General features: G+C 27.5%; 1 protein-coding gene across 1 annotated transcript; it reads left to right on the forward strand.

Moving 5' to 3' along the window:
• Positions 1–27221: 27221 nt before the first annotated feature.
• On the forward strand, positions 27222–104332 carry LOC112598988 (division abnormally delayed protein-like). Its single transcript, XM_025345675.1, has 8 exons — positions 27222–27930; positions 68481–68639; positions 75693–76089; positions 76678–77032; positions 101168–101433; positions 102422–102554; positions 103451–103661; positions 103955–104332. Exons 1-8 carry the CDS (start codon positions 27762–27764, stop codon positions 104095–104097), a joined length of 1833 nt encoding a protein of 610 aa, XP_025201460.1. The 5' UTR covers positions 27222–27761; the 3' UTR covers positions 104098–104332.
• The last annotated feature ends 8748 nt before the right edge of the window (positions 104333–113080 follow it).

Here is a 113080-nt window from a genome sequence, read left to right on the forward strand (position 1 = left end):
AAAAATAACGTAATATTATTTTTGTGTGATAATTATTATATTATGATTACAGATTTATGACATAATATCTATTGGTTATTGATTAACTTACATAGTATTACCTATAGTGTAATCATAATAAAATGCGAGTATGTTGTATTAGAAATATTTAAGTTCTTAGAATGGTACTTGTATCAAAATATACCTTTTGAGCTTGTACTATTTATAAAATTGTTTTTGTCATTATTTGTGCAATATAATGAATTTTATTTTAAACTCTCTTTTGTTTTTTATTCTATTTACCTAACTATTTATTTTTCTAATTATAATAGTAAAAATAATAGAAAATTTCGTTATCACGAGTTATAAAATAGTATCTATAAAGTTTGTTTATTTATTTTACTCAAATAAAAAAATTCAATGCGGCACGTATGAGCATGTTTTTCATTTTTGACCCGAAAAATAATTCATCTTATTGTGTGTCAATTTAGTAACACAAATACACAATATTGTGTTATTATTCTATAATCTAGATTATTGTAGAAATTAAGATTGTACGATTAATTTTCTCGTTGATAATCATGTACAGCAATTCTATTGTATGTATTTGCAGATTGACACATAGTTTTTGATTAAAACAACTATGATCATATGTTTTCAGTCTAAATCCTACAAGACTTTTCCGATTGGAAGAAAAGTTGTAACTTAATGATTAATTTTCATTGATTAATGCATAAAATATATTATGAATATAATCAATTATTAAATATATTTTTTATATAATATATTAGTATATACATAATTTTTTGTGTAATTTGTAAAGTTTAGTATAAGTACGTGTACATTGTACATGTATTAATATCTTTATTGATATTGTTAATTTATATAGGTATAATTATTGTTATAATTTTGTATCTTGAAACAGCGTGTGAAAATCTCACATCATCACCATCTTTAAACTCCGAATAACAACCATCATCTTTAGGTACCCGCGATTACTCAATTTAAATTATTATAATTAGCTAAATTACCAACCTCCCATTAATTTTTTTTAACGGGCGACGACCAGCTATCCTTGGCTTGTTTGCTCCACTTTATTTTCCTTTTTTCCACGAAAAACATCATACACATCAAAACATCTTTTGTAGTTAATCAAATTTTAATAACCATTACCGTGGAGTACCTCATCACCCCAACTGAAGACCGAAGAACGATGATGCGAAGGACCAATAAACATTCGACAGTTAAATGACACTAAAATTAGAACTTAAAACATTTTATAAAAAATTGTGCGAATGTATTTTACATATTATGAAAATGCTGCAGCCTAGAAAGTTAACCAAGAATTAAGAAGAAACTTGTATTAAATAAAATATTGTATTCAAATTAAGAATTATATGAATTTTTAACTGCAAAATAATTTGAAATATTTGAGATTTTAACGAATTGCATATACGTTTTAACTTACAATACGTGTATAAATAAATATGATCATATGTTTTCGATATTATTTAATTACTGTTAAAACAACTTATGCGGATTTAATTTTCAAAATTTTGATGATCGAATGATTTATAAACACACTTATCTTTGTTATTAGTAAATTCATTACATTCATTGCTTTGCTCAGAATTCAATAAATAATTTATTTAATATGTAATATAATTAAATACAGTATAATACTTAGGTTGAAACGAAACTGTCATAATCTTATGTTGAATCTTTAATAATCCAATAAAATCTAAGCAATAACCCCAAGACGTATCTTTGTATAAACTAATGGAATATATAAATGTTATATGTTTTAAACATACGACTTTAGGATGATTTCGGTTTAAAAGAATAAATCGCATCAAAATGTTTTGACTAACTACTAGGGTTTAGGATATTTATGTCAATACGGAAAATATTTTGGACGTATTGTATAATAATTATACAACTAAGATATTATTATATCTATTAGTTTATTTATTTATTTTATTCAGAGCTTTATTATTCGGGTTTAGGGTCACCCTGAATATTTAATAGAATTATATACAGGCACACACAGAAAAATATTTGGTTTTGAGGGTTAATTTTGGGAGTTTTATTGTTTGTATTAGTCGGTTAGGACTGGCTTGTGGCAGTGAGATTTTTTTAAAAATTAATTCGAGTTTTGGGTTGACGTGGGTTTGGGACGAAAAATACAAAAAGCATTCCGTTGCATGTATAATATACGATAAAAAATAATATGTGTAATAATAAATGATAATTATCTACTGAATTTATAATTACATAGATTATAGATTATCTGCTTTAGCTAATAAACTAATTAAACACATATTCTATTTCTATACAAAGTTTGAAGTCACAAAAATATGGAACAGTGAATTATTTTTAAACACAAATATTGATGATAAGTGATAACATTGATAAATCATTGAATGCTACTGTCGCGGGCTAACATATTTGATTTTTGTTTCTAACTATTTATAACAAAATGATAATTTTATTTTTTCCAAAAATTGCTTATTGTTGACGACCTTTTTATGATAATATTGATATTTACAGCTATCATTATGGCTTTATAAAAATATACTATTGTTATTGACGGTACAAACTTATTATAAAATATATTTTATTTTTAAAATGAAAAATCTATACATGTTTTATTTATAATAATTATATTATTGAATATTTAAATATGATAATTATATCCTAAAATATCCTTTTGAAATGCTTAGGTGTATTTTGCGTGAGTAGAGTATTTTTTTTGAAAATTTGAAATATCACTAATTTTTATTTTAATTGATTATAAATATATACCTACACGTTATTTATAACTAATGCTGTTAACATTGTCCTTATTTATTTATTTTTTTAATATTAATTTCTACTTGAAATTTGTATTCAATTTAACGCACAAAATTGTATGAAAGATTTTTAAACTAGAGTATTCAAATTTTAAATGTAAGAAGTTTTAAACTCTAATTCTTGGTTTATATAAATTTTTCAATTTTAAAACAATATTTCACTGTTGTTTGTTTATGTACAGATTAGTATGCATAAAATCTAAATAAAAATGTACTGATGTATTTTTAACAAAAACAAAAACTAAATTATAAAAACAAAACATGAATGAATCACATAAATTTAAATAATTTTTTTTTATCCATGATACGATCGGGTCATATAATTGGATAGTTTTAGGTCACTTTGTTTAAAACTTTAAAATACAGAACGAAGAAGTTTTATACATAATTTTATGACAAAGATAAGATTGTAAAACCAGAAATGTTCATACAGTCGATAACAAATATTGATTGTAATGTAGAATGCTGAAAAATTATAATCTAGGATAATTATTTATTTAAGTAAAAATTGGGCCTAACAAGAAATAATTATTAAAAAGTATATTTTAAATAAAATATAATGACGTGTTGCAAGTAAAACAGTAGGTTTGTTGCTCATGTTTAGCTAATTATAAATTATAAACAAACATATTTAACGGTTCTTTCAAAATATAGAGTTAACTTTTAGAGGTTTTTTTTTAAATATACCGTAAAAAGTAGCAATTGGTTACCAATTATAAATAATAAGCAGAAATATAAAATACATAATTAATTACAATTGTAATTAATATTTTTTTTATTTATTTTTTTTTATTCGTATAAAATGTGTACATTATTATTGTTCATTTTATTACTACAAATTTAAATTCTAAGCTGAATACCATTATATAAATGGCATTAGGAATACACTAGATGTCTAAAAAAAAGTATACGTTAAACCTACAATACATTTATCAGATTTCATATTTTTGTATTGTGTTGCAAATCTTTTGTCAGAGATATAGTTGTCAGATTGTTACAACTGAATTTACAGAGGTTGTGTGCACTTAGATACACAAATATATGAATATGTATATTTATGTATAGTTATTTAATGTCATATAATACAAATTATACCTCGTTTATAATATTTTATATTCTTGTATGTTTTTTACAATTTTAAACATAACAATCTCGTTTATTAGATTTGATCAGATATTAAATATGAAATTCAATTAGTGTATCTGTAAAAGCTTATAATTTAATATTTTAAAAACTTTATTATTTATGAAAAATATTAATTTAAATATTTTGTGTAAATGTCAAATATTCACCATTATTTATTTTTGAGTTACACCAATAACAATTTTATATTATGAAGTAATATTTTATAAAATGCTTATAATTAAAACGTTGTCAGAAATCGTAAAAGTGTATAGATCATAATTAATTATATATTATTGTTTTAATATTTATATACAGTATACACATTATTATTTGTAATTATAAATGACTTAGTTAATTTTTACTTTAAGGTAATATTTTATAAATCTAATTCTGACAAAAAATTTTAGAATGGTTCTTCTTTGTATAAACCTTTACATTGTATTTTTCTGTTGAATTTGACCAACAAAGTAAATAGTACTTAATCTCATAAACTACAAAATACTTTGTTTTTTTAATTATTTCTGGATGAAAAATCTCTTAAGTGTTATTAGTATTTAAACTAACTTTTGTATACCTGTTATATTTAATATACTATAAAAGTATAGAACAGTGTTTCCCAACTATTTTGCAATGACCACTTACAAATTTACTGTTCGTTGAATTCGCGACTCCCCACTAAAAAATTATAATATAATATTATTCTCAAAAATTTTTACTATAAGCAATTTTATCATTGAATTGTATTATAATACAGTACTGAATAGTTAATACGTAATTCTGTTTAATATAAATATATTTTTATTTTTTTTGATTAAAATATTTAGGTGAAATATATTGAGTAAACTTGAAATAAAGATAAAATATAAAAATACAAAATATTAGTATAATATGATAATAAAATAATTGTAACATTACTAATAAGTATATATTAGACTTAGTGTGGTGGCTGATTCTGGAAATAGTTGCATAATATTTCTCACTGTGATACAATTTTAGGCAAGTTGATGCGCTTGTTATGTGTGACATATAATTTATTTTTTGTTTTGTTTTGATATTGGCTATGATAAAAACATTTTTTTCGTATAAATAAGTGGTAGAGAAAAGTAAAAGTTTTATTTATTTTTTTATCGTATTTATTGGACATTTTGAATGTTCATCATATATTATTGCACACAAAAAATCTTGAATAGCTTCATTTTTAAATTTATTTTCAAAAGTTTTCAAGTAAACATATAGGATTTATGCGTCATATTACACCACGGAGGATATCAGTCCAAACTTACCGACCTGGGAAATCAGCAACAGCGGGTTAATTTTGCGTTTATTTAGTGGTCGTCTGAAATAGACAGCCGAAGATGATTGTAGAAGACTCCTCGAAGGCTTCGGGAGCAATTCATGTACATCGTTCACGGATACCGTATGACGAGAAACCCGGTGAGTGTAATGAGATTATGCGAAAACACCGGGTTTTCGGTCGGTACTTTACAATTGACCAAATCGGCTTTGAGACCGAAAACCGTCAAACATCTTCGATGTTCGTAATTATTAATGTATACGGTCGAATTTATCGATGGCCGCGAGTTTTTGTAACGTATAAATATACAAAATCGAATAGAAAATTAATCGTTTTCTGTAATGTTATGGGATTGAATAAAAATCCTGTTAAATCTTGTTAAACGAATAACTAAATGTTTTTCACATTAGTCATACTTTACGATTTTATAAAATAACTTAAGATGCCCGTAATAATATCATAAACGTATGAGAAAATCTATGGTTATTTCTGAGACAAAAATTTAAACACAAACATTGATCAGTAAATAAATTAATTGTTACAAGATCAGTGACTTATAAAATCGTTGAAATATTTTATAATTGCATATTGTAAGATAGATTAAACCGAAGAGGCAGCAAAAATAAGTTCAATAGTTGGTTGTTACAACACTTAGAATACTACTATGGGTAAGAAACCACCGGGAAGACTGTTTAAAAATCGACACGAAAATAATGTAACCAGATAAACCATAAAGAGTAACCTTAATAGAAAGAAATGGATGGAAAATAAAAGACAAAATGGTCTCTATGCCCGAGAACCTAAAAAAAAAAAAATGAATGTCTTTAATACACTCGTATATTACACTGAACTAAATTGGTGTTTAATTTAGTTGTATAAGACATAGTCTACAAATAAATTTAACTTTAATCTAAAACTTATATAGCGACCACTATTAATAACGCATCTCCAGTATAGTTTTAATTTTCATGTAACACTCTTTGAATTGTTTTAGACCATGATGATAATCATTTTAGCAGATGATAAATTGCGATATTATGAGAAGTATAACATAATCTCGTAAAATATGACTTAAATGTCACATTTGTTATTACATTTATTATTATTTTTCTTTTAAAGAATACGCGTTATCAGCAAAAGTTATTAATTTGTCGAACGGTTTTACATATAAATATTAGATATTAAAAAATATAAAAGTTTTATATTTTATATTCTGAGTGGACTGAGTGGAGTAATGAATGTATTAAAATCATAAGTATTTTGTAGTAAAAAATATATAAAATATTCAATTTCTTATAGCAAATGTTTGATAATGCAATACGATATTTCTCATTAGCAATCCATACTGTTACTAAAAAATCTAAAGAAACACAAACACATTTATTTCTATAAATATATGCAATTTAAATGTAGACAAAATTACGTAATATTTTAACGATAAATAACAATATTAATTATTTTGTTCTAATCCAACATTATTACTCGTATGAACTTAAAACTTTTGTATATATTTTGAACCATAATTTGCGCAATGACATTTTAAAAATATGTAGACATATTTACCTTTACATAGTTTTATATCATGAACCTATTTAGACTGTTTTACTGTACGATGGTATTGATTTAAAAGTTTAAAAAAGTTATATAATATAGTTTTAATATACTTATATATAGGGGAAGGCGGAGTAAGTCCGTACGAGAGGCAAAACTGTATGATAAGGTTTATTGAACAATAAGTCAAGATAGGAAAAAAATTATTGATGTTAATTTGTCCATGACCGTTATTGATATTGTTATCGATAACTATTAACCTCATTTTTAACAAATTCCCGCTCAAATTCTTGTTATCACAAAATATGTGTAATCACTATTTTTTTTTTCATATATTGTCATTAAAAACTTTTATACTTATATTTGTTTGATGTAAAAAAAAATTGCATCAAATTACGCAAAAGTAAGTACAGATTATTTATTGATATAATATGGAGAAATGTTGCTTATACTTTTTAGTTAATTGCTGTTAATTTGAATACACCTACTGTGGGGCAAAACCGTTGGGGCAAAACCGTACGCTATACGGAATTGCCCCAGCGTTTTATACTTGGCTATATTATTATGTGTTATAATTTACTTGATAACTTTTTACTTTTATTAAAGACGGTTTGTAATATATACGCCAAACAAATCGTCAATCTTGGGACGAAAGTTTAATGTTGTTAGCCATTAAAGTAGTAATTGATGAAAAAAATAGTTATAACAAAGCATCAACCGACTACAATGTGCCCCATTCGACATTGCAAGATAGATGTATTCTTTTATTTATTAAAATACAAATATATCTGTGATAATTGTAAAAAATAAGTTACCAATAGTTTATTATGTTATATATATTATCTCATAAAGAAATTAGTATGTTCCTTTTATATAATTATTTTGTTTTGTTTTAATATTGGTAGGTAGGGACCTACCTATTTATCTTATTTTATAACATAAGTATTAAGTTTAATGTTTATTTTATTTTCATTATTTTGTTACTTACATGAATATTTAAACATGTTTGGTTTAAATGTTATTTAAAAAGTTTGTTATGTAAGGTAAAGAACTACCCTACAAAATTGTGTTCATAATAAAGTGAAAAATAGTTGTTAAATGAGTTATTATTTTTTTTTATTCTAATATAAAAATGCAAAATACTTTACTCAAGATTTTTTTTTTGGAGATGGGAGATATTAATATGTATTGCAAAGGTTGCCTATTATATTTCTACTATTTTAAATCATAAAACCATCCATACGGTTTTGCCCCAAGCCTAATACGGTTTTACCCCACCTATGGGGCAAAATCGTATTTTTGGGTACTTTCAAAATTTGGATTTTTTTTTAGTTTAAGTTAAGATTTTTTGAAAATGCTTCAATATTATTGAAGCTAACAATATTTGTGATATATTTACGCAATTCAGTTTCAAATTTTTCAAATGTTGTAAGTTTTACAGTGCCTAAAAGTTAGTAGTACGGTTCTGCCCCGCCTTCCCCTAATTATAATCAATTAAAACTAATAATATTATAAATGCAATGTTTCCGAAAAGTATTAAATCAACCTACCGCAATGAAAATAGTACTGACAGATCAATGACAAACCATTGATTTTAAATTTAGCATATTCATTACAATGATCTATTTGGAATATATTATACAGCAAAGCGGTACTAACTTATTCATCTTTTAAAATTTAAAGTTTTCTTATAACGCTAGTGTTATTTAAGAATTTAATTATTTTCATAGCTTATTTTAACATCACTAACATAGTTGAGTGCTTTTGCTGTGTAGGTTGACAGTTTGACACATTCAGGTTCATGCGTTTTTCGTAATATTTTGTAAATTATTAGGATACGTATTTTATCGTTAGAGCCTTTTGACACGTGTCACATATTGATTGATTTTCTTTTCTAATAATTAAATATAATTAAGTAGGAGTGTGTCAGGAAAGTATATGCCCAATTTATTTTGATACGAGTGACATTATTATAAACCAGTAAATCACTATGCATTGAATTTATGTATTAAAATTGCATATACAAAGCGCCGTCTTACAAAAATAAATTGCATGACTAATATTATATTATTTGGAATAATATCATGACATGACTGACAGTATTAACAGAAATAAAATAATTGTTGTTAGTTTATATAAATCAATTAATATTAAGAAAATAATATATTTTTTTAGGGCCTAAATAATTACCATTATATTTATTGATGTACCTAAATTATATACATTTAAATATTTAATAATTGTTTTAGCATCATATAATAATATAAATATTTATATATGAAAAATTGGGATAATATAACTATTATTTTGTCACTCAATTTAGTTCTCGTTAAAATAAATCCTAAATTATGATAGACATCAGACTGTTTAGTCTATGGTTATAAATTGGGATAGAAAAGTTTTATAAAAGCATAATGTAGAATATCTAAGTTATTTTACAAAAAAGTGTTTTCTCATAAACACTTATAAGTAAAATAAAAATATTGCTATGCGTAAAAGCAATATAATAATTCATTGGTATTTTCAATTATTGAAATCAGGTTTACTTGCAAAACGTGTTATCTAAAATTAAATAATAGGTAGAGATAAAAATTCGAATCCTTATAATGTAAATAAATGTTTCTTATTAGGGTACGCCACGTTCGTCAATTGATCATTCTACTCTTGGTAACTTGAATCTTAATATCTTGAATATAATAAATTATCCTTTAAAGACCTACACTTAATTGGTTTTTGATAACACAATATAAGTAATATCTATCCGTTTTTTTCCTGCTTGAACTTCCAGTCACCAACAGTCTATTATAATATTTTTTTATAAATCATTTTACTCATTTTTATATAGATATAATAAGTATTATGTATAATGAACTATTCTTATAGAAGCTATAATTAGCTTACTAGCATATTATTTTGGACCCGATGTTTATTTCTATTATAAATGAGTATATTATGTTATGTTTATTCATATGATAATATAAATCAAGGATAATCTAGATAGTATGGGAGATTTTGAGTATAAGAAAAGAGCAATAAAAGAAAATATTAACGGTATCGTTATAATGAGCAATACAAAAGCCTAAGTACGGTAATTATTTACTTGCGTGCAAAAGGCAACAGTTTTCTTCTTAAGACCGAGTTATGAAATATCATCAAGTATGAAAAGTTTAATTAATGGATAGGTCATTGTCATTATATTATATTTCATTTGTTCATACTTAAAAGTAGCGTTTTGAAGACGAAAATATTTTGAAAAAGAAAATAAATGAGACCTATTTTTAATTATTATTTTATTGGAGAAGTAAATGTATATTATTGTTACTGGTGAAAAAAAATGTCCTTTTATATCAGTAATAAAAATACCATTTAAAAGTTTGTATATATTTTTAATATGTTAAATATTAATGTATAAATAGAGTTGTTTACCATACATGCTCCCCCCCTTTTTCCCTTCAGTTATTCAAAATTAAATCTGGTTTTTAGAATTTTTAAATACTATTCATAAATGGTACTAATACTACAAACAATCTCAAATATTCAATGATATTGCCTTTTAAAGGTTTTTTTAATAGTTTTTAAGGTAATCTGGGCCTTAAATTATAATATTACATAATATGATGAGTTTAAAATAAAATGTTAACTTATAAGTGAGTGTTAATGAATATAGTACATATGTGAAACATGCACTAAATTATAACAGTCATTTTTCAAATCAAAATATTCTTGAAAATGAATACGAAAACTTTAGATTACACATTCGGTAACAATTCGCTCACATTTTTCGCATGTTATAATGTTTACATAGCATATTACTCGTATGTAGGGTATCAGTGATGACGCTTTGTACATGGTTTTAAGATACGGTTGTATAAACACTGTACATTATTTCATTGGTTTAATTTTGATCGAATGAATGTAAGGAAACTACGTTTCCTCGGGAAATTAATATAATATGGTACGACACGAACGACCTACTCGGCATCACAATCGCGTTTATACGGTATCAGACACGCCACGCTAATATACGCAATGTACAGAGTGATTCATAAAATAGCCTCAATACATTTTTCCCTTTAACAATGATTTTCTACAAATTCTGATTCATGGAATTTTTAAATATTTACAGTTAACTCGTGATATTATAATGAAGTTCAGTACAACAAAAATTTTGCTATAACGAACGAAACTATCATTTCCTTAAAAATATCGAGATATAATACGAAAATCAATGTACCTAAGCAGTTTCTGAACATGACTTTTTGTTCTCTTGAAATTCGGTGTATTGAGAGTTAACTATATTCTTAAAAGTCACATTTTTAAATACTTATAAAATTTAAGAAATGATTCTTTAGAATATCAACATTTTTCTTTAAATTATAATTAACCTTTTTATTGTTAATTTTTAGACAGCCAAATTTTTTTATAAACGTTGTTTTATTGAAATTAAAAATTGTACGAGTAGTTTCTGGTTTATTAGAATATGTGTATACTAAGGGTAATTAAAATAAAAAAAAAAAAAAAAAATGTTTCATACAAATACAAAATAAATGTACTATTTAATTTAGTAATAAGTAGGTACTCTATCTATGTTATAGTTGGTCAATTTTATAAATTATAAAATGTTAGTAGATTAATATTTAATATTTATTACTATAATTTTTAATTATCACAGTATTTGTATTTCGAACCAGTAATTTTTTTGGTTCTATTATTATATTTAGTATACAGAGTTTAATAATTAAAAATTATTTGTTCAAATTTCGAATTTAGGTACATCACAAAGATTGAAATCATAAGCTGAACAATTTGCAAAAAAAGTGTGATTCTCATTTTAAAAACTGAGGTATTTTGCTATAGGATATTTCTCGAATTGTTTAAAATATTTGGTATTTAAATATAAGGTCATTAAGATTCCAAAATATTCAAAAATGTCAAAAATCAGAATTTAAATAAATTTTCCATTAAAAGGAAAAAAAAATGAACATGCTTTGTGAATCACTGATATTGAACAAGGTGATTATTTTATTCTTTATAATGAACAAATTATGATTTGCGAAGATCAAAAGTAAGTTTGATTTTGGAAGTTTTCACTGTAAGATATTTGGTTATAAAGCAATTATTTCGGTTTATGTAATTTTAAAGTTTTTTTTAACAATACGGTGACCTACATTATTAACTTAATAATATGTGAAATATTTATCTCAGAATTTGAATAATTTATTGCATATGAATATAGTTATTTTGAATAAATTGTTTATAATTTATAACCTTATAAGCATTTAAATGGTTTAAACATACAAAGTAAAGTATCGACATTTTACGGAATTTTCTCTAAAGCCCTACGACTCGATTTTGCATATCAAAACGTTAAAACGTAAATAATTTATTAATAATTAACTATTTGTTTGGTATTCAATGTTTGTAGAGTTTTTGGAAAAATAATTCACTTTCTAAAATATTAAATTGAGAGTATAGGCTGACATGTATAATATAAGTAAAGAATTTATTACGACTGAAACATGAAAAACTTATAAATGATAAAGTATAATTTATTATTAAAATCTAAAAACCTTGGAATTTACTAAAAATTACCTAACTAGTGATCGTTGTAGACTGTAGTCTGTAATGATAAAATAAAAAAATCACTCTGTGTATATAATTTCTATCGTTATTGCCATAATCGTGTCAATGACGTTTCGTTATATTGTAATATGCCGTGCGTTTGACATAAAGAATGCGCTATCTTCATTTTCTGGTTTTATTTTAAGTGTTTTTTTCGACAATTTAAATACACGCAAGAAAGCTTCCGGTAAACGGGTCCCTTGTAAAATATTATTTAGGTATGAGGTACTTAAATTGAATTCTCCCTTTGTAGATGATGTATAAAAGTTAATTTACATTTTCTTTTGTAATGAATTTATTCAAATTTTGATTTTCGGCATTTTCAGAATACTTGAACACTATGTTTTCAATTATTTAGGATTTGTGTCTTGTGGATATATAAAATAACAACCATCCTTTTTTTTAAAGTAAATTTAAAAGAAAATTATTTTTCAACATTTTGATGTATTTAAATTAAAATTTGAATGAGTCGATAATAATCACTAAAAATTGCCTTTAAACAACTATGAAATAAATATCTATAAAAATGGATATAGTTTTATCATATCATATTATTCAAATTACTATATAATTGCATAGATTAATATTAATTGATAATTAAGTTTTAAAATTACCATAGTCTCTATTATATTCCAAATCCATTAAAATAGACCAATCATTCTCAGTACATACATTTTAATAAATCAAAAATCACTAGATAGAATTTTTATTTAAATAAAAAAAAAAAAGATTATTTCTTTTTTGTAAGTGAAAATTTTATTTCACCACAGAACACTTTTTAAAAGCTATGAAAAGTCTAAATATTGAAAATGTGAACCTCGATTAGGTATACTTAAAAGTTCCATTAATCAGAACTGGTATAAATACATTGTTTAAGGAAAACATAAAAATGAGCATTTGTGAATCATTTTATATAAATGGCTATTTTTCAAGTATGTTTACCTACATTTTATTTTTTAGTTATTAATTTATTCAAATTACGATTATAAGTATGTTAAAGTATATATTTATCTATTATGTATATAATTTATTAATAATCATTTAGGTATTGTAAATTCGTGACATTTATGTAGAGTATTGACTACTATTAATAATATTTTATAAAAATCATCGCAAATGATTAGGTTAAATATAGTCAATCATTATTTTGTTCCAAAATATACCTTTTATAATTTGTTTATTACACTTACCAATACCTTTAAAGTTTAAATACATTATGATAACATTTTTAAAAACAAATCTAAATTTTTTATAAAGTTTACTCGAGATTCACGGCTTTTACACTTTTTAAATCTTTTCTACATTTAGTTTTGAGATCTTAAAACTTCAGAAATGTTGTACATAATTTATCACATTAAATTAAAACATACAAATAAAAATAAAAAAATTGAAAAACTGCCCAAATTTAAAATTGATGACGAATTCAAACTTTTTTTCAGTAGTATTATTTGATAAAAATATATTTATCAATCAAAATGACATAAAAAAAGTACATAGGTACTTTTAACGAAAAAATAGCGATTTTGCGTGTGATTGTACGTAAATGACGTGTGTGTGTGGAAGTTTAGTGTTTTGACAGGATTGCACGCACATCGCGAATTAAGATATGGTTACCCAACGAGCATAATGAACAAACTCTTATTATAATCCCAACAAATTGTTACTATTGCTTGTAGTAGATGAATCCTTTAATAGTATTTTAAAGTTAATAAAATATATAAATTATAATTATTAATTTTGATAACGTTAAAAAAAAAAAAAAAATAGATAATTATTAAGCCTATAACTGTATATTGTGTAATCACTAAATCGTTAAGGATTGATATTTGCAAATTAAAATTTGTAATTATGTTTTAATGCTTCTTTTTGTGTTGTTACTTATTAATTTATTATTATTTATTTAATATTTAATTTTGCGGAAATGCAAAACTGTTTTTAATATGAAGTTTTAAAAATATTAAGTTCAATTAAATAATGATTTTACGTAAAATTAATACAATACTTGTATCTTTATTATACTTTATAATATAATATCTTCCTTAATAATTTACATTTAAGATATAAATCATTTTGGTAAATTTTTTTAGTATTATCTTGTTTTTAAAATTTTAATTTACAATATATATATACGAGTCTATTGCTTCATCTTCATTACTCATGGCTATATAGTTTAAAAATATATGTAAATTTTAAGGAAATAATAATTTAAAAAAATTCATTGTATGTATTTTCGAAAAAAAAATATTTGAATTAGCATATTTGAAAATGTATATTTCTGAATGATTTATAAATTTAGAATATACAAGTTATAAACACAATCTATTAAATATCCTTTAGATTTTGCTTGTACCAAATTAGTTTCTCAAACAACTATTGAAGTATTATGATTTATATAATTAAAATATAAACTACAAATTTTGAAAACTACAAATATTAATTATATTTAGATAACACATATTCCTTTTAGCTTTTTACATATTTATCAGATTATTAAATAATATTCTGTGATTAAGTGTATAAGATAAATAAAGGCAGAATTATTTGACGGCATCATTATGGTTAGGTTTATTGGTTAGCATTATTAAAATAGTGATATAGTTATATAAGTTATCACTTGAGTCTTGAAGTGTTAATGCTGTGGTTTCATTTATTTTACATACGTCAGCTATTTTTGGGAGTCATAACAACGATCACAGAAATTATGGATTTATTATTATAGCTTGTTTACTGTATACATTACCACACGTTTTGTACACCCGTATCTCTTTTCACATTACCTATAATGAACTCTTTAAAATAAGACATTTTCCAATCTCAAAATGTATTTTATTCTCTCTATTTTCCTATATCTCGTCTGTTTTTATGTTTTGTATTTGGTGGAGTTATGTGACATTAAAAATATTTCTTGAGGAACATTTCTGGAAACGAATAATATTTTGGAAATGCTGGGAATATTCCTTCAAAAAAAAAGTTATATTATGCAAATATGACAGTACCTAATATTTTATTTCACATAAGATAAAAATATAATTTTAGTTAATAAAAGATCACTAAACATGTTACTTAAATTAGTATGATAAGATATTTAAATTTAAAAGACTTCTTAATCTCCTATTATATTTTTGTGTCTATTATAATATAAATATTTGTTTTTCAAATAATTTATATGATTATAATTTATAAGTTAAATCAAATATTGAAGAACATAAAAAATATGTATAAATATTATGGTTTGCATTATAAAATCCAAGTTTTAGGAAATTCTAGGGAATTTGCACATCACTATTCACTAGTATCTGTTTATTGTAAGTGTATAATATGTTATTATAAATATATAACTATTGTGATTATATTAAACTACGAAAATGTTTGTATGCCTGTTATATTATTGTATTTAGATACTCGTTTTTCTTCTATTTATCAAATAATTTTAATCCTTTTTAACAAAAATTTTCATCAAAAGAAATATAAACTTTCAAACACAAGTATTGCGTTACTGCCGTAACGTTTGACCGGGTACAAGCAAACTTTCAAACAACATAAAACAAATGAAAATACCATTGATATCTATTTTTCAGAAAACTTTTGAAAATAAATTTATTTTTACTTCATACAGAAACGTTGAATACAAAGAAGAATTAATTTTAAGTTCGTAACATCCGAAAACTAATATTATTTAGTTCGATTCATACTCGACCAATAATATAATTAATAAACTGTTATATAAATTATTTATTGAAACTTGATAGACTAAATAATTTTCAATAATGGTCAAGTATAATAAATATTCTTTTTAATATATAAACTAAAATATTAATATACGATTATGACTTTCATAATTTTTTTTTATTGTAGATTATATATTAGGTAAATTGATTTATTGTTATTTATTATTACTGTATAAATGAGGTATAATTATTATTAGATCTGATTAATTTTTAAAATGGTTATTATTCATAAGTATCTTATAAGTATTAAATTTGTTTATATATAAATCTATTTTCAAGTTCAAATTGAAAAAATAATATTGATCAAAAACTATACATCAAAGAATTTAAACTTGTTTAATATGTTAGTTTTTTATGTAATGATATAAAGTTTTATTTCTATAGTAATTTTAGATTGATATATCGATAATATTAAAGATAGTAGCTGTGGCGTTGTGCATAATGAGTATAGAAAACACATCACATATGTATACATTAAGTTATTTTTGAAGAGATTATTATATTGCAATATTTTAATTTATTATATAATCTTATAACTTCAAACTTTAATTTTGTTAATTAACAAAATTAATAAAAGAAATTGATAGGCTACTGCTTCGGGGAACTAAATATATCATCGAAGAACAAGAATTTAGGAAAAATATTGGCAGAGCGACTTTTACAATTGAAATTTCAAAATTTATTCAGTTTTTTTAAATAAGAAAATTTTTTTGTTCACTTTAAAACAACTTTAATTCACTATTTTGATAAAAATTTACATTTAGCACGAATAAGGGAGAAAACTTTGTAATCAAAGGAGTTGAATGAAATTTTAAATATAGCATAAAGTTTATTTTTTTATTAATTACATTTTTTAGTTCTTTAGAAACATAAGGAAATAAAGTAAATTTATTTTCCTTAATAAAAAAAAAAAAAAAAATAATAATAATAATAAATAATTTAAAAACTACTCATTATAATTTTGATTTAAATTTATCAAAATTTATTGAAAAAGGATTATTATTTTTTGAAAAATTGAAGTTATTTTTCTTACAGCTCCAATATATTTTCTAAGAAGTATTAAAATTTTTAAGAATTTGATCATAATATAGTCTTTAAGTATATTTAAAACTTTCAAATATCAGTATTTGAATAAATTACTTTTAAAATAAAAATGAGGGAGAAAACACTGTATAAAAACTAGATTGATATGATATATATTAGTAACAATTTCAAAATATTTATCCACTACGGTATGACGTCAATTAAGATTCTTTCCTTTACTTGTAATTCGTATGTTTATGAGAGCGCAACAATCACGAGATTCTACTGAGAATATGTCATGTTCACGCACATACTCGTAAAACAGTAAATATACGTCTGGTATAATAAATACTAAAAAAATAACACACGCATACCTGCCTGACCTTAGAAATGTAATTCATTTACCAAAATAAACTCGAGAACTCGAACTAAATGTGAATTGAAATTTTTGAAATAACTTTTTTTTATAAATTAAAGTTGAAATTAACATTTGATATTTACTAGCTGTTTAGTATTTTAATAATATACTACAGAACATATTAAAAAATCTATTATCGTACTTCCATATTATTAAAATTTAAACTTTTAAGCGTAAAAGGGTTAATGTACTACATTTAAAGATGTAAATAAACTAATTTTAATAAAATATCATTAAAATTTCCATATATTATGATTTATATATATTCAAAATTTTAGTAAATATATACAACATTTAAAAATATATGTACAGAGTTTAAACCTACATAAAGTATTTATACTTATCATTCAGTATACAAAGATGTATAATATTAAATTATTTATCTATATATTAGTTATTGAATAAAATTATGTGTTAAAATTACTCATAAAATTTTGTTCAAAGATAAAACAAAAATAATTTTAAGTTCAATTAAACTGTTAACAATCGTTATTTTATTCATGATGAACTTAAATTGTTTTTTTAAGTCAGTATAAGTTACTGGTATGATGTTCTAAATCAACAATAAAATAGTGTACAAGTGTAGTACATTTTTAATAGAATAAGCAATTTATAAGAAATAAAATATGAATAAAATTAAAGAATATATAATTGATTTAAGTAAAAATATATGTTTGTATTTATATAGATAAATTAAGATATTTGATAAACATTAAATTGTTATTTATGTTAGGGCCAAACTCATTATTTAATTTTAGTTTTGATGTACATTTGTGGTAGGTTAATTCAACTTAGTAACTTTAGAATATATTCAAATAGAATAATAATAATTATATGTGTTATCATCTATTATATCTGTATAATTTTAAGTTAATTTAACACTGGAAACTAATGACCCGTTGTCGAAGCCTTAAAAAAAATTATTATTCTAAAATAAAATTTAGATTTACATTTATGTAATTTCAAATGACTTTGGTGTAGAATTTGACCATTATCATTTTTGTGAAATATTTAACAAAACACCCTGAATTATGTAGCTTATGAGTAAAACTATTCACAGTGTACTACAGCAGACTCTGAATATACTATAGAATATTTATGTTATGTAGCAGCTAGACTAGAAAATATTAGTCGTTTATTTAAATTATGTCTCGTAACACTATTGTATATTGTATTATTATACTTATAACTTATTATGACTACATTATATAATATATAACCGATTTATGTATTATATTTCTAACTTATATATATGTATATTTTAATAGGTCATGGGTTTAATAGTAAGGTATTTATAATAAAATGATGTATTATTAATATAATAATAACTAATTAATAAATAGTTTTTTTTATTTGTGTACATACATTGTAAAGCTATATTAATTTGCGAAATAGATGCAGTGTAGTGTGCTTGTATTTATTTGTAGACAGATAGTATACATTTACGTTACTTTTTTAATCATGGAAAACGAATAATTTAAAATCAATAAACTTAAAGATGCATCAAATTGGAACTAATGTAAATTTCTTATGAAGGTAATCATGAATGCAATTAGAACATTTTATGTAGTAATAGGAAAATCAAAGCCTAGTTTAACAAAACCTAATAATGAAGATGAAGAAGATGCGAGAAAAAGGTATAATATTGATTATTCAATTTGGAAAAGAGCAGATAATAAGTTTCAAAAATGTTTCATTTTATCAAATCAGTAAATTAATAATCTTTATAAGATATTATGAATTATAACACAGCAGACGTTATATTGAATAAGTTACTTAGTATGTAACTATGAACAGAAATCGAACATAAGCGTAATAATGTACAATAAAAGTTGTACAATGGATTCAAAAGACCATATAGTCGGTCATATTTCAAAAATATAAAAGTTAAATAGACAATAATTATTAAGAAAACCAATTTCAAAATCGATATTAATTACAAAAACATTGAAGACATTACCAGATAGCTAAACGAGCTTTTACAGTATATGAGATTTATCGAATAGTGAAAATAAAACCCCAGAAAATTTGACATCTCAAATAATAGTAGAAAAAACACATCAAATACAAGGACAGGAGCTCTATGACAATATTGCAGAAAGTGAAACTTCGACAGTCAAATTTGACCCAATACATTTTTAATGAAAACTTAAAGATTTAAGCACCAGAAAAAAGATTAATTTATGAATAACGAAATAGGATCTTTTAAACAAAATATGAATACGGTTTCTAATCAATTTATCCAAGGATATAACTATTTTAAATTATTGTGGTTAGATAAATAAACTTAAATTCCATGCTTATGATTTATGAACATGTTGGTATAAAGTTAAGCTAGTTGAAAAAAGGGTATAGTCATATATTTGGTTTAGATTTTAATGAAAAATATAATTCTGTAGTAAAGTTTGATTAAATTTGATTCATATAAACATTGAACATATTAGCAATATAAGTAGCAAAACATCTATAATTTTGAAAGTTTAATGATCAAACAGTTTTTATATGGATATGTAGATGAAGAATTTATAAGAGAATGGTTCAGCAATAGTACAGAAAATATGTATAGACTTAATAGAAATATTGATAATATGGTTTAAATCAATCACCATAATTTTGGAACATTAAGTTAAGTAAGAAGTTTAATAATACAATTTTGTATTATGTTTAAGTGTTTAATTTAATAAAACAAAAAAATAGTACCTACAAAGTTATTACATAACTATAGTTTTAAATAAATAACATAATATTTTTGCTATTTTACTGTGCTTTCATATCGTTTAAATACAACACACGTTTTAATTCCATACCTAAAAGCAGATTATTTTTCTAAAAATAAATTTGTATACATTTAATTTGATTTTTAATAAGTATAACTAACTTAGTACTAATTATTTATACATACTCGCATTTAAAGTTTTAATTATGAGATGGAATTTTGATTTATTAATCCACACAAAACTTTAAACACTTATTATATAATATAATATCTAATTAAGATCAGATTTTTGCACTTATGGTGTTTTATGTACCTATTATAAAACAATATTTTCATTGCTTTATATATTTCTAACTATATTTTATATTTATAATTGTATATTAAATTCACATATTATACGATTTAATCCAATTTATAAACGTTTTTTTCCGTGGAGGAAAAGTTTCTAAGTTTTTTTCCTACAGCCAAGGAGGGTAGATTATATTATAATAGTCCGTTTATTTATCGTGTAGTAATAACATCTTCGTTATTTTCATTATATCGTATTAAATTAGGTCCTAAGTTCTACGAAAATGATAAAGTTAACACAAACAACAAATAATTATTAAAATACAATTTATAGAATATATAATAACATATATTTTTATGATAACAATTTAAAATTGCAGAAATTTTATTTAAATTAATTATTAATTAATATTTTTTCCTTAATTTAGATTTGTAACTTATGTCTATAAGATTTGGAACTTGTAATGAAAATTTTAAACTTCAAAGTTCAAATCATGTGAAAAATATTTTCTAATACTTTTCAAAATAATGAGATTTTACTATTAAAATAATCACTTGGTAAATTTTTTTAACTACATCATACACTTGTGTTTAAAATTTTAATAATGAAATTGTATACAACTAATTTGCTGTATTATTCATTTAGAAAATACCACTTTTCTGCGGTTTGTCTTTAAATTATTTCCCGTTTAAAACATTTTTGATAATATAAATGTTGTATCCACTGAGATTGCTGATAAAAATATGCCAAAAATAATATACTAACTTAAAATTGTTGATACAGTTTTCCTTTTTGTATTTTATTTACAACCATTGCAAGAAATTATTTTACAAAATAACGAAACCTGATATGGATTGAGTGTAATTTTTTTAAAACTTGTTATATAGCTTAACATATGAATTATAAAATGTTGTGAAATGTTGTTTTAATTAAATGGAAAAAATAATTTTATATATTTATTTCTGTTTATAATTTTATTTCGTCGTTTTTATATTTTATGTGTTTTTATAAGATTTATAATAATTTAATTTCATTGATAATAATTAATATTATTGTCCATACAATTGTGCTTTTGTTGCATTTTAGTTTTAGCTTTAAAAAAAATAATTATATTATAAATATTAAATTGTATTATTATTATTAATTGTAGAAGACGATTAAGATTTTAATAAACATTGATCTTTGTACTTAAGAAATCTTCAATATCATTTTACTATAACTTTTTTTTTATTTGTGAATAAAATATCAACTTAAGATTTTTGCTCAAAATTATTTTAAACAAAATTAGATTAATTATTATGCAATTAGATGATTTGATATATATTAGTATTCAGTCCATGATAAACGAATATTTAGTAATAGTTGAGATTGCTGTATTTTACATTTTTCAGTTTCAGTAATGTGTTTTTATATATAGAGGAAGAAATGGATAAGAATTAAGAGGAATGCTTAAACATATTTGGCAAGAATACTATTTTCAGTAAGACTTATCCTAATTACAGTATTGCAGTTATATAAAAATATTTCTTTTGAATTAAATTAATAATGTTGTGTGACGTGTAAAATATATTATAAGTAATAGTTTATTATATATTATCATATAGTACAAAGAGTTTAAATAATACTTAAATATTATAGTAATTATTATATTGTATTCAATATATTATTTTTTTTTAAGTAATAATTTTAAATTGATATTATTTTCTCAACGTTAAAAAAAAAAAAAATAGAATTGAATAAATACTATGAATAAAGTTAAAGAGAATTCATCAATGACAAATATTTTTCGGAATTTGAGTTTATAAAACACGATAGAATTAAAAATGCATAATATTGATGCTAACTGCAGGCTACCACTTATAAAACATTAATTCTCTGTCATTTTTTATGTGTTTTATTGATAAGAACTAAGTTATATTAATGCATACTATCAAATAAAAATTTGAACATTATGCACGTGTTATAAAGTTGTACAATGTTGCATGTTATTATTATGAATTATAATATAAATATAAGATAATAATTAAAACATTATAATTTTGTAATATACTTCCTAGTAACTATTTTTACCATTACCTAATTAAGTACTTTAATATTAACACATGTTGACGAATTATATAAATAATCACTTAAATAATTAATAAATGTCACTAATATAAATTTAAATACATATTACCTAGATTTAATAAGAATAATGACATTTAATAACATTTTAATAATATTTTTAGGAAAAAAGTTAATTCTCAATGAGTTTTCTCTACAAAATATTAAATTATAAATTTCCATCTAAATATTAATATTTACAGTGCAATAGATTTAGCAATAATAATTCTTATTTATCCTATGCAAATTAAAAATATAGTAATGTTGATTAAACTACAGACTATTATTAAAATACTGTTATTAAACTAATATGTTATACTTTTAACCCAAGATTTTTAAACCCTGAGTGAAGTGATGAATATTGATTGGTTTTACAATGATGTGTTTTATTTGTTTGTTACATTTCCTAAAACATAAGTCATCGATTTTAAGGATGTTTAAGGTAGTAATTTGGGAGTAATAAGTAAATTTTTTTGAATGATAAGAGAAGAGTAAAAAGTAAAAATTTCTAGGACTTTTTAATAGCTGGGAAAAATAATGAAAAGAGAGTAGGGAAAATAAGAATATTGACGCAACATTAATTAACAACGTAATAATTTTGTATTTTTCGTTATACTTTAAAAATTAATAACTATAAAATACTTAAAATCTACACGAAATATTTATTTTTATTTATATTATAATAAAATTTCACATTTTTTCAACAAAATATAAACTTTTTTGAGCTATTTATAGATATTTGACAACATCTTTTTAGTTTCTCACTGATTTATGAGTATATAACATTCAAATTTTAATATCTTAGGCCTTGTTTTAATACAAAATTTACCGTAAGCTATTGTAAATAAAATTAAAAAATATTAAAAATACACGGACATGATTTTTTATATTCATAAGAAATTCAAATTAAAAAAAAATATATTTAAATAAAAAATATCGTTCTTATAAATTTGATTATAAAACATAAAGTTTAAATAAATATGAAACTTTTAGACATACTTTTATTTTTTATGTAGGAACTATGCGAATTTCAAAATATTTACGTATACTAATTTTAAGCTTTTTATACTGTTCTATATTAAATAATATGTTAAAAAACATCTTGAGAAAAATTGACGAATGGTCTGAGTACATAATTTTATTTTTTCCGTATAGGTACAATAAAAATATTAAATTTAAATTTAATACGTCAATATTAGTGACCTAGTTAAAGCTGAGATACACTTAGAACCTCTGTACTACTGATTTTCCTGAATTTGTTATTTAAAATTTGAAGGCCAAGGATAAGGCGTTTTTGCCAATTAGCGATTAAATTACCTGGGTGTGGGTCACACACAAATCCCTACTATACAGAGTGATTCTTTTATCAAATAACACTATTATTTTAAATATACGAACGTTTTGAAAATATTTTTTTTAATTTTTTAATAATCCCAAGAAATTATTATATAAACAAATAAATCTGATAGGACTTGAGTGTAATTTTTAATATTATTTATAATAATAATTTTTTTTAAGTTTTTACTTTTTTGAATAACATGTATTTATGATTTCATATTTTGTAGCAAAATATTTTGATAAATAAACATCGAAATTTCGACGAGTAGTTAATAAGTATTTAAAGTTTATAGGTGAGCGAAGTAGTAGGCTCACAAAGTCACAAATAAACTTTAAATATTTAAAACTCATAAACTACATGTTCGAATTTCAATTTTTGTGTATAAAAGTACTCTGAAATATATTTTGCTTCAAAATATGAAATTAAAAATGTATATTTTTAAAAAAAGTATAAGAATTTAAAAAAATTAACAAAATACATATATGAAAATTATGTAAAAAAAAAAAAAAAATAATAAATAAATAAATAAGTAATATAAATAATTAATGTTATTTGATAAAAGAATAACCCAATATAATATATCTCTTCTGAAAGTAATAACTATTGATTAATCAGTAATTTGTAATTGAATTTCACAAATAACATAATATATATGATTATTCTATAATATTCAATACATAAAGATTAATTTAATTAATTGATATACATATTATACATACCTAACTCCCATGATGTAATCTGAATATTCCTACGTGTGCCAAATGCTGATTAGTGCATCACCTGATTATGATATTCAATATTAAAAAAAAAAAAACTGCTTTTCTCTAAGATGGGAACGCTGTCTGTTTTAAATATATATAAATACATATGTTATTATGTTATTAAATACTCGTACAACGTAAATAAATAGGCCATAATAAATAATTTAGTAATATATGATTAATTTATAAAGACTTTATATAAACATAATACATATGACAACTCAAGTTCGAATAAATATAATTTTGTATGTAACTATTTTTTTTTACTGATTTTTTACAAACATTACACGTATAATTTTTTTGTTATTTATACTATACAGTACAATAAAATAAAATAAAAATTTAATCTGGTAATGCAAAAAAATATATAAGTATATATTTAATAGGAAACGACGCTAAAATTTAAATACCGTTGTAAATAAAAAAATAGTTACTTAAAAAAAATTCAGGCAGAAACCACTGTTATTAACTTATCAATCTGCAGTTAAAAAAAATATTACTCAGGGTACTTTTGTAGCTGAATTAAAATTTTTGTTTAGTGTCTGCAAAAAAAGAAAAAAAGTAAAGGTTAAGTAGAAAAAATATACTGTGATATACCTAACTCACATTTTTAATAAACTTTGTAAAATTGATTTGTGTATCGCGTATACTGTATACCACTATACATGATCAATTTATGAAATTTTATTTACGTCATTCTAACAATAATAGGTATGTAGTTAGAACCATATGAATTTTAAATTTGTTACTTTGTTATGTAACTACGTTAAAATATTTAAACAGGGTAGAATGGTGAAAGACAAGAGCCTGCAAGCATCCACTGACCCACCCTGCATTTAAATAATTTATATTATAACTTATATTAATGCTATCATCAAGCTTTTTACTTTTCTTATGAAACATTACAGAATTTCGATTGAGAAAAAATATTCACATTATAATTGTATTCAAGCAACTATATTTTTTGTTTAAAAGTTAAAATTGTTAACTTACTGACAATGAATGTAAGTATTCAAATAGGCGACTATTATTTACAATATACCTAATATTAAGTCGATGTATAATTGACAATTCATTACAACATTTTTTTTTAATTTTAAATACATTATATATTAAAGTATAGACACTAACAAATTTTATTACTATGATAAGTTACCTATACAAATTTCAGCAGACGAAGACAATATTAAGATCGATATGAATTATAAAGTCATTGCATATACGATATACCTAACAGATTAAATTAGGTAACCAGGGTGAATTATGACTAAAAAAATCACTGGAATTTAGATCTAGAAAACCCATATCCGTATATTATTTGCAAATGAAAAAAAATTATTAAAAAAACCCTTTTTACATCCTCCATATCTTCAATAAAAATTATCATATTGAACATATAACTTATGTGACAATAATTGTGGTGTTTTCAGCTAATTTGTTATAAGTATTTTTAACCTGAGAAAAGAATTTGTTTTTAAATATTCATTTGTTATAACTAATTTGTTAATAATTTCACCGTTATTAAATTCAGCTAGTTCATTTTTTTCATACGACAAAAAAAAAAAAAAATTTTTTTTTTTCAAAAACATTCAACATTTTTATTTTTTATTTAATATTATTAACAGTTATTGTTTAATAATACTCTGATATTTTGATGGGTCAGTCTACCCCTGGAGATAGATATACTACATTACTACCATTGATGATTATAAATACTATTAGTATTTATCGATGTTATTTCTAAATCATATAAATTAAATCATAACCGAAATTGATTATTAGATACGGTACGTGCCTATACGGTTGTTATAATTTATATACATTAATATACGCACTACATAAAATGTAATTGCAAATACTAAATTTAATTATTAAGTACCTATAACTAATAAATATATTGAAAATTAAAATATACAAATATTAATTTCACGTAACACAATAATAATTATTATATTAAATCTTGAGCAAAATAATGTTTGGACAATATATTGTGTAAATGAATCTCAATGCAAAAAAAAATTGTATGACCTTATTTACGTTTATAAGAATAATGTGTTCATATGCATAGTATATAAAAATATAAATATTTTAGTTCGAGCGTAATGATAATACAGTAATAAAAATGAAATAATACGTAAACACAATGTTTGAATTATTGCAAAGACGATAAAAATAAATTGCACGTTTTAAAAATTGGCAAATCTCCGTCCCGTAGGCCGACAGATGGAGTGCGCGGCCGTCGACCTGCCGTCGCAGCAGTCCGGCTCAGCTGACCGGCATCTTCACCACCACCGCCACCACAACACCAGAAGACCCTCCGCCCCTGCTTTTCCAGATCGTGACCGCCCACCCGTCACGTTGCGGCGGCGCCCCCGATGACGACGTGCATCGCCCGCGAATCCGTCAGTCAGTCGTGCCGTTCACACTCGGTCGAGTCGCATGTGCGTTGTGGTAACGACGCCGCCGCAGCCATCGTATTCGTATTTTAATCTTCGGTTACAATAATAATAATATAATATATTAAATTAAATTTTGTACGGGGAAATGCGCGAAAATTTCAACCGTTGAGTACGCAAAACCGTCACCGTGTGCGCAATACAATATATTATATATCTCGCGATTTTCGTACATCGGGTGTGCGGTGTCATTTTTTTCGAATTTGATAAAAAAATTTTCCCACGTGATTTCGACTTAAGTTCCGGAGACGCAGTATAGTATAATATAATATAAAAATACGATTATTATATTCCATAGGTTTCACATAGACGATACCGTACTATACATACATAATTATAAAATATATTGGTACGTCGCCGTGTTGCTGGCGGTCGCGCGAGTGTGCAACAGTTTCCGATCGAGTTTCCGCGAATCATCGTGCTTAAATACGTATACCTAAAATTAAATATATAAGAAGTACACCTTCAAGTTCGTCGCTGAACCGCCCACACCTCCGAGTCCGACATGCGGAGGTTTTTGTTGGCGGTAATCGTGTTGTCGGTGCACCGTCGGTGGGACGGATGCGCCTACCCGACGTCTGCGGAGTCAGCCACAGACGGAGAATGCCGCATAGCCGTACAGCGGTTCCGGTCGGTCGGCCTATACGACACGCCGACTTCGCGGATCGACCAAGGTAAGCGCTGCCATCATTTTCGGTTTAATACACTTATAGGCACCTACAGTTATCATTATTATGATACCGTATTTATCATCGTAACAGCAGCTTGTCGAGCTTTATGATAGCCCGTGTTCACAAGCTTGTAAAAACGATTATTATTAGAGATTTCATTGCAGCTATTGCAGCAAGTCGTTTCCACATACCATACTATCTTGTCGTGATGACTAATACTTTGGTATCAAAAAAAAAAACCAACTTAAAAAATGTAGCTGGTATCCTAAACATTTATTTAGATTAGTTTCTACCGGCATGAAATGAAAGTAGCAAAAAAAAATAAATATATTAAATTAAAAAACTTAGTGATAAAACTTAACGTAAATATAGTATCCTTTATCTCTACCTCTGGCATCCGAACGGTGGTTTACGGTATAGATACAGTTCATGGAGTCGTTGACTTCATCTCCCCCGCAACTGTTTTTGTCCAAGTATATTATGTGCTATTTCACGCTACAGTGATTCGTCCCGTGATCGAGTTTGACAAACCTGTAATGTCAACTCGTCTAACTTCGCGGCAACAGTAGGATAGTAACTCGTAAATGGATTCAAGTATACATTTTTTTCTGACCATTATCGATGTAGAAAATATATATGGTTAGGTACAGTAGTCGTATAGGTATTAAATATATCGTGCATGGTACTGAAATCTTTGGCATTTTGTAACTGAAATAAATTTCAGATTTAATTCTAGATTTACTATTCAACTGTTGATTTTTTTTTAACATGGCAAAATATATAATAGTAATAATATTAAGAAAACTCATGCAATTAGCTGATGATTGGCTCACTTAATAAGAATTTATTAATATGAGTAAGTTTAATATATTTTTCTTAAAAGTTTCACTTATTCAACTATATGCAATGCGATACAATTAACTCTATAATTATTAGGATGATAAAACAACCCAATAATCTATAATATAGAAAGAAAAATTTCAATTAAAAAAAATCAAAACTTTTACAGTGCTCTAAATTCTAATGATTTGTTTAGTAAATTGATTCTTAAAAATTTCATAAAAATCTACAATTTTTCCTTACGTAATATTACGTCAACTCATTATTTATATCTTTGATAATATTATATGCATATTAAAACTAAAAATGTTGAAAATGGTTAAAATATAGATAGACATAATCCTTTATATATATATATTTAATGGTTTTAAATATTTTAATATACTATATACTTAACAGTTATCAGTTATCAGTAATCACTCACATATTAGTTAAGCTATGTTTACATACTTACAGTAGCGTAGTCAGTGGTACTCAAGGGCTTCCATAACCCCCTCCCCCACCAGAAATTTTGAAGTATTATGAAAAACGTAAGTATATATTAAAATTGTAATTTGTATGAAGGTTGCAAAAGTTTAAAATTTTATATACTTATGATTTCAGCATATTAAATTTACGGGTTTCGAGGGATCCTAGTTTTTTTAAATTTCTCCTAAATAACAAATTATCAGCTCTCTCTCTCACAAAAAGATGGAAACCTTTAACTATGCCACTAAATATAGTTAAATTAAAACTGAATAAACATTATATAATATAAATTAATACTCTTAAATTTTAAAAACTATAATGGTATCGTAGAGTATTAAAGAGTCACAATGCTATTGATTTATTCGAAATAATGGTTATACAATAATTGAGTTTAACCAACTATAAAATCTCATCTTTATTTATTTTCATTCGGGGGTGTACGATAAAAAATTACTTTCTTTTTACTTTTTGAATTGAACTTAGTTTATAAAAATATGATGACAAAGGCTGCTTAGTGCTTAGTTAAAAAACATCTACGAAATAAAATAATAAATAGTAATGTGTTTTTTTCTTTTGGTTTTTAAGTTATGAAACTTTACCAATAAAAAAAATGATAACAATAAATAGCGATTTTAATAATTAAATTAAGTAATATAGAATGATTTTAATTTAAATGGGATTTGCTATTTGAGTTGAATAAATTTTCATACAAAATTTCCTAAATAATTTATTACATATGTACCTACACGATGTTAACCTCGGGGGTGTGTTTATTTCTGTAAAAAAAAAAGGTAGTGAACAGTGAACTCCTAATTGAACACGTTACGTTGGTTTTTGTTATTTTGTAAATTATATCACAATGACTTTATTATTCCACGGTAACAGAGACTGTGTAATCGTAATCTCATGTTCTCCGTATAAAATTATATTATTGCTGTACAGTTCAGCCGCCTCCCATTAATTCAACTAAAACACGGTAACCACAAGCGCCGGCGCGATTAACGTGCACGCGTGATACGTGTTAACTGAATTCAATATTATAGGTGCATATAATATTATAAAATGAGAGGTTTAAAAAAACTCGTGATTAACTTATTAATTCCAATAAAAATGACAAATTTCGCAACGATTAGTTATAATTAATCGTCTTACATTAGTCGTATTTTTAAAAACATACACAGTATGAAAATAAATGTCAATAAAATTAATATTGTAAATATTATTATTTATTATTATAGTAGTATTAAAATAATGGAATAAAACGATTTGCATAATTTGTTAATTATAAGCGATATAGATAAACTATAATAATCATAATTATTAATAATACGTTTGTCAATTAGTTATTTATCATGCTTTTTACATTATATGTATCCATTAATCAATAAAAATTTAATGCAGTTGTTTTGATTTGAATTTATATTATATTTTCATTTGTTTTAAATTTGAGTTTTATCGAAGTTTCCAATTAATTTGAAAAAAAAATGTCTCTGTTATAAATTGTGCTCAAATTTGTAGTAGATAATAAAAAAGATGACTCAGATACTACCCACGGTAGGACTAGGTGAGTAGTCTATAATATGAGTTTGAAGTTGAAGGCCGTACAAATAGAAAAAAAGTTTGCCGACCAAAATATGCCCAAACCACTAAAACTCAATAAAATAACGAATATTATCACATGGCATACGTGCTATTGGGACTTAGGTGGGGACATCTTTGTTTGGCCGAATTCCCGTGGCTGATTGCCAACCGGACCAAGTGGGCGCGGACAATATTTTCATGCATTAGCCAAAATAAAAAAAAAGTAATCTGGCTGGTCACTAAAAGTTACTTTATCACCAATATATGGTCATTAAAACAATTTTACGTCTTAATAAAATCTTATAACTAACAATACACTCAAAATTATTTTAATTGATATACTTTTTTTCATTCTACAATATTTTATATCAGTTTCGTCAACGTTAGACACAAAAAAACTGAATGAATTTAAATAATTATTGAATAAAACCATTTACATAAAGTAAGTGATTTAATTATATAATTAAATAAAAAACTGTGACATCTTTAATACAATTTCCGTTTTCTCGAAAATTTTTAGTACTTATTTAATATATCTACAGTTAACTATAATTCAAGTATAATAATTACTAAAATATGTTGTAATTTAAACTGATCAATTTTTTTTTTTTACAATGATAACCAAACTATCGTATTATAATATCGTCCAGAGAATCGTTTAATAATTTTAACTCTTGTAAAAATATTTAAAGTTACAATTAACTAGTATCAATATGTTTATAAGTACTCAAAATTTAAATAACATAAACTAAAAGTTGTATGATCATACAACAATAGGTAATGTAAAAACAGCCGTTCATGGCAGAACATCCGTTCCAGAATTGCAGTTAAAATATTATAATAGTCTATTTGAGATTCCACTGTTTGTCACGTCTGTGTAAAACAATGTAGAATTAAAGTGGGAATGAGCCAAATAACTCGCAATTGTCTGTATAGTTAATAATAGGAAGGCGGATTTATTGGTCTTAAAAATTCCTTATATGCATTTAAGTCGAAAAAATAGACGTTTCATTTAAAACTCGTCCGGGAAGTCGGCCAAATGGATTTATCAATGTTGTAAATAGGACAACACGGTATGGTAAATGGAAATATTATTTAAAAGCTTTTCCACATTATTTATGATGTTACGCTTTATTACTTGTGTGATGATTTGACGACGTTCAAATCTAAAATTATAGGGTCGTCGACAGTATAGTATAATATATATATAAAGGTTTTAAAATAATAATAACACTATAAATCGGATTGTAAATGTTTAATGGTATACTGTATGAACACCCTTTGGTGTAGTTTTCGTGAATTTATTATATAGGATTATGACTATATAAAATTTCTGCAATGAGAACGATTTAGGATATAATAGTTTAATTTTTATCTTTAATTTTTTACTAAGATTTTATAACAATACACAGATTTATGTAGTTCGAACCAGTGTGGATTAAAATACCGTATTGAAACGATAAGTATGTTTATGCTCTACATGATAATAATATAATAATACGCATTTATTATCGAGCAACGTGAATCCATTATTTATATTTATCATATATTCTTTATACAATAGTGTGACAACCGTGGAAATTGTTGCATAGCGCCAGTCGTACATATAGTAACGTAACCAGTGAGGGGGTCTCTGGATTCTGGGCTCTTCCTTGAGTTATACTTAAATATTTATATCAATTGATCGATTTTATTTGGTATTAATATAAATTAAACAAATTATAGTATTAAAAATAAAATATAGGTATGGCATTAAAATATACCACAGAACTTTTTTGAGTTTCACTGTCTTCTACTCCTCTGACTTTTTTCGTGGTAAGAAAAATATAATGACATTTTTTTTATTGTTATCCTTACGTAATGCTTAGTTAATTTTATTTGTATAAACTGTGTATCGCACTGTTTACTTTTATACAGTATCTTTCAAACAAAGTGACTTTGCAGATCAAAATAAAACTAAACACAAGTTAAACTTGAAAAGCTGAATAATACGTATATATAGTCTTCTCGAATGTGTTGTAAAAATAAAAAAAACCCTATAGGCACACTTGTCCATTTTCACGCATATAACATTATTTGTACTTGCAATATACATATTCGACACGTAATATTTTCGTATAATATCCATTATTTCGCACGCACACATAATAATGATACGAGTTTATGACTTATGTTATGGTACCTCTATACATCAATACAGACAATACGAGTATAATATATAGATACATTTCGTGAAATAACAATAATAACGCTGACATATATTACGTGACTCGTCACGAATTATATTATAGGAGAGTTTGTTTTAAACGCAATATTTCGATATAATTAACGACACAATCCCTAATAGGCATATATTAGTTGCCTTCAAAATTAAATTTTTTATACTGATTCCCTTTTAAACTACTTAGAGTAAAATTTACTAAAGTTGCTCTTAAAATATCATAGATACGATCGCAAAATTACACCTATTATAAGTATGTGACCGCAAGACATTGTTGACACGGCTATAGTATTATTCGTATTAAATAATGAAAAAAAAAAAATTTAAATAAAACAATTTTATTGTTGAGTTTAAAATTACCCATTATGTCAGTAAAACTTTACTCTTTGTACTAGTTGCGCTAATTTACATAGAGGGCATTTTAGTTGGTATACACTTGGTTGAGAGAGATTGGTAAATTTTATAATGCTGCCAAAAACAGTCGTTGATAGCAACTGGTTAACAATCCCTCTCTCCCACAACAATTAACAGCAACCATATAGCCGATATTCGTATATCCGGACATCCGGACCGTAGTTCCCGTCTAAGTCTACTCCCCGTTCATGCAATATTGCTATTATTATTATCATTATTACTACACGTGGTGCCTGGCGCTCTGGTCAAAGCGACCGGTGGTGCTGGCGGTTCGCCGTAGGAGACCAGTGTGTGTTCACACACACGCACAGGTTAAAAACGCGTGAAAAGGTGTATGTGTATGTGTGTGTGACGGTGTCGGTGTGATGCTCAACGGGGTAGCGGCGGCGGCGGCGGGGCAACACACACACACACTCTCACCAGTGCATTCCATTAGGTCTGGCAACGATGGTTTTTAAACGCCGGTGGCCCGCCGCCGCCGTATACACGTACACCTCCCACGCGGTATATATACCTGTCCTCCCACCCCCCGCCGCGCATGTCCCTGAATCGCGCCGCGGACGAAGCACCGGACACCCGAAACTTGTATAATAATATTATTATTATTATGTTCCCACGATGAGTCGAAAACGACGACCGCCGCCAACGATCGCATTGCCGCCACCGACTTAGGCCATAATAAGTATATTATTTACCCCGCTCTCCTCACTCCCACTGCTCAGGATTTATATTATAAAATATAAATTACTCGTTCCATGGTTTATTTTTTACGGAAATCGTTTCGATCAGATATTTTAGTCAATGCGTTTTCTTACACGGTCTATTCACTATTATGCACTATTTCAAATTCCAGAAAAACATATTTGGTATATGGTTATATTTTATTTTTAAATCTTACATAACGAAGTTCGATTAAGAATGACATTTTATCTAAAAGCAATTACTGTTAAGATGTAAAAATGTATAAGTCTACTCGATGGGAGGGGGTCTATTTCTGCGCTAATCGACCAACCTAATAATACTGACATCCGCCGAGCTTTTCTCGAAATTTATTAAATTTAATTTCTAACCGCTCTTAGTTGATTTCCGTTTTCCGTTTTCGAGTCACGCACACCACCGCCGCCGCCCTCGTCGAATAATTTAAATCTATTGCGCGTGCTTAGGAATGCCATTCGAGCGTTAGACAGCCGCCATCGATGGCTGCGTAGATCGGGTTAAACGATCGTGCGTTATAAAAAGTGTGTGTATACATGTGCCGGTCAATGAATATGACGTTAAGACGATATATTCTTTTGATAATACAATATATTAAGTTATTAGTCATTACTATATAATATATATGTATGTTTAATATATTATTATGAAATAGTGGTTGTGCAGTCGTTAATCTAGAGAAAAAACTCCGAAGACCCTCGCTTTATATAGCTATGTAGCACTTTACACAATTTAATATATTTAAGCATATCCCGTGTGGTATATATCAACCTACGTATTTAATTTTGGAAGACGCATAATCCAACACTTCAGCGATTAAAAACCATTCGAAATTTTTTTAATCGTGACGTTTCGAAATTTATCATTATTTAATTCAATTATTCTTATGATGCGAATGCCATCTCACACCTATCATAAAAATAATATGTTCAAATAATAAAATACATTTACGCTTATTTTTATTAGGTAAACTTAACCTACAGATTTTTTTTTTTTAATTCTTGCAATTTAACAACAATATCTGAACGTTTAGGAAACAATCAAGTATTATTGTTAAATTGCGTACCTTCTAAAACTAAATATATTTTTTCGACATTTACCGAGTATTTAGTATATGCGATTATTTTTGTTGTTTAAATGTTCGATATTGAAAAGGGAATTCAAACATTCCGTATTAGTAGAAACTATTCTTAATGTAGGTATGTGTATACACTATGTAAGATTATTCAGGAGACGTTGAGTCAGCAGTTAGTCTCAATTGTTACGCGGTAACTATATCTTCAGAAAAGAGTTTTATATTGTACTTATAGATTCGTAATAAATAAATGGAAGATGTTTAGTAATTTTTCTTTTTAGAGACATATTTTAAGTTTAATTTTTAATTGCTATAGCTATTAATTCGTATCCAATTAAAATAAATACATAGGTACCTAACAATTATAGAGCCAAAACACCTAGTTATGAATAAATTCTATTGAAATAATGTAATATTCATAATTATTTATTTATTTTTGTGTATGAATCAAGACAATGATTATAAATGTGTATAAGAGTAGGATTTTAGTTTTTGTCATTAATTTTATTTATTTGGCTTTTTATTATCAGCATAACTACTGATTTCGAGATTATACTAGTATTCGTATTCTGATACAGATATATTGTATAGACTGAACAGATTGAATATAAAGATGAATATATTAAAATTAAACATATAACGTGACTATTATCTGTGAGAATGTGGTTATGATTTATAATATAGTAGGCCGATTAATTTGTTTAAAATGATGTGAGTTATATAATATATTTATATTACTATAGATACCTTAATTATCGTATTATAGTATGTATTAGATAAATAATGAAAAAACTATTAAGTATTTAATTGTTATTTAGTTAGTTTAGAATCTGACTAACGAACCTATTACGCAACAATCAAATGCTTAATTTTCATAAGAGACAAAATAATTTTAATACATTCTTTATTTTTTTATTCTAGACCAACGATTTGGGTATTTCGTTTAATATGAAATTTCATTTTTTGATTAGTAAACAAACAATTATCTAAACGTAAACCTACTTACATACAAACAATTATTATTATAGTGTTCATTATTCATCATGTAATATAATAGTAACTTTTTATTATATGAAATTTACTTATCATAACTTCCGTCATTTCATTGTATATAAAATATATAATATCATATTATAGGGATAGTTCATGTACAAACTTTACGTGCACCATAATATTTTGATGAATGTATAAACTTTAAACTTGATAAGGTATATTTTGCCTCTCATTGATTGAAAAGTTATATCTATCGTATGCTATTATATATAAATTTAATTTACAGGTTTGTACAAAATATTATTTTAATGTGGTAGAAATTTCAAGTTCTATAATTTTATATTATGAAATAATTTTAAATAGTTATCGTTTACAATCACTTCCTAATCTGTAGAAAATAGATTTATAAATTAAAGATAATTATTATCAAAGTAATCAGTGATATTTAATGTATAGAAATGATATCATCCTGGGAACATATTTTTATTAGTAACCTTCCTACCAACAAGAAATTAGCACTAAACTTCTATCTATAACTAATTTTTACATGCAACATAGGTTATATTTGAAGAAAGTAAATAATAATATATTGGTCAGAAGAAGGAAAGCAAAAAAGAAAAAATCTTAGTCTTTTCAAAATAATGAAGAAATAAATATTAATATATTTTAGATATAATTTAATTTTCATTAGTTATTTTTAAGTTCTTTATAGGAATTTGAATTTTGTTTATTTATGTTGATGAATTTCATTTTTTGAGTTAAAAATTTTGATAATTAAGTAAGTTACTTCATAAGTTATAATTTATTTTAAATTGTATTAGTTGATTAATGATTTTAAAAACAGTTAATTAATTATAGTGTGTCGAAGTTTTTATTTTATTTTTTCACACAAAAAAATAAATATACATTAACAACATTTAAATTAACTTTTGTTACTAACTTACTGTGCGCAGGGAAGGAGGAAATGATTAATAAGTTACTTCACTAAAAAATACTTACATAACTACGATTGATATAAATTAATTACTAGGTAGATATTTAAATTTTTACGTCCTTAAAATTCGACTTAATCCTGCTTCTCCACCACTTGACATAGGTACAACTTCATTCCATGCTTACTACTACAATTATACATATTTTCAATTGTTTCGATTACTATTTGATTGCGCGTACAATATAGTATACGTAAACACGTATAAGGTATAACTACATTTATATAATGCGTTTATAAAATTATTATATTGTCATCATTACAGTCTATATTATAATGATTGTAATTCATAACGAATTGAATAAATGTTCATTAAAACATGCGTGTATTTTTTGTCAATTGTACACAAATTAGTGGTTTATAGAACCAATTTCTCATGGTAAAAATAATATAATAAAGTGTATAATTAATTTTCAAGTTGCTATTGTTTTCATTTTTAAGTTGTTATTACCGTATAAACACAATCAGTAATTAATTCGTCCATTGTGAATACATATAATACAAGTATATATTAAGTGTACACATTAAAACATTTCATTAAAAATTAAAAACTTTTGATTATATTTTTGGAATATTCCGGCAGTACTATTACGGTAATAAATTTAATAATATGTATAATACAAATGTATCAAATCCACAGGATATCAACTATCAATTGAACATGTGTATTTGATAATGTTAAGGTCACGGATCTGTAATTTTGCTGAGAATAATGTCAAATCTAAATTTTGTGTCGTTGCCCGTTGGTATAGTATTACTCTATGAACTATGGGTATTATATACATGAATATTAATTAATAATTATATAGACACGCACATTATGTGTATATATATATATGCCATAATATTATACCGTATAGAGTTCCGGATTAAGGCTATAGTCACTTTTTTTACATGAACTTACTGGTTACCGTATTCATACATAATTGCAAAATACATTCAAATATACCTGCAGCAAATAATATAAATAACGTTTATTTTTTAATCAAATCAATTTTTTTACAAAAGCTTTATTTTTGTAAGTACACATTTAAAATTATTATTTATTAGAGCAACGTAAGTCAAAGAAAAAAATATTCCAACCCTAAAATCGGTTCTTAAACACAGTACACACGATGTATTTAATATATAGGCCATATTACGAATGTATATTCATTTATAAGATTATTGATAATAATACAGACCAATTTGTTAAAATTAACTTATATTATTAACTGTTAAATTGTCAATTTTAATTTTAAATTAAAATAAAAAAACCTAACGATTTTTATGTTTTTGTATCTTTTCGGCTTTCGTTGAGTTGTTTAAATGGATAACACGTCGCGAGTTGAAATTAAACTCGAAGTCTATATTATTTTACGTATAAATTACTGTCGTCGCTTCATTTCTTGTTTATGACTATAAGCTACATATCTAACTGCCAAAAGAAAACTCAACAAAAATAGAAGATATCCTAATAATAGTCGCGGTGATAAATTCATGAAATTATACTATACATTACGACCAACCGTTGCGGTCAGCTTGTATTAATAATTATATTATGTAACTCGTAAGTCACACATATTGACAGACACGAACAACAGTTATAGGTATACATAACATTAAAATAATAATATTATGTTATATTTGTTGTTGAAAACAGATTAAACATTTTAATTATGAAGAAAATATAAGTTAAAAAAAAATATGCTTGAAATTGTATATACTTGTATTAATAGCATTAAAATAAAATATATGGTACTTAAAGAAAAATAATATACAATATAACATAAAAACGCTGTGCATATGTAACAAAAGATAAGTAGCTAAACAGTATGGCATGTGTTGATAACATTGTGTCAGTAAAAAATAAGTCATTTTCCTTTTTTAAATGCTAATCTACATACCTACAGAATTGTACATCCTATGAATATCTTTACTATTAATTGCACTTAAGTTCATTGATGTAATATCGTTTTTTTAAGTGTTTTTCCTACTGTATATAAAGTTTTTTATATATTAAATTTAGTCAAATAAATATTACAATGGACTTAAAGTATATAATGTATACGTATATTGTATGTATTATATAGAAATCATTATAATGTATTTTAGTTTTTTTAGTTTGTCAAGTTAAATATATACATGAAACATGATGGGCATCAAAGATAGAAATCATCGATCACTTATTATTAATATTATTGCTACCACATTTAGCACATATTATTAATTATTTTTTTCTCACCGGTTTTAAACCGTTGTAAATAGAAGAGAAAAGTTTGAAAGTTTATAAATACTATATAATTGATATATTTACCGATCATATTATACTAATATATTGTTTATTATAATATAACACAATACATATAATATTAATTATTAATTACTATTTTGAGTACATACACTTTTCATGTCAGTTGGATATATTACCAGCTATATAGTAATTTAAAATTCGTTATACCTGTAGTGGCTTTACGGCAACGACGACGGTCAATGATCTCTCTCTCTCTCATTCTCTCTCTTTTTCTGTCTACGGTCAGTTTTACCAAAAACGCCTGAGTGCGCGTGCATCGCGTCTAATAGCGTATAGTGTAGTGCGTACCTACAGTGAAAACGGTTGGTTGGAAAAACTATATACATCGTGTCTGGCCGACGACAGTAATGGTGACAGTTTCGAGTGTACCTACATATTGTATAATACACACATGGCGGACGTGTCAAAGATGTGCGAGGACGCCGAACCTTTGCGCACCGAATCATTATTATATTATTTATGTATATAATAATAAAAATAATAATAATAATATTATGTGTGTGTATGTATATATAAAGAAGAGAACGAAATAATAAGGAAAAAAAATTGTATTCCCTCCGCCCGATTATATGTCCTATTGTCATTTCTAGACTTCAAGGCCCACGCTATAGCAGCAGCGTGTATATTATTATTATTATTATTATTATGTATATGTATTCTATCCTGTGTGATGAACGCCGAAACCACCGTCCATAATGTGATTTTCTGCTCGTCGCACCCACGTTGCAGCAGTACATACGTTTTTCCTATTTTTACACACACGCACGCGGGTTATACGAAACAGATTACAGAAAAAAATCAAGTGACGCAATTTCTGATATATTTACAATGAAATCGTAATTTCACTCTTTGTTCAAAGATCAATTGATGTGTATTGGACGATAGTAATTGTATCCAGGTGTCCAAACGCAATACTCCTTCTCATCAGGGTTTCTATTTTATTTTGAAGGACTTGTTACATAAAATCTTATGAATACATCATCCATAATACCCGCTATACACGTAATATTAATATATTATATCGTTCCTGATTTTAGATGATGAACATGCTATATACAATTTTAGAGAAATCACGAATGAGTTCATATCATATAATGTTTTGTTTAAAAACGTTGATTAAAAAAAAATTATTTTAATACATTGTTAATACTTACAAATTATATACATTATACTAATGATTATATTATCGTGTTATTAATATAAAAATATTATAATGTATTTAAACTATATTATATGATTTATAAACATAAAAAAAAAGTTTAAATTATGCTCGCGAAGAACCCGGAGAACTCGTAGAGATAACATGTTTAGTATACATAAATATATTTATACAAGAGGCGGTTCTCGGAATATATTTGGGCTAGAAGCACAAATCTTAATGCTATTTACTTTGGCTTACACGCGTACCTATATAATATTATACTGTAGCCGAGTGTATTTGTTTTTTTAACGTTTTTTCAGTTGATTTGCCGCAAATGTAGTCCTAACTCCTAAGTATATTAATATGTTTTCACAATTACCAATAATGACTAATTCGTTAAATACCGTCAGTTGGTATGATATAATGTCAAGCACTCAAGCTGTGGGAAAAAATTCCAAAACGTTATTTACAATATAATTACGGCGCTGTGTATGAAATCGTATTATAGTATGACTGGGTTGGTGAGTATTATTATGTATTTAGTTTTTGGAATCGCAGATGGGAAACGGCGAGCCGTCCGTCCGTCTCACGCTTGGCCTTCGGTCGCCAACCTGCTGTAGTGTCTGCATATTATAATAATGTACGGCAACAATATCGATATAAATAGTCGGCTCGCCGTTTTGCCTACAGTTTAACGCATTATTATTTATTATTTTAAAATCGATGTACATGAAATTGTCACCCGTACAAGTTCCGGTTTGATATTCAATGTTTCTGCGGCGGCGGTATCATTTAAAACCGTTTCGGAGGTTATGCGCGGGTTCATGATTTAAATTTGTTACGATCGTCGGTGTTTGATTTCTCTGCAGTCGTCTCTCGACGTATATTTATTATTATAAAATGTAAGGAATCGATTTGATCACTGTATGCAATATTATAATATTATGATAGGTAGGCGGGTTTTTATCTGTATACTAACAGAGACGGCACATCGTGTCGCGCGATCGTCTGCATCGTCACCATACACGCAACCACCCAGTCGGACCACGTTCGGTGCGTTATGTATTAAAATATATATTATAAATTATAATATAAAAGGGTCAGTCGCGGAGCGGCGATGGTGCGTGATATATTATGATCATTTAAAAAATAATAATAATGGTAGCCCCTGTTTTCAAATAGAGATATTTGATCCGGCATCGTGTGCAGTGTTTTCTAATTTTATTTGATATTTATTCAAGACCGGTTTTTGAACCGTATGTGCGACGGTTGATAAGACAAAAAAAGAAAAAATAATAAGAAGTAAATAAATAAAATAAAACACAAGCCAGATTTTTACCCGGTAGTTTGCGCGCCGGTTTGCACGCCCTCCCCTCGTTCGACTCACTGTCGCCGCCACCACACTGTTCATCGTTCTCACTGGATCGTTTGACCGAACGCGCGTGCGTGGGCGCTAGACAGAAATCTTCAATACACAATATTATACACAGGTCAACCTGCCCATAGTGGGCACCTTAACTATTATAACACGCGTGTCCGTTCATGAATATTAATAATCCGTTCTTCTTATGGCGTAAAATGAAACTTAAAAACGCTGGGCATATACGCACTGTACGCATAACATAAATAATGTACGATATAATAAGCGACGATGGCTTTTTATTTTATTTTATTTTACTCGTAAATCGCTACCCTAATAACTGACAATTTATGTAATAGAAACACGCGATTTGTTGAGAACAAACGTATACAGCATATTAATTCAATATTAGTATATTATCAGAGGGCTGAGCGAGCAAATTTAGGCTCCTAAAGTTTTGTCATACTTTAATGGTAAATACAGAAAAATGTATCTAAATTAAACTTATAGATATTAAAAACATAATAATATAATGTGCGATTTATTATTTTTATATTTTTCAATTGAATTTACGTTAAAAAAATATTAGGTACTTACTTATTTTTAAATTTTAAGTTGTATTCTACTAACGTATGTAACATGCGTTCAAATAAATGAACGGTGTTCTAGTGGTTGTAGAATCTAGAGGTTTTTTCTGCATATGATCGCCGAGTAGGTACAGATCGTAATACAAAATATCGTATGCATTTAAAAATATAAAATTACACTTGGATCATGAATGTACCTCAAAGAGGTAGTAATATGGTGATCAACGACGAATTCTATGTTAAAAACAATTATTGGTAGTATTAACCATCATTGTTATGTTCGGGCGTTTTACCTTTTACTATAACGTTAAGTGCGAATTTTTACACCTATACAAAGTTAAATGTACATAAGGTTTTAATAGAGACTTAAGTTATTATTATTGTGAAACGATAAATTTTATCGTTTTTAAGAAATTTAAAATTTAGAGAATAATTTAATAAACAAAAAAATATTGTCCTGTTTATTTATTTGGAAGCCTCACAGTGGCCACCATATGGCTGAATTCGCCACGGTATACCTCTATTAGTTTAATAGCTACTAAACTAAGTACCTAATATTTTATAATATAAGTGTTGTGTATATGTGTATACTGTATATGATATTAAATATAAGATAATATTATTATTCCGACGATCTGCCGCAATAGGCCACCGCAGTTTTGCGTGGGAAACCGTTATCTCAAAATGCGTATCGGAATGTCCTCTTCTTTTCTCCTACGCGCCTCTTCTTGCTGATGAGTTCATAACGCGCGGTCGGTCGCATCGTCACCGCTTAAATTAAAAAATCGTTTTTAATTTCCCGTCCAGCTAGTTTGACGGCGGAAGAGACCAAAAAATCCGATTCATCACCAATATATGACCCCCCGGTATACATGCATCTCTAGTGCAGCGTATAATATAATGTTATAATACATTATAATATCCCACGCGGAACGTACCTATATAGCAATTTAACATCTCTCAGTCGACGGTATTATTATAATATTATGTCATGCGATATACATCATAGTAGGCACCTATATTAATTATGTCTGTGTATGTTATTTAGTGCATTATAATAAAAACAGTAGGTATCTGTATCTATGACCGCACTTCCATTATAATAATAATTATAATAATTTTATTTGTATACTCCTCAATATCCATGTAGGTATAGGTATGCTATGTTTATGTTTAAAGCTATACTTATAATATGTTACATTCAACAAAGTGCGCGTAATGAGTAATTTGCACGTTTGACTGGACTCGTCCGTCGTTTTTGTTCATTATTCTACACAGTGCACAGTACGCACATATATATATATATATATATATATATATATATAATAAAATTATATACGGATATCAAAACACGATTTTTATTTTATGTATGACGTATTTACGTTATTTTTTTTTCGAATTTGCAAATCATCCCGACTTATACGAAAATTCACTGCGTGTGATTGAATAATATTTTGCACGTGAAAGTGAAATACGCGTGAATAAAATGTATAATATATAGATTGTGGTGTTGGTTTACGGAAATTACTTTTTTTTTTACTACATTTTTTGAAATATGGCTTTTTTTAAATTATTTCAATATTATATTTGGTCCGATTTATTATTATTTTTACCTGTAAAACTATATTAAATCATTTTTGTTTTTAATTTTTATTCAGTTAAAATATTATGAAATAGCCAATTCACGGAATAGATTTTTAATAAATTAATATTAGGACCAATAACCAGATCACATGACATAAAGTTATGGAATTTATAATACTCATATTATTCTCTATTTTACTCCTCTAAAGTGAAAACTTAATAAATTGTATAAACGCAAAACGAACAACGGCCTTACATTGTTACGACTTATGACAGTGAATAGTAATAATGTGTAAGGAGACGTATGTATGGTTATAACCATCTTTTATTTATTGTTTCGCAACGGATTGCCAGCGATTCCATTGTTTGTCAGTATATCTTGTAATGGCAATAACTCGCATTTCACGATAATTATTAATAATAATTTATTATTGAAACGTCATATCAATATGGTACAATATCATAAACGTATTTTTCGTGGCTCGCACTTCTGCAGACGTTAAGTATGAGTTGTCGTCTACTAGTTTCACAAATAAGAATCGTTACAACGAACCCTGTAAATACATTGAACTAATCATTTATACCATAATATTATTAACTGCCATAATAATGTCAAATGATTAATATAAATCGATCACAGTTCTATTAATTGCGTATAATTAATAATATGGGATTGTCTGTCCGATGACCCGCCATCTTAGCATTGTCGCATCGTCTTGCCTGGTTTTCGCTGTACGAATGTCAAGACAATGTTGTTTTTTTTGCGTATACAGATAATATAACAATTAATTGAATTGCGGACTACGAAACTAAGTCGGGTCGCCCGACATTCTTCGAAAGAAAAACAAACGCGTCTACAATAACAGTATTTTTTTGTATATTATATTATTTGCATTGCGAATGTGTTTAATCGTTTTCGTTTAACACTGCACAGTGCACATCACGTTAGAACTGTCGAATTGTGTCTAGATCCGTTCTCGATTAAAAACATTATTATTATTATTATTATAATCCACAATAGTGTCGTCATCGATTATTATAATTGACTAATGCGATGCATGAAGATTTTTCACTCTAAAGCACTTGATACGTCGAAGGACAAGTCGTGTATGTTTACACGGTATATATATTTTTTTACATTCTAATTTATTGCGGTCGACGGAAATTTAAATAGTCGGAACCTTTGAGGCAGGTTTTTTCTTTCATTTGGCTCTCTCTCTCTCTCTCTCTCTATCTATGCTACATAGATGTACGATATATATACTTATATACCTATTACCTCCTATTTCAGCTTCCAAACACGGAGATACATTTGAATTTTCAAAACATGTCGGTAGCATTGCCTATACAGACATTCCTTTGAATAAACGTGGGAAGGGGATCGAACCTCTATACATAAAAATGCACGTTTACATAATATATATGTATTGTGTGTGTATTCACCAATATAGTTGAGTGTGGCCAATTAAGAATACAATCGAGACCAATAAATAACAACGCGAACAGTTTAACTGCATAATATGTAAAATATTTCAATAGTATTTCGCGTTTACGATTAATTTTTCACTGATTTCATCTTGTTATTTGTATTAAAAAGATTATTCTGTTATCTGGTAGTTCTAAATTGCATGCGCTTATTAGGTTTAAAAAAATTACACATATTACAACTTCATACCAAATTAATTAAACTTAAAAAATATAAAACATTTGTTGTTTTTTTGCAATATATAATTATAATTATTATATATTAAGACATTATTGTATTTTATACGATAAAATAAAATATATCAATTATCACCTAACGGTGTGTAAGTAATCGTATAACATACTTCTACGAACTCAAATATCGATAATAATATTGATAACAGTCCACGTAATAGTAAATAACTCCTATATAAATATGCCCATAATAAATTGTGAAATGCAAATGTGGTCAGTCAAAGGAGCTTTAAGTAAAAAAAAAAAAAAATACTTCGATTAGTATTTTCGAAACTATTTATTTTAAGTTATAACAGTTTAACAGTTGAACTGTGTATGTAATATACAAATAAATACTTAATAATTTCCGTTAATTCAACTAATACACAATCGGCATCATTAAAATAAATCAAGTTATTGTGAAAGCTATCAATTGTATTCAATAATGATTCGAAAAAATTGTATATTATACGAATGTTTTATAAGTATAGTACTTTAATATAAATTATTTAATTCAATTGTGTTATATAGATTTGATAATACTCACAGAAAATCGACAAATATAATATTTAATATCCGAGTATATTTCTTAAAAATGATCTAGTTATTGTGGAGTCAAAAATATAATATTATTCATTTAATCAATTAGTTAAAATAATTTAAAAAAAAACCATTTATATTTAAGAGACTTATCAAAAAATTGTTCCTCTTGAGGTTATTGACCGAAATTTTAATTATTACTTAATTAATATTTACACTAATATTATTAAATATTTCAATTAATGTTCATACATTTAATTCGTTTGGTAATTAAGTATTCCGCTGTAATTATCAACACTAATTTTAATTATTAACTAATTAATATAATTTGAAGTTAAGGATTTAAATTGAAAGTTTTTATTCAAAATTTCATGCACTTTTTCTCATTAAAGAATGATTATGAAAATAAAAATGGTTATCATTATTATTATATTATGCTTGGTAAACAATTCTTGAGCTAAAATCTATAATATGTTTTGAATATTCATAGTTTTTCAGTGATACTTTTTAGTATATTACAATTAATGAACACATAATTGAAATAGAAAAATAATTAATGGTTTAAAATTGACTTTCTGATAGCAAAGAAAATAAAAATATGAGTTTTGTGGACGTTTTGGTATAAATTCTTTAACTAGTAAACATTGCTGGAGCCTAAAAATTAAAAACTGTTATTTATCATCACATTATTAGTACTTTAATCATATTATGTATTACCTACCTATAGTCGGTTACATTTTTCAAATATTTTCGACAATTATTAATATAACAATAACAATTATTATTATTATTATTATTACAATAGTGTCATGGTGATCGAAATTATAGATAAGTGGATAATTTATTCGACACTATAGTGTGTAACCGATGTGAAAACACTTAACAGATGAGCGTTTACAATCACGGACATCAAACACTCAATCATATTATAAAATTTTATCGGATAAAAACAATGTATGAGTATGATAATAATAAATGATTTTAAGTGCTGGTTTTCCGTGTGTAACCATCCTATCGTAGTAAATATGTTCAATATGATAATAATATGTGTGTTGTTAAAAAAAAATAAAAACGATTAGCCAGAGCTTTTAAAAGTAATGTTCAATTACAGTTCAAAATTATGTTTATGTTTATGTATTTATACAATATGCATATATATATAGTTTGCACACTATATAAACATTTTTTGAGCATAATTACTTTTGTTACCTATATATAAATACATCATACGTGAAATGTGTATGTACGATTTTCAAACTAGGAACACACGCAATATCGTATCCTACAAGTCATATTTATTTTTACGAAATTTTATTGCCCGTAAGAAATTTCAATCAATTTATTAGGTGGTATGAAATAATTTGAATTCAGCAGAAAATCATTTTATTGTTTCGTTTGGTCTTATTTTTTAGTATCGCGTTCCTAGTCAAATTATCGACCAGTATTCTAGGCGTTCAAACAGTTTAAAAATCAGAAATCGTTTTTCAGAATAGATTTTATTTATATTCTGATCCGTACTTATTGATTGTAAAAAGAGAAACGTGGGGCATTACATGTGGACAGCTGTTCTCCACCAAATTAAATCGTTTCGTGGTTACAGTTATCAGAATTACTAACATATAGTAAACGATTTAGTAGTGGGTAATGGGCAGTTTCTGTTTTTTTATCAGTCGTTAATAATCAAAATATACGGCTTATAGATTGATGCGCGAAATCTTGTTTCTGATAAGGTAAATGGTAATAACTATAGAGCCCGGATTACGACGCGAAGTGCGTATTTTTCTTTTTACTCTAAAACAATATATTTTAAGTTTATTCGATTCACGTAACTTCAAGGTTTATTTTTTACTTTAACATTAAATATGTTATTTTACATATTTTTTAGATTTTTTAGATTATTTCAATAATTAATATAGCATATTAATAAAAATGTTCAAGTTTTTAGTTTAAAATTATTATCTCAATAAATTTTGTTTAGTTCAATGTATGTTTCGAGATGATGTTTTTAACTGGAAAAAAACCATTACCATTAATGAGTTAATTTCAATTTATTACATTATGATTTATAAAATTTTAATGATAGAGTTTTAAAATTTTCTGAAATTTAAAAAAAATATGTAATACTTATTGATTTCTTGCGAAAAATATACATATATATATATATACTGTTTTGGTTGTTCTTGATAGTACTATTGCGGTAAAATGAATTGTATTTTGACCAATTCGAGCTATTTTCTGTTAGTCATTTAGAATTTCGAATCCAGGCTATAGTAACGATCACGAAGACTAGAATACGGAGACAACATTTTATTTTCTGAAAATGTGACAAAAATAGTCACTCCATACTACTCGAATTAGAGTTCGTTGTAGTTACGGGACACCAATAGCACAGCCAGCTGCGGCCATTCAATCGTGTGACTCTATTTGGAACGTTCTTCAAGTGGATAGCCACTTGTGTTTGTTCTCTTTATTCTAGTCTTCACGCTGATAACTAATGTACTAATGCAATGTACGATGTACACCTATTGTGTTACAATGATATCGCTTATGAAACAGTGACGTGTTTTGAGCGCAAACAATATAGATAATAATAAATTAGCACAGGTCTATGTACACATTTTTTTTTTTTAAATATTGCACATCTGTAGTGGCAGGTCGTGAACGTGAAAACTGTTCAGAGATAAGGAGACTGAAGATCTATGGCCATCTGCGGTGCTCGTATATCATATTGTATTGTATATATTATATCAATATAGTGTTTGGCGATTGGCGATTGGCAATCGTCGAGTGAACTGTGTTGCATTCAGTTTATAACGAAGTCATTTCACTGTTGTCATTATGCATTTATTTTTTTTCCTTACAAAAAATATCCTACTCAATATTATGTTTTTACAAATCACCCATCATAAACTGTACGCATTCGACGGTTACGCGTAATACATTCAATTGCACTCGATGCAAACAATTTATTTATTTTAAACGCTTAATCCGTCATAAACGTTAAGTTACTATTTCTAATACATAATATTTAATTAATATTACGTCAATACCATACAGTATATGTGCATAATTAATATTGAACATAAATATATCTTAATCTATATGTGTGCAAAGTTAATAAATAATTTGACGTAATATAATAGTGATTACTGATTAGACACGTTTAAGAACAATATGTACTACATAATACGTGTGTGTATATATTTGTAATTTACATGGGAATGTGTTTTGAAACGGTATTAAACTTGTCCTTTTATGATTCAAAAGTTAGTGATTTTTATAGAGCTATGGTTAAACCGTTAAACCTGAAATATTACGTCACTATAGTGCCCTGGTAAAATATATCAAATTTAAATCAAACCTTTCGGATACAGATGATTAAAAAAAAAAAATTGTTTGCCATCTGCAAATTAAATAAGCAGATTAATTTTTTTCATTACCGGTTAGCTTTGCATCAAATAGACTTGCTTATAGAAAACTCACAAACTGTAAAAAAAAAACTATTCATAAAGTGTGCTATTCGTTATACTTGTAACAAACTAAGTAGGTAGTAAAAAGGTATCCCACCTACTGTTTAATATACTTCAATTAAAGGAAACCCATTGTTCGTGAAATAAATTATTATATTCTATATTATAAAAAATATATTTCGTAGTTCATGTATCTAATTTATAAGTTTATATTAAAATTTTAATAATCATTTTGACGTCATAATAAAATAAAACTATTACATTTAGCTGTATTTTCTCTCAATAACTGTTCAAAAGTCAATACTTACATTTCTAAAAAAAAAAATTTCTTCTGCAATGAGTAAATATTATTATAGTATAATATGATTACGTAAACGTTTAATTAAATGTGTATTTATAATTATAATGAAACTTGGAAACAAAAATGTGTTAAAATATAAACTTATGTTTTTATTTTTTTTTTTTTATCGCTTGCTTCAAGCCGGTTCGGAAATTTCTTTACCATATTAATTAAAAAAATTGTTAGTATGCAAAATGCAAAAACATTACATACTTAGATACGAGTATATTTGTTATTGAGTAACGGGTTATAATATTTTAATATTACTTAGCTTGTCTCGTAATAATTATAATAATTTTAATCATTGCATTCGAGTTTTCTGCTTATAAAATCATACGATAAACATGTACCTCGATGAATATATAATGGCATTAGTCTAAGTATTTATGACCTGATCGAGTATGTGAGATTTTATTGATCTCTCATTATACAATTATCAATTATTATGTATAATACTATATTATGTATCATGTTCATATATTATTTGTTTACTTCTGATTTGTATTAATCGTAAATTATTAATTATTTAATCAAATATGTCTTAAATCTTAATTATAATAGTAGGTAAACGTTATTAAAGTACAACAATATGAAATATTATTATAGATGTTTGATTGTCAGTTAATTTCAGTAGGGTTACTCGAAACTTATAAGCATATCTACCCCAAAATTTTCAATCACCACCTCACCCCTCAAAAAATGTATTTAGACTTTAAAAAAAATACCACTAATTTTTTATGTGACTTTAAATGTTCTATGAAAACTTTGTGTATACGCCATCATTATTTGAAATAAAGGATAAAGAACAAATTACAGATTTCAAGTATTCATTCATTTTGGTACAAAAGTGGGAGCAATTCAATTAGAATAAATGTGCATCACGAACGTATACATTACGTCGCCAAATGTGCTATCTCCCGTTGCTCGCATAAAGAATTGTCTGTAATTTAACCGAAACCGCCTTTTGGCTTACATAAAAATACAATATAAAGTACTTACGTATAATTCAACATAGATAATAATACATTATAAATGTTTAAATAATAGTCGATCGATGCATTTTGGCAAAACGGTGTTTTTGGTATAATAATAATAATACAGTAAAAGAAGCACTAGAATCTCGTTGTGCTTTTATAAAAATTATATGTTACAGTATTATACACTGTGCAATAAATACTGCTCCGTCGTACGGGACGTATATTTCACTCATATTATAATACGTAGTACTTATGTATAATATACCTACGCACATAATACAACAAAACTAGGTTTTCTGAGATTAAACAGTATTGTTGTATAATAATATAATGGGAGTAGTGCAAAGGTAATAAGTGTAGGTATATAATATTATTTTTTTCGTCCAATATATGTGCGCTAATATTATAAACGATTATACCTATATGGTGGTATAACAGTGTCAGAATAATAACTATTGACGATAAACGAAACGGTTTCCTAAAAAAAAAAAAATAATATTGTATTGACCTCCAATATTCTTGTTTAATGCGAAATCGATCATTTTTGGCCAACACAACACACAGGTAGTAAAATAGCAGGTATACTGCACACACGCCTAATAATACGCTCGTTGTCATCGCAGTCGTTATCGTGCCTACTGTCTACTATACCTATAACATGTATCATTGTGTATACAATGATGACAACTACCACTACACACTGTAGAGAGAGAGATGGATAATAAAAGAAAAAGCGAATGAGAGTATAGAACGGTCGACCGTATGCGAGAAAATGCCTCCTATGGGTAGAAAACGGATGTAGGCCACAGGTATACATTATATTATAGACATAGGTACGTTTTGGATTCCGTCTGTCATTGTATATTTGCAGCAGGTATACATACAACAGGTAGGCCTTTAAGGGCATAAAATTATTATTATTATTATATATTGTTATCGTTGATGTTAGGCGAATAAAAACGGGTATTATGTGTAAAATCTGGCGTGAAGTAAAATGTCGGGTGCGTGCGTGCGTGTGTTAAGCCGCGGGTCTAAACAGAAACGATGACCCCGGCCGCCCACTCGTTTCCGTGACAATAATATACGTATAAACTGCATATACGAAAACCAGTGTTTCGTAAACGTTTACATGGCGCCTGTTCGGGCAAATATGGCCAAGAAATCATTATAATATTATTGTTGCTGTAATATAATATCTATTAGTGTCGTGTGACATGTCCGAAGACCATTTCGAAATTCATATTTTTTTGCCAGTTTTACCAATAATTAGTGGTTACCGACTCAAACATGTCTTTTAATTTAACACTACTATTTGATTTACAAAAAAAAAAAATAAAAATACCAAACAGACTTCGAGTAATCCACCGAAATTAGATTGCCCACCCAAGTCTGATTTACATTGGTAATGATTGATATATAGGATCTAGGATCTAGTCGCTCAAACTCAGCTTTCAACAGCTTTTCTACATTCGAAAAATGTACTAGACATGCATTAAACAGCCTAATAATTGGTGCTATCTATCAACATTACGTAATAAAACTTGCTCCTTAGCATGCACTATTAAAACTGAAAATATATTCAATTAATTATCCATGTATTTCCTAGATCAAGGGTAATCCAGTGAAGTGAGGTTCGTTCACTTAAATATACGGCCAGTCAGCAGCTAATATATATTGTATAAACTCCATTTTTGAAAATCAGTGTTTCGTAAACATTTATTTGGCGCCGGCTCGGGAAAATGATACAGAAATCACTACAATATAAAATTATAATATTATATAGGTATTAGGTTCCTAGTTCCTACCAACGCAGCGTGAAGCATCCGAAGATGATTTCGTGAATCATATTTATTTTTTGTCCACTATTTATGCATACATATAATATAGGTATATTATAATATGCTTAGGAACATTTTGAACTAGCTAACATCAGCAAGACCAGTTGATTTTGTTTTAGTATATAATTCTGAAGTACACGTAATGAGATAATAGGTTTATTATTTATCAACACGTTCATTTATAATTAACTACATATTTTTATATCTGTTTATGGTTTGTCAGATAAGAAGAATATAATTTTGATACATTGCAACATTGCATAATTTAACTATCTATTCAGTAACAATAACAACATATAAATATATTTTTTAAATAAAACTAAAAGTGATTTACATTATTTTTTTTACGACTTTGCAGAAACTCAAAAATAAACAATTTATATTATTATTGCTTCACATGCCTGTTATGCGATAAATTGCTTTAATCCTTAAGAAATCAAAACAGTTTGTTCACAATTGGCTTCATAAAAGCTGTAATAATATTGAGATACGAAAACCGTTCGTAATTCAAATGGCTTTCCCGAGGTTAGACATCATTTGCTTATTTAAGTTTTTATTTGTATTTAATCCAACGTAATATTAAAACCCATATACATTATATAATCATATTAACAATTATATTAAATTGCGCAACTGCCACGAATACTTAACAATAAGATAAAAATTTTTCCATGCATCGCAATGTGTTCACTATTAATTTACAAACTTGTATGTATCTATAGTGTATGCATATTTTTATTTTAGATAAACCGTATCATATAGCTAAGTATCAATAAAAACTTTCTTTATGATTTTACACTGTAGAATTACGTACAAATATATATAACTTTTATATATAACAAATATATAAACGATTATTAGTTGTTAGTGCCATTTATCTAAAACATGTATTATAAGTTTTAAATTTTGATTTGTAACAATTTATAAAATCAATTTAATATGTTGTTGTGGATTTTTCAATTTACCGTCTATTGACATCATTATTATAATAATGATTATTAATATTAAATCAATAATATATAAAACAATTGTTTAAATATTATCTTATATTGAAACAATTGAATAAAAAAAATAAAATATGATAACATACAAACAGCAATACCTATAAATATTGATTATTGATACTCGTTTTTTGATTATAAAATATTCTAGTGATGAATTAAAAACATAAATAATTTAAATAAATATTTATTATAAATTTTCATTTGTTTTTAGCCAATAATCCATAATAACACACTATAGAAATAATTTAGTAAAAACAAAAACTACAGTTGAGCGTTAGCTTTTGTTATTAATGGAAATAGTTGCCGGTTAGTGACTTGGTATATACACAAAAAAAAAAAAAAGTTTCATTTTAATTCTTTGAATCTATGAAAAACTTTTCCATTGTGTGCACTAAGTCATTAGCGAAGAACTATTATATATTATCTCCGTACAAGTTTTGCTTATTATGCATTTCTGTGCCAAATCGATATTGTAGGTCCATCATTCTTTTCTGGCTCAACAGTTTTGAGTGTACGCGTTTTATATTATATGTTTCTCCCGCCCCGATTTCGTTTAACTATTTTTTTAGCAAATGCAAGAAATGAAGACAAATAGACGCGTAAAAACATTTATTATTTATATCATGTCACAGTATTAAGACACCATTAAAATACCGTTAGCGACTAAAATTTATTTTCAAAACGTCATCCATTTTTGACGTTGATAGTTTTCACGAAAACTCACCCCAAACCATTTGCACATTATTACCACATAGGCTCATATAGACAAAACATAGACGTATAAACAAGTATAAAAATGTTTACAAATAATAGCTATAATAATGTATGTACTTTAATTATTTTTTCTCTCTTATAAAAGATTATTTAATATCATATAGCGTGCATCAGTGCATCTGAAATAAAACGCGCTAAGGGTTCAGTGAAAATATGTGATAAAATGTGAAAAAAATTGATTTATGTATTACAGACAACTTTTTTTTTTATTTCAAACCCTCGAGGATTAATGCAAACAATGTTTACATGGAATCGTAGTGAGACAACATTTATTGAATGCTTTTCTCCACGTACCGTTGTTGAAATTTATTTAAAGAGAGGGAGAATCAAAATCTTATTAAATAAATAAAACTCAAGATTCAAAAAGCATTTATTTGCACATTTCGCTTGATATAACTGTTACGGTATATTATATATTATAAGCAAACATTTGTTTCAAAATTTGCCCGAGCAAAAATAGCGATTCAATTTCGTGTCCGATGGGAAGTCAGAACCTAACCTATACATACAAAACCATTGTAACTTTGCGTCTCATTAAATTATTATGCAAGAACGTAAGAAAAATTAATAAATTTTGATATTTTTTTTACATGTAACGTCTTTGCATATATTTTAACTCCTTTTACATAATCAACGGTAGCATTTTTCAAAATTTTCTTCAGGTCATGCACTGACAAAAAAATATCAAATGTACTTAACAATGTATTATAATATTATGACAAATTAGCAATTTATTTAAACGATGTACACGTGTTTGTTTATTATGAAATAATATTAAAGTATAATAGTTTGATGTGTATTGCTTTTATTTGTTATTGAAAAACATGAAAGCATTAAACACGTATATTAGTTATTATATAACAGAGCAAAACATAAATACCTATGTGTTAGTACAATTATTTTCGATACTTTTAAAATATAATATAATAATGTTTTATGGATGCGTAAATTTACTATATTTCTTTGTATTAAAAATAACGTTTTGGTCGTTAATATACGCGTGTGTTCGTGTGTAATAGTTTTATAAAGTAAAAGTTAATATTTTGTTAATAGAATTTTTACCATATGGGAATAATAAATATTTGTGAATGTTTGAAGTTAAAAAAACTGTTAGTCTGTAATTTATAATAAATATATTGGCTAAACTAAAGGTTATTTTTTTCAAACAAAATATTTATATAAATAACAAAGTTAATCAAAATACATCGGGTAAAAGATGGGTATAGGTAAAGTGTTTGAAAAAAATTATACTAATATATAGTACATTCTCTATACAAAAATTTTAAAAATATTCTTAAGTTATTTACACTTGAATTAAATATTAGAATAAAGGTTTTATTTATTTATTTATTAATTCATTTATCATGTACATTGTACACTGTTCTTTATAAATTCTCTACACGTCTTGAGTCGTATTTCGCACTTGTAATGTATGTATTATTAATGTTTGTATACTAGTGAATTTTTTATTTCAAATTGTGGAGTTATTAATGAAACGCTTATATATAATATTATAGTAGGTATAAAGTGTTTATATCATTGTACACAAATAGGATATTATTTTATATCGAATTTGAACTCAAAATCAAAGTAAACTGTTTTTATTTTTAATGTGTTTTCATAATATACAAAAATATTCTAGCATAATTATTAATATATTTGAGCGAAATGGTAAGATCTAAAATACTATGTACCTATACTATTATACAATTTGAAACAATAAAAAATATAGTGTTCACTTTATGTTTGGTCGATCACAGGTCATGTATATTGATAATATTACATTTTTTTATCGTTATTATTTTTAAATGTTCGTTGTTGACATGCCAATAGACGTACTATAGTTTGTAATTTTTCGCTAATTTCTTGATCTGAAATTCCAAACGAATGGTTGCGTCCATCGATCGTTAAAACATTAGCGCCGAGACGATGTACTATATTGTCCACAGTCATATAATGTTTTACTGTTATTTTATTATACAAATGATGCTATGTATAAGTTAAGCCCGAGTTGTAGCCAAAAGGTCGCGTTGTTATACAACGACATTTTATTCGCCGAACTATATGCGCGGTTAGCGCGCTGCAGCATTAAACAATAATAATAATAATATTATGCTGTATTATATTTTATTTGCTGGGTCAAATATCTTGAGAAAGGAAAAAATGTCAAGTCGTTCGCTGAGTGTCGGCAGCGCCGAGTTTTAAAGCGAGACTTGTAAATTATATATATATGTATAGTACAGCGAAATAAGTACCTATTGTTGCAGTGGTTCTCTAAAATAACATTATTTGAACAGTATACATATATATGGCTGCTAATTTATCGGTGTACGCCAGATATATTATTATAATCAAAGATTTTTCCCTTGGAAATTCGACTTTTATATTATCATCGTCCTAAGGTTATAAATAGTATTCTACTATAACTTCCACTATTTATTACCAAATTTATTCCTGTAATAATGTGATACATCATTATAATAATATTTATTTACGGTAAACGCGTATTTATGTAATGGATAAAATCAGTGTCATTAAATACATATTAATCGAAGTATAGGTAATATTACTATATTATGTTAATCGATGTAAAATGTGCATATTATTGCTTTAACGTCCAACGTTGATCAGGATAAATCTAAATTGCGTGATACATATTTATTCAAGGCTGGAAAAGTTAATGATATCTGTTAATTGATTTGATGACATAATTTGAAAAGTTCAAAGTTATAGTTTACAAGTTACCTATATTAGAATCAACATAAAGTTATGTTGATTTTCTTTTGATGTATGAATAACCAATTAATAGCTTAAAATATTGGCTGTATGTAATAAAAATAAATGATTTTAATTAAACAATTTAAGTAAATAGCAAAAAAAATTAAAAATTACATTTCCTATTTGGATAAACCATCAACCATCATCCTTCGTCATTTTATTATATTAATTGTTTTATTACTTAAAAAAATAATTAATGTAACTTAGATTTGATTGAAACTAATGTGTTATTTATTAAATAAAAATCAATTGAGTAAAAAGTTCAGTTCAAAAAATTCAAGTACAAAAATTTAAAAATTATCCTAACTTTATTTTTCAACTCATCTATGCATATTAAAAAAAGTTTTTTAGTTAAAAAGAACCCACGGAAGCACTAAAACGATTAGCAATGGTATAATAATAATTAAATAATATGTAACCTATTGGACTGAAAATTTATTAATATGCAATTATTAATTATTCCTGTTAAATAACAAAATGTACTTTAATATATTAATGAAACATAATCAATTATTTTTCTATTAAAACATGAAACGAAACTTTAAATATCTTTTTAAATTAAAACAAGTCTAATACTTTTAATCAAATGTTACAAATTGAACGATATTTACGATCGTGATCAGTGACAGTACGTCTCGGACAATTGGTACATGTGACTAGTGTAATAAGTTATTTTATGACGTCATGTGTGATTTAAACGTCGGTGAAAATATGATAGTAAAATAATTATAACAATTAATGTTAATAATATATTACATATTCACTCAAAAACGGTGTGTACGTCGTGTTTTGGCTGTCAGAAAAAAAGGCCACTCACCCAAATTAATTGTGTTCGCGTTAGAAACGTTAATTTATAAGCACTCGGTTCAGCAGTTACGTTTATATTATATAAATATATAAATTATTATACATTTTTCGTATTTTGGTGGCGTTTGAATTATTTTTTGCAAAGTTAAATTTCGTCTTGAAAAAAAGGAAAACATATTTTTGTAAAAGTTCAAAGAAATTAACATAATTATAAAAAACCGTAGTTTTTGAATCTTAATTATTTTAAGTTATTAATTTATATATAGAGCTACATAATTAATTTTTTTTATTGTTATTTGCGTTGTGTTTATCCTATTCGTGAATATATTTTTTTTTTCAGTTATTTATATTTTATTTATATCCAATATCCGTAATCATACCATTAATTGAAAAAATATATCATTTAAACAATCGATACAGAGTACTCCGTTTATAGCTGTTATAACTTAGAAGTATATAATAGATATCTAATATTATATATATATGTAGTTCTTACACACTTCAGTAAGTAAGCTGTGAAATGTATACAACGATTATGGTCTGGGTTATGGGTAACTATAAAATCAGTACGAGACCAGTACTATCTAAAAATGAGATACCGATTTCCTTCACTATTCATTTTTCCTCCTAATAAATAAGAAAAGAAAGTATATTATCCATTTTCCTCTTGTATTATAATTAAAAAATGACACTTAAATTATTTGATTATTCTAATATTATATCATGCTCCTATATTAATAATAAATAAATAATTAAAAAATTGACAATGATTTATATATTATATTTTATTATTAATTTAGTATATTCTTAGATTATTGTAAAACTTTATATTTTACAGTAATTGAAGTTTTAATAAAATAATTTTTAATTTTTATTCATCACATAAACTACATAATAGTATATAGGAACAATACTCATGATTTGAAAACGATGAGTATGTACTTACTCAAATTAATATGTGGGTGAATATTTATTATAATTTTAATAACAGATGGGAATTGATAGATACTGGTCCAAATCTGTTTTGTTGTTTTTTTTTTTTTTTTTTGAGAAAAATAGCTACGACTATAAATTGACTGCAGATACAATGCTTTCAATTTTGTCGGTTATAAATAGATAATAATTAATAACTAATAATTATAAAAGTACAATGTAAAAATTAACACGCGATCCTAGCAGAGTTCTCCTTATTGTGTAAATACAGAATTCCTTGAGTGCTCGTGTAAGAAATAAATTTTAAATTTATTTTGGGTATTTTTTTCTATTATAGGAATATAATTTTACACTACAATAATACGTATGCAATATTATTAAAAACGATAATTAAACTAAAGACGATAATAGTATATAATGTTTATTCATGATGTACATTACATATAATGTAAATGGCACACTGGTTTATAAACCGATTGATAAATTATTTCTGTACTATACAATATTGCATTGCTTTGTACGATATTATATTATTTGCTATCAGGACAAATTAACAAATTATGAGGTACCTACCTTACTACTTATTTTTTTCTTCATATTTGCTCCTTATCATTATCATCTGTACGGTTGTGGGTTATATGATAATATATTTTATATGTATTGCATGGTTTTCAATGTTTTCATAATAATATCTTTGGATAGCGTTTGCTATATCTTTAATTTTTATTGTCTAAATTTATATTTAAGGTAGTTAAGTGCATACAATATTAACTAACTAAATAACGAACAGAATGAAGTTAGAAAATAAAACTATTATTGGTTCTCTGAAAAATATTGATCTATGAATATCATGAATTTAATATATTTATATTTTTAAGTCAAATAGATATTTCAACGACCGCGCTCAATGTTTTTCAATTTAAGAAGGTAGAATTAACAACTATCGACAGACAGTTTTCAGGGCACGTTTATATTACGAGAGTATCTTTTATTCGACAATGTTAATTGTTTTTTAACAAGCACAATAATAAACAATTGTCTAATTGTCGTCTATAGTTAATGGGTGTGCTACTACTACTTCGTAAATATTATTACGTGTTTTATGAAAAATACAACGTCTAGACGATATCATTAAATGTATCGTCTGAGAAAAATGCACCCATTGTCGTTACATAAAGTTTAATGACTGGTTTTAACGTCATCGGTAATTACTGATCAATGGCCGGTATCTGTGGCGGTAACAAATTATAATTTAAGACATCCTAACACTGCGAGTATTATAATTGTGCATAGTCCGTGACTGTCCAAAAGTCGAGAATCGCCTGTTTGAATACGTTCGCATGCGAGATTGCAAATTTAAATTTGTATTGAGTTGCGTGCGTGTTTATTATTGGGTACAATCAATTCACATGTCCGATTTCATATTGTACAATATATATATTTATATTTATTTTTTTTTCAAATTTTTTATTACTTTTCAGGTGTTAGTTAACAAAGTTTAAACAATTATATGATTAAAAATCGTGTGAATCATTATTATATCGTTCTAAATCTAATAGTATTAATATGTGATAAAAATTATAGTGTGTAAACACTAAACCTAAAGATGTATAATAGTAATAGTGTTTAGTAATTATTATAAGTTATATATATTTAAAATATTTATAAAATTCTATTTTCAAATAATTAATTTAAACTATAATAGGTCATATGGCAATATTTATAAAGTCAATCTTCAATAAAAAAATAATATTGTTTATGTGGCGCTTTGATCCATGCTGGTTTTTTAACGAAATCAAACTAGATTATTTCTATTATGTCTCTCGTGAATTTTTTTCTATTGCTTCTTGTCGTATTTATTTTTAATGTATAAATTTTATACATCAAGACATTGTTATATGATTGAGCAATTAAAATAAAAGCCCATGTTATGTTTGTGATCAGTGATCACTTATCATTGACGTTGTGCGCAACTTGGACGTATCAAAAATAAATCATTCATGTTCCATTTCGGTTTCTATAATTTTTAATTTTTGTCCGATTTTCGCAATTTGGATGCACCGCAGTACTCGGATATCATCCGTCACGTCAGGGAAGGAAAAGGTAGGCGGTAGCAATTAATAACGACAGCCTTGTTGGTGGTGACCTTCGGGTACGTGGTTTTAATTTTAACTCGTGTGTTCAAATTAAAAAAAAAAATTGACAGGTTATCTCCAGTTCGTAAAATGGTTTGATTCTCCTCACTTGGCAGTTATATGCACGTAATGTGGCAAAAAAACAAAAAAAAAAAAAAACGGAAAAGTCCATCAAGTCGTAATTTCACTTCCATTCGCGTCACCCCTCATCCCGCACTAAGCCAACCGTTTATCCTCCATACCCCACCAACCGTGAACCGTTCGCGACCGGTCAACCGAACAATCGCCGGATCGACTCCAGAACCACCCCGTCTCTCCATTACGACGGGTATTACCACCATCGCGAGCTAATGGCTTATGGCGGGTCGCCGCCGCCACCGCAGCATCGACACAGCATCAGCCGACGCGACACACTGATATGTATGTTGACCTAGAATCAGGCGGCGGTGGCGGCAGCGGGTTTTCGCGTGTACAAAAGAAGAGGAGAGTAATATCGGAATCGATTTTGCAGTCGCCGCGGCGGCACCAGATCCCCGCCGCCGACGCCTCGCCTGCTCGGCGCCTGTGCGCGCGGTCGCCCTAGATTTGATTGTCGATTACTCTCGCGGTTCGTTGTGGCCACGTTTGGCCCTATGCAATATTTAATACGATTTGGACACGATCCTCTGGGAAAACAGACGGAGCATAACCGCTGTGGCGACCTCCTATTCGCTTCTCTTTAGGTTTAAAATTAAAATATGCGATATAATAAGTAGGTATGCCGCGCTGCCGGCGATCGTTATTAAAAAAAAAAAAAAAAATAACAGCGGGGAGGAGGATTGTTTCATATTTTCATACCATAGGTATTTAAATTTAAAATGGAATGACGTTTTAAGTACTGAATAATTTATGCATTTTGAGATTTAAATACTAATTAAATAAAAAGAAAAACTATATAATTTTAAAACACTATCCATACTAAAATCAATGGTTATATTAAATATTTTACATTTTTTTGTGAATGTTTGAATGTTTAGTAGTTTTAATAAAAAATTAATAATTTAATTTTCAAAGTTTAATCTTAAGTTTAGTTTTAGGTTTATTTTAAAACACATACAGAGACTATGAAAATTGAATGCTTGAAGAATGCGATTGCTCTCATTTATATTGTCGACGGCATACATACGTTTGTTTAGCGAATCACATTATTGTTCTCTCCTATTTGTGTCTCAAGGGTGAAATAAATTCACGTTTGAAAATAAATTCGTATCCAATAATATCTTAACCTTTTTCTATACAATTTTATTTTGATAAAAGTTTGACTTCTATATTGTTATACAATATATAAGTAAAGATCTCTTCTTAGTTCGTTAAGCTTTAAATTCTTATTATTACTTTTCAGTTTTTCTTTACATTTTGTTTGTTGCAATAGCAGCGAAATGAGTTTTTTTGATTTCTTAGAAATCGGTGTGGCCTAGAACGGGAGAATTAAGGTTAACTATAGTGGGTGGATTGTTATTCATTACTCGTGAGGATACTTGAACAAAAAATATTATTGATAGATTTGTGATTAAAAATAAATGGATGAGAAAACAAAATATTATTTAATTTAGAGTGACTCGTTATTTGTAAAAAGTTGACATTCAATGATATTATTAATATTATTTTTATTTCATAATGAGAATTGATGTTAAAAATAATTAACAATATTCACTTACTTACTACAATTATAATACATATATAAAATATAATATAGCACAAAAAACAGTGATTCATAAAATTTATATTTATGATACAATTATAATTTTGCTCAATAATAATCGTACTACCCTATTTCTTAGAAAAATTCTGGATCCACACTTGACCTTGGTATTTATAAATAAAATATTTTTGCGCTTCGTTGAAAAGTATTAATGGGTTACATATTATACGCGTCTGTCAATGATTTTTTTTTTTTTGTTTTTTTTTTTTAATTATTTAAATTTATAATTTATTTAGATAATAATATTAATTGTTAAAATCGCTCTGCGGAGATTTACTTATGAGTTATAAAAACAAATATTATTATTAAGTAATCCAATTATTAACTGTGCCATTACTGTTACTAAGTTCGAAGGGTAGAACAAAACAATTGTGTTATTGAAGCAACTATAATATATCTAGTCCCAAATTTTTGCAGTAACTGTTGTGAACTGTATATATTATATAATACTTATATATATATATATATTTACAAAATAGTCGTGTGCGCATTTGCTAACGAACTAGCTCGAATTGATTTTATTACACTGACTCCTGTATACTGTACACATAGGCACACAGCTGGTGTAATAATAATAATAATAATAATAATACTTAGACATTAATCAAGATAAAACAAAAAAGTAAAATAAAAAATGTATTTTCTTGATTACGGTCATTACACACGCGGGCCATGACGATATTATTAACAAAAAAAAAACACGTAAAATCCCCGAACGGACAGGCTTACAGTCATCGCGTTTTGTTAAATGTTAAGTATATATTAATGGAGTTATTACGAAAATGTAATTTTGGACTTGACACAAACAACATATTAGTACAATAATTAATAATAATTATTTTAAAGATAATAACAACGTTTAGGTATGATATATTTAATAGCTTGACACGATCATAATACTAACATGGAGCAATAAAATATGTTTTATATGTAAATAATAGAATATTATTATTATAATTTTCCAATTAAAATTTTAGTATCATTCATATTCAAAATAATACAACATAATAATATTTTGTAAATTTTATCAAAATTTTATTTTTTTTTAATGAAACAAGTTTCCTTAATGATAAATATTCTTAAACATGTATATTGTATAATAATAAACGAAAATGTAATATTATTTAAAAAATTCGTTAGTTGTTATATTATATTTTAATAGAAATAAATTTAAAATAAAGACATAATTAAAGATTATGTTTATATACTTATTTTTTCGAATGACGTCGATCATTATCTTTACTCTCGGCATCTATTATTATTAAAAATAATAATAATATCGATGTCTGGACTTTGTTCTATTGATTTGAAAATCGAAAAGTGTAACACGCGTGTCTATTGTGGTGCATTCAATTGGGAAAATACCTCTCGCAGTGTATTTATTATAAGAGAAACTTGTACGGAACAGAAAGTGTGTGTTTAATGTTCTAACTGAACGTTTGAAAGGAAATTAGTTGAAAAGCGTTTATTATTATTAAAATAAGGTCAACATTGCGACCAAACCGAAAATGACGGATTTACAAGTACTCACCTATGCTTATGTGTGCAGTACGTGTCATTTAACAATATGATTCCACCGGCTTCTGAAATCGGTGTATCGTATTTCGTATATTACAAAAATCGCTTGAAGGACTATTTCCTCGTGAATTTATAACGAGTTTGCTGTAATGCGGCGACGGTTATGAATGTTATGATCATTAAAAAAAAAAAATTGTTTAAATCGCAAAGTATGAAGATGAAAACAGTTTTTTGAATCCGTTTGCATGTATGATCATTTAGAAGATACATAATATTATATTTATATAATACATCCGGAGCGCCTAAAAATAATGATTAATTTTGTCTGAAAATAATATAAATATTTTGAAAAAAATAAGAAAAAAAAAAGGTTCTGTAATCCTGTTGTGTATGTACTTAACCTAACCTACCTAACCATCTATATCTTATACCTTCTACCTAGCGCCTATATCAGCCTATCTTTACTATAAAAGGCATTTTTGATTTACACAGGACGGTGATGATGTGTCCTTCGTTATTTTTTTTTCTCTGTCATGTCATTTGTGCCATTGTTAGCGTTTTATGGCGCTAAAGGCTCGTCGGAGGTACCTTTTCGGAGGAAAAGAAGAATGTTTGTAAAAAAAAAAATTAACCTCGATTTCCTCTGAATACACAAACATTCCAATACAACACACAACCCTCGGGGTGCGGGTTCCTATTGAGAGAGAGAAAAAAAAAATCTGTCTTTTGTATACGGAAGACATTAAGATTTATATGCGTGCGGCTCACTCACAATTGTCGCCAAGTTATTATTATTTTTCTTTTTGCCCCTAAAGGGACCGATAATAACGCATACACGGGTGTCCTCTTTATCATCCCCCGCGCGGCGATGGCGCACACACATATTACTAACACTACAGAGGATGCGCTACAATACACACACATACACGCACACACACGCTCACGCAGGCAAACCGTAAAATCCGTGGACATAATAATTCATCTCAACTGTGGGGCGGGTGTCAGGTTTCTCGGCAACGCTTACTCGTGCCCAAAATTTCGGTACCGATTGTTTTTTTTCTCTCTCCTTTTCTCGTTTGAAAATTAAAAGCCGCACATAATATATTGTATACGTTATTATATTGTGTTGTTGTATACAACGACCCGTGAAAGACCGAAACGTATATTATATACACGAATATTTATATTGATCTATTGCATTTTCGCGGTAACTTTACTTCAACATTATAATATACACAATAAAACGGGACGGATTAAAAGATAAACGCAAATATAACAATATAATATAATATAAATTATTACTTGGGTGTGCGCATTTGTATTTATATTATACGCTCCGCTGGTTAATAAGTCGTTGCGATAGTTAAATTCATTTCGACTTAGGGATTTATATACCTACACAATGTTTCGAAATATCGTACTACAGTAGTGATGTGATACTGCAGTTTACGACCACTGCTGCAGCATTATAATGTATGGCATTAAACATTAAAAGGATGATGCTACTACACGTTCTACCAGCAAACATGCGCGTACAATTTTTTTTTCGTTTTAAACATTTGACATTTTGATATTCTTGTCCACGCGCCGTTGTCAATACAGCGATTTCGTCGGTGTACCTACTATTCAAGTATTCATGCGAGTTGATTTAAATACATATTTGGTATCGGTATACATTTATATGTATAATAATTCTTGACCATATTGAATATTAATGTCTAACGAAGACGTGATAACGATTGTAGCTTGCCTTTTATTCCGGTGTTATGCACACTGCTATAATACATTGAACAATGGTTTATAATGTTTGTATAGCCTTACTAATTTTTTATTTTTCGCATCTCGCCTTGTAAATTTTAATTGGGACGTTCGTCGCGATCGGACGGAAACACAAACTATACAAGTCGTAACTCACCGTTTGCATATAATAATGCTGTACTGTATAATACATTTATATAGGAAATTGTCCGAAGTGCGAGAACGATTTATATTATTATAGCGAGTGGCGCGACACTATAAATCACGGTAAAACGTAAAAACAACTAATGATAGCGTATATTTTAAAAGTAGAGGTACACCCGTGTAATATGTCAAGTGGAAAACTATACATGTAACCATTGTATATTATAATAAAAAATAATTAATATTATGTAAAAATTCTCGAAAAAAAAATAAATATATTCGAGTATTCATAATCGTTTATCAGTAATTACAACTTAATGCATATGGACAGATAAAGTTGAAAAACCAATTGTTTATGTATTATAAATCCATGTGAATAAATTCTTTGTTTCAATACTATCAACGTATTTTGCATATTTGTATTGTTTTCGTCATATGTACTTTCCAAATATATACGAACGGTTGTCTATACTGATTATTTATTCGTTTCAATGAACTTTAATAGATCGTTATATAAATAATCAATATATATATATATATATATATATATATATAACATAAAATACCTGTACAAAATAGCATTGACAATATTTGTTAATGGCTAAAGTTATAAATTATAACTTGATACAACACTAACGTATAGTAAATTGAAAATATACTTTTATATGTGAATAAACGACCACATTTGGAATTGCGCTTAGTAGTTAATTTGATTTATATTCTAGCTGGTTTATATGAAAATAAATTCGAATGACAGTATAATGTTACCGATGTTATTTCAAGGAACCGTTCATCAGATGATTAAGCTAAAGCGTGTTAAGTAAATATTACTATTAGTTGTATACAGTTCCAGTTCACCTTTGGCTTACAGCCCAATTACTTAATTCGTTCAGTGTTTTTGTAGGGATTTAGATTGATATTTATGTCAGGAAGCAATGGGTCAGAGGAATCTTAAACTTAAACACGATTTTAGAAAATTAATTATTTTAATGGGATTTTATCCAAGAACTTAAAATAAAATGGAACATCTGCAGATAACGTTACAGTCTTGTAAGATTTAGTTTGTTGTTAAGTCTTTTTAATACAGTTTTATCCTTTGATTAAAATTCATTCAATTTGAATTAATTGACCCATTGGAGTCAGAGCTACAGAATGTATTTTACATTGTACCAACATTTATATATTCTTACACGTATGTAAGAGTATATACTATTAGACTTAAGAACTAACACAATACTTAGTTAATACAATTATAATTTTGCACAATATTAGGTCCTTATACTTAAATATTTTATTAATTGAGTTGTTCAGATTGTTTTTATATATAATATAATCATAAATTGCAAAAATATTTTGGAGATTGTCGGCATCCTGTAGTATCCCCTAGCTAAATTTGGAACGCTGCGGTCAATTGAGGTTAAAATAAAATTTATAAATATAAAAACAACAACAATAATATACAAACTGCAACTGCTGTCCCCACAATCCAAAGATACTGTAGCAAGGCTTTTAAAATTGTGTTTTGGCGACTGTCCATGGCGCGGTGTTTATGGTTTACTATGTAATAATAATAATAATAATAATAATAATAATAATAATAATAATAATAATGATATAGTTTGGACATGTTGATTACAATGAATTATTACCCGACAACGGGATTCTCGTAGTGACAGGAAGGTTCTGAAAGAAAAATACACACTCGCACAATACATGTATATCGTATATTATATTTATGTACACACGAAGTTTTATTACCGATTTCTTTGGATATATGTGCCGTTCGATGAATACGTCTTATTCTGGAAGTAATTTATCGTTTTCTTATGTTTGCAGGAGACAATCTAAAAGTGTGTCAGTCGAGGAAGAGCTGTTGCAACGCCGCCACCGAGGCTCGGTTGATAGACATGGTAGACAACGAATATAAGAGACACCTGGCCGCACAGGCGGGCTACGTTTATGACCTGCTCAATTCTACCGCCCATCACTTGCAAGGTAAACAGAAAACAAAATTAAATAAGAAAAATAAGAGAGAAAAAATACACACAAAATGTGCTCCAGGGACGACACGCGCCCCCGCTGGTGTTTTATTTATATATATAATATTATGTTATGGCTTATGTATATGAGGAGGCGGCTGGTCGTAAAAAAATAAAATAAATCCATAGAGATATCTTTTGCTACTATTATTATTATTTTATAATAATAATATTACAGCTACGTTATATTATGGGCAAAAAAAAGTCACCGAAATCGCTATATAAGACTGCGCATGAATGAATTTAATAAACGATTATTTCGATCCATGGCCAAGAGGTCGGATTTCGAGGTATCTTCTTACGTTTATGAACCTCTAAAATGTGTAAATACACAGTACTCTGGGGAAGAGGCCGACAACTGTCTATTTTTATTTAACCGACAATTTGCGTTCATTGCCCTTTTATTATTATGTGAATGTTCATAATTTTTTTCGTAATAAATCAATATTAACACCTGATGGCACCGAACAGGTATGCTATAAAAGTATAACCTAAGTTTTGTTATTGGTTTATTATTAAAACTTTAAAATTTGCAGTTAATTTAATATAGAGTCACAACAATTTAAATATGTAATAAATAGTTATAATGTATTATAAAACACGTTGATAAAATCACTCACCTTCATTTGATTACTAAAATTCCCTGCAGGTTTTTCTTAAACAAAGTTCTAAAATCTGATCGCAAAATTTATTCAATCAATAAAACTTCTATACTTTTTTTTAAACGTGTCCATGCATAACTTAAATCGAATTCCAACTAGCTCATCAGTAGTTTAACTTCAAAGACACTTATATTCCACTCAAACGTCTTAAATCGAACTCTTGTCGTGAACTAGAACATTTGAATAATTTAAAACTCTAAAGTTTCTCAATAACAGTATGATTTACTTTCATGTTTTTTATTTTCATGTCTCTTGTAGCTAATTTTAAACATTTAGATTACTAAATTGTAATTAAAAAAAAAAATAAAGATCCTAATTTAAAAAAAAAAATAATAATAATAAAATTATAAAATACAAGTATGAATATGTTAACATTTTTAATTTTAAAATGTATTTTTATACAAATAACTAAAAATTCTTTTGTTAATTAAATTTTTTCAACTTAATTTTTGTATTATAAAAGTCTGAAAAATATTTTTTAGTATAGATTATAGAAGGTAAAATAAATATAATCAATAGTTATATTACATTGTAAGTTATTTCATGTACTCATGTATGTAAAATTAAATTTAAAAAAGTAAATATTTTACAACACTTTCTATTGTTTTAGTTACAATTTATTTATAAAAAAAGATTAATTTTAATATTTATTTTTTTAAATCATCCTTATAAATTAATATAAAATAACAATAATCTAATTACAATATAGAATATATTATTTAATCAGATTTTCCAACATATACCTACACTTAAAGCTGTGGTATTATCATTTATCGTTCATATTTGCTCTAAAACAGTTTTCAGCCCAAATTATGTGCATTATTAGATACGATATTTTACTCAGAACAATTAGCTTTTACGTTAGCAACCTTTAAATTATTAGACATAACTATATTATATACATGGTGTGTTACAAAGTATACTATTTTTACTACTACGACGTGAATAAATATTTTAAATTACTCAAAAATATTTAGACCATCGATTATACATATATATAAAATATATATATATTATATAACATAAAATTAGGAATACCAGGAAAACTTAAGATTATTTGAGAAGTCAAGAATTTACCAACTACTGCTGATAAATAGCAGAATTTCAAACTTTAACCAATTTATCTTGACCAATTCTAACATATACAAATTATTAATTTGATTAAATATCATACGAAGGATAACTATGACTTTTACAAGCGAGAAATTGTAAAATTTTAAAATAAACAGTTTATTACGATTTATGATAGACATCTAAAGTATAAAAAAGTAAGTCATAATCGAGTAAAATGAAATTAAAATTAAAATTTGAAACTTGTTCTACTTAATATTTTATATTTCAATTAATTTTGATAGTAATAAATGTAATAATATTGATGATAAATTTAATATACTACATTTAACTATATTTTTAACAAATAATATATTTTTAAATCTTTTTAATGTATTTATCGATGCTATGGTTAAACATTCACTAATAAATTTCAACAGAAATTTTAATAAATTTTAATTTTAATTTTATATTTAGTTCAAAATTTGTTTATAATCATTTTCATAAAATAATTTATATTGAATCATAATTTAAAAGATATATAAAACTAAAAAAAAAAAACGTTGTAAAATGTATCTTATTTTCTTATACTACATCAATACTATATTTAAACAAATTTATAATAATTTTGTTTCATCGTTACTAACCCATATTTTACCTGTATGTATAAATAGTGTAATATAAAAATTTCTTGATCATCTATATCCTATTCTAATAATTTGTAATATCAATTCCTCTTTCTATATAAGTAACAATATTTAATATATAATATATGATATAACGTTATCGAAGAGTAATAAAACGGTATTTAATCGCACCTACAAACGGTGAACATGCAGTAATATTGTTTTGGCGTGTGAACCGCCCCCGGCCGAAACGTCTCGCACCGTATATCGTATACGTACGTGTATTGTACACACAATATATCTTATATATACACGCTTTGTGGTGTTATGAAATGACAGAGTATATAAAATAGTTTATCCAATAACGAAACGAATATAAAAAATAATTTAATAATCACCTATACCACGCGGCGATAACCATCTCGACCTGTACCAGGAGCAGCCGCCTGCAAGGGGTTGCGCGCGTACATTGCGTTATGGCGATTGTTGATCGTCCATTTTTTTCACATCTTTTCAAAAACGCGTACCTATATATATTATTATGTTGTATATAGACGAAGTCAAAATTATTAATCGGCTACAAATAATTATGGCACACGATGGGGGTGTCCTTTTTTTTCTTTCACTTTCACATAACATTATACATTATATGTTTTCAATATACAGTATATACACTTAATATAAATCGCGAAATACCCGTTAAATGTGTGCGTTTTGTTTGATCGAATGATTCGGGAATATAATAAAATATCCTAAGAAGTTCTTTATAAAATATATGTATATATATTAAATATTGTCTATTACATATTATAGTGATCCATTTACACGACTACACTATTAAGTCCAATTTTGTATGTAAAAATATTGATTATATAATTTTAACTCTGAAGTAGGCATTAAATTTAATCACTATGTATTTTTAAAATGTTTTGTTTAATCTTTTCAAAAAAAATATAAAATGTTTGTACTTTGAATTAGTGTAAACTACAAACTTTTCTAAAATCGTTGAAGTGTCATAATAATATGATATGAATAGTTTTTCGTCTGAAGCTTAAAATCTAAATCTCAGATGAATCGAGTAAAACGACAAAGGGTACACCACTACTCCGTAAAAGTTGTGATTTCCTATTCCGGTCAACTTGTAATATTATAAATCAAATCTTCGATAATGAAATAAGTAGAAAATTATTACTTTTCTCGTAAATGCTTTTCAGTATTTTACCTCAACTTTTAGTCATAAAGTTTTGTTCATATTAAAGTTGAGTTTAAACTATATAATTTTTTTTTTAAACCACTAAAATGTATTCAGTAAATTGTCGTAGCTACCTGTAATCAAACAAATTAGACCTTAGAACACATGAATTTCACTACGCTTTCGGGATCGCAGCGGCAACTGCGCCATTCTTGCTGGTCGTTGATGACGTGTCTGGATCACGATTCGCGGCTCACAGCTGCAGCAGCAGTCCGGTTTGTCCGTAAACTCGTCGTAAATAATATAATGGGTACATTATAACGTACAGTATATTATTGTTATCAATAATGTGTTTAGCCCAGTAGATGCATTATGGGAGTGAGATATATATATACAAGTACCTACCTATATACACACACACACACACACACGACGCGCGCGTCGGTCGGTCGGTCTCACATTTGATGCTCCTGTAGACAATAATAATAATATAATAACATACAATATCCTATAAATCCCGACAGTGTATGTATACATAAAAATATATTTTCACCCCGGTTGACGAATGACGGTGAATAATCGTTCATTTCGGTATACTGCACACCGGCACGACACGCAGGCCGCCGCATTCCAGCGATAGACCTCCCCCCGGCCGCCGCGGGCGACGTCCTCCGGGCACTATAGAAAACTGCATTCCAGTCCAGATCGGCGGGTCCCATTCAATTGTTTCTTGTATATATTTCCCTCTCCTCCAACCACTCTTTTACTTCTGTTTCATATAATCTGATTTTATTATTATTTCATTTCATTTTCATATTTTTATCCTCGCGTATCTATAAATACACGTATTACATGATATTATACCGCCTTATTAAACCCGTTGCGCGTTACCCGCGGCCCCAACAGCACATAATGATATTATAACAGCATACATAATGTGAGTATAATAATGATAAATATATTATTATGTCAGGCAATTTGATCTTGCCCAGGCAAATTCAATCACGAATACAAACAAATTTGGTTTTGTACAATTTTATTTTATGTTAAGTTTATTATTAGTTATTATTTATAATTATATAAAACTGATGGAAAAACGAAAAATAAAAATTATATTATTGATTATAGTTTTATTATATTCTTAATATTTTAAAACAATTATAAAAATTATAATAAATAATACCTTTATCCTTATGTATTGATAATGGATGATCAATACATTTGTACCCAGCTTTATAAAATAAATAAATGTAAATGAAAATAATCAGATAGATACTGCAATTCTAGTGTTATTATTCTAATAAATCTCGCACAATTAAATAAATAATGATAAAATTATAATAATTTATAAATAATAATATAATCATTAATTTGTTAATTTGTTTTTGTTTTTTAAACAATACTATAAAATTATTATTAGTAATAATAAACTTAATCTTTGTATTGCACAAAAAAATATTTTTTTTAATGATTTGCAACTTAAATTACTTGTATACATGTATACATAATTAAAAGACGGGTAAGTACATAAGTACATCACACGTACAAAGCGCGATGATCCGTTTCCAAAAATATGTGTTATGTTATTATATTATGTCTTAATACACTTACAACGATAGCGTGTACATTAATTGTAAATTAGTCGTTAAATTCACATACATAAGTATATATATACTGGTGTGTAACCTCCACAGCTAATGCATGCTGCACCGAGATACTCACGTCCCGGTTAGTGACGCGATCCCCAATCCAAGCTTATCAAACGACACATGTCGTCGGACACGACCTATATAATTATAATATAATAATATATATTACTAGTATAATAATATCAATTGAAACGATTGATATTACAAGTAAAATTACATCAATCGAAATGATTGTCGACGAATTCGTCAACTTCACGAAGTCTTCATCACAAAATGATTATTATGATCCATTAAGTTAGAGTGATCGACGCGTTAATATGTGCGTAATTGCTCATGTGGTACGCATTGCAATATACCTAATTATAGATACGAATTATATTTGCTATATATCATGTGTGTATATAATATATTTTAATTTTCACATTTAAACACTAACAATTGTTGTGCTAATTTTATTACATAATATATGTATAATCGACAGAGAGTAGATTATCATATTATGAAGTACAATATTTTATTATTATTTACTAAGTACGTTAGTGGTTATAAATTGTACGTTTTCGTTGTGTTCAAGAGCACATAAAAATTAATTATTGCTAAAAAGAGTACGAATTTAGGTAATGATACTCTACGTATACATACGCGTATATAATATATGCATGTACTTATGTTATAAAATATAATATTCACAATTTCACATATCCACTTCAAGTTATTCGAAATAAAATTGCAGTAATAAAAATATATGAAGGTAATTATTTCTTCCTTTTTTCATACTCGATTCAAATTATATTCGTTGTCTGCGTAAACTGCAAAATATGCAAATATAGTATGCAAATTATATTTTATTGTATCTTTGTCTATAGTCGAGGGCAGGGTTGCTAAGTACCTATATGATCACAGCTAATTGGTAATTATTGCTATCATATGCTAAAATACATATTTAGGTGTACCTTTTTTATTTTTTAACTTAGTTTTTTGTATACATAAAAATATATCTTGTAAATACCTATATATAATTTATACCTACGACCATAAGCGATTATAATTTTCCATAAAATCAACTCGAGATCTACCAATTTTTTTTTCTTCGAAATCGTCGATTGAGTTAGATGATTTTCATGGAACTCGTGACAAAAAAAATAAAACGGAAAATTAATAAGGATTCTAATATGTTTTCATAATTTTCGTTTTCATCCACGCAGATATAGGTACAAGTATACAACAGAAATAATATCTTCTTGTCATACGACTAAATCAGTGTAACAACATAATATTATAATACCTATATTAGTATGATATTACGTGCGTGCGTGCAGATAATACGCAGACCACAGAGACGCATCAAATCGCATATTGGCTGTATCCCTTACCACCGTTATAATAATAATAATAATAATAAAAGATATCACATTATTGTCTAGCCTTATAACTTTATAATATAATATAGTAGAGGGTGGTTCGAATTTCGAAATCCGAGATGATCGCATGCGTATTAAACGCGCGTATATGTATCAACCTAAGTCCACTATAGTTCCCCGACGGTTCAAACGTGTCTTTGTTTAGTAATAATAGGATGTATTGGACCAATTTGTAATTATTTAGACAAGTGGATGCGTTGATGAAATAGTATTAAAACGATTTGAATTTTATTTAATCACCGCAAAAAGGTTGTATCTTATAAATGCGTGTTAAATTAATTATTTATTTTAGAAGATTTAAAAATGTTTAGAGTTGGCACATATAGGAGATAAAATGATACCTTTGCCTCTCCCCTCTCCACAATTACGCCACTTGTTATGATATCATACTACGATCGTTTCGTTTCAGAACACATGACGCACATGATTCGAAAGTCCAAAAGCAAAACAGTTAGGGTACTGGCGGACGTATACGCAAGCATCGAAGGACCAGCCTCTGGTCCATTGGACGCGTTCTATGGACGCCTGTCGCGGTACGTGCACGAGGACCCGGAAACAACCCCGGCGTCGAGCTTAGAAGATGCAGCTTCTCGGTTGTTCACTGACCTATTTCCGATAGTCTACCGAACAGTGGCCGTGGCGGCCGACAGACCGGATGGCGAAGCGTCAGAGTTCGACGAGGATTACGTTCAGTGTCTAACCGGTAAAGCATTAGACGTTAAACCGTTCGGAGACGTGCCGTACACATTGGCCAAGGACATTTCCAGGACGTTTTCCGCTACCAACGTACTCGTACACGCACTCAGGTAATAAATTGTATAGATAAACGATAACAAAAGTTTTGTTAAAGATTTTATTTTTAAACGATTTTTAGAGTCTTTTCACGTTTCCATTTCGGTGATGATCAATATTTTTATAGAAAAGTACTGAAAATAAAAAAATATAGTCAAATGTATGAAATAATATGTTTGTTTTTTCGAATAGTTTTATTTTAACTTTTAATAATAATTATAAAACCGTTCTAACGATTTTTTTGAAAAAAAAAATCAAATTTCACATTGCAGTATCCATTATTATTTAAAATATTTCAATATTTGCAAGATACAACAAATATTATTTTGATATCGTCCAATAAATTATTACCTATTTAAATATAGCTATAATATACTATACTATTTTTTAAATTTAAATTTATAAATTATATAACTTATTACAAATTACAAGTCCCAAAATATCACGTAACTGCGTACAGTCGTCTTCGTCCCCGACACCAATTGATGATAATTAATAATGCATTCAGCAAATAATTTGCAACTTAAAATCGCGCATGAATGTCAATTAAGTCTTTAATTTCATCACTTAAATATAACGAATTTATTATATTATTTCTGTAGATACGGCGGCCAACTGGTGGACGAAGAACACTCCCGGTCGTGGCTAGGTTATGGAAATAGGGAACAGTGTTTGGCGGCACTGACAAAGATGAGACAGTGCTCATGGTGCGACGGCAAGGACGCGAAACCGTGTCACGGGCTGTGCGTGAACGTGATTCGCGGGTGTCTAGCCAGGGAGACGGCGCACCTGGACGCGCCGTGGACCGGATACTACGAGGCCGTCGACCGGCTGGTGTCTGCTATCAACAACGGTCAGTCGTCGGTGTGTCTGGAGGACCTACTCAGATCCCTGCATTCAAGGATATCCGAGGCCATCATGTACGCGATGAACCACGCTTCCGATATACAAAACAACGTGAGTAGGATTTTATATATTATTCTTTTGTCCGACTCTTTTGTTGAACCGCGTGAGATAGTTACAGGTACTTATTAACCATATACCCCTCTCTGTAATATGGCCCTAATTGTTATAATTATCTCACAGACTTGTTGTCACATCAATGGATTTTCGACAATATAGCCGTAAAAAACATTTAGTAGATTTGTTGCTCACCGTATTCTCTTTTTTTTAATTTGTTTATCTTATTTACCTTCAAATACCGGGCACTGGTGTATGACTAACGGTTACATCTATACAGAATATATACCACAAAATATTGAAATAATTATTGTGAATTGTTATACCTATTGCAGATTTGTTTAAAAATCTGATTATATTAATTCATTTGTATTATATAATATACGTAAGTTACTAAGTACGTGTATTTTTACTCGTCAAATTTATATTAATTTTTTTTATTATTCGTTTCCGATTTGCATTTACTTATCTTTCATTCTGTTTATTCTGTTTGTCGTAATAAAATCTTTAGACTAGGTAAAACGTACGAAACAATCGTTACGAGTTCGTTTGATTACGTTTTATTTATCATATTATAATTACTCAAATTTATTTAATAAGCTTCTTGGCGACTCGAGCGTGTTGTTAAATTGAGGTCAATCCTGATTATATTCATAAAGTTTTTACCCGTGATAACGAAATTCGTGGACGTATAAAATACCACGTGCCGTACGTGTGTGTGCGTGTGTTGAATGTATATTTTTGTGCAATCTCTAATGAGAAAATGACGCGGTTGGAATATTTAGGTACCTTGTTACCTATACATCGCGGAAAGCCGAAACCAAACGTTGTTCTTACGAGAGATGAAACGAAAGACCAGGTGGTCCGAACTCATGGAATTCAAATGTATGGCGATTCCCCTGCAGATATCAATGACTCTGGGCGATCGGATATCTCCGACACGGTTTTACTGAATGATTCGGGCGGTATAATAACAATATAATACGTGCCCATTATAATATGTATAACGTATACGCGCGGCCGACGTCGGGACCCGAAATACCGACCAGACGGATCGGTGCGCCTAGTAGCGCCACCTGAGATCACGAGACAACGATGTGCATATCGTCGTCGTCGTCGTCGGGGCGAGGACCGGTGCAACGCGTATGACTCATCTCAATGAAATGCTGGACTTCTATTGGTCCGGCGAGAGGAATTCCGATCTGCCGGCACCTTTCACACATACACACGCAAATGCACGTGTAGACTTGCATACTGCATTATACTTATATGTATATACACACAGACGTAGGCGTGTACACAAACGCACAACCCTTCCGATACTAAACTCGATTTACCATATTTGGACCGGTTCCAACTCGCACATACATTCACACACACAAACGCGCGAGTGCGCGCGCTACATCTCTTTACAATCTGCATTTACCTATATACATTATATATTATATTTACAAGCAGAACCCCGTGCACATACATAACTATATATTATGTAGGTCCACAACAATGTGGGAGCACATAATATGATGGCGAACAATATGAGACGAATTCGGTCGATTTGTATAGCGCTAACGAGGTGCCGACGGTATGTTGCAGTGCAGGAAAAACAGGACATTCGATTGCGGTACACCTACACCCCCTCCATGGTACGGGGTTGGAAACCCGTCAACTGAGTTTTGTTTAAAACCTTACGTTAGGCATGGTACCAATAAGCACTGCACAATAGGTGGTATATTACTATCGTTATTGAAACGACAAGTTTTGTCGGAATTCATTTTGCGATATCAATATAATAATAATTTTTGAGTGTTTTTCGTTGACGTTACAAAATAAATCGATTATCGTGTCTAGAAACCGTTTTAAAAATGTCTACTGATTATACGTAACCGAACGATAAATCATCATCCAAATGTCGTTGTTTCCTTTCGTTTTATAACGAAGTGATGGTATTGTGAGTGTATAGAAGAAAAGAATAAAAAACAACCTAATACAATTTGGAAAAATCGTCGATAAAACCATAAAGCAAGAATATGAGAAGTGATAGAATTATATAAATAAACATTATCGTCGGATGGCATACTTACATTTTTCTTGACAGTGTTTTGTTTCAACAAAACTGGGTCAAATTAGTGAAAACTAGGTTTTTGCTATTTTTTAATTTTGTATACATGCCTAGCTTTATATAATATGTATGAAGGTACTCTACTCTTCATAAGAACACGATGGCGGCGTGTGGAACGGAACGATCAAAAGGGAAAATAATACGAATTTTGTATTGAAAGAGCGAATATAATAATGAAAGTAATTTTTCTAATATTAAGAACACATTATTTTGAATGAAGAATAAAGTAAAATTGGGGTAATAAGAGAAAATTGATAAAAGAAAAGTGAAACGAAAATGGTAAATGTTTAAAATTGTAATTTATTTCATATGAAGAAAATAGTAATAGTTTACTTTAACAAAAGTCTCAGACTTTTGTATAATTTAAATGACGAGTCTACAATGTTATTTATTTTGAGAATACAGGGTGTGGTAAATTCAAATAAATTATCAATACATCGTTATGAATAATTTATTACAGTATACTCGTCTTGAGCGCGTTATACGTAGCTCGCTCTGTTTTTAAATATATATATATATAATTAGAAGAGTCGTTACAAATACAAACGTATTTAAGTACGTATAATTATTATTAATAATCTGCGATTAGCCATATATGTATTTCTAAAGAAAGCACATAACAGTGCAATGGTATGGAAATCACACTGTATATTTTAAGACAGGAATGGTTAATATACCGAGTTAAGGCTAACGATTTATATGTGTGACAAGATTATATGCATGGCAACGACGTCGGCGAACGATGCATTTTTAGCGTGTACCTCGGAATGGAATGTCGCCGTGCAGTTGGTTTATTTTTACCGGGCGTAAAAAAAAAGATAGAAACACACATACGTACACACAGAGGGAGAGTGAAATAGTGTACGGAAGAGGGATAGGGAGAGAGTGTGTGTGTGTGTGAGAGAGAGAGAAGTCGGTGTATCATTGGCAACAGGAAATTTCTTATTAGAACCCGAGTGAAGAACGGGTGTCTGGCTCCCCAATAAATCTGTCGCGAGTAAAAATTCCAACGTTCGTGCCAAAAATAAGACCATTTCGTACTAGATTTGTCCCCCGAGTGCTATAAACCCTTTAAAAAGTTCAACAGGATGGGTTCCACGCGTAATATATTTTATTTTCATTTATAAAATACTTTTAAATTTAATAAGCCCACAAACCAATATAAGTTTAACACTCAAAACTTAATGCCAACAGTTTAGTATTATACCTTGGTATTTTGTTGACTGTTTGAACTTGGTAAAGTAATGCAATTACAAATTACATGCTACCTATATAGTATATCGATAGTTGATTTTATTTTGCTTGTTAAATTACGAATAGAGTGGTTGTATGAATAATCGTATTAAAATGTTATAATAGTATTTTACCATATACTCAAAATGTATTGCATATTATATTATGTTAGTCGATAAATGTTGAAACAAAAATTATTTTATACGTTTCATCAAACATCAATGTTTTATGCGAATTATACAATTTCAGATTGACATATAATTAGTAACACATAATAACAATATTATGCCTATTTAGAATAAAACATAAAATTATATATCCATAGGGAAAATCATCGGTACTCAAAATACTATAGGTGTTAATAAGTTACTACTAATGACCTTATATCAAGTTGAAATTTTGATTTATACATACATATCTAGTTTGTACTCGTATATTAATTACTCACGTAAATTCCGTACACGTAAGCGAGTATATAATTTCTGAATCCCCTAGAGCAATGTTTTTTTTTTCATTGAATAAAGTTATACTATAGAATAGGTTTATCGTACGCGTTTAAAATAATAATAATAAAAAAATTATGCAGATTGCCTCGCGATATAAAATGGTCAAAAACCCAACTTTTTATAGGAATATTTTAAATTTAAATTGATACGTATACAACGTTAAGACGAGATAAATAAATACCTAATTTGTTAATATTTAAACTTAACGATAAATTAAAAACTTATTATAAGTATTACATATTATAATATGTTATACAACATTCGAAATGATACTGAATATTAAGTGGCAAGTATCAATATTAGTTTTAACTATAATTTAGTATTGTAAACCATACAATAATAGCTTAATAAATTATGTGGTAAAACATTAATTTTGTATTAAAAAAAGTAAATATTTTAATGGTTTATGACTATGAGTTAAAAAAAAATAAACAATTTTTAACAAAAGTCAGTTGTGCGTGCAAATATAATTATAATAATACAATAAATTATACATAATATAAGCAATAATGTATGGCTGCCGAATCGATATTTGTATTTTGTATATGGTTTCGACATGCCAGATGATGTTCGATATCTCGTGATTAATCACGAAAAGTAAAACGAAACTGTTATGGCCTCTGGTATACGGAAAGAGGGAGAAAAAATAAAAACAAAAAATCTAAAGTGGGTATAGCTATAGAAAAAAAAACCTGAGAGTAATCGATGATGTGTTATGACGCGTTTCGAATCTGTCGATTGTGTTTAGTTAAATATATATAATTATACGGGGCATTCACCGTATATCTTGTACATGTATAATATAATATGCTGTTCGTTTGAATTGTGTCGCGATCAACGCGAATCGTTTTATATATTGTACAGACAAGGTGTGTATAATAGTTGTCGAGTGTGTTGGTTCCGATATAATAACAGTGCACTGCATGGCCACAACTTGTAATTATTCGATGGTTAAACGCACATATGACGTGTTAAATACCTATAAACACATTTAAGCATCTTTTAAAAACCACATATTTCAAAGTACATTAAAAAAATAGTGCAACTTATTGCTGTGGATGAAATACAATAAAACAAAATCTTAAGATACATAAAAAATACAAAACTGTAGTTTTATAATATAACATATTTTTGCCTTTTCAGATATTTTTTACATTTTGATATATATTTCGGTGTATTTTTGCCTTTTGAACTATTATATTTCTTCTTTTTTTTTTTTTTTTTGTAATATTTTTGTAAATTTTCTTTTCAATAACATTTATCAAAACAACAATTTGTTCTTATATCATATGATCATTGGACAATCTAAAGTTCTATAATAGTGGTTGCAAGTTGATTCAGTAATTGATTGGACATACGTACCACATGGATTTAAATATTATCCGTGTCTTGTTTAATATCATTCCTATTTTTAGATGTTATTTGCTTTATTTATATTTAATATATAAAATAAGCTGCTAAAAAAAATGTTTAATAAATATTTTAAAGTTTTTAAGTGCACACATGCTTACTATATCTTCTCTTAACGGTTAAACATAAAACGATATAAACGTTTCGGGAGCAGCATTATCCGCGATAATTAGATAGGACGTAAGACAATACCAATGAGCGTTATAAAGACAAAGAGTAAGTTTGTTATGATACAAATGCATAAAAATGGAAAAATAATAATAAGAAGACAGAAAAGAAGGAATAGGAGAAGAAGATAAAGGAGAAGGAGAATGAAAAAAATAGTAGCTTGATATGTATATATATAAACGACTAACGAGTAACAAATAAACAGTTACACGGCAAAATTGCTGCTACATTCTATCGGAGAATTCCGTCACTTATTTTTATCGTTCGACATATTATCGGAATGCTATTATACCGCAATATTTCTCGGTAGGCTACACACTAACACGCACAAGCTCACACACACACAGATATTTTATAATTTAAGTCGGACATAACTTGCAGTATAGTAATGCGTGGCAGCCAAGGATGATACGCGGTCCGCTCTGGAGCGCCGTCAAGTCATTTCGCACCCGTACTTACTATTTTACTAGATTTCACTGATATAATATTCTTATTGCTACTATACATTCATTAGCACGATAATAATATTAAATAGTTCGAATGTTGCTCTTTTATTATTTTGCAACTATTTTTTTTTATCCTTTCTTCTCCTGAGTTATTGTTGTGCCAATAGTAATGGTATATCAGACATCAGTACGCATTTTTTTTTTAATCGGTGTCGAACGCATATTTAAATTTACAATCTTGATTCAATATTACATATTATTCCATTTTTAAAACGAAATTCGATTTTTACGTCTTTATAATTTCATTCTAGATAAACATTTTTAATGTCAAGATGAATATCAGTGGGCATTACGCCATGCCGTCGTTTTACTGTAGCTAATAGCATTAATCGGTAAACCTATAACACAATATTAATTCTTAAAGAGAAATGATTTAGTGCTTTACGTAAATTTTTTTAATATTTACATTTTTTACACATAAACGTCAGAAACCATTGAAATTAAGGTTATTAATATTAATACTATAATAATTTCTTCAGTAATTTAAATATTGCAAGAAGCCAATAGTAAAGGTCACTAGATACATACCTCATTTTTGGTATTTTTATGTTTTTTAGTTTAGCTACAAAATGAGACCTGGGAGCAAACAAATGTGGTTTTGCTTTAGGTACTTAACGAATATAATATGTTAGATGACAAACAAAATATTGTACAATTTTATTTTTCAATTCAATTACTGTGCATGCTTATACCTGTATACTTCAACCACTTAGGACCAGCGGATTTTCTGTGAACGTTTCGTTCTATAGTTCCTCTGCATTCGACACTAAATAATATTAGAATCTAGGTCAATTGCCACACACTAGTTTTTAAGATAATTTCTTCCTGTAGGTATGTGGACAATGTCCATTTATTATTTATTACAATGAACATATTGTAGTTTTACGTTTGTATTATTCCAGTAAAATTAACTTGTGAAGAATTTTATATTGAAAACGAGTTTAAACGTTTTAATTTTATGTTAACTTTAGATCATATAAACAACTTTTTTCTATTTATTTTTATGAATATAGGTTGATTATTGTTAAAATATACAAAAATGTATATAATATTAACGTAAAATTTTGATAGGTGATTATTTAAATTTATTTAAAAGTTTTATAGCTTAAAATCTAAATAACATAAGACAATAAAGTATCCATACTTGTTTTCAAAATCTACCTATATCGTGTTATTTGAATGGCCAATATTCAGTAGGTGTACATAGAAATGAAAATATTCTTAGAATGAAAAAAAAATACTGTATAGAGCGATTCGTTAAGCATACTTAAACCTTTTTTCTTTAATAATGTAGTTATTGAAAAACTGATTTTTGAAATCTTTAATTAATATAATTAAAGACCATATTTTAAAATTCTTAAAATGTTTTGTACTGTTTAAGAAGTGTTCTGTGAGACGAATTTATGGTTTTTAAATGAGAAACCCTTTTTATAATGTAAATTATTAAATAGATATTTTTTCTGAAAAAAATTGACATACCAAAATCAAAATTTATTAGAACTTGTTCATTTTTAATTTATTGAACTTTGTATATTAAGCTTAAAATGTCCATAATAATAATGGCTTCGCAAAAGAAGGAGGCTATCAAATTAATGATCCACAAACTATTTAAGTAAAGAAAGGAGGTTTTTTTTGAAAATCAGAAGTTGTATCGCCACAGTATAATCATTAAGTAGTACAACAAATCTCAAAAATGTAAAAGTATAGTTTTTTAGCTTAATTAAATATTTCAAAAATCAGTATTTGAATAATAAAAAGAAAAAGTAGGGTTGAGCATTTTTGGTGAATCACTCTATATACGTAATATATTACTATGCACTTATATACTTTATGAGTTTAATTTCGGTGTCCATAATATAATATTTATTTAAGTGCCCGGTTAGGTTAGATGTCGGACGATTGGGAAAAAAATCGAGTCAAGTGTAAACGAGTTTTGTTACTATGTTATTTATATTATTAACTTATAATAGTGTATTCGTATATATGTATAGGTACTTATGCATGCACCTATTCCTATTATAATATATTAACGCAAAATCATCAGTTATTGTAAATAATATGTAATTTATGTTGCGCATATAATATAATATACATTATTACTTATTAGATAACAATGTTTAATAATTTAATCGGTGCAGACCTTTTGGTGCGTGCAACAATAATTTTAACGACGATTTCACTTGTGTAGTAGTGTACTCTTATCATATTGTTTCGTCGGATTACACATTATTCGCTATACTGGGTGATTTATTTTTATTGAATGCACACTCATTATTTTAAAAACCAATAACGTTTTTTAAAATATGTTTTTACATAATTTCAGGTCGTTACAAAATAGCATTAAGTAGCAACTAAAATACTTGTAACTAATTTAACTACTCGACTAAAATCAGTGTTATATAAATTAGAATACGAAATTAAAAATGTACGTTATCATTCAAAAAAGTTTTTAAAAAAAAAAACAGGATAAACAGTTGTAGAAAATATAGTTTTTTTTTTTTTTTTTTCCAAAAAAATGTTAATAGTTATTGAAATTATGAACGTTTTTACGTTTAACGAATCGCCTCATCATTTGATTAATGTACGTAATCGAAGCGGTACATATTATATTATTACATTGCAATCGAAATACTCGAAATTCAGGTGTTGGCAAAATGTTATTGATATCCGGCGCTCACCACATAATAATATGTAGGTATATGCGTATTATCACCGTGTCGATTTGCATTCGCACGGTGCTGTACGGTGTGTGTCCGTCCGCGTGACAAAGGCGTCTGCGGGTAACCAGATGTATATAATACGACTAGTTATTTTTTTCGTTTCATTTATTTTTTTCGTTCGGCCGTACACAATATACCAATTTATATTACATTATTATATTATGTGTACATACGAGTTTTTTGTGTGCACCATATTATACGCTCCCGTTGCAGTTTTACATTTCGCTCGTTCTCCTCCCACTCCGCATTCAATCTATTATACTATAGGTATCGGTAGGTACGCGTATGCGTAGTTATAATATTATGGTGCTCTCGTCCCGGCCAACGTGCGGTTTGTATGTGTGCTTGTACATAATACGTGCGTATGGTCGGAAACCAGGCTGCGCCGAGGAGACTAAACAAACACCGCGTGGGTTTCAACGGGAGGGAAAAAAAATGATAGTCAGTATTATTATTATTATTATTATTATTATTACGGCGTGTTGTCGTAGGTTTTGTCCGGTCGGTTTGTCGACGAAACGATTCGAAACGTACCTATACAGCTATACGTATGCGTGTGTAATATGCATGATATTATGTTACCTGCTATTGCGATAACTGCGATATTCTCCTATATCATACGATGTTTAAAGTGAATTTCCACTATTGGTTATGTACTCTTACATATATATGTTTATAACAATGAATGTTCCCCTGAAGTTTGAACGTACGTCTCATACTGGTTGAAACGGTTAAAATAATAGTTATGATTTATGAAGTATAATAATATGATAATTGATATCGTTTCACCAAAATTATATTTTGTTCACATGTGACAAATCGACGACTTGGCAATCGATGGAGAAAAATTTCCCTAGACATACGGTTTCTGTATAATAATTCATAGTTATGCAGAGGATGGTTTTATATGGCGAACGATATTAATTTTACAAATTATTAACTAATGGGATATTTTCCACGAAATAATGATATTCATTTCTGTAATATGAAATCTTAATAATAAAATATACAAACATAATCACACAAATAATCGCTGTGTGGTTTGTATACGTATTATATCACGAATGCGCGTCTACGCTTACATTAAGAGTTTATTGCTTTTTGTAAATGGATAAAAATTGAATAATGCGATGTACCTACATCACAACTATAAATGATCGTTTTTATACATTTAAATTTACTTGTAACTTGATTATTTTAAATTAGACGCTGCTTTATGTTTTAAAAAAATTTACTTCCATGTTATATTTAAAATTTAAATAAATTTGCAATATTTTAAACGTTCGTATCGAATTGCAATATGTACACCACGAATAATAGCCCCGTATATATAAATGAGGTATGTTTATAGTTTATTCGATTGTAAAGTGTGGATTGGACTTTTAATTGAATATCCTACATTTATTTTGTACCGGAAAAGTATCGACCACCAAGATGTACATATTTGTATAATTTACGGTGTAAATTATTACTATCGCTTTCTAGAATAATTTTTTCAAATTCAGTTTAATTGTTTGGAATTTTCATTATAGTTGTGCAATAATAGAAAAATGATTTATTCGTTTCTGTTACGTCTAAGTACGGTGATTACACGTAAATTTAAATAAAAAGTTAAAGAATGGAATTTCAAACACATCCGAGTATATTGTATGTATAATGTGTCCTAACGGTTTCATGAAAACGGTACCTGTACATTAAATTATATATATAACACTTATTGAGCATAGCAGTTATTCTATGTAAACATTAAAGATTTTCTCGGTTTATTTTTTTTTAATTTGAAAATTTCAAATAGTTTTGTTACACTTGTTAAAAAAACAAGCACACAAGATAACGTTTTTACAATACAGTGAGTGTGAAAATACGCTAACTATTTATTATTATTATCAAAAGACTCAAAAAAAAACAAATTTACAGATATATATTATATATATTTTAATATGTACAATAATAAAAAAATTGACAATTAAAAACCACAAAACTTAAAAAATGATTACCTACAATAAAGATTTTAAAATTTTGAGTAACTTATACAAATTTATGTATTTTTATTGTTATTATTCTTTTTTACGTGAAACTTGCTATTGAACAGTATTTAACCTAAACACGTGTTTTATTCCTATATTATATTATTATCTATAACATGAGTATGCGTCGTGTATGTATAATTATTATTTGCGTACATTTATTATACAGCTGTTCCCGACCAGCGAAGGGTCCGAACGTGGTTATTTTTTTTCTAATTCGTTACTTGTTTTTACACACGATGACACTAATCTGTTTAACACACTTCATACTCTTCAGTCAGTATAATAACCCTATGCTAAACAAACATCCGTTACATGACGATTAAATTAGGGACTGAAACAGAATTACAAATTACAATTGTTAAACAATTGCCGCTTTATATTTTTTCCTCAGAATCAATCAAAACTAAATAATAATTAAATTTTTTTTTTAATAAGCAGTAAATTAATTTTGATAACATTTTAATATTGTTGATTGAATAAAATTAATGCTGTCTTATGACAATAAGATATCAGTAAACTGAATCTATAAATATATATATATATATAAATATAAATATTATTGGTATAGACTACGGGGTATATTTACAACAAAATAATAGACAACATTTTGATTAAACTATGATCATTATTTTAGCCAGTTGTAAATTGCATAACCAGACGTGGGAGTATAGTTAATTATATAACAGAATAATTAGTTTTGAAGAGTTATTCAGTGATAAATTATTAAAAAAATATTTACACAATACACATATCATAAATAATATACTTATTTCTTACGATACTGTAATTAATTTTTAGTAGGTATAATACAAATTTAATTGGAATAATAGAGTTCTGATAATTGTGTCAAGTATGGTAGCAGTTCAGTAAAAAGAATTAATTAATATACTTTAAGAAATATTTTTACCTATTTGAATCTCTATAGAATAGGTACTTAGTCCATAAGTAATATATAATAAGTGTACTTGTTTGTAACTTATATAATAATATTTAATACAAAGCACTGATAAGACAACGATTTAGAATCGATTGTAAATTTGTGATTGTTAAACTTTTAACTATACTTCTTTGATTTAAAAAAAAAATTTAAATATTAATTTAAATCTTATTTTTATCATGATTTACTATAATTGTTAACGTATAATATGGAAATAAGGTATATATAGGTACGCCAAAACATCACTTCATGAATATTTAAAAGTGATAATTTACTCGTGAACGGTGGATTTAAAAGGTAACTTTAATCAAAAATAAAACTAGTTACAAATTACGATAATTGATTACAAAGGCTATTAATTATGTATGACTAAACAATCTAGGATAAGTCTTATCTACAGTTGTAGACTATATTGAATCGAATGTAATAATAAATAAGTATGTCCATAAAATATATCTAAACGGTTCTTTTGACAATCATTTTAGGATTTATAAAAATATATTTTATTAACTTTCATTTCAATTGGGGGTCGTAAAAAAGGAACAATCGCAATCGTTGTGATGTGTTGATCATTTATTTATTTTCATGACCCAATTCTTTTAGTTTGATTATCGTTGTGCAAGTTGTGAGTTATGGCGGGGAGGTAAAAGGCGTCTGTTTTCTTTTTATTCGATGTTGGCGTTTTCTGAACAATGTAAGTGACAATTAGAGTAACGCGTCGTTGGGCGTTTTCTTTGATTAAGTTTTTGGCAACAGAGATATACGCTCGAGTGGTCGAATGTATAGGCGACAGTACGGTCGTCGTGGAACAATAATAACATAATATATATTGATCTGCACCTTTATAGGTTACTATAGAAGGTATATGCCGCTCGTATACGGTGTTAAAGTTTATCGAAACACGATAATACTACATATTAAACTTATAATTTACGCAAACGTAAATTAAAGTAAATTAAAATGTATATAGGTACGCATCAATCTGACCATGGCCAATATAATAATAGTTAGTATAATACCTTCACAGCGTTATATTTATTAAAGCATATAATGTGTGTGTGTGTGTGTGTGTGTGTGTGTGTGTGTGTGTGTGTGTATGTGAAAATAGTGAGAGAAAGAGAAGAGAGAGAAAGAAAGAGTGATATGCCGACACAGCCTGAAGTGACATATGCGACACACCCCAAAAGTTCGATTCAACCCACTCGTCTCGTCAAAAACCACATTTTGATTTACGATCATCCCGCAGAATAGATTATTCGAGAAATAGAAAACAAAGACCTCGTAAATCCTATAACGCCTACGTTTATTCGAGTGTTTATACCTATCATAATATTCGTATGATATACAATACTGTAGAAATCGTATATAAGTCAAATGTTATCGATAACCTGAACGCGCTGCATACATCGTGGCGAAAACCAAATGAAAATATCGATGTGCATAATATAACGTGCTATATACAATATCACATTTTCTACTTGCGTGTGCAATGTACATATTACAATATAAAATATAATATTAAGTGTCACACGATATATTATGCTAGTGCCTACACGTTTTTTTTTTTTTTTTGAAACAAATATTAATATTATGGTTTGTTTGATCACACAATTGTTTAGGAGTAGTATAAGTATTAAGTATAATTTATTCAATATTAATACATTTTTAATCGACTCATTTTGATATTAGGAAAAAAAGTTATTATGTGTACCTCTAAATAATTAGATAAAAAGTAAATTAAAACATTTGTACCCTGCGGTCGTAGAACGAAAAGTGAATATTATGTTTTGTTGACTTCATAAACGAAAATCGAATCAAAGTTGTATTGTTTAGCATATTATGCAATAAAATTTCTTACAGCTTAATATAGTAATATAATATCTAGTAATAAATATATAATATGGTTAATATTGCCATCATTAATTCGTATGTAACAAAATGTTATTGTCGTTCAATGATTGGTTTTACTTGTAGTATTTACGTAATAATAATAAAAATAACAATAATAGATTATGATATTATGCATGTGTGCGTTATTATAATATTACATACGCAAGGATCTCGTATAATAAATAAGCACGCACATACACACTCGCACAAACATCACATAACATGTATACATAGATATAGGTATTGTATGGAACGATGATGATCAGAACGAGTTTTGAAATTCAACATTTTCAGTCTACTATGGACCGCGCAGTGATAACTCGATTTGAGAATTAAACGTTTATTTCCCGTTTAAATTCGGTACCTGCATACGTATGTAGTTTTAATTTGCATCGATCGTTATTCAGGTATTTGGTTTGAGGACGAGATCCTGCCCCATCGTATAGCTGGAAGGTAACGTTAAAAAAATAACAAGACAAGATGTCGTTTATTTATGCAACGTGGTTATTATATGGTCAAATTGCGGTTAAAAAATACATTTTTTTTATGGTTTTATTTATTTGTTTGTTTTTGTTACATAGTATTGAAATCTTATATCAAGGTTAATTTAACAACAAAAAATGCACGTTTAATGATTAATTTGTGAATTAAATGTAAATTATGCTTGGGTAAAATGTCAATTGCATAGGTTCCACGACGAGTGGTTAGTATTGACCAAAGGGAATCACAATAACAAGATGCAAAATAGTTACATTTGAAGGAAAACAAAATAAGAAGTCACGTATATATTATCATACGCTTGCAATAAGTCTTATAACAAATATTATCATGCTTAATAATATACATATATTTAAATTTACATTTAATGCATGTGTATATAGATGCTTTATGGACACTTCGCGTGTATTCATATTGTTATGCTAATAATCGCATTCTTGGTGTAATATTCGTTAATTTATGTGTATTTATTAAACGAAAATATTAGAAAAATATATAATGTATAAAAATATCTGCAATTATATAGAATATGTGTAATATGGATTAATTGAATAATTTAACACATGAATGTGTAACATAATACATAGCTGTAGGCTTTAGAATAACTTTAACATCGATATCAAGTTCATTAATTGATGCGTAGAAACGTTTCAACGATAGACATGGTGTATCTTTATAATACAGAGTGATTCACTCATAGCATGACACCACTAAGTGTTTCCCTTTATATATTAGTTTACTCAATTCTGATTTGTGGATTGTTCAACTATACTCAAGAAACATATTTTAAATAGCTCATAGCCCTTAAAAATCCTCATAATATTATTTTTCAGCCTATTACCTTTGGTACTCAACTTTAAATACTTTAAAAACTAACTTTAATTAAGTATGTACTTAAAAATCTGAATTTGAATAAATCCATTATTAAAGAAAAATTTTGAAGTGAACAAACTTAATGAATCATTCTGTGTACTTATAATACTATTATAATATTTATATATAATGTTATGTATATAGAATATGATCAAAATGGTCACGTATTCCATATAATATTATATTAGTGTAACGTACAAATATTAAATATTAAATAATCTCGTAAATGTATACAATTATGTTGCATACCTATCTTAATAGGCTTTATAATTGCGAATCAGACATTTTATTTATCGTTTTGATTGATTAAAAGTACAAATCCTTCTTGATTCTGTGTGCGCGCGTTGGTTGTCTTTGAATTTTGTCAAGTGTCATAGTGTTCTTATAAATATGTAATTGGTCAAATCGATTGTTGGAAAAATATAGTGGTACCCAACTCGCACGATGCAGAAGTCGTGTGTATCACTTCACATTATACTGTTTAAACGTGCGCAATTATATTACCGGCAAAAACACTTGATATATGAGGGGAAATGCGAACATATAACGTTATAAGAGTGCAACCTAAATCAATCCATGTCAAGAAAGGTTTTTATGTTTCAATATAAACATGTCTATAAAACTTTTTTCGTCTTATAATTTTTTTTTTTTTTATACGAAGTTGGTTCCGCCTAAGAAAGTAATTTGCCAGCTTACAATAAATAATATTCGTTTTATTATGTATTAACGCATTCGAAGAATTCCATTTACATTGTTCACATCATTTTAACATAAACAGGCGTGTGTGTGCACGTATGTGCATTTTACAATAATAATTTAATAAGTTACACTTATGAACATCTGCTACAGCTTTATTTATTACGCGTTTATTGTATTTGATCATTCAGTAACACTCGAATTATACCTTAGACTCGCTAGTGAAGTGTTGTTTAAAATAAATGTTTTCGATTTTTTTTTCACTAAGATGTGCTGAAAAACTTTACTCAGACGTTGCGGAATACTCTAATCTTAATTACTTTAATGGTGCATAATTTTGTTGCGGTTAGAAGAAAAAAAACGAAATAATTCGTTTATTCCGTAGTAAAATGCGAGTACAATCAGCTAATCTCAACTAGGTGTAATGCAAATAATATTGTCACAATTCAAATAAAATTGTAAATCGCATTTTTCGCTCTGTTTTTGTCATTTTTAAAAGCGTCGATAACATTGATATGCAATAGTAAAATTATATATATCCATAAGTAAATTAATTATCGTGATCGACAACTGTGCAACGAGAAAATTGTAAATCAAAAACAAAAGTCTTCCATAGTATAATGGACGAAGCGCTCGTGTTACCAACAATGATTTGGAGAAAAAACAAATCGATTAATTACAGGTATATATAGGTGTTGGTTATTGCCGTGAGAAACGCGGAGCTGATGTCTGCGCATCGCCGCGCGTACGCAGTTCATTGAGAATAATAATAATATAATACATATTTTTTTTTCATTACCAAACGGCGGCGGCGCCCTAAATTGTCCGACTCTCTCTCTCTCTTTCATCGGTCTCATCCTCACATCATCGCTGACTCTCTATCTCTCTCTATACATCTCGTCGTCTCAACGTCGTCACCGTCGCCGCCCGAAGGCGACGACAACGTCTTCAGTCGGCCCGCGTATGTATGCCGCCGCAGCCGAAGACCAGTTCAGACATGTCGGAGACCCCGTCCGTTTCATTGTTATCTGTTTTTTTTTATATACTTTTTTATTATTATATTTTTTTTTTTATAATAATCTCCCCCCTCGCTCACGCGTTTCATTGTTTCTTTTACAGTCACGAGGTATTTTTCTCCTGTTCCTACTTCACCTCCCCGCGATCACATAGACACAACTACCGCCACCGCTTCACATACTCACGGTTATTATTATGCCTATATACTTCAGCGCCGCCATGCACTGGTCGGAGGAGAAGTTAAGGAGAAGTAAGAGAAAAAGGAAAAGGAGAATAATAATAATAAGAAGAAGAAAAGGAACAGAACGGTCGGAATAGGAGTATATACCTATAATATAATAAATATGTATATATCGAAGGAGAACAAGAAGAATAAGAAGAAGAGTCATCGGTACGGAATCCGCGCGCTAGCTCGCGACCGTCAAAGAACTATGCAACACAATGATCGTCAACGTACCTACATATTACGTAATTTTATAATATATATTATATTGTAAATATAGAGGTACCTATACATATATACGATAATATTCTCTCGATATACGTCGTTGCCGCCGTTCTTCTCCGGCCTCCCACGCTACGCAATCTTCCCTCCGTGATCTATAGGCTGCGCATACATTATACAATGTAGGTAGGTACGTACGATATTATTATAATTTATATTATGTTTTATCGCATTCCTCGTCTTGTGCACACACTCACGTATGTTCGAGTGCATTTTATTTTATTTATGTATAATTTATTAAATTATGTGCATGTGTTGTGTGTCTACACCGCGAGTGTACAGTTTAATTATAAGAAAATTAATATATCTCACGCGTACGGTGTACGTGTATCTATACAGTTTACTATAGCCTACGTATTACGAGTCTATTTTTACATGTATATATCATACAATCGACGATCTTTCTCCCATTTTTGGGGGGCTAGAACTATTTTATAATTTATGGAGAGCTCAAAAAAAAGTAATAGCCACCCGACAGTTCTTCGTTGCTTGTTTACCACATTGATATAAAGAGTGACAAGTAGGTACAAGCTGAATAAATATAGCCTCATCGTTGGCTTCAAATATAAATTGCCTGAGCTCCTTTATATTTACCTTTCATATTACTACTGCTGTCATACCCTTGACCTTTACAGCCTTCTAATGGTAATTTAAATTTTTTCAACTATTTGCCCACAGTGAGATCTGCTATAGATTTTCCACTTTTATTGGTACAGTCCACAGACCACAAAGCATAGTATAGTATGCTCTTTCAATTGATAAAGTTGATTTTTTACCTGTTCTGTCAAATTAACATTTCTTAACAATATTAAAGTCCATTCTACATGAGCAGAATTAGTTGTCGAATCATCAATAACAAATTAGTTGTTTTAGCTTGAGTTTGTAGTTTACAAAAAAAAAAAAAAATAAGCGAACTGTATAAATTAAATAAATACAAAATTTATTTTATAATTGCTAATGTGGCAATTAATTATCATATTATTATTACACGATATTAGTAGACATTTCACTGATGCGACTTTGAAGTGGTACTGATGACAAGTGCAAATTTGACTATATTACCGTCTTACTAGTAATCTAGTATCAAATTATATAATTTACATGATCATGTTTTATTTCATCGATTTATATATGACGATCTTAAAACACAATATTTATGTGAGCGTGTCGTAACAACTAATACGTACAATTTTGATATATCACTAATGTAATACATTGTGTAATTATTATTAAATAGTTAGTCGTTATAGACAGAATTTTGTTAAAATAATACACATACACACACAATATAAAAACCAATTACATCTGTACTACTTGATCGTCTATTGTACTATACATTTTCAAGATAGTTTTTAAAATAAACTGTGTCAAACAAATGTGTTTTGCTTTGAATTACTGGCGGGTGGCCAGTTACAGTGTTAACGGCTGTTATGTAAATTAATTAAATTAAAAATTGTTTAATTTGCTCAAAGAAGACAAAAATAGGTTTTTTTTTCATGTTCTTTGAGAATTATCACAATATTGTTTCATTTTATTAAAACAAAATTTGCTAATTATTATCAAACAATATTTGTTTTACCCTCTTGCTGGCTCTGGTGAAGTTAAGTTTGAGTCGCTCATCGGTGAAGTGATTGGAAATTCGTTCTTGGAGATATCAATTTGCTTTACGCAAAGTTTAACTCTCCATTTTTCCTAAAGCACTCTCTATAATAATCTCTACAAATACTTTCCTGCAGAAGGTAGTTAAATAATATGTACAACATTAATTTATGCATATTCATAAATGTGTATAAGCGTTTATGTACAAATTTTTTGATAATTTAAAAAATAATGACTTTGTAGTTTTCTGGGATAAAAGAACTTTATTCTATAATACATATAATCCATACAATATGAATTAAGTAATAAAACTAATTACAATGACGATTATGCATTTTCACATTTGACTATTATACGTTTATACGTTACTATAGATAGTACACCATTTGATAAACCACAAATAAAATTATAACTAACTTTTTAGTTTTTGTTTGCCAATATTTTATTACTTTTACGTCTTCTGCATTGAATTTTAACATAGTCTTTTTTTTATTACGATACGGTATACTGTTATAAGTAGTGATAATTACTGAAAAAAAATCCTAATGCACTAGAAGGGTTATCTCTATTATCACAACCCGGCATTCACCATATTACACTCGCTCCGATTGCTTATATGAAATCTATTTATCTACTTATCAGTCGACAGTTGAAAGTATCTTAAATTTATTGTTTTTATTATAAATTATTATAATCACACGAAACTACATGATTTATAAATAATGATATAAAAATATGTATTTATGATTATTTCTAAATTAGTTAAATTGTCGCAACAGCATAAACCGACTGACATACACATTGCATAATTATCAACTAAAATTATTAGGAATTTATGAATTATATAAAATATCATATCGAGTGCAATTCGAATATTCTCTACAGATTTCAAGGCTAGCACAATTATTATTCGAACCTTACTTATTTTAAGCCCAATAATTAGAACATTTCGAGTTTTGATAAGGATTAAGGAGTGCGTCCCTCACTCCATTTTTATGAATTATATAATTTAATCATGATATAATATTCCTTGCCACAACTATGAAATATTCACAGATAAACAGCACAAAGTATACTGGCGGGCGTAATGTATTTTACTGGTTAAAAAATTTAATCGTATCATTTCGTCTTATTTTTATTTTTTACGTAATATTTGTAATAATTTATGCAATTGAAACTACACAATCGTTGAGCTGAGCACAAACCGAGAAAACATGTGACTGCAACTGGCTTTGTCCGTGTCGTACACTCGTCGCGAGCATTTACTTGTAATATTGCCTCTGCGTGTATAACAACCAAAAAGATTTTGCGGCCGACACACGGTGATAAATTCTTAGATTTATCGCCATAGCCGTTGTGGTGTTACAGGTATTGTATAATGTGTGTGTATACTACAGCAGTCACGTACGCGTAAATAAAACAATTTGGACGCAGTTTCGTTTTGCTCGTGACGCTTGTTAAAAACCTAATCACAACCTATTATATTATGATTATTATTTACTGATCGGTGGCGAAGGTTATAACGGACGGGAGGAGAAATAGGAAAAACTGAATAATAACATTCTGTTATCAAAAAAAAAAAAAGCAAAATAATGTTATACTTTTGAACAAATAATTCTGACAGTCTATTGATATAATGTATACCTACTATAAACAGTACAATGCAAATTTGATTTTTGTTATGTAATATCTGTGATAACTAATATTCGTACACCTGTTTGTAACAAAAACAATTTGATCTCAACAAATGCTATTTGCATTTGATAAACGTATTGAAAAGACTATAAAAATATTTATACATTTTTCGATAGTGACGGGAAATCGCGCCTACTCCCACCTAAACAATATTATGCAAAAGAGTATAGCTTTGTAAAATATTAAAGGTGGAGGGGAATAATTTATTCAATAAAATTGAAACCATAACCTAATCGATTGCTTGTTCAAAAGTTTTAAAACTTAGTTTATTGGTTAGATTAAAGCTTTGAAACAAATCGCAGGTATATAAAAACTAGTTTGAAAAAAATAAATAATATGACCATAATTGTATAATCATAATTCATGAAATAATATTATTAATTTATTTTTTTTTAACCAAGAATGCGAAAACGTTGTCAATACGTTAATATATTATATAAAAGGATAAACGCGAAATAAAATATAAATTATGTGCAATAATTTAAGGGAAAGAATATTTTAATCTTTTAAATATATTTTAAATGCATTCATAATTTATTTTGAAAGATTTAAAGGTTTCTATTGTAGTTATATTTGGAGGAGAGCAAAATTCGTGTAAAAATGTCGGCCTTGGAATACCCCTACCTCCCCCTCAAAAAAAAATTACGCCATTGCAACTGGAGTTTATAAACTATAATATTCGTTTAATTTATTTTGTAAATTATTGGACCCACGGGCCGACGCAAGTACTTAACTTCATGTAATATTTACAAATAATAATGTTACCCTTTGGCGTTATATATCCTGCGGATATTCTGAGTATATACGTACTAATACGTACTTATTCTAACCCGAGATGCTAATATGCTATATCTTGAGAAATGTTTTAATCTACTATCATTCCTTGTATTGTGGTTGGTTCCTGTGCACTAGGGTCAAATGTGGTGATAAAACGTTTCGGATGAATGGCGTGGATGGCGGATACAGTGGTTCCGGTCGGGTTGTCGTAAGAGAATCGCATCAGAGAACGACAACAGACAGAAAGAGAATAATCGCATATATTATGACTGTATGGTTGTGTTTGCTTAGCGAAAGAATTTGCTACAGTAACTATAATAATATTATAACACGACAACCGAGATTGTGCCATTATTGTACCTATATATTACATGCATAATTTTATTATGCCGTTGTTTCCGTGTTGTGCAGAAATGCTAAAACTGGGTGAACGAACGGAATAATATTTTAATTATGAGAAATTTAATATTAGAATATACATAAATTAAGAGAGTGTCAGATACCGAGGGAGAAAGAGAGAGAGAGAAACAGATAATGGTAATGGGAGCAGACGTTGGTGGATAAATATTGTTTTATTGTGGCGTTCGTGTCAATATACGCGCGTATATGATATAATAACAAATAGTTTATTGGACAACGTGGCTCGATGAATAATGCAAAAGTACGGTAAACTGTGTACAGAAAGTGCCACAGTGTTTTCCTGTATAGCGGTCCCGGAAAAACGGGAAAACCCAGCTTTTGTGTTAAAATAATATTGTTTAAATGTGTCATTTTTATGTGGAATTATAAATAAGTCAAATGAAAAACACCGTTGTACAAATTCCTCCATTGTATAATAACAATATTATATTATTATCATATTACACACAATAAGTATATTATACACTGCGCAATAACAGCAACGTATTTTTGGGGATTATTCACATGTCTAACAAACAAAACAATGATTTTTAAAATGTTACAATTATAATAAGGAAAAATGACTTCACTCAATTCATTAACTTATTCCTTCAAAAATTACATTTACATTTAATACAAACTGAGAATATAGTTATGATTTTCTTATCACCTGGATTTTGTTGTTGAATTAACATTTTTCATTGTAATCTTCCAATTGTCTTCTAATTAACAAATTTCAGTAAAGATATGATGATTTTAATTTTAAAAAAAGAAGGTTATATCACTAAAGAATGTATTCATTAAGGTCTTAAATGACATAAAAAATTAAAGTATTTGGACATTTCATCCTTAAGAACCAAAAAAATAATCAACATTTGAGTAAATAAATTAATAAAGTAAAACATAGGGGTGAACATGCTTAAAGGATCACTCTGTATAGTTTTTATACCTATACAATATAATATAATACATCACGTACCTATATTATCTTTAACGCCTCAAGCCCAGTAATCGTACACACGATTCAATTGTGCATGCTTTGATTGCGCGCACATTGTTATATCGGGTAGCCAAAACGTCAAGTATAATACATAAATAATATGTATAAATATTTTATATATGTATATGTGAGTTTGAGTGTACACGCGATGACTAAACAATATATATATGTGTTTTAAAACAAAAAGTTCTTGCGTTGTGTCCAAAACTTTGCCTGGGGCTTTTTGTACTTCTGTCTCTTTTCTACCTCTCCTATTAATCCAACTATAGCTGTGCACATGTATTAAAAGATCTAAGATTTTGCTATAACCGTAGTCGATACTTTATGTTTATATTATTTTAATAACAATCTAATCAAAACCTATCGGATGCCGATCAACGGTTTCAAGGGAATTTAAAATAAATATTATAAATTAAAAAAATTAATAAATTATTGCATTCGTTGTATATCGTATTCAAAAGATTCATACCAATTTCGTCATATATTTAATAAAACATTTTTATAACACAATTTGGTTTCATCGGCACTTAATGTAGATATTTTTTTTTGTTTTTTGAAAGAATGTGGTTTAGTCACTCGAGTGAATTTTAATTTTATCACTAATAGTATTATACATTACAGTGGTACAATGTGTAGTGTGTACATACATCCATAATATTATATATATATATACTACATGTAACATTATTAGGGCATTTGACAAAGCGTTTTTTAAGGACTTTTGAAATATGCTTCTCGAGTAATATTTTTCCCTTCTATCCATCTTCCTAATTGTGCCTGATAATATAGTTAGATATTATATGTACTACCAAAAACTTTTAAAAGGTGTTCGCCTTAGTATTATCAATTATTAATAATACATAGATAAGTACATATATTATAAAAATTTACGTTTGAACTCTTCGTGGTGTGTGTAAATAAAAATTAGTCAATTTTTTAAAATAAGCTATTTATTACTCTTTCTCTATACTAAAATCAACTTTAAATTTATATAATGTAGTACACATTATTTAAATAAATTTATTATACGATAATTAATATGCTAAATATTTTTACTATCCATTATGATGGTAAATTTTATTCGTGCATTTATTTTTTTTATCCGTAATTTTTTCAATATTGTTTTGTTTCTATATTAAATTTGGTTAATATATATTTAAAAAAACGATCGTTTTACGTTAAAATATATTTTTTTTAGTTAATGTAATAATAATGAAATTAAGTCCTTTATGCATTGTAACAAAAACAAAACAATCAAAAACTATGAACCCACGCATTAAATAATAATATGAGTTTTGTATTTTAAAATTAAATGTTTTGTCGGGGTATGGCATTACTGTAAATAATTTTATTATTATTTCTGAAACATTGAATGAATTTTGTTTTTAGAGTTTACTCTCACATCTCAAAATATTATTTTATTTGTTACAAGGTATATAATAATATTATGTTTAATGTTTCAATAACTGCAAAAATCGTCAAAAACTCAAATTAGTTATACATACATTGTAGTCTGACCTAAATTAATGTTTGCTTTTTGATTCGGTGTTGCAGGTGAAATACTTTTGCGGTCCAGCAAGATGGAACTCTCGTGCTTCAAGTACAGTTTCATCATCGGGCACGGCTAAGACGCCAGAGAGCCAAGAAGTGTGGAACGTTGAGGAAGAGGACCTTAGCACAGCACTGCTCACTTCCAAGCTGACCAAGTTTTCCGACCCGGAAACCGCAGTCAGAGTACGAGGACTGTTCTCCGACATGGCACGATCCATGTGCACAAATTATACGACGACTGATTGTTGGAACGGCCGGGTAGTAGGAGAGTGAGTATATTTACAGGCAGTTACATAGTTAAGATGTCTAGGGTACTGCAGCCCTCTTTAAAATTACAGGAAAAATCAAAAAATGTATCTTATATTCTATAAACGCATTACACGCTTATAAAGCGATGAAGGCATTTTATATATTCTTAAATTTTTATAGGGTTATTTACGATATATACTGCCCAACCTTGAATATTATCTTTATATTTATATATATACATTATTGAAATGTAATATTTTCTCACTATCGTACGATAGTTTTATGTATCTAAACAAATTATATTATATCACAAATCGTCAAGAAAACAACTCATTCATTTATGTCATTTTCATCTTTCAATAGTGCGTAACATAGCAAATTTACAAATAACAGTTTTCACCTACTTTCGTCATTTTTAATATTGGAGTGAAACCATATTTTATTTGGTTAATTGTGGAATTTTTTTTCGGTGTGTTCATTTTAAAACCAATTATTGCTGTATAAAATATTACGATTTAAAAATGCTACTCACATCAATATGAAAATATCGAAAAATACACCCAAAAAACCTCAAAAAATGTTTTCTCTAACGTAGGTAACGTCCAATAATAGGTAAGCTCATTGTTCTAATATCAAAATAAATAAAGGTGAGCAGATTGCTGGATGTAAATTTTCTATAGTTTTATTCACTTTTAAGACAAAGAAAATACATTTGGGTGAAATATCCCGTTTTCGCGAATTATTTGGTCCACTGTATATTATATACGATGATATTATGAAATAATTTTGTATGGATCTACTTATATGAGACGCGTGTATGACAATATTATTAATAATAATTATTATTGCTGGATTCTTTTATCTCATCAGGCACGTCGACCCTTGCAACTAGGACCTGCTATTGATTTATTATTAATTTATTAAATATTAAAATAATAGTTATCATTAACGGATGGCTATTTATAAATACATATTTAATAACGATGCTATATTTGTTATATTACACAGATACACGGACAACGTCGTCGGGCCACTGTTAAGCGCGCAAATGTACAACCCGGAATTCGATTGGACGGCTTCTATCATCACGCAAGACAACAAAGTGGCGGAAGTCATTGACAAGCTCAGGCACATCAGACAAGTGAGTAGTGGGATTTGTGCACTTATGTACAGAATAAAATATATTATATAGCTAGTACTGTAGGAGATATTATGGTTGTGAGTTATTCTTTATAAATGATCCAATAAATTACATTCGGGAGAAAGGTAGGAAAAATATTATACTATTATTATTATTATTATTATGTGTTGGTGGACGATAGATCGTTTAAGATCATTAACCAAGCAATAAATGTAATTTATGGATGTTGTATTTGCTGATATTGTAGAAAGCGTATTGCGGGAATACACATATATACGATAATTAAAACATTATATTGAATTGACTAAGACGAAATGAATGAAGACTGAACTCTATATACATAAGATCAAAAAAGCAAACCAACTATTAAATGTTTTTTTTTTTTAACAGTCTATTTCTGTTTTAAAACTCTACACATTACTAATAGGGAAACAAATTCAAACAAATACCGATTATTCACGTAACACAATCGAGGTTTCATGTAATCTGTTAATGAAATTTTGAAATTAATAACACTCAGATTCTCTTTTTTTATTGCCGATTAATAGATGTAGATATTATATCATAATATGGCTCGATGCGTATTTTATTTTGACTACTATTTGCATGTATTGTTTAGACAAAAATGTAATTTACCCTTAGTTGTAGCGGTCGTAAGAACGATGAGGTTTGACTCAGTATAATTATATAAATGAGTAAATAAACATAAACGCTTTGATTTATTGTTACTACCGTTTAGATGTTTTTTTTTAAGCGTGAGAAAAAGTAAATCTCCACGATCCTCTCACTAACCTAACCCAACTCCTAATTCCTCGTAAATACCAACTACTTTATTATGCCGTTACAGCAGAATATTACCGAACAATATTTTTCATTGTGTACTTTCTTATTTTCAGACGGTGTTGAACCAATTGAGTTCAAATCCGCAATCGGATTCGTTCATGGCCGACGAGGCCGAAGGGTCTGGCGAAGGTAGTGGCGCTGGTAGTAGGGGCAGTAACCCAGGCTGGGACGATGACGATGACAACGCAGATTACTCCTCATCTGGCGACGGTTCTGGCGAAAACCCGATCACCACTCAGGTGCCTGGAGCCGACAATCCACAATGTAATTATCGTATTTTTTTCACTATTATATATATACATATATATCCAATGTCTTATTGCCGTTATTATTAAAAAAAACAATAACTAAATAATAATAAGGCTTATCGCAAAAGTATGTGACAATTAAGATAATTATCTATTTAATCGTCAGTGATGACAATTAAATAATTAAATTAAAATGGCCACTGGATTTTTATTATTACAATAATAATATTAATAATACATAATAATATATAGGTACACCATGACAATAATTATTAATGTCTTTTTTTTTACATTTTTATTTTTTTACAGTCAAAACGACTAACAAATCGGTACCAAATTCGGGACCAGATGTAGCAATAAACTCCAATAATTCGTCGGGCGCTGCCCCGTCAATACGACTGCATGCACCCCTATTGATAACGGTGTGCTTGGTGGTTATTCCTGCGTTGTAGCTACAGACGAGGATATATTTTTAAACGTACTTTTTATTATTATTTTTTGTTTTCATCGCGTTAAGTTATTATTATATTGTTGTTAAGTGAAACTTTGTTCTTGGATTTACTCGGCTTTTCTTTAGGGTGCCTTTTTGAAAAAATATATACATCTATATTCTATTTATATATATGTACACTTTATAACTCTTCTGGACACAAATTGTTTAATTATTTTAAACTCTTCTTTTTTTCCAAAATGAAACTATTTTTTAAGTTGTCATCATTATTATGTAATTGTTTTTTTTTATGTCATTTAGACTGATAAAATTTGTATTCATATAATATTATTTATATGCGAAATGTTCTCTGTAGCCTATATATGTTTAAATATGTTTGTTGTCGTAAACCAAGCGCAATAATTTGAAATAACAATCGTTAATATAATATTATATAAAATGTATATATATTATATACCATTAGACTTATTATTATACTAATACGTAATAACCCAATTTTTAACTTTGTCTCTTAACAGTTTTTTTCTCGAGCAATAATAGTACATAATAATAATTTATATTTTAAAACAATATAAATTTACGATAAAAAAAAAAAAAGAAAAAAAAAACCAATGTAAATATTTGTTTAATATAGTTTTGAACACTTATCCATAATAATCTATATATTATATTATATTGTTAAGCTCTACACACGTTTATTCAACGGACGATTTTATATTTTCACTAGTTCCGCATTTTTTTATTTATCTATCTTATTTTTACTTTTTTCACCCGCGGTGATATGATTTTATATTTTATTTATTTATTTTTTTTTTTATCAAGTCGAGTAGCACACAAATATTTTGACTCCACGACTCGATCTTCACGCTATCATTGCAATACATACTATCTGTCATAGATAGATATTGTCCAAAATAATATTTCGATATTTAAACAAACAGCGAAAAACAAGTTAATAATATAATATAAAGTAGCGTATATATGTGTGGTACATAGTATTATAGTATATAGATCGTTATTTATTACTGTTGTAATTTTGTCGTCGTCGTTTCGAGATCGAATCAAATTTTCGATAAAAATAAAAAATAAAAACACGTGAAAAGGAAAAATGAACAACCCTCAAACGTATGCATAGAAGAACGAGCTGACATAATATTTTTATTATATACAATACTATATATATATATATTATTATCTGATTTATTTATTTATTTTTAAATTATTGTTATTATTATCAGACACGTTTTTTGTGTAAATCGTTTTTTTTTTTTTACTGTGAGACGTAATATATCTATATATGATATCGTGTGAATGTACCTATGATGTGTGCAACATAATATTTTGCAAACACTGCGCACCGATAACGGAATTGAGACTACATGCGGGTGTGGTCGTCATCGGATATTCCTTTTGGGCTTCCAGTGGGTAAAAGAGATTGCTTGCTAAGAGAAAAAAAATTCCTATATTTTTCGACATTGAACGTAATAAAAAATTTCAATAAAAATGAAATAGATAAAAAGGATAAATTTATTAGGAAATTGTGTTGTTTTTATGAGAGGTTTTTGTTGGATAAAAGAAATATATTGTATAATAATTAGCCGAATCTTATTATTATTATTATTATTATTATTTACAATGTTTTCACGTATGTATTGCCTTAGTTGTATTTTATTTTTATTATTATTATTTTTTTTTTCATTTTGACGACTGTGATTTGTATAGTTAAGTAGACAAATTTAAAAATTATTATTATATAAATTGTCTTTAATGTTTATTCAATGCTAATATAATAAAATATACTGTATAGTTACAATATGTATAATATTATTATAATATGATAATAAAGAATACAATTTCTAGACCATACGTACATACAATCTACATTATACGAATTGAGTTTATATTTTGTGTTTTTTGCGACGAACAGAAAATAATATTATGAATATCGAGTAGCACGACGACGACGCGACGCGACCACACGACAGAGCAGTTAAGTGCAAATATCGCGTACCTATTCGTAGCAATGACGAATAACGACATTAACGATCCAAAGACACACAACTCATATTATATTATTATCATTATTCACGCTTGGTATTTATTATTATGGCCAATATTATAACACGTCATTTCTTGCAAACTCTCGGCGACCGTGCAGTAAAATACGCGAACTTCAATTAATATGACCGTTGCAATAAAGTATTTGATTGTATTTTTTTAATCGTTTATTATGCCACGCGCCGGCGATTGAAACCGACACAATCGGATCACCTTTAGCCTGGACGGCCAATAGTGAATTTCGATTTCTGCTGCAGCTCACGATCGTTATGTCATTATGAATGACTATTATTTTTAATTACTACAGTAGCAACGGTTTCATGCATTATTAATAGCACAATATTGATACAAATCATAATATATTATAAAGTCATAAATCACAATAAATATTAAATAATATCAATGTGTAATATTAAATAATTTTTTAGCAGAACCAAAACGCGAGAATAGTAAGTGTACATGATTTCATAATTCTTGTCCAGTATTTAATTATTGTTCGTCAGCGCCAATGGCACTCAATCGTTTTATATAGGAGATGTCAACGTTTTTTATTTCATAACCATCTCGCCAATTAATTACATACTTATACCAAAACGTAATCAATTTTATTACATTATTCATTATTAATGAAATATGTATTGTTTATTAGTTCTTTACACGATGAAAAAGGCTCACTGCAGTAAATTAATACGTAAGTTACTCAACCACCCACCAATCACTTTTGTAAAGGCTTAAACCAAAATCCCGGTACCCTTTTGTGTGGGTTATTGTTTAACGCTGTGGACTAAATGTGATTGTATTTGACCTTTTGCATTGCAGATATATTATGAACGCCTAATATGACATTTTCATACACAGTGGAAAAATTCGATAAAAAAACAACAAATTCATTTTAGTTGGATGGGCTTAATTATACGAATGAATAATACATTAATATTTTGTGATTATATTACCACACTAAAAATTACGATAAATAATAAAGCATTTGAAAAATAATTCTGAACTGTTCAAAGTTTTTGAAACGCTCTCTTAGGTTTCTGTCCAACACAAATCAGTCACTGGAAAAAGATAAAAAAACATTTCGGAATAAAAACTATCATCACCAACTGAATCTTAATCGATTACATTTTATTTGTACGACTGTGCACAATTACACTTATTTCTTGGTTTTTTACATATTTTCTTTCTCTTCGACTTATAAGTAATCAGTAGAATTATTCGTTAGAGATAAAACGTTTCGATTTCGTAAAACGAAATCATCTAACTTGAAAAAAAAAACAACCAATTGATAAAGATTAATACGAACAACAACTGTTTGAATTTCCAGAATAAGTAACATAATACATTATACAGTAGGCAATCATAAAATACGTAGTTATATAAAAACAGGATTTGCAGGTTTCGTAGATCGCACCTATCATTCATTTGACCGATTATAAGTAATGATCACTTGTCACGAAGGAGGAAAACCAGACTGATATTAAAATCAAACCGTAGATCCACCGTAATGGCCTTTTCCCGCGTCTTATGAAATTCTGCAGATAGGCCAATAACCATCGGTTAAAGTCCCACCGGGCGGTAAATATAGATTTTATTATTAGTCATTAATTATGTATATTGTATGTCATTTTATTTTATTTTATTAATATCATAGCAATGTACTTACATTACGTTACTGTAAAATATATACATGTATTAGTTAATTTAACTATACACCTATATTCATACTTATCCGCCAATTCCGCCCAAACGTAAGGTATAAGATGTAGTAATTTATAATTATTCACCTAAATGCAACATTTCGAGTCAATTTTCGCAAAAAAATTCTTAAATCTACTCTCCTAATTAAACGATATCCAGTAGAACATGAAACCCATAGAAGCAACAGGAAAATCCCCAATCCGTTACCCGGGAAAGTTTTCTAATCCGATTATTACTCGGGGGAACCAGATTGTTGTGGTGAGTTACCGAGTAAAACTCAGCAGGCCGCTCAGAATTTGGGCCAGTAACGAGTGTTTGGTTGTAATTTTTCATTTTATAATAAGATAAATTGGTACAAATGTTAGTACGAGTAGAAAATAAAACTGTAGAATCGAATTATTAAACTGTACGGTAGCTGTAATTGTAATCATACGTTAAAAATCCTAAAACTCGGTAGGCCGACACCTTGTCAATCCGTTACTGCAGGTAAGAACTACGATAGAATGGAGTAGGCTGTCAATATAAACAGGCACCTCAGCTTTTATGTTCCAGTCGGACTTAGTGGTCAGATCAAGAGCAATGATTTCGAGAAGAAATCATTGAGAAGAAGGCATTCATTTAAATGTACGCAACACAAATATTTTTAAATATATTATTAAAAGCATTAAATTCATTACTTGAACTTATTACTAAATTATCATTTAGAGATAATGTAATAATGTAAATACAACGGATGAATCAACGAATTTTAGTTATTTCGTATTTATATTCATACATTATTTATTAAAATAGACTAGGATTTAAATATAAAAAGCATGAATATTATTATTTTTATTTCTATTTTTTTTTTAAATATATTTTATTATCTACCTTATTAGATTAAATATTTTTTTGAAAAATATGTGATTATGTATTATGACATGAGTGGTGTAATCTCTAATAGGAAAACCTTGGATGAATTGTACATGATAATAGGTATTAAATAATATGTATATTTACAATAGAACGTGGACAGTAAATGTAAACAATTTCATATTTCAAGTTAAATATTTAAGTAAGCATTAATTAATATAGTCTCAACACGACGCCTGCTGTTTAGCTGATTTTAGGACAATTTTCTATCTTTAATAGTTAAATAACTATAGAACAATAAATATTAATTTTTTTTAGATTTTATAATAATGTATTTTCTTTTGTTTTTAGTTAATAAATTCATAATAAGTTGTCAATAAAATTCTTTGACTTTAAAATTTGAAAATAGTTTTGAATATCAAAGTAGATTTAATTTGTACTTTAGAAAAATCGAAATTAAAAACTTTTTTCATGTTTTTTTTTTTTATAATCAAAAAATTAATGAAGTATACGTTTGGTATAGCAAACTGTACGTTTGCCAACCTTGTTTTTTTAATTTTTGTTTAAACATTAAATCATAACAAATATTTATATTAATTTCACAGTTCTATTGCAAAATAGTTAATGAGCCGACATCATTATCATCGATGAATTTTTGTTGACAAATATTAATGTCAAATTTTCAATTTATAAAAACAACTTCTTTATGTGTCACATTGTATATTGTCGGTAGAAAGATAAATATAATTCATTTACACTATAGTTTATTACAAGGTGAGACTACCGTGTTAACGCCTTCTGCTATCGTTAATTACTGTTACAACCTACAATCGTCTAAATAAAAACAATTTTCAAAATTTAAATTCGTTTTTTCGATATGATATTATTAAATTTGTAATACACGGCTATAAGGTTTGAAAACATTAATGCGTTCTATTACATAATTTTACAATGATTTAATGTACTTTAACTCTCTTTATTTTACTTTCATTGAATAACAGTGTACCTATGATAAAACGTTATTAAAAATATACCTACAGCTTTTTCCTCGGACGACTAACAATAGTAATAAATATATTGCTAATAAAAAGAACATTATTTCATAATTTGGTACTTATTTATTATAATATGATATGTTAAGTTTTTTGAGAGCTTTTATTTAAGGAACAATTTGATTAGTGCAGAAGTCAAACAATTATTATTATAATGTATATTTGTGTTCACCAGTGAAACTGCTTTAAAATTGTATTTACATTTATTTATTGTATGTATTATATTATTGTTGTACGAAAACAGTGGTACTTCTCTATTGATCAACGAGATAATTTACCAAATACCATTACTTATAAGTTATAATGCTTCGAAAATTCTATGTCTTGAGCAATGTTTGTTTGATTAGATTAGCATATGAATAATAAAACCTAAAGTATTTTTTAGCGGCCATAGCATTAAATATTATTATTGTATGAATTGCAACAGTTGCAAAATTATGTTGAATATGCTTGAAAATTATTGTTTTGTTACGCTGTATTTTAAATATAATTATTCGTAAGCTATGAAATGACTCGATAAAATTATCATTTGTCATAAAAACGTAATTTTTTCGATTCATAAAATTAGGTTATCAACAAATAAATTTTTGTCGTACGTGCTTAAAATTTTGAAATCAAATATGATATAAATTTGTTACATTTTCTTAACTCGTTGTTTATTATTTATAGATTTAATTTATTTGCGTTGAGTGATTTTACAAATCGAACGACAAAAACAAGAAGTTTAATGTTTATGTTATTTTTTAATCTCTACAGGACTGCATCTTAACCCAAGATGATGATTATTACATCCATTAAGATGAACTTGATGAAAAGTTAAACTTATTAGTATGATGATCAAAACATAGCAACAATATAATATTTAATTGTCAACCACCGAAAACAAAATATCTCGAGTTAATTGTGACTGTGAAATAATTTTTTCCAACAAATTTATTGTACACAAGGACATTCATGTACGCTTTATAAGATTTTTTATGACGAAACTACGATTTTAAATACATTTTGTGATTACAACACGTAATACGTGATTACTATATATTATATTTAGATCTACTCTGTGTATACGTTCATAGAAAACTAATTAAAATTCATGTATTGATTTTTAATTGCTTTTAATTTATTCTTAAATATTCTTCATTTCACTGAGATAATAATATTTCACCGGAATTCACTGTATGAAATATAGAGCTCGTTTAAAATTGCGATTGAAATATTACATTTTTTTGCAGTATCATAACTGAAATAAAAACCACAATAGTATTACTTTCTACTATAATTGTATTGTATATAGTACTCAACCTTTAAAATTATGGTGTTTTATAATATTAGATTTTCTGACTCTGAAATGTCCGTCGTTCACAAATCAACTACCTAAAAGATTTTTACAACTTGCACGCAGCAATATTATATATTTTTAATGTATTTGATTTTAGTTTTACTTATTTGATATTTTCTACTTGAACATACATGTATTAATATTTTATAATATAAAGTTATACGTTTTCAATACGTTTCACAAATGAGCTATTACACTAAACGAGTCTATATTACTATCTGCTTATAAATATTCCATTTTAATCTCTTAACAAGTTACTATATAGAAATAAATATTTAATTTCCATAAAATCTGTTTCAACTATAAACAAATGAATTCGAGTAATTTGAGTTAATAGATTTATATTAGAAGTTATAGGAACAACTTGTAAACGCTGATAGTAAAACAAATTCCTAGAAATTTTGATACATTACATTATTATTAATTTCTGTATATTTAATGGAAAACTGAAATCAATACAACGCAATTGTATGGTTGTAGAGCGTAATCGTTTTACTCAACTATTAATATCTTAACGAACACAAGAAATATAAATTATAAAATGATTTAATTTATGTACGAAACTTCATAAAGGATTTTGAACAAAGTTTCAGTGTAATTCTTAAACAAACGAAACTAATTTGGGTTATTAAATAAAAGTACTTAAGATTTACAGAAAAAATACTCAAACAAGAAAAGTTTAATTTGAGTTTCAAATTTAGATTGATTCGTACACCCGATCGATAGATTATTTATTTCTCGATTTAAATATTTTTTGTTAAATTAAAGTTACAATATAAAATTACTTAACTTTTTTTTCGGTTTCTATTCTATGAATAATATAAAGCAATTTTTTTTTACTCCGTCGCAAATTCCAAGCATAATATTTTTAAGGCGTGTATATATTTTCATACGTACACGCACGCATCTATGGTAGAAAATAGTTGTTTATCACGCAGACGAGGCGGAATTATACTTTATTGCGTGCAATCTATATTCTTACCTTTATTAGACCTTTGCATAAAATCAATTTTTAGACGGTATATTAAACCACCGATAACGCGACCAATCAGATCTACATTTTTTTGCGACTGCTAAAAAGCATATAAATACGAATGTACATAATATTATATGAAGTCACCCCGCTCTGTCCTATAGATTTCAAAATTGAAGATTAGATTTCGTTAATATTAAATCTTCTAATTTAGATTAAAATCATTTATTACAGGAGCGGGATTATTAAAAGCCAACTTCATGTAGCTCTCTCCTTTATCTATTTGATTTCCATCAAATAAGTGCAAATCGTTTTCCGCTATAGTTACAAATCCATTTTTGTATTTTTACGATTTTTATAACACATGGGTGTTATAATACTTCGTCTCTTAAAGTTTAACTACAAGAGAGGTTGCAATACTGGCGTAACTTAGATTTAATTTTGTTGGGGGGGGGGGGGGAAGAAAAAATAAAACATTGTCTACTTATTATGTTTAAAATTATAGTAATGGAAGAGTTAGAACTACCTATTCAAATAATAAATCAATTATGTAAACACTTAAGTATTTTAATAGTCTTTGTAGTTTTGTAGATTAATAAAATTAAAAATTATAATTTAAATATAAATTAAGTACTTTTGGCATTATAATGTGTGTTACAGATGTGTAAGCACACGTGTGTTAAATAATAAATAAAAAATACTAGCTAAAAGTTAATTTTTAAACTTAAATAATAATAGCCAACTCTTTGATGAATTTAATTTCTGAGATACTATAATAGTTAATAAATAACTAGAAATGATATAAAATGCATTCAAAAAATAGTATTAATTAATCAAAAAATTAAAGTTATAAATGTAATAATGCACTTAATATTTTATGTTTATATTTTTTTTTCTAGTTTATCTCTCAACATTTTCATAATCTTAGCATTTGTCTGAAAAAAAAAATATTATTATTTTTGTTTTTTAATTTTATATAGGTCTAGTGTCAATAAATTAACTGAAAAAA

This window comes from Melanaphis sacchari, unplaced genomic scaffold (genome assembly GCF_002803265.2).
Source record: "Melanaphis sacchari strain LSU unplaced genomic scaffold, SCAv2.0 Contig4_pilon_pilon, whole genome shotgun sequence".
NCBI classification, from domain to species: domain Eukaryota; kingdom Metazoa; phylum Arthropoda; class Insecta; order Hemiptera; family Aphididae; genus Melanaphis; species Melanaphis sacchari.

Bases quoted from the DNA above. Each gene is read 5' to 3' on its own strand.
- LOC112598988 (XM_025345675.1), top strand. From the start codon at position 27,762: ATGCGGAGGTTTTTGTTGGCGGTAATCGTGTTGTCGGTGCACCGTCGG. The intron at 68,640-75,692 runs GTAAACAGAAAA...GTTTCGTTTCAG, and splicing joins TACCGCCCATCACTTGCAAG to AACACATGACGCACATGATT. The intron at 76,090-76,677 runs GTAATAAATTGT...TTATTTCTGTAG, and splicing joins GTACTCGTACACGCACTCAG to ATACGGCGGCCAACTGGTGG.